This window comes from Chlamydotis macqueenii, chromosome 3, assembly GCF_036417535.1.
Source record: "Chlamydotis macqueenii isolate bChlMac1 chromosome 3, bChlMac1.mat, whole genome shotgun sequence".
Taxonomy (NCBI): Eukaryota; Metazoa; Chordata; class Aves; order Otidiformes; family Otididae; genus Chlamydotis; species Chlamydotis macqueenii.
In genome coordinates, this window is record NC_141558.1 from 104001818 (window position 1) to 104110084 (window position 108267).

Here is a 108267-nt window from a genome sequence, read left to right on the forward strand (position 1 = left end):
GTTACTAAAAAGAGCTTGTTTAATAAAAGAAAAACAAAAAAAAAAAAAAAAAAAAGAGGGGACTACCAGCAATTATGACTGAAAAACTCCCCCATCTTTTCAAATCTAAAGATACTGATGTTGAGCAGTGAGGATTGTAATTGACCCTTTCAGTGATGGTACATTGCATTGCACCTAGGACTCAACCATGATAGTCTAGTTATGAACAGCCTGTGTGCCTCTAAAGAACGTGAGCAGCTCCAGTTCTAGCAGCTGGTATAAAAAAACATTTCTTTTTTCCTACAGTAAAACTGAGGCCAGAACAAACAGGGGGTAATAATAATTCCATGAAATATGCATTTGCTGTTCAGTACACCAGCTCACCTACACCTACAGAGCAGCTAGAGTAGTGCTTTAGTGTGGGGCAGTAAGTAAAGGTTTTGGAGAGTGGAGGCAGTAAAACATACAATGTGAAGGAAGGAATAAGCCTTGGGAGGCTTGTTTCACCCCCCGCCTCTTGTGTACACAATGCATTCCCTGTGCTGTGAAGCTTTCTGGGGTAGGTCGTATGATGTCATGAACATGAACGTGGCCTTTAGTGCGGTTTTTCAACACAAGAAATAATTGAGCTTGAGATCAGAGACCACTGCCATGCTTATGAAGCTATTCTCTTAATAAAGCACAAGCCTTGCACTCTGTTTGCTAAAAACAATAACACCACACCTTGACAGTGGAAAAGTGAGTATTACAACCCATAGTAGGGTCTGAAGGTCCAGGTATCCCATAGTAATGCATCAGGCACGTTCATGAGCCAGGCCTGAAGACAGTACACAAGACTTTTAGAAAATGGCTCTCCAAGCTAGCATTTTACTGTAACCCTTACCCGGCAGACAGAGTGGGCTTTTCTCAGGGTGGCAGAATGAACCCTACATGCAGGGGTCAGTAGTTCTGAGCAGCAAATCCATATTCATGTAGTGACAGAGACTGGCTTTTTTCCCCTTTTTAAAGAGCCACTGATTGATTTAACATGCTGGTAGAGAGACGTTTAACACTCCCTATGAATCTTAGTCCTTTCCTCTCCACCTGCATGCAGTGCCACTTCTCCCAGAGGAAAATACCAAACATGTAAATACTTCTGGAAGAGTATTTAGACGATTCCATACCCATTTCCCTGGGACCAATCCTTAGAATAGGCTGGGGGGGCCAAACATGCCACTCTTGATCCGTCCTCCTAAGTACTTCTAGAAGTCACAGCGCACAAAGACTGCACCACTGGGCCCTTCCAGCGTTCACTGGCAAAGAGGAAGGTTGATGGTATTGCCAAAGTTAAACTAGTCCAGTTCACTGTATAACAAGAATGACATACGTCATTAGAAGCAGTATTTGCCCCTCATCCCCACAAGCAACTGTATATTCTACAACTGCCTTAACAAAAGTAGTCTTAACAGTTGTTTATACAAAAATAAAAGTATAAAAAGCTGACGGCGTGCAGTGAATGAGTTTTCTTTTGGTTGGAAACAATGAACTAGTAACAGTTTACTTTTCACCTTTATTGTGACTCCTAAAAACTGTCCCAGGTTCCTGGTTGTGAACAAGGGCACCAGAAACAAGGCAACTGAGGACACAAACCGCTCAGATACTTGTGGTGTACCGCAAAGTGAAGCACACAGCAGGGACTTTCATAGTCAGTTACTGAGGATGACAATGGAGTTCCCCTCCTTTCATAACTGAAAATAGAGAACTGAAGAGAAGGGGGGGGAAGTCTTTGTTTAAATTCAGCATGGTGTTTTTTGAGAGCCTAGAATACGCTGCACTGGTGACCTGCACAGTGAGGCTTGTGCTTTTCTAGATTTAAATGTTATATTTTGCAGTACCTTCTCAACAGCTCATGCAGCTGCTAAAAGCTACCCCACACCTGTAACAAACCAAGGAGGAGAGACAGGACTTCAGGATTAAGCCAAACATTAAAAGCAAGTTCTCTGCATTAGACCTTAAAATGAGTAACTTAAAAAGCTGTAAGAAGAGGAACATGTAAACTTGCACTAATGCTTACGAGTAACAGTTTTAAGTAATCTATTTGTAACAGCAAGCCAAACAAAATAATCTGAAGAATTCAAGCATTGCAGACTGTTTCTTCTAATTGCTAACCACTTCTAACCTCTCTCCATTTTCTGAGACTGATGAAAATTGAGGAGTAGTGGGGAAATCAAAATCCATGATCAGAAACCAGTTTTAAATAGCTCTTAACAATAAGTTCTTATTTTCTTTTTTGCCCAACAGAACACAACACCACTCTTAACTGATTCTCCTCTTGGCCACAGAAACGCTGTGCAGACCATTCCCTGTTCACAATACTGGCATTCAAAAAAGAAAGTTATTTCAGACCACGGCTCCATCCCTTTTGTAATAGGTACTGTCAGGAATTGCACATCACCTTATTTCCTCAGGAGAGGATGGAGGGGGGGACCTTAATTCTCTTATCATCACTTGCGCAGTGTAAGATGCTTCTTATACATCTTGTTGTATAGACAAAACGTTGACTACTGCAACATAAGATAAGCTAACCTAACTGGCATAAGCTTAGCAGTCTTAAACAAGCATTTAAAAAAAAAAAAAGTTTAAAATGTGACATGACCCCACATAAATTATTTTTAGAAGAAAAACCCTTCACCAATAAACTCCTAAAATAAACCATTTATTGAGAAAAAACTTTTAAAAATTTCATTAATCAGCCTTGTGCATAACAAATCTGAAGCTTGCCAAAAACAAATAAACAAAAAAACCCAGTAAAAGTTCACAGTCAGTGCACTCAACAAACAGATTAAAAAACAAGGTCCATAACGCCTGATAACACTACAGCATTTTTTCTGAACCTAAAGAGTTCAAAAATACTACATATTAACATTACAGTTCTCAATCAAATGAGAAACAGGAGAAAGAACAACAAAAAAGTATGGTCCATATACAGTAGTAATGGCACTTTCACTGAAACATGCAGCTTCTTCCACCTTGCGGACACTGTCACGTGAGCAACATGTGCCAAGTAAAACATACAGGAGCAGCAGAAAAAGTGACGCTCGCCACTTGTGCAGTCTTCGTAAGGTCAACTTTTATACTGTTTCTTAACACAGTCTTTATGTAAATATTACATACAGTAGTGATTAAAAGGTATCTTGCCAGAATAAAAAAGGCCAGAGAGTGAATGACTTCATTCTTCATCTGTGCAAACCTGTGAAGGGACAAAATGCAATTAATTCACTTGTCTCCCTACTGCGGCAAGATGATGACAACAGATCAATTTCTTTAGCACCTACATTGAACAGAAAGATAACAGGGCATCTTTAAAGCATTCTTCTTTCTCCCTTGCTATACAGACAATGAATTACAAGTGTTTTTATGTGAACTCTGATGTTACCACTATCTGTCACCATGCAACTCTTCGTGCCTAAAGCAGCGTTCTGCCTCTGTGACGGATGGGACACTGGCTACAGTTGCACTGAGGAGAGAGATGGGTACCATGATCCCAAGCACTCTGTTACCAACCCAGACTACCAAGTGAGCAGTTTTCTGCTGGAAAATGGGGCAGAATTAAATAATCTGCTGTGCTCCTAGCTCTTCAACAAAGAAGTTATAAAACACCTAAATTTGCAGCTGTGCATGTATGCCTATTCTGAAGCAAAGAATTAAACCAAAGTTCAGGCAAGAACTGCAGATTGTTATGCCAACTGCCAGATAAACATTCAATATGAACTTAAGTATGAACTTAAAAGCAGACCCTTGCACTGCAGGACAGTAGAGTCCTCTCAAGCAAGAGCTTGTTTCACTTTTTATGGAGGGGACGCTTTTCTCTACATTACAGGAATCTGTACATACGTACCCACTGAAGTTTTAGGCACATGGCCCTTCAGATCCAATTCACTACCGCTGAGCCGAAGTTTGACAAGTCTTTTTACTATAAAGATAACGCATCTCAAAACAGCTGTGAAAGTTTATTGCATGATGCACACCAGGTTCCTTCAGTCAAATGCTTGCTAGCAACATGACATGTGCTTCTGAAAAGTTGCCAAATCTTGTTTTCTGGACAGCTGCCCACTGTGATACATGGAGTGTGTTGCAGCATGGCTGCAAGTTACAAAGCCAAATAAAAGCTGTTTCTGATTCCCATCTACAGTCTTTGTAGCCACAGCTATGAGACAAACCTTGACAAAAGGATGATCGAGGAGCTGGCTGGCCGTCCACCTCATCTTTGGGTCACTTTCCAGGCAGTGGCAAAGGAAGTCTTTCCCTTCCGGGCTCACTTTGTCAGGAATCGGAGGTTTATGACCCATCCCCACTTTATACATGATCTGGAAGTTGTGCTCGTATTCGTGCCAAGGCCTCTGCAACAGGTAACAGAATTGCTAAGTGTAAGGTTTACTGAATAACTTGCCATCCAATAAAGTATGTATTTCTGTACCCCAGGAAATTTAAAAACACCCCAGTACTCGCAGACTTACGTAAGCGTGACAAATTGCTGGGAGTGAAACCAGAATTTGCAGAGGAACTGCTAAGAGCAGTTTGCGTTCATTCAGTACATGAAACATCCCTACCTTGCCGGTGACCATCTCTATAACAACACAGCCCAGGCTCCAGATGTCTGCTGCACGTCCATGCCCTTCTCCTTTAGCTCTAGTAATTACTTCTGGAGCCATGTATGCTTTGAAACAACACATACGATGTCATCAGTTCATACAGCAGAAGGAACAAGTGATTAACAGAATTAAGTGATTAATTGTGCAAACCAGAACTTTTTAATACATCTGTAATGAATTATCACTCAGCTTTTCTTGCTAAATTGTCATTTGCTGGGTTCTTTGCTTTGACAGGTTGGCAGCGTAACTGTCTGTCACTTTGAAAAGTGACAGTGAAAATGCTGCTACAGTACATGCTTTCAATTATTTTCATTTTTAAACCACAGATTAGGCAGCTGTTCAGTAAGAACAGTACTGTTTCAGAAAGGCTGCAGAGAAAGATACAACCCCAGAAACACAAGCTCCAGCATCTTTACAGCTACAAGACAAATACAGTTTTATTTTCCAGTTACATCTTTCATTGATTGTTTTGGCTTCTGGATGTAAAGCACATCTAACTAGCTAAAGTAACATCCAGTTTCCCTGAAACGCATCATTTTACCCCAGCCCAGACTTTTGGCAGAGGTATCCTCTTTTACGGCAGTGAGACAAGTATCTGCCTAGCCCATACTTCCTTACCTGCAGTCCCCAAAGTACTGTTCACTTCTCCAGGCATTGTCTGGGTGTTGTTCTTCAGTTTCACTGAGCAGCCAAAGTCTCCCAGTTTAATTAGTCCAGATGAGGTAAGAAAGATGTTGGCTCCTAGGAAACACAACGAAACACAGTAGTGCTGAATTGAGGGATGTGGGCTTCGCGACAGACTCTTGGAAGTTACGCGGTAGGTAATAGCTGAATTCGCACTTGGATCAAGCATGGAATCTAACAGCATTAGAGATGTTCCCCAAAGGGAACATCACCAGTGTACCATTGCCGAAGGGGTTTTTGGTGGGTTTGTGCTAACACTAAGTGTACTGGAAGTTGACAACAAGAAGCGTTCAAAACACAAAGCAGTACGGCAAGCAAACTCATCAGCTTTCCATACGTGCTTGTTATGAGAAAACACTTCTCCAGGAATTGATGAATTTCAGTGCTTATCCTTGTGAGCATCACGCAGTGAAAAAACACCTGTCCTTAAGGACCTTCCTGGCAGAGGCCCTTGCTGCATGCCTCCCACTAGCCATCTTTTCAGTTCTGCTGTGTCAGGACAGACATCATACAGCTGTGTCATCATGGCAGGCTTGCAGAATAGAGCTTATAGCATTTTATTACACGTACGAACAGATGCCCACTCCTATTGTGCTCTACTTCCAGAAGAATTTCTGGAGGAGGGCTACTGTGCAACAGCTGGCGGCACTGCCAGCTTACTCTAGAAAAAGTTTCCCTAGCATAGCTGGAAAATCTCCAAGGAGAATCTGCAGTTGGCTTCAAGTCACTTGCTCTACACAACACTGCAAAATAAGCCAAGTGGTTCCGATAACCAGTGGTTTTCTTTCATTCAGCATCCTGCCAAAAGACACGTTGACAGCCAACAGAAAACAAGCAAAGCAGAAGGAGCTCACTGTATAGGTCAGGCCAAATCCTGCATTCTGCAAGTATCACAATGAAACTACAAGTAGGTGGCAAGAGTCACTCAGTAGAAATACAGCTTGAGCTGTGATCTCTCCTGAGGAAAGACGAGCGATTTGCACAGAACAAAACTATGCCTACTCTAGAAGTAGGCAAACGTTGCGGGGGCTTCGTTACACATAGCCTTTTCTCATGTCACGCAGAAGGTTCTTTCAGAAACGGCTCATCTGAATGCACCCTTCAAAAGTTCCTCACTTTTGTTCCACCTTGAACACAGGTCAGAGCAGGAATTATTGGCTGCTCCTCCTTCGTGTTATGTTCTCTTAGTTAATTACTTTTTCCAGTTAGCTTGGCTGGGCATCCCCAAGATATTCATGGAAAATAAAAAGAATCCTCAAAAAAACCTCAAGTCAAGAAAAGGCAGTGCAGATCAATGATGCCAAAACTCTGCCCATTTCTCAAAGGGCTTCTCCAAGTACTATGCTACTATGAGCATGCTTGATAACTAAAATAAGATTTATTTAGTCCAAGAGGTGTTACACAGAACTGCACTACAAAAGGGGGAGAGAAATCATTAACAGAAATAAATTCCAACCTTTAATTACAGTAAGCCTTTTACAAGTTCTGAAAGAAGAATTAACTTCCAGTGAATACAACTCTTCTGCTCGTTGTGTCCATAAGTTTTTCACTCCTAGCATTCAGGCGCCTGCACACAGTCAAGATCAGAATTCTTTGGCTGGGTTCTGCCATTTGCCAGAGGGACATACATCTCCAGAGTCCTCTTGCAATCACAGGCACACGTAACGGAGCTGGGTAGACCATCCCTCAGCTCCTTCAATGAAAGGGAATCCACACTGAAGCAGTACAAGAAGGTTGCTCCATATGGAGCAACTAAATATGGGCAATGCATTAGAAGAGTGACAGTTACTCTATCAGTAACTTCTTCCTTTGAACTACTGCCCACAACTTTTCTTTTTCTAATGATTTTTAGGCAATTACTTGTCATATAGACAGTAGGTGCACTTAGCCCACTCAAAGAGCTTAGGAAAAATGGCCATGACTAGCAAACACTTTTACAAGGATGTTTTGGAAACCTACATTCCCATTCCTCAAGAAAGCAACATGCAAATTTTATGGAAGGCTACAAAGTGGTTTCTGACTACTGCAGAGGGTGGAAACTGGCAGAGGTGAAGTGCAATGACCTCTCTCCTGACTGAATCTAAAGCTATCATGATAGTTCGGTTTAACCAAGTTCAGAACCTATTCCCAAGCCCTTTCAAACCAACGCTTGTGCCTTTAAAAAAAAATACTGACAATTTAGCATAAATGTTACTGTGAAAGTCTCTGTTTTGGAGAACAAGACCAAGCTCTATAAGGAGTCTTTAAAAAAGGGTCGTCTTGTGAGATGAAACCTGCACAGAATCCAGCAGGACCTGGGTAAGAGAACAGGAGACAAAAGGGCAGTACTTCGAGGATGACTGATCCTTTTTACCTCTGACAGTTAATGTGACTGGGAACATAACAAAATTCCTACCATATCTGCATGGTTAATAAGCAAAATAAAACCGGAGACCATGGCTAAAGCAGCAAAAACGCACAACACACCCATCTGTTTCTTCTCTCCTCCTACACATCCACTGCCAAAAGCATTTTCATTGGATGTCCTTGGCAGAGGCAAGAGGAAGCCCAGTTCTGCACAGCCCTACTGCCATTTATACCACCAGACCTTCTGGGCAGGCTCCAGACGAAAGAGCAAATGTCAGAAGCCACACCCTTGCTAGAGAAAACAATAGCTATGACCCAAAACATTAAAAGTGAAGTTTCGTGCCCTGTATCTTTGTGCCAAGTCAACCCCATGTTAAGGGCAGGGAAAACTGCACTTGCAGGGTATTCCAAAGGTGCTGGTGGAACTGTGAGCCCGAGCAGCAGCACCAAAAGCCCCACTACAGACTGTTGCATAATTCCACAAAGAGGGGCAGCTCATCGACAAGCAGTGCAGCAGCCAAATTCATTCAAGAAACAAGCAGACCAAATGCTACCCTTTGATGAGAAAATCCGCTTTAGCATCCTCTTTTACTCGGTCTCTTAGAAAGTGTGACACATGCCCGCAGCCTCCTGTTGAACAGCCTTCCATCTCCGTTGAATGACCTTCCTTCCCTTTTGTCCATCACACAGACACGAAGGCAGGAATGGCAGGAATGGCAGGAATTTTGAGCTAACAACAAAGTTAACAAGAGGACAATAACACTTCAATGAAGACTTCCAGGCCTGGAGCGTCTCATTCCCAGGTTTCTGATTTACTGAAGTTTCAGATACAATCCCTTCATTTTCTGGATTCATTCTGAAAACACAATCCAAGCACTCTTCAGCAATACACCCTTCTCTCACAGCAAGAAAGCACTAGGCATGACCTCAGTAATTAATTCCTCTCAATTCAACATTTGCAAGACCACACTTTGAAGGCTGTGTCTTGGTTTTGGGTTCCCCAGTACGAGATGGACATTGACATACTGCAGCAAATCCAGCAGAGGGGCATCAAGATGGTCAGATGCTGGTACACGTGATGTACAAGGAGAGACTGAGAGATGGGTTTGTCTAGCTTGAAGAAGGGAAGACTGAGGGATTGTGTGTGAAGGGAATTCATTGCTGTTCTCAGCTGCGCAATGGGAGGGTATAAAGAAGATGGAAATGGACTTTTTTTCCACAAAGGAAAGGATATGGGGCAATGGACACAAACAGCAATCTCTGCAAATTCCAGGGAGGCATCAGGAAAAAGAATTTTACAATGGGGATAGGTCAGTCATTGGGATGAGGCTCAGAGAACAGGGAATCTTCATCCCTGAAGATGCTCAGGACCTTGTTTGTTGAGATTTGAGTAATCTGATTTAATTGACATTGGATGTAATACTGAGGCTGGGCCTGTTTTGAACACAGGACTAAACCAGAGATGTCCCTTCAGCATTAAATATTCCATCATTGAGTAGAACAGCTTCCTTGCAAAAAGTGAAGTAATTATAACTGAGGAATCTGGGCTTAGCCACAGAGCTTAAAATCCAATAGCCAGAATAGAGATTTTAAAAGTATCCCAAAAAACTTAATCACCTGCTCCATACTAGCACCAACTACTTTACACATTGATGCAGACTCATAAAAACCAATGCAGCCAAGTGTAACAACCAGCTGACACTACCCTCAGTTTGCTCTCGCAGCCACCAGTTGAAAAAGGATTCAAGGCAGCTTTGTCTTGCTTCATCTTTCAGACTCACAGAACTGGATGCCATAATAGCATCTGAAAGGCAACAGTGGCACAAGCGGACACTACTAATCAAAAGATTAAGTTTTTGAATACAAAGTACCTCAGATACCAACTGCGGGTATGGAGAACAATTGGTTATTTGCTACCAAAAGAAACAGATGCACAGTGATGTTTAGCAAACTGGCCATGAGAGATCTAGCGTGATCTGACAGCAAGATTTCCACAGGAAAGCAGTTTTAACAGTCTGAATGACATTATCATTCTTCCCTATCAGAAAAATAAGAGTACCTGACTACATAAGAGCTAAAAGTAAAACCAGAATTTCTTTACTGCTGTTAGCCTGAAAACTTGGGGATGCAATGTTACCATAGCAGGAGTCAGAGAGGAAGAGACTTTCAATGTAACATCACACATACTTCATAAAAATGCCCTCTGTGGTCTGTCTTCATATTCTGTCATTAAGTTTGGTGTCTGCAGTGACCCTCTCCTTATAGCTGCTGTTATTCTCAAGGAACACGCCAACATTTTATCTGAGGAACCTGCTGCAACAGAAATGCCCTCAGATAACATTACAGCTCTGTTACAAGAGCTCTTCTCACTTCGCTGCATTTCCCTCATGAGAGGAGTATCTATCTGGAAACATATCCAGAAATCAGCAATGACACAGAGCAGCACAAAAGAAACTCCTGTCAGCCAGCCTTGGATTTTGCTCACAACAAGCTTCCAGGAGAGCGTAATCCAGCTAAGCAGGACCTGGATATGGAATGATCAAGTAAAGGGCAAGGAAGGCACTGTGAAAAGCACAGAGGGAAACCCACAACTGGAGAGAAATCTTTGGTCAGGAAGGAGAACGAGAAAAGGCAAGATTGCTGGGGAATGGGAATGAGGGAAAGTGTTTTCTAGGGAAAAAAAAGCCAAAACTGACTCAAGAGTGGCCTACCTGGGTGGGAGGCCTCTGGATCGTAGATAGTTCTTTTCCCAAATGAGAAGCACGAGGCCAAAGGACCAAGAGCAACTGGGAACCTCCTACACTGCTGCGGTGATTCAAAACCCTGTGAGCAAGAGCGACATAGAAACCCAGCATCGTTGGGTTGCACTGCCTTGTCATAAAACGAGCATTCACAGGGCGCGTTGTGTGCAGTTTCCCCTACCTTCTGTTGAGTTTCTGCCATAGGTGAGCAAAATACGCCAGACTAACAAAAAACAAGGTAACTACACATGGAGGATGTTTTGGAAGGCGCAAGAAAAGAAAAATGAATGTGAAATGCGGACTGACACAGGGTGCTTTAAGCAAATGCCAAAACCAACCCCCCTTCAGTTATTGTAGTTCCAGTCTGCTCATTTTGTTAGCAAATGCTGAGAGCCAGGCATGAGTAGATAAACAGATGGCAAAAAGAACACTAGGTAAGTAATTTTACCATATCCCTTTAGCTTCTTTTAGCAAGGCTTTTATTACTATGTTTAATCAACCATTTGTCTGAAATCCTAAAACTCTTACGGAAAAAGGGTATCACAAGAAAAAATTCTGATGAACAACTGTAGCACTGTACACTGCTTGTCAGCTCCCAGAAAACACCACTCTTTCTTGCATAGATGAAAAGAAAAACAGCATTACCTAACTCAGTGTATTAGTAATACAAATACAATAACCAAAATTTGAGTATGGATGAATCCCCAACAATCTTAGCAACCCCTACAGAAACTATGTAAGTCACGGGCAGAATTTTTAAGTTTGCAAATGTCAACTATGAATATATTTTATGTTCTGCGCTTAAAAAGGAGCATGTAACTAGCCAATAAATTGTAAACAGAAAAATGAGTGGAAGGCTTTATACACTTAATGGCCGTATAGATAACGTGCGCTAAATCTGCAAATACGTCCCACATCCCTCCCCCCGCCCTCATCTACAACACTGAAACAACAACATTACCTTTTTTGGTTAACATTACCTTTAATGTCTCGATGAACAATACCATGTTCATGTAGTACATTGATAGCAACCGTGATTTGCTTTGAGTAGAGTCTAATGACATGCTCCTGAAGGCCCAGTTTTGATACCTCCTCCAGAGTGCCCTCATCACAGTACTCCATGAAGATGTACATTTCTTCCTGTTGTGGGAATCAAATTGGATTTGATTGGTTTTAATTAAAAAAAGAAAATTAAAACACTGAATTAGGATCACGTTTTCCTATTACAGAGCTATGGAAAATCTCTGCTACATGTCTATTTGCATCATTTGTATGTAACTGATACTGTTTTGTGGTATAAAATATGTTGCTTTGGCATCAACTTCGGAAATATTATAGGTATATTACACAGAGATAGAAAAAGATCTTTTGCATATTAAAAAAAAAAAAAAAAAAAGGTAAAATGGTGTTTTCAGCTTCTCCCCCAACCCCTGCCAGTTCCTTGTTTTATTGGGAAGGGCACATTTTTTGTTGCTGTCTGTAGCTTGAACAAGCATGCCAACTTTAACTCACTTTAAGAAAAAGTTAGGTTCTTTTTCCCTTTCCTCTGTCTCCAAGCCCAGCCAGTTTCAGCCAGATTTTATTAATATAAAAACATGGCAAAGACACTGAACTCTTAGAACTAGTCTGAGAAACCAGTGACCCAGACACCCAAAGTTCTGTCCTCAAGTAAAGAAATGCAGACAGAAAGCAGCCCTTGTCCCCTTCTAAACCAGCAGCGGCTCAGCAAATCAACCCATTCATATTGAGCAAATCAGCCAAAACCACACATTGCTTTTCAGTCAGACACCAGGTGTCCTGTTCCCTGCCCACCTCACTGGGCAGAGATACAGGAAGGATCTGAGAGTCACAGGGAGAGGTGGGAAGGGCATGTGGGAAGCAGAGAGTAAGAAAAAGCAGGGTATCTCAACTTGCGACTGTGAAATCCAGCTCTGTTAAGAAAAAGAGTTTTGCTGCTTAAACAAGAAAAGTAATTTTTCCTTCTGAAGAGATATTAACTGCATTCCAAAAGGTCTGCTCCCTTAAGATACTTGTCTGGCATCAAGATTTAAGTGCCAGCACAACAAGATATTGGGACAACCTTTGCTGCTAACAGTGAAGGGTTTTAGGCTGCCTAGTCTTTACACACAAAAGTTACCATACTGCGTATGGTAATACTTGCTTTTAAAGCAGTTAAACAGAGTAGCAGCATAGAATCACTCCAGCATTATTCACTCTATTCACTTATGGCGAACCTTCTCTGTTTATGTACCAGTTAAAAATTTCTCCAAACTATGTTTCAGAGACTGTAACATTCAGAGGAAGACACAGTGCAATTCACAGAAATAGAGACAATGAAGCTGAACTATAATGTTCTCAAGTGAAAACTCAATGATCCAGAGGTTCTTAACATTTTCTCTGCCCTTTAAAGAAGCCCCACTAATTTAGGTTTTCTTACCCTATGGAGTTCCACACCAAAATAACGAACAAGATTAGGGTGTTTGATGCCTTCAAAAATCTTCAGTTCATCGGCTGTTTCTTTGATGGTTTTGTGATCATTAGGTTGAAATCTTATCTGCAAGAAAGATTTTTTATTATTTTGCCACTATTTCAAATTACTAAGGAACAAAAAAAGAACAATGCACTCCCACCCCCCCCAAAACAAATAACCCACCCTAAACCCAAACACACTGGGTTTTTTTAAACATCATCATTGCACAAATAGCCCCAAAATACCACCCCTCCATCCCCAAACTGAAACAAGAAAGAACACCATACTATTTTTGGAAAATTACATACAAATACGATGATTTATAAAACTTTATAAGATCAAAAAGCTGTTACTTAAATGTATAAATACACACATGTGTGCACAAATACATCTCTTCCAAGCTTGCCTTCTAGCTTAAGCATGGTACATAAACACAGTACAAAAGAATCTGAAAGTAACATCAGTGAGAGCTATCATTCAAGAAAGACTAGTTGCCAGGTACTTCATCAACGGAGATTCTAAAGGATTTCTTTGAGGGGTTTCTTCATTGAGAATGAGGCAGCTGCAAGGAAAAGGTGTGGCATGGAGCAAATACAATCATAAAGGTTTCAATGAAAGAAACAGGTTTTCATTAGTTCTCCTAAAATATGCCGTGATGAATTTTTCATGAAGGAAAAAAATTATCAAGTCTTCTGAAAAACTGATTTAAAGCTTCTATTCACACAGACATAAGCAAAATCCATGGTAAGTTATGGAAGATGCTACTTTTACGATACTTAAAGAAAGAAGAAACTTCATTAACTGAGCACAGGATAGCAGTTAGAGAAATAAATGCATATATTTTTACCTTTGGTTGCTAGGATGTTATGATTGTTTTGCTCTGTTTGTATTCAAAACAGAGGTAAAGTTAAATTCATGGAGGTTACAAAAATGGTAACAAATGACATTCAAGTATTTTATGTATTTCCTAACACTTTGAAGTTGCAATACTATGTATTTGTAGTAAAGCTTGTCCACTATAATTTGTAGATATTTTAACGACACTGTTGTTAAGATAGTAAAGTCTGAAGAAATTTCAAGGGGCAAGGGGAATGCAATGTTTTTAATCAGTTTAAAATAAATAAATAAATCTTCTTCCAAGGTAATCTTAAAGAAATCCAGAAAAGCTTTTGATTTGAAAGTTGCAAAACAGTTTGCATTTAAGCCCACAGTGGGGGTGCAAGGAATGTTTCTTGGTGAAATAATTCTGGTAGGTAAAAACACTACAGGAAAAGGCCTCAGAACGTATATTTATCCTACGTTGATATCCTATGGTTGATGTTCCATCCCTGGAAACGTGCAACGCCAGGTTGGACAGGGCTCTGAGCAACCTGATCTGGCTGGAGATGTCCCTGCTCCTTGCAGGGGCCTTGGACTGGATGACCTTTAAAGATCCCTTCCAACCCAAACCATTCTATTATTCTAGTCCATGATTCTACTAGTGAAGTGTCTGTCAAACAACAACCATTTAACTTATTTGAACTTCTGCTAAAGAGCACACACATGCTAATCTGTAAAAAGCACCTGCATCTAGAAAGCAACTTTGAATTCCAGAAACAGTGTGCTACTGAGAGGGAGAAAAAATGTTATTTCATCAGGAGAAAAAAAAAAAAAAAAAAAAAACAAAACCAAAAAAAACCACCAACAAAATTTCAAATGTTGGTATTAGTTAGTCAGTGAACGAGTATGGTACAAGAAGTTAAGCACGAGCCCAGTCTTGCTTTTCCACACCTTAGAGGGATCACATACCTATTGTGTGTATGTGTAAGAACTGGCTCATAAAATGTAACTGCTCCAGCATCAAAAGGCTGGCATGGTAACTGTTGTGAACAGTTTATGCTCACAGTTGTCTGAAGATGCGGAAATGCAATAAAACTAAACAATACAAATATTTTTTTAAAAAAATCTAAGGTGTATAAGGGAAAAGGATCTCTACATCTACACAGATTTACTTACTTCTATCCTGAAAATTTAATTTTCTGTACCCACCAGGTTAGTCAACAGTTCTGACTCAGCCTAGCTCACTTAAACTACAGGAGAAGCTGAAAAACATCTGATGTGACACTTCCTATCTTTTTCTCTAAGGAATGAAGAAAAAAGGAATAAAATGTAAGATGATATAATGCAAAGTAAAATATAAGTTTGTGTACAGTCTTCACTAATTAAAAAACTCTTTCCAAAATAATTTAAGATCCCTTAATGGGAGTTCACGCATATTAACCAAGTCCATGAAGTTCACAACATCCCTATGACATTAGTAAAAAAAAAACATAATCCATTTTATATACATTTAAATTGAAAGCTGTAAACTGAAAAGAAAAAGATTAAGCAAATTAAGAAAGAACAAGTGATGACAGTAGATCTGGCTATGTGAAGAAATACTTTGTCTTCCCATCCTTTCCCAGTTAGCTAACAATAGCGTTCAGAAATTCTTAATGCCTGTTAACTCATGTATGTCTGGTTTGGAAAAAACAAGGGCGGCAGTCGTTCTTGTATACAGAATACTCACTTCCTTCATAGCCATCAACTCTCCAGTGTCAACACTGATACAGGTATAGACCTTCCCATACTGGCCTTCACCTGCACAATTAAAATAAAAATAAGGAAAATTACCTACTCTACATTCAATAAGCAACATGTACATCAACTGCAATAAGAAAACACATCACTGAAAACTGCGCTTCCCAAAGTTGCTCACCTTTATCTTCATTTAAAATTTCAAGTGTCTTTTAACCTGTAATACCAAATACTACATTCATAGTCCTGAATTCAAGCTGATTAAAAGTAAAAACATTACAGTAACAGGCTGACCTGAAAGAAAACTTCTCATGAATACGAGGATTTTCCCCACAAATCCCAAGCCAGAGAAGAAACAATGATCATATGGGGGAAACAACAACAATATTGGTGAATTAAACAAATCAAAGATTGTGCTCATTTCCATTCTTAGTTCTCGTTCTTCCAAAAGTAGAACTCATCACACATTTTCTAGCATTGAAAACACACAGGAATCACAGGATCATACCTAAGTAATTGTCCTAACCAAATCCTTCTCCTCCTTTGTTTCTTGTTACTTGACCATTGAAAACTTCACTGAAGTTCTACATACAAGAAACCCTACCTGCAATAGTATTTTCTATGTTAACATTCTGATTTCAATAAAGCTGATATTTCTTATGTGGAGACCCAGAATTTCAGAGGATAGTCCTAGAGTTCCTTCAGAATTATTAAACTTGGTATTTTAGCCTGACAAATGAAGGTATAATGAACGTACCAATTTTGTTTCCTCTCTGCCACTTGAAAGTCACTTTCCTCAAACCTACATGCATGACATTATCATAAGATTTCGGTGTGTCACAAACTTGGCCAATGATGTTCTTCCTCCTCATCTCTCTGTATCTTCTTTCTTCAAACAACTGAACAGACTTTTGAACAGCTTCAATCGGTGCTTGCTTGGAAGCAGTGTCTAAAAAGAGTGATGAACAGTTTCCTTGATTGAGAAGTATTCACTATGTTTATATTTTGTTACCTTTTGATACCACGTGAAGTGACCTGAGATAGAAGACAACTATTTTGTGAATCTAATTTAAGATGTAGAAAAAGAATGAAACATTTTAGCAGTCGCATATGAAACTATCACTTAGGAATCACATATGAAACTAAAGTAAAATGAGAATACTGGTACTTTTCTAATAATCTCTTACTTGAGTCAAGGAAATTAAATTAAAACAAAATCCTTTCTTCTCCACAGTGGATAGTAAGACCAGTTCTATTTGCAGCAATCTTGTACAAATTTTCCCTCATTCTTCTTTTCTAGAATTAAACAAACTCAATTCCTTCATTGTTTGTGTTCTGAAAAAATAAGCCTTCCAGATTTCAGAAAAAAAAAAAATTGCTGTTCTTCCTTTGTTCTGAGCCACATCAATGAGAGACTGGCTTTTTATGTGACAGAAAACTTTTTTCCTAATATTTCATTAGGTTGTACCATGCCAGAATATATGCAAGCAAGCTATAAGTATGTATCTATACAGTACAGGAGTCTCAGAAGTAATCAAGCTACTTCAAGTTTCATGAAAATAAGCAGCAGGACAGAGAGGAAGGGATCCTGTAAGAGCCTTGAATATGTGAAATAGTCTAGGATCACACACACCGTTGGACACCCAAAATAAGAAAATCTCACTCTGGGGAGAGATCTTAGGAAGTGAGGATGTGCTTCCTGCTGTCAGGCAATTCATAACTGGGTACTGAATAGGGACAGCAAACTTCTTCAATTCCTATAGTAATAAATGTACTCGCTTTGTATGACAGCATTGAGACTCTCTTTCAGAAACTGAAAAGATATAACTTTTATGAAGTTTAATTTCTCCCACCTCAGAGGATACACCTTGTGATTTTCTGAGCAATTGGGATGGTTTTTTTCCCCCCCTTCCTACGTACAAAGTTGTGAAAACCTCTTCACAATCAGTATTAAGATTCAGCATTTCAATGCAGCACTAGTTTAACAGATGTTACATTACAGTGACTCCTAGACACCTACCTTTGGTCTGGTTGATTAAAGTTCTGAGCTCCCAGCTCCGCCGGGACGAGCCACTTGAATCTCCTTTTGGATACGATGGTTCTAGAGAAATAATACTGTGAGTACAAAAGTGGCTTTATCTCATATTAAGGATTAGGCCACTATATATTCAGCGGAAGCTGACATCTTGCGTATCAGGACTAATACACCCGACAAGTATATGAGGCAATCATATAGCGATGTATGCTCTTGAATTAAAAAACTACTTATCTTTAGAAAACAAATTATGAAAACTATTCTGAAAGAGGATTTAATTTATACAGGAACAGAGATCTTTCACAATGGAGGGAAGCACTTCAAGCCAGGGAACTCAGAATCAAATATGTAGGAAATCCATAGGAAAACAAGCTTCTAAGGCACCTTAGAAAAAGACCTGTATTCATTCCAACTTAAGCCAGTTTCCCATTCATACAGATACATAAAAAAAGGGAATAAGCATAAGGCAGACAATATTATCAACATCTGCTTAAAAAAAAAATACCCCCTAGTTCCTTGTATAAATTTTTAATGCATTTCTTTCCTAGAAATCCACTTCATTTTGCAGGATGACCACAGTATCAACTCTACTTTGCTTGGGATTTTGTACTACATTTCAATCTGCACAGAACACACTGTCTCAACAATGTTTCAAGGTATTTGTTGTAATAAGTACCACATATACAGGGGCTGGAGAAACCTGAAGGAGGAGCCCTGATCAGGACATCCAGTCACACACTCTGTCTCTTGTTCCAGGATTCAAACAGCAGCAAGTATTTGTAAGATGAACACTGCAGTCATAGTTAAAGACAGGGATAGAAAACTCCTCACTGTCCTGATGGGTCCAGTTCGTACCTCACTAACAGCATTTAGAAATTTACTATTGAATGGGGTATATAATTCAGCAATCACGTTACTCATTTCATTTTGAACACTGTAACTTAGTAAGACACCAAGAAATTCCTTCAGGTGTAATTCAGAAACAATATGAAAGGCAAGAGAATACTGGATACATCTGAAAACAGAAGAACTTGCTCTGACAATATAAGCCTAAAAGTTAAAAATCTAAGTTTGTTGCATCGGAAAAGGTGAAAAAATATTTTGGAAAGGGTAAAAACTGGGAACAGGCAGAAATATGTTAATGACATAAATCATCTGCACATCCAGGCCACAATCTGTTACTGTGACAATCACCTTCTCGCTCTTCAGTGGGACTGGAGTGACGACTAAGGGATCTGAACTGCAACTCAGCTGCTATTGAAGCCAGTCGATCATTTTCAGGGACACTGGAACCCCTGTTAAAAAAAGACATTGTACTAATTAACTTAGCATCCCACTAGCGACACTTTAGCTGCAGTTTTAAAGAGAAAGAACCTGTGAAGCCTAGGACACGAACCATGAAAGTAACATGAAAGAAAAACTGATGCTGAGAGGTAAACTGAAAACCATTTCTAGGCTATTTTTTCCCCCAAATGAAGACTTTTAATATTATTTTAGTTACGCCACTCCATGAAAAAAAAAAACAACCTTAAGCTTCAAAACCATAAACTGCTTGAACTGTTACTTGCCCATAACAACAGGATCCATTTTAATGGCTTGTAATAGATTACTAAGAAAGCTGCTGCACGACGCAGCTGGTGCCAGGTTTGGATATACAAAAGTGATTCAGCTGAGCGAGTCACGTTATCAGACGAAGGGTCATATGCTCCTAGTGCACTGGAAACACAGTCATAGTCCATAGTCATGAAGTCAGAACTAGTGGGAAGAGCTACAGGCCAGCTCACAGGAAGGAGAGTGTTAAATGACAGCAGCTTGACTGCTTGGAGGTCCTAGCTCCTCCAGACAGCACAGAGTAGAATTAGATACCTCAGAATAAAACCCAGATGAATAAGCATGCTGAACAGAAAGGGAAACAACACTAACAGAAATGAATCTTAAATCCTTAAATCTTCAGATACCTTTCTCCAGCCCAAGACATCAATCAATCCATCCATCCACGTTTTAGAGCCATAAATTCCTCATTAAAGCTTTTCTACAATGACTCCCTTTTGGACAAGGCTTCCCATCAGTCCCAAGGACTGATGCCTTCTTTAACATAATGCTTTAGAGGTATGAGCTAAACATTACTGGAAAGCAGGGAACATTGTTAAATACTTCACTGAAAGTTAACAACTACAAAAAGATGAATGATACCTGGCATCACAAAGTGCACACACCTATGAGAGGGCTTCCCTATAGCCCTAAAGTTGCTTCCTCTGAAAAGAGGCAGTAGCTCAACAGAGGACCTTAAGTACCACAGCTTTGAATGCAGGTGTCTAAAATCCATTTCAAGCCCACTTAGCCACCCAGATATTTTATTGTTTGTGTCTAGAAAGACTGTGTACACATTATTAGGCAAAGAAATAGAGAAAAAGAGAAGACAACTTGCTAAATTTCTGCTGCAGTTCTGGATAAATATAAAATGATGAATGATAATCACAGCTAGCTCAGAAATTAAACATTTATAAAGGTCATTAGTGTGAACATAGTGTAAACATAACTGTCAGAAAGCTCAGTGTAAACAGCCAGGTATTGCTGCTTTGCATTTTACTTTCTAGTTATATTAAAAAGATTCTTTCATTTATTTATTTTTAAAGAAAAACTTCAGTAGAACTATGGTGGCATTTGTGCACTACGCACTGCCTAGTACAACTGATTTATCAAGTTTTTACATTCAACTTGTTCTAGATATTTCATGCTTACACCCATGTTATAAGTGTCTAAAGAGTTTCTGGAAAGTGTACAAAGTTTCTGTTTCTGTGCTATTCCAGCAGCTGGACCCCACACTTCTTGCATACAAAACCAAAAAACGCCTTCATGTAACAGATTCCATTTCTGTTTCGGAGCCCAAATAAATGAAATCAATAATTAAGAGTGCCATGTGTTAAAGTCTGCAACTTTCTTTTAACTATATTAAAAACATAAATTTGCTGTAAATATCTTACATTGTAATATTTTGCCTTCCTCAAGCAAAACTCCTAAAAATCCTCAACAGCATCCAAAACTCTTTCTGCTTTAATAATTCTTTTATTCAGATTCTTCCTAGGTAGTACAGGAGGTTAAACAATGCTATTAAAAATCCAGGCAGTGCATTAACAAAAAAAAAATTAAAAAAAAAAAAAAAAAGGATATATTTTATTAACAACCACCAGAAAAGTAAAAACAGAGCTCTAAGAAAAATACACGTCTTGGAGAAAACAGGCCTGGGCAATTAGACTAAAACGCTGCATTAACATCAATTTTGATGTTACAATCCATGAAAGCATTATTCATTTGATTGCAAGTAAGAAGTGAAATTCTCATTTCTTTTCTTCCTAGTGACGATCTTCTTAAACTAGAAGAAACTGACAAAATGCCAATCTACACACTTTGATCAATATTTGTGGAGGACACACATGCAGAAAACATTAAAAGAATATACCGCTGTATTCAAGTGTGTCAAATCATAAACCTGACAGTTGCACTGAATGGTATAAAATCACAACAAAGCTGACAAGTATTAAAAACTAGCCTCCTATCTCCCTCTTGAAAAATTAACTAACTCCAAAGTGCTGTAGATATTCTAGAAAAAAAAAAACAAAAAAAAAACCAAACAAAAAAAAACCCAACCAAAACTCCTTCATACATTGTGTAAAGACTAATTAACAAATAAACAAGTTCTGCATTTTTAAAACCATAAACACTAATTAACCTTCACCCTGTCAGCTTATAAAGCTGCCAGAACCTCTCAGAGAAAATTCTCTAGAATGTTACTTAGTGCTGCAGACTACTGCCTACTCTGTCTTTTTCAACAGGAAGCTTAAAACAGAAGCATGAAAGATAAACAATAAATACAAGTAGCTGGAATGACAAAAATTCAGGATGTATTTTCAACCAAAAAAAGGGGCCCAGATTCACAAGCTGTACATCTAGCTGCTACTGTAGGGTGCAAGTCACATCTTATCATAAAAATAAACTGAAAAGACTTGTAGGAAAGATTTCACACAAAAAGTGGCAACTTACTTCCCTCTTATAATGCGTGCTTCTGCTGTGCATCTGGTAACAAATCTACAAATCATGATGGTTTGCTGGCTAACAACTGAAAGTTACTTATTAAAAAATAAAAAAAATAATAATTAAGTCATAACTAAGTTCACTTTGGTCACCATCAATCTGTTTTTTCTTCACTACCTGTTCTTTGTTTTCTCTGTGGCTGTGTGATATAATCAGATACTGTCTCCATTTATACAAATCTCCTGTACAAGAGCGTTTTTGGTACTCTGCAGTAGAAAGTTGACTCCAAAAAGCTATTAATAACCCCTAATAATATCATTGTGTGAATAGCAGGATTTTCACAGTCAGGGGTGCAGGGGAAAAAAAGAAAAAAAGAAAAAAAAAAAAAGAGTTAATTTAGAGATCTTGGGAGACATGTCAGTGGTCTGACTGTGGTGTGGGAAGAAGGAACACCAACAGCCTGAAACATAACAGCCAAATTAGAGGCCAAAAAGCAAGAAAGAGACTAACATAGGTCTGCCAAAAAAAAAAAAAAAAAAAAAAAACAACAAAAAAACCCACAAAAAACCATGGGATTATTTGTATGCTACAGTCATCTCAGAGAGATAAGTGTTGGTTATCAATACTACTTATTCAGTAAAGTTATACCAATGAACTGACTCACATATGTTAATTTCATGGACATTTTTACTGAGCAAATTTGTGATCTATGTCAGAACCGCATGCTTTAACTACCAGACTGTTCAGACATTTTAAATTTGAAAGTGGTCTTATAATCTATTTCGAAGACATAAGATTTTGCTCAAGTCAAACACGAATGAAGGAGCCAGTGGAAGACACGATGGGACAGAAAAGCATGATGCAAATGATCTGCTAGGATGCAAGTATGTGGAAACAATTATGTGGGTGATGTAAGCGGAATGAGGCTGCTACGTCATGGAGCAGAGCTACCTGGTATCATTTGCACTGCTGACAGGTTTGGGTTGAGCTGAGTCGCTACCGACGGGAGCGGGGCGACTGACAGCAACGCTGCAATGACTCCGTGCATCACAAGGGACACTCCGCGTGCTGTGGCAAGAAGAAAAACTTCAGGAACAGATTAAAAAAACCTAATTTTAAAATATATGGAGTTGAAAGTTTATTTTTAAAAATAAAATTTTGAAGTGTGCATAACGAGGCCTGATTTTTAAAAGTTCTTCAAGCATATAACTGGGTAATAAAATAAAGAAGCTTCAGGGGCTGTCAATACGTATAATAATAATATTCAAAATAAAAATCTCCAAATCTTTAGAGTAGTGCTAGTTTCTGCCAACAGCCAAACAACTTTTAAAAAAAATGTAAAGTGTAGAGTTTGACACTGCGCTGATCTTCTTGGAAAAACAAGGCCCTCCGTTTGTGCAAAAATATGCATGGCAAAGTTTATTTTGAAATTTTTAAAAACTATTTTTGCATTGATTCTCATGTCAGCTCTTTCAAAGGGAAGCATAACCATCCATTGCTTTGAGCTTCTTCACAGCATCTCAGTAATGACGCAGAAATGCCACCATATTCCAGAATGCTACATTTTTATGTTTATCTATGCTAAACTACAGAAAGCAAAGTCATGTAGGCATTCAAAGTGATGAAGGAAATAAGTCTTATTAAGAAGCAGCTTTCACTGAACTAAAGCTTGTTGCATTGAAACATTGTTTTCAGGAAGGACAAAGGGGATAACAATGACTTCAAAGTGAGAAAGCGTGCACCAATAAAAACTGTACGATAAAGGGGAGGGTGGAGAAAAAGAAACTATTTTGTCCTTAAAAGCACATCAATAAATTCAGATCATTAACATGTTAACTTTTTCTACCTGCTTTGTCCTCAGCAGGAAAGGTGTTCCACTTACTGACAGTCAGCCAGTCAAGAGAAGATAAACCAGCTTTGAACGCTGTATTAATGCTAAATACCTGAAGCCTTCAGGCGTGGGGATGATAAGATGAGGATTTGGTGGGTCACTATGGCACCGAGGTACTTTTACAGGACGGGGACTGTTTCGATGAATAGCTGCAAACATAAAAAAGGTAGCACATTCACCCAGATGTCAGGAAAACTGCCAGGGTCATTTCAAGACACAAAATTAAAACAAATTCCTATTTTACAAAGTTAAGTGTGAACTGGAACGTACTTTCTTATCATTTAAGAAAAATCCAAATTAGTCCAACTTTAAATAAATCAATTGTATGTATTAATATTATTCATATTATTGTATCATGTTAATCATCTATAAAGTAACAAAAATTCTCCAGAAAATTAAAAACTAGTAATTAGAAGATGCGTACTTCACTAAAACTACATCTTTACTATTTCAACTTCATAAATTAAAGATTATTTGTTATCTTATTGCAAAATAATTAAAAAGCAAATAGTGTTATGATGTTCCTTTTGCATCAGAATTAGGTTTTTTTCAGACAATAATAGAAAGCAAAAAGAGCTGGGGAAAAAGCCCACTTATGACAGTTTTACCTGCACTAATACACCCCATGACAATCTGCCCCAAGGTACAAAGGGACAGGGTCAAACCTAAATGAGCTATCGTTGCCTTCATGCCTAGCTCACTCAGTGCCCATAGGAGTAGTGTGCAGCATCTTCCCTTTCCCTCGACCCCTCCTCACAAGATAGCTGATTGCCCATCAAAACATGAGTCAGTACTTCCTACCAGGCTAGGTTAATCAAGAGAGCAGAGTTTCTTCCTTGTTTGCGCTACCAGGACAAGTAAAAGACGCCACAGCCAGGTATTGGTTGTCCTGTTATACTTTGTGAGGACACTAGCAGAAGACCCAGGAGGCAGAACCTAACCCACTTTTGTCGGCATAGGCTGTTTCATAAAGCAAAGAGACAAGATAAAACATCATGACACCCCCAGCTATGTGCCTACAGGCAGCAGCATGAACACAACCAGATCGACAGCTTTGCGAAAAGGGGTAAAGATCAAAGTGGGTTTAAGTCCCTCAACATAGAATCACAGATTCATTTAGGTTGGAAAAGACTTTTAAGATCATTGAGGCCAACCATTAACTTAACACTTCCTAGTCCACCGCTAAACCATGTCCCTAAGCACCACACAGAACCATAGAATGGTTTGGGTTGGAAGGGACCTTTAAAGGTCATCTAGTCCAACCTCCCCTGCAAGGAGTAGGGACATCTCCAACCAGATCAGGTTGCTCAGAGCCTCATCTATTTCGGCCTTGAATGCATCCAGGGATGGGGCATCAACCACCTCTCTGGTAACCTGTGCCAGTGTTCCACTACCCTCATTGTAAAAAACTTTTTCCTGATGTCTAATCTAAATATGCTTCCCTCTATTTTAAAATCATTACCCCTCGTCCTATCACAATAGGGCCTGCTAAAGAGTTTCTCCCCATTTTTCCTATAAGGCCCCTTTAGTCACTGGAAGGCTGCTATAAGGTCACACCAGAGCCTTCAGCTCTCTCAGCCTGTCCTCATAGGAGAGGTGCTCCAGCCCTCTGATCATCTTCATGGCCCTTCTCTGGACTTTCTCCAATTGGTCCACATCCTTCTTATACTGGGGGCTCCAGAGCTGGACATAGCACTCCAGGTGGGGTCTCACAACAGCTGAGTAGAGGGGGAGAGTCAGCTGGCCACGCTTCTTTTGATATAGCACAGGATGCGGTTGGTTTTCAGGGCTGCGGGGGCACATTACCATCTCACATTGAGCTTCTCGTCCACCAGCACATTCAAGTCCTTCTCCTCAGGGCTGCTCTCAATCCATTCTCCATCCAGCCTGTAATTTGTGCTTGGGATTGCCCCAACCCACATGCAGAACCTTGCACTTGGCCTTGTTGAACGTCAGGAGGTTCTAATGGGCCAACTTCTCCAGCCTGTTGAGGTCCCTCTGGATGGCATTCCTTCCCTCCAGCATGTCGACCACACCACACACATCTTTTAAACACCTCTAGAGATGGTGACTCAACTATTCCCTTAGGCAGCCTGTTCCAATGCTTGACAACCCCTTCTATGAAGAAATTTTTTCTAATATCGAATCTAAACCTCCCCTGGCGCAACTAGAGGTCACTTACTCTCATCCTATCACTTGTTAAAATAGAACAGAACAGAATAGAATAGAATCATTAAGGTTGGAAAAAACCTCTAAGATCATCAAGTCCAGCTGCCAACCCAACACCACCATGTCAACTAAACCATGTCCTGAAGTGCCACGTCTACACATTCTTTGAACGCCTTCAGAGATGGTGACTCCACCACTTCCTTGGGCAGCCTGTTCAATTGCTTGACCACTCTTTCAGTAAATAAATTTTTCCTAATATCCAATCTAAAACTCCCCTGACGCAACTTGAGGCCATTTCCTCTCGTCCTATCACTAGTTATTTGGGAGAGGAGACCAACAGTCACCTCACTACAATCTCCTTTCAGGTAGTTGTAGAGAGCAGTAAGGTCTCCCCTCAGCCTGCTCTTCTCAAGACTAAACAATCCCAGTTCCCTCAGACACTCCTCGTAAGACTTGTTCTCCAGACCCTTCAACAGCTTTGTTGCCCTTCTCTGGATGTGCTCCAGCAACTCAATGTCCTTGTACGGAGGGGCCCAAAACTGAACACAGTATTTGAGGTGTGGCCTCACCAGGGCTGAGGACAGGGACACAATCACTTCCTTACTCCTGCTGGCCACACTGTTCCTGATACAAGCCAGGATGCTGTTGGCCTTCTTGGCTACCTGGGTACACTGCTGGCTCATGTTCAGTCAGCTGTCAACCAGCACCCCACGTCCCTTTCTGCCGGGCAGCTTTCCAGCCACTCTTCCCCAAGCCTGTGGCATTGCATGGGGTTGTTGTGACCCAGCACTAGGCCGCGTTGAAACTCATAAAATTCATCTCAGCCCATTGATCCAGCCTGTCCAGCTTCCTCTGCAGAGCCTTCCTACCATCGAGCAGACTGACATCCCTGCCCAACTTGGTGTCACCTGCAAACTTACCGAGGGTGCACTCAATCCCTTCACCCAGATCACTGATAAAGATACAAAACAGGACTGGCCCCAAAACTGAGCCCTTGGGAACACTGCTTGTGACTGGTCACCAACTGGATTTAACTCCATTCACCACAACTCAGCCACTCAGACAGGTTTTTACCCAGCAATGAGTACACCTGTCTAAGCCATAAGCCACCAGCTTCTCTAGGAGAGACAGTGTCAAAAGCTTTGCTGAAGACCACATAAATAAGATCAACAGCCTTTCCCTCACCCACTAGGTGGATCACCTGGTCATAGAAGGAGATCAAGTTGGTCAATCAGGAGCTGCCCTTCATGAACCCATGCTGGTTGGGCCTGATCCCCTGGTTGTCCTGCACATGCCTGGTGAGTGTACTCAAGACGAACCAGTCCATGCTCTTCCCTGGTACCAAGGTCAGGCTGACAGGGCCTGTAGTTCCCCACATCCTCCTTCTGGTCCTTCTTGTAGATGAGCATCACACTGTCAACCCTCCAGTCATCTGGGACCTGTTAACCAGGACCCCTGACAGATGACAGAGTGGCTTGGCAAACTCCTCCGCCAGCTCCCTCAGTACTTTTGGGTGGATCCCAACCAGCCCCATAGACTTGTGAGTGTCCAGGTAGCACAGCAGGTCGATAACTGCTTCCTCCTGGGTTATGGGGGGTTCATCCTGCTCTCCATCCCCATATTCCAGCTCAGGGGGCTGAATACCCTGGGGTAACTGGTCTAACTATTAAAGACTGAGGCAAAGAAGGTATGAAGTACCTCAGCCTTTTCCTCATCCTTGGTGGCAATGTTTCCCTTCTTCACCCAATAAAGGACAGAGATTCTCCCCTGGCTCTCTTTTTGTTGTTAATGTATTTGTAAAAATATTTTTCATTATCTCTTACAACAGTGGCCAGCTTGAGTTCTACATGGGCTTTTGCCTTTCTAATTTTCTCTCTGCATGACCTAATAAGAACCCTGTACTCTTCTTGAGTTGCCTGCCCCTTCTTCTTGAGCATGGTACGCAAACAGAACTAGAAATTCTTATTTTTCTCCTGATTATGAGATAGAAAAGGGTATCTGCAATATCTGCAGCCAGGATATAGTTTATGTTTAGTTATGTTTATTTCATACATATTAAAGTTTCGGCCTGCTGTTCAAGTCTGTGCCATCCATATGTGTCATCCCCTCCCTGTGCACCTGAGCCAAAAGCTGTCAAGTAATTTAGTTGGGGTCATCTGCTGTGTCTGCAACAGCATTTTTAAGAGTTTCAGTGTTTTGGGATCATCATGCTAGTGATTTACCTAAAACAAGCCTTCCTCTGAACAGCAGTATAAAAAGTGAATGTACAGGTTTTACATCACAGTATAGAATCTGGCTAAAATTTATTTCAGACTATGCTTCTTTCCAAAGGATTGGATTGACTTCTATTGTAACAGGTTTCTCAGCTATAAGAGTTTCTCATCAAAATTATATCAAAACAAACTTTCCTGAAATACTGAAAAATCCCCTTGCTTTAGTCAAATTACCTTCCCTTCATGTCTTCTGCCATCAACCCTGTCCAGGAAGTGGACATCAGGAGAAAGAAAACAAGAAGATGTGGTTTTTTGAAAGTTAAACCAGTCAATGGACTTGGGAGGAGGAAGAGAGAAATAGTGCTGAGAGAGAGAGACGTAAAAGGGAAACACAGCTGAGGAAACATCCTTTTCTCAAGATAAACAAAGAAATATGTTGATTTCACACTAATGCCAAAGATATTTTTTACACTATGAGAAATTTTGTGGTATTGGACAACTTTCCCACAGCTCTATCGTCAAGCCCCCAGGTGTAACTCCTCTGTACTTCAATACTTATACAAAGTCCATCAGAAGTGTAAATATCTGAAGTGTCACATCGAAACTTTGGGAAAGGGGGTTGTAACTGCCTCCTTAAAATTACAATCACACTTTGTCAGGCAATAATAGTTTCACATCAACAATCATGAAAGGCTTAAAAATACTTTTATTGGTATTTCTAGCATTTAAAAATTACTTTACAATCAAAATTCTGTAACAATAGCAGCAAAGCTCCAGAACAAATGCCAGTGACTTCTGCCTTACCAAGGTACAAACCTGTAACAGGACTGTGAGGTTTTCCGATAACATGGCCAATGCACTCATTCATCAGAGCTTGTAAACTCTAGAAAAGACAAACAGAAAAAGTTGTGTTGTTTTATCTCACAAGGGAATTGATAGTCATATGGTAAAGCTCACAGTAATAAAATGACAATGCAATCTCTCAACTAAGCATCCCCACATTCTATCAATTATATTAAACTTCTGGATTCACATTAGGGTTTTGACTTCTTTTTTTTTTTTTTTTAAGCTAAAAGTCTTAAGTCTTTTCTATTTGTCAAAATTACATAACCATAAGAACTGAACACTGATATATTGCGAAGAGTATTTCAGAACATAAAGCTAGTGGAACTTAAAAATATCAATTGTTAATAAAATTTAAAATCAAGCTTGCTGGAAAAAGCTGCAACAACTTCCTCTGCCCTTCCTCTCCCCACCTTAAGAAGAAACACTCAAATAAAATGGGTGAGAGTATGACAGCCTGAATCACAAGACTAATACCTGTAAAACAAAAAATACGAAGCACTGCATATTAAAAGAAATCCACTTTCCTCATCTACCCATGGAGACATCAAAAGCTTCCATGAAAAAGTGAATAGTTAAACCACTGAACTGGGGTTCAGTAATCTGAGCTTAATTACTGGGCATACTAATCACCATGTATGTACTCAATCTTCCTCTGGTTCAATTTACTTGTCAGAACACCAGGGATAAAATATGTCATAACAATGAAGAATTAAAATTATGTTCTTAGGTACAGTTGCTACGTCTAGTCATTCAGACTAGTCAAAATTTCTTCCAGAAATTCAGAAACTTAGTGAAGATCAGGAACTTGAAATAAGATTAGCAAAAAAAAAAAAAAAAAAAATTTAAAGAAAATATTTTAAAAATGAAGAAAAAAAAAGCCAAAAAGTGTTTAGTCTGTGACTGGCATATCTTATCAACCCAAACTGAGCTCAAATCTCAGCTTTAGATCTAGACTGTCCTTGTTCTATGACATCAGGTATTACTTAAGTAAGACATTAGGACTGAAATAGGCATTTCTAGGTGAAATGCTGTGACCTGTATTATACAGCAGTCAAATTAATCAAAGGGGCTTCAAGTGATGCTCTCCAAAACTGAAATCCAGTTTAAGAAAGCAAAAGTTCAGAAATGCAGTTAGAATTTTGGTTTCTCCCTTTTCTCTTCCACTTGTTCAAAGTCTCATTTCACTCCATCTTAAACAACACTGCTCTGAATTCTCTTCTCTCTACAAGTGAAACCTCTGTCATAAAAACATTCTATTCGAAGAAGTGCCATGGTATCTTAGATAGCTATCAGGCAACAGAAAAGCTCATGCATGATTGCTTCTTAATTCTCCTTCAAGATCACAACAAGGTTATCAATTCCATTTTTTGGACAAAATTATCATCTTATGTCAAAGGCCACATTAGATTTTCTGAGCTTCTTTCCTGCTTAGAAGCTTCCCTCTGAACACTGAAGGGATCTCTAGCAAGACAGTATCACTAAATCAAACACATATTACCCTTCAAAATACCAGGTGTTTTAGAAACTGTGTCAAAGTAAATAAATAAAGTTGGGAGGCTACTTCCTAAAGCTAAAGTCTTTGTGTATTTCAAATATAAGCTTAACTGTGCATTTAGGTAGACAATCCTTTCCCAACAGCACACACAAAGGACTAAAACATAATTTACTTGAGAGCTCTTAATAAAAATGTATGTGAAAAGACTAAACTATATAGTTTCTGTATTATGAAACTTGAATGCGGCTGGCATTTCAAAACACATCTTGCAATAAATAAAAATCACAGGTGCTGACACTCACATTCTGTTATTTTGTGGCAACTGTGCTTTCACTTCTCTGTAGTAATATACCAAGATCACAGAAATAAATTCTTAGAATTTTATTTCCACAGCAAAACAGGGAAGGCAGAGCACAAAAAAAAAGCTAGTTTTAGTCTACTATTTTTTACACAGCAAAAACAAAAGAAAGATGCTTTAAAGTCTATTTCATGTTGGCACAATTTGAAGAAATACATTTAAAAAACTGTGATGTATTCATACCCATAAATGAACTCTAGGTGCGAACTAAGTCTCAGAAGCTTATATTCAAAAATTTATTATGACAACTATAAGTTCTAACTCTGCAGAGAAGATATTTTCAAATTTCCCAAGAGACAAGGGGAGATCGCCTCCCAGGACAGTACCAACAACTTGCCAGCAATCTGAAAACATTAATGCCAATGGCCACAACTGCACTGTATTCAGAATCTTACAAACTCAAGAGATATCAGTATCATAAAATCACAGAGTAGTTTGGGTTGGAAGTCACCTGTAAAGGTCATCTAGTCCAACCTCCTTGCAAGGAGCAGGGACATCTCCAACCAGACCTCCCCCATCCAACCTGGCTTTGAATGTTTCCAGGCATAGGGCATCTACCACCTCTCTGGGCAACCTGCTCCAGTATTCTACCACCCTCACTGTAAATTTTTTTTTCCATATCATAGACTATATGTAACAGCAATTGTTTCAGAAGAGCACCTGTACTGAGATATAGCTGTATTAAAAATATCCCTGATAAAAGTATATAGCCTTACATGTGTTTAGAAACAAACAAGCAGAATAACTTATTCCATACCAAGAAGTCATCTTCCGGGAGAGCTGAAATAAATGCCGGCTCAATGGCTTGAAGAAAATCAAAACCTTGAGTTGCCCACCTATCTCAAAGAAAAAGAAAAGACAGCAAATGAATTGCTCTTTGACTAAAGCCATTGTAAGAATTTCAACAACATCCAAGAACAGTAAATGGCAGTTACTTATTTTTCCCCTGGAAAATATGACAAAATCTTCCTAAGAAAATGGATTAATATATAAGAGGTAATATATTTAGCTTGCATTAATATTTGCCCAGTTATATTTGGATAAAGTCTGATTTTAGCAAGGACACTGCCAAATAAAGTTAGCAGGCCATACTATGTATCTCAACTCTCATATGTGCTATCTTCAAGAACAGTATCATCAATTCACTCATAATATATTGGCGGCAAGCCAAATCATTATGTCCCCCACCTAAATTCTCCTTTCTGAGACAAGACTGAAAGAGTACTAACGATTTCATGACTATCTGATCAGCAGCAACCGGGTGTCACTGGTTTCAGGGCCTAGATCGGTAAAGTAAAACAAATAAGTAACTCTGCTACAGCGAGTTGTCTCTTCAGCCATGCACTCCCCCCCACTGCCTCCTTTTAGATCTATTAAAATTAGCAGCTGCAACCTACAACGAAAGTAAAATCGTAGGATATCCCAAGTTGGAAGGGACCCACAAGGATCAGAGTCCAACTCCTGACTCCACACAGGGCAACCTGAAAGTTAAACTGTATCTCTAAGAGTACTGTCCAAATGGTTCTTGAATTTCAATAGCCCTGGGGCCACAACCACTTCCCTGGGGAGCTTGTTCCAGTGCCTGACCACCCTCTCAGTGAAGAACTTTTCCTAATATCCAATCTGAACTTCCCTTAACACAGTTTTAAGATGTTCCCTCATGTCCTATAACCAGACAGAGAGATGAGATCAGCACCTCCCTCTGTCCTCTCCCTTATGAGGAAGTTGCAGACAGCAATGAGGTCACCCCTCAGTCTCGTCTTCTCTAAGCTGAGCAAACCTAGTATTCCCAGTCGCTCCTTCTAGTCTTTCCTTCTAGTCCTTTCACCATCTTCATTGTCCTCCTTTAGTCATACTAATATTTTTACATCCTTCTTATGTTGTGGAGCCCAAAAGCGAACACAGTACTCAAGGTGAGGCTGCACCAGTACTAAGTATGGTGGGACAAACACTTCTTCAATCGATTAGCTATACTGTGCTTAATGCGCTCCAGGATATGGTTGGCCCTTTTTGCCACCAAGGCGCATTGCTGATTCCTACAGAGGTTACCAGCAATCAGAATGCTGAGATCCCTTTCTACAAGGCTGCACTCCAACCTCTTGGTCCCTGATCTATACATATATCCAGGATTACACCACCTCAAGTACAAAATCTGTCATTTGCCCTTCTTAAATTTAATAAGGCTGGTGATTGCCCAGCACTCATAACCTATCAATATCTCTCTCTAAGGCCTCTCTACCTTTGAGGTAGTCAATGGCTACTCCTAATTTAGTATCGTTGACAAACTTACTTAGTATGTATTCAACTCCTATGTCCAGATCACTGGACTTCTATGGGAGGCTAAAGCTTCCATACGTACATAATTTCTGCAACTGGCACAAAACAATATTCTCTTCTCTGTAGAACACTCAGAGAATGACTGTTGCATATTCTGCAATCTTTATTGACTCCTGATCACATAGTACTTCTGTTCCAACCTAATGATCCTTATCTGAAGTCTTTTAATTGTCTGATTCAAATCATCTCCAGTTTTTCTTCGCATTTTCTGTCAGCTAACATGAGGCAAAATGTTTCACAGAATCTTCTGCTAAGCAATTGGAGTGTTCATTTGGCTTTATGTATTTAGTATTCAAATTACTTCCAAAATCAAAGAGCTAGAAGTATCAATGATTCAGAAGAACTACTTCTAATCAATAAAGCATTGTTCACAGCATGAAAAGTCCTTCGTGGTATTTAAACACAAACTACTACAGCAGCAACAAGTTGGCTGTTACCTGGGTCGAGTGCCTCGGCCACTCTCACATTTTGTTAGCACATAATTCATCCATTTTCTGGCAAAGCTGATATACTTGTCTCCAATTTTCTGCCTGAATTCTCCAGACATCAGACGAACAACTTCTTTATGGTACTGTAAAAAACTAAAGATTACCTTTTCACGTATTAATAAAGAAAAACAAAAATACCATTTGCAATATCTACTGGAGTATTTGCAGCCTCACAAAACTCTACCGTATTTATAGAAGAAAAACAATGAAAAAGTATATGACACAAAATGCGTTACAGTGAGAGTCAGCACTAGAGCCATATTGCACGGCATGTGCTGATGTTCAAGAGTGTACACATAATTTAAGAAACATCCTACATAAATGCTTAGTTCTGCAATCAGACTGATCCACAAAATAGTGTTTATTTTTCGTTATATTGAAGGCAACATTAGGGGATAAAGCAGTTATATATGTACACTCAAAAACTAAATAGCTGTTTTTTAGAAGACTATCCTTAGAACTATGTAAGGGCAAGATACAAAACTCACAGGAATCAAACAGTGAAACAGTACACGAAAAGCCTCTGGACATAGGATTTCCTCATCAGTGTTGTAAGGAAGGCACACAAAAAGCTATATTCACTCCATCAAAGAACCACCATAAACTTTGAAAGAATGGCTTGTATTACAGTATTATGCTATTTTAGGCTGAAAAATTGTGAGAAGTCAAGTTACACAATGACATTTAATATCAAAGGATATTTCTGATTTCCTCTAAAATGCTGCCAAGTACCAGAGCCTACAAGACTACACCTGAATTCATCAAGTTCTTAAAGCTTTTTAGGATTCCAGGCATTGCTAACTGGAGTCTGAATTTAATAGATCTATCTGTTCCTTGTTACTTTCACATAAGATTTCTGTGGCAACACATATTTTTTACTGTGTTCTGCTAGAATTCTTCATATTTTCACACAGGCACCTTATTTGCACCAATGCAAAACCAGAAATTTCAATTGGTTCTTACCAAAACTACAAAACAAATGTGTAACTAAGTTCTTGTTTCCTTACCTCAAACCCAAAATTGTAACCCTGAATCATGGCTTCCCGGTAGTATTGCTGCAAGGTGGCAGATTCAGATTCATCAACTTCAGCATCAAACTCAGATGTGAACATGTGATCAACTCTATCAATGGCACTGCTTATCTTATTGCATAGCTGTAATGCATCACTCTGAGAAACAACAACAAAAAGGGATGGGGGGCTTAACATTATTATTTGTATTCTACAGTTGACAAAACTAAGGAAAACATTAATCTAACAATTAAATTATTTTAAATGGAAATGTACTTTAAGGTCATCACAAGTCATTCAGTCTTGGAAAAGTAAACACCTTCTAGTAGTTGCACTAAGGAAGTCTTATAATTAACAGAAGTATTATGATGAAGTTTGTTTTTAAAATTCATCTCACTCAGGCAAAGACAGTGAAGAAAAAACTAACCAAACAAAAACATTCAACCAAAATCAGACAGACAAGAATAGGCAAAATGAGTTTTAGTATTTGTAATGCAACCAAGTCTTTGGCTGTATTTTCAGCCTGATACGTGGCATAGCTTCTATTGAATTCAGGGGGACCTGATACTGCAACTTCACCCTAACAGATCTTTGCTTTTCTGGGTCCTCCAAAAAAAAAAAAAAAAAAAAAACAAAAAAAAACAAAACCAAACCCACACACAAAAACAACCAAACCAAAACAAAAAAAAACCTAACCCAAACAAACCAACCACCCACAAACAAGCACAAAATAAACCCCACCAAAGAAAACTCTCATCCAACAAAAAAAATCCACCATCACAAAAAAAACCCCACACCAAAAACAAGAGCAAAAAAAATGGAGACCCACCCACTTTTACATCACAAAAGCAGCCACATTTTCCAAATATAGGAAAAAAAAAAAGTTGTTTCTTGCAGATCATGGATTTTTATGTAATTTATTTTTATGATATCAAACACTTTTGTCCAATTCAATAGCGCTCTCATACAAAGATGTATTTATTCTGTTGCTATTAATATTTCTGTCACATTACGGACTTGTTTCTCACTTACCCAGGTCAAAAATGATTAAACCAATGTTGCTCAAAAATACACTCACAAATCCTTTGCAAAAAAAAGAATTAAAATTGCACTGAAAGTGAAGTCCATAAAGGTTACATAAATTACATTGCAGAGTATATCATTAGCATTGCAATCAAGTCTCCTTACATATCTTTACCTATCAGTGAGCAAAGCACCATCAATTTAGACCAAGATACTATCAAAAACTACTTACCTTCAGCTGTTGTAGAGCTTTGGCGATGACTGGTTGGCTGGATGTCTGTTCCTGGTGCAGAAATACAAGCCCTTCAATAGACTGCTGGAAAGCTTTTCTCTGACTCACAAGGTGGGCAGATTGAATGACTACAAGGAGGAGGTTATCAACCTAGGAATACAAGATACCACTAGTTCTTATAAACAAAATCCTCTCTATAAAAACATATCAGCAAATTCCAACTGGCTATTTTTTTACTTCTAAAATACAGAAGACCTCTTTTGTTGCTATTCATTAAAACCTTTAATTCACACAGAAAAGCTTGATGCTGGCAATTTAACTTGATAAACTCTCATCTTATAATCAGAGCTCTTTTAGGGCAAATGCCACAGCAAGTTTTCAAGGGGAATGTACTCCTATTCACTTCTGGAAGGGTTAGGGAAACACTGTATTAAAATTATCTCTGAAGAGATAATAGTTATATACAGAAGTGCAGCATCTAAGCAGAATAATTATATTTTCTCAAAGAAGAAGGAGGTAACAATCATCACACAAGCAAGCAGGCTTTATCCAAGTAATGTACTACAGTTCAGGACAAAAACCTACTAATGAATAGGGAAAGCCATAGATTTACCACACAGTATTTGCTCAGATTTTGAAAATTATTAAAATGTAGGAATATGTTTTGGAAACCAGAGCTCTGATAATGCAGAAGTCTATAGAAGTAAACAATCACAGATGCTATTGCCTTTGCTGTGGCATTATGAGTCACATAGTAAGCTCTGCTGATTTCAATCTCTACACAATCCATCTAGAACAAGTTACTCACAAAACAAGACCGACTTCATCCAGATTTTCAATACCTCATCCTCAAAGAATATTTTCACGCTCAAAATTACTTAAATGTTGATAGGATTCTTCTATTTTATCAGTATTTTTTAAATAACACCTTATATTTTCTCTAGTTTGGAATCAAAACATGGTTTTTAAAAACACAGGACACAATCTTTCTGAAGGACATTGTACTTCCTAACCTTTTGATACTGAATTTTAAAAAATTAATAAACAGTGTTATACCCATACAAATATAAACATATACAAACCCACGGCGTTTTATGTGCACTTACATATGTCAGTCAGAATACAATTTGCAAACCAAATTCCATCTTTTGCTGTTTTCATTTTCTGAATGAAACGCTAATTTTGATAAGAGTCCAATCAAAGGCTATTTTTTATTTGTTTAGTCTGGACAGCAGACAAAAAAAGAAGTAACAGGCTTACACATTCAAAACAGCAGTATGTACAGGAGAGACGTTTTCAACTGCCTGTAATTGCTAGAGCCCTTTGAATGCTAGAAGACAGGCACAGTGACATGGAAAGTCACTGTTTGTGGACAGTAGAGCCCATTTATGGTAGGGAACCAAGGAACTGCATGACATACCAGAAGGAAAATTCACTTAAGCTAACATAAGGATATGAGAACAGGAGGGGCAGGCAGCTGCAGCTGCTAGAGCATAGCACAACTGCTGGCAGGGAACCCGTTGGCTTGGGATGAAGGAAAGTATGACTGGGAAGATTTCTTCCTGCAGAACTGCTGAACATCCAGTAGCTTCCACAGAAATTTAACTTTAAATGTCACAATTCATCCAGATCAAAAGAAACTGGTTTCATGCCTCACTGCATGGAAAGCACACAACCACCAAATGTTCTTGGGGACTGGTGACTTCTTAACAAAAGGTACAGTTTTCAAGATCTATCCAAACTTCTAATAATGAACACCCAAGCAGATATTGAAAGTATATCTTTAAGAAGTCCAACCCTGAAAAATGCACATTGTAGAGATTAATCCTTCTAAGAAATGCTAAAATGCATTTAATACTTGCGTTAACACAACTAATAATCAATCCTATCCTTGAATTTAAGTTTTTATTAACGACAAAAGGATACATGGCTCACTTAAATTACTGTGATTAATCTGAAAGGGTAAGCATTCATAGAAGTGTGGAGATTACTTAAAAAGGGGGAAAAAGAAAATCCCACCTGCATGGTGCGCAGCGTATCAGCAGTTTCTACTTGTGGCACTACTTTGATCGGCTGACCCTCCCATGCACTCCAGCTGTCATCTAATTCACGGTCTTTATCACTGCATTTGGTCATTAGTAAATAGGCCTCGTATGCAACTTCATCTGAATCTTTTGAGCAATCCTTTCCAGCAGCTGCATTGAGGAGCTGCAGTATCACAGATTTTTCCCCTGCAATACTATTTGGTACAAATACTTGTAAACTCTCGAGTCCAGGGATTTGTACCTGTAGAAAAAAATAAAAGTATACTGAATGAGTGAATCTCAGTGTCTGCTATGATAATACATATATGTAATCTCATTTAAGCAACAGGGAGAGTTTCTATCTTAAACAGAACTAAATGTACTAAACTGAATGTACTAAAACAGTACATTCAGCCATTTTTGCACTAAAAGTCAAAATGCATTGTAAGAAATTATGTGTCTTGAAATCCATGAGGTCACCAACTTTCAGTGGCATCTTTCCTTGCACCTTCAATTGATCCTTCCACATGCTCTTTAAGAAATCTCGTTACAAAAGAGTCCAGTTTCACATATATACTATATAGGTGTGTATACGTATGTATAAAATATATATACACTTTTAAAAAGTGTAACTTTTTTTACTTTTAAAAAGTAAAACTAATTGAAAACTTATGAAGCACACATTTTTAAGACTGGAATATTGAAAGAAGAAAAATTTCTTCAGGATCTCCAAGAATCCGCATAACATTTCTGAATGGCTACAAAAGATAAGAGTAAGCAAAAATATGGCTAAAAAAGTAATAAAGTATCAGTTATTCTTTCACTGTTCATGAAAGAGAGATTAAGTCCAATAAGTGTATATTCAATAAAATATACACTTAATATATTACTTAAAAACTACTTCAGCATTGTATCTGCTACATCGGTAACAACACTTCAATCAAGTCTGGCATCAGAATCAGGCTGTAAGAACAGCAAAACCTCTGTGATCTGACATGACATAACTAACAGTGAAATTTAATTCTCTCTTTTCAGAGTCTGATGTCATCAAGCTAAGGTGAAACACTGGATTCAACATTTTTACTGTTAGGCAGCCATACTTTATAGTTAAAACCATTATAATCAATAGGTCAATGTAAAAACTAGATACTGAAAGCTAAAGCAGTTTCCCAAAACTAATAAGCATCTGACTGAAAAAGCTGTTAAAAACTTTAACTCCCTACATGATGTTAGAGGGCCAGTATATGCAGTGTTAATCAGCAAAATGTGTGTAATTTTGAGTGGTGAAAAAAAGAGGAGAGGTAATATATAGAGATAAATCCTGAGATCCAATTAATATATCTAGATTATTTAACTGATGTGCTTACACAGATTTTTCAAACTGAAGATTGGATTTTTTTCTTCAAAAAATGTGCATAAGAACAAGGATACTACCTTTAACTAAAAGGTCTAACAAATTTCATACTGTGTCCTAAAGCAGCTAAGGGTGGTTACTTGAGGAAAAATATTTTTTAAATCAAACATATACTGATTTCCCTAACTCTTCTCCCCCTCTTAATCAATTCAGGGATCAGGGTCCTTCTGAGTGTTTAAAAACCCTTTATGATCTTCTCTCCTATGGATTTGTCAGTTTCCCCTCAAACCATTTTCTACTTTTAGCAACCACTTATATAAATCTAACAAGACTTTTGTCATGTAAAAGTTAGTGGATTATTTCCAAATTAGGAATTATATATATTAAACATATGGAAGGACAAAAATGAACAGCAGATCCAAATAAATTTGATGTGTTGAAGCAATTGATTTACTTAAATTCAAACTACAAAGAAGAGTTGTTGACCTACGAGTTTTTAAGGAATGAAGTGCAAAAGCATAGATATGGGAATTCACAGTGCAGTAAATATCAGGCGCCAAGAGTTTAACGTACTTTTGCTGTATAGCAGTTAACTATCAACAGTCACTCTGCAACGGAACGCAGTCCCTGCATTTCTCACATCCTTAGTACTCTCAAGAAAGCTCGCTAGAGCAGACCTCCACTCTAACATGGCTGTTTTATAAAAGCACACAAACACAGGTCCATAGTCTGAGATTATCTACTTAAAGATGTCCATTTACTCATGTATCTCTTTACCTCAAACTTTAAAGCACTTACTTTTCATAATACTCCCTACTAAGTGTTATTACTCCTTTCTCACAAATGAGTAAGTACTATTGTAACAAAATGGCTTTTCCCTAAGTCACAAAGAGAATCTTTGGGAAGACAAGGAACTAGACACTGGTTTCCCAAAACACAGACTAGCATCCTCACTCACACAAACACAGGTATAGAAAATAAACTGACTGCCAAAATTCAATACTAAAAACATGACATTTTACATGTTGAAATACAGATGTCATATTTAAAAACTGAGAGTATGCCAATAAATATCCTTTGACATTTTGCTTAGCATCCCCACTCTGCTTTCATGCCTCTAAATTGAATTTACCTTCACATACTCTTTTGTTTTCAGAGCATTCAGAAGATCTCGCACAGGGGCTGACAATGAAAATTCTGCTGCTATTTCAAGGTCCTACAAGTAATGACAAAACAAAATAAAACGATTTCAGAATAAATTTATTTAAAGCATATAAATAAGACAAAACTCTACTGTTAACTTACCTTCCTCAGCATTTTAGCAAAGCCAAGAGCTTTGGAGGCTCTTTCTCTAGCTTCATGAAACAGCTCTTTGAGTGCTCGGCTGGTCTCTATAACAGACCTCCTGAAACATTGGTAAGAACAAAGTGATAATGTTTTAATAATTTATATTGCATTTATATAGCTATTAGAAAATATGCATTATTTACATATACATCAATAGAAAGAGCATAGAAAAGACAAGTATTTACAAGCAGTTGACTGAAATAAATTGAACTTGTGCAAGTACATTTTTTATAAGGATATAAAAATTGAATTTAAAGAACATTACATAAACAATCTCTCGTACCCTGAACTAAAAAGAAGGTTCCTATGGAGTCTTGCATTTACAAAGTTTTCATTCTGAGAAACGAAACGCACTATGCTCCTGTCAGGGGTACAGAAACATGAGTAAGGGTGTTTATTATTATTAAGTCAAAGGGCTTAATACCTGATTTCATCTGATGCAGTACTGTCATCGGCACTGGCCCAAAATTCATCACAACTGTCTTGTAGTCCAGAATCTAAAAATATTCCTGTAGATTTCAGCAGCATTCCTGCAATATCACTGTAGCAACAGAAATGGCGGAACTTCAGAGTCTTATTCAGGTAGCATGGCACCTTAAACTTCTTCCTACTCTCTCCAATGCAAGAGAGCTGCTTTACCAAGCAACAGAAACAAGCCTGCAGAAACAAGCAGCACCTTGGGGGCCCTCAGTTACTCTACGTGCACAGGGCTAGCAGCAACAGCAACACTCCATAAAAGCAGTCATTCTTGGTATAGCTAGAGTAAGAGAAATCTGCATTTACTGGGTCCCTTAGCTATAATCATTGCAATAATCCATAAACTCACAGAGACTAGCAGCTCCTTACGCAGGCCTCAAGAATGTCAAACTGGGAACCCAGAACAAGTGCCGACTTGAATACGTATCTGGTACAAAACAACATCATAATCAGAGTAATTAAACAAAACCTACCAGAATAATTTTCCAGCTTGAGCTTCACCTCTTCTTATATAAGGAGTTATTTCTTTGGTGAAATTCCATTCTTCCTCCAACAGATTTTTTAAACTATGAGATGCTTGAGGTAACTGCTGTAGCATTTGGATCCAGCTTCGCATATAGTCAAAGTAAACCTGTACATGGCAACAGATAATTTAAACAGAAAAACTGTCACACAACGTGTAACTAAGGACTATAACTTCTCAAATTAACCAGCAATCTCAATATTATACAATTCGTAGAAAATATTTCTATATTTTTCTTTTGCTATGACTGAAAACGAGCTACACGTTTGCACACAAAAGGTGCAATTTATGGCTCAGGAAGTAGAAACTGCTACTGAAGTATTAATCACTATGTCTCCATGATACTTTTCTGAAAACATTGACAGTATCACCACCTTGCTTGCTGTGCTGCTATTCACCTTTGTATCAGTGAATATCCACAGCAGACAGTTTTTAAAGCTGAACTACTGAAAAAGAGTTTCTAAATGTTTTATTAACTAGATTATTCCAAAAGGTTTTATCTGAACATATCCTCCTGAATATGGAGAAGTGCAGTGAACAGGCTTCTCAGATTCTACATTATATCTTGTGTTCCTTTACATCAAGTCTTATCTCTCATCTTTATTTAATTATTATTGTTTTAAACCAACATAAAAATCCAGCTAAGTACAATTATTCTTGAAACATCTGCCCTTCAGGATCATACTGAATGGAAAAAAATTATCTGCAATTCGTTTTAGTTCAATAATCCATAACATCAATCAATGCTCCTCCTTAGAAATGGTTAAGACACTTCCTATTGGTTTTAGGTATTTTCTTAACCTTCTGGTTTCGTACAAGTTTCCCCTTCTCTCTTTGCCCAGCTGGCCCAGTCTTCTGACAATCTTGACCATTCATCCAATCTTTCTCCCATGCTGCTGGCACTACAGTAACCTGCAACTCTGAATAGGTACAAACTGTGATTCTTCGAAATCTGATATATTTATTTATATTTACACAGATCTGTTACCATCCCTTTCAAGACCTACAGAAAGTAAAATCCTTATACAATTAAAGCTACTGCCAAAGTTCAAGCTCTTGCCTCAAAGTACAAAAAACATTACAGCTACCTAAAAAAAAAAAAAAACAAAACAAAACAAAAAAAAAAACCACAAACAAAAAAACCACAGCTAAGGAACTTCAAAATGGACAAGATGAACCACTTTCCTTTCATCTAGCCAGGTAACTTCTGCTGGATGTTTCTAGAAATTTCAGATGGAGATGAAGGTAGGCACTCAGCATAAGAAACTTTATGTAAAATCGTACATTTTCACCATTATAGGCAATGAAAAATATGTCATAGGAAAATCCATGCATACTCAACAACAGACAATGCCAACAGTTTTGCTGACGAAACACTACTGATGAGTAATACCTAGGGTTCCCCCCACCTCCCCAGAATAGCGAGGACAAAGCTCAAATAACTCACAAAAGAATAAATCATTCACACCCAACGGAATAGTAATTTAAACTACATTTACTAAAGAATATTTTATTTAATATCTTTCAGTGGTCAGGTATTTGTCTTGAAAATACTTCTTGGTGTTTAACTTATTGCAATAATGAATACACATTAAAAATAAGGTATCATTAATGGATGAATGCAATACCAAGATATTAAGACATTATGTTAGTCAAACAATTGTATTTGGTTTTTCATTAAACACTAAAAGGTTATTAATAGTTTAGTTTAAATGTATGGAAATTATAGTTCTATCTATCAACTTTTTTATTGTAAATACAGGCCATTTATAAGTATACTGTACCACAGTTCACTAAACAAAAATCAGTATTGCTAAAATGGCAGCGTGCTACCTTAACATAATTTTATTGTTTTAAAGGACTTGTAAAAGTAGCACAACAACAAAAAAATTAGCAAGACCTATATCCAACAAGGACAACAGATTTGTATTAGTAGTATTCAGATACTTGTACACTTACTAGAACTCCAAATATCTTCTCCTTTTTGAAGCTTACCATTAACATTTTATGCAGGTCCTCTTCAAAAGAATCAATGTTGTAATCAATCTTTTGTAAGTCATCTAATACCTCCCGTAACATAAACTGGTAATATTGCTTCATTAACAGGCCACCCTTCAGAACCTCTTTACACTCTCTCACTAGCTGCAAGAGAAAAACCCAAAAACTGCCATCAGTCAAGACATTACTCTCAAATTCTCCCTGGGAAGTGAAAGCTCAATTTGTCAGTCCAGTTTCTCTAAATATGTTAGTTTATCACCACATAACTTCTACAATTTTTAGAAACTAATACAGTCACTCTAGACGTCTGCAGGAAAGATGCGCCAAGCTTTCCAGGACTATTTAAGTGCCATCACACCGCTTGCCACATAATTGTAAATAGAGATGGAGGCAGATGTTTCTGACTTCATTCCCTACACAGGGCCACAACAAGCAACTTACTGGACAGTTAAAAGTTTACAGTAGGGAAGACAGCTCACAATCATAAAATCAATAGTTTAAATGGGAGCTAGTTAGGAATAATATGCAGATGCTTAGAGACTTATGAGAAATGTTTTACTACAGGAAATTCATCGTCAATCTATTGGACAGGTGTCCACAACTCTAAAACCCGTAACAGATCTGAAAACTGCTAGCATTTCATTTGTTGCTTCCCTGGGCAAGGCTAACACAAGGAAAGTTATCTTTTCAAATCGCAGAAGTGGTCACTTTTGGCCAAAAAGCTGTCATCCTTTCCTGAAAGCTTACAGCTTTTCTTCATTTGAAGAAATGTGCACAAACCACAGACATCAGAGCACACAAACAGCAAGAGTGGTTTCAAACCTACACTAACAAATGCCTTTCTTTCAGAAGGCCTTCCAGTGCAAAGTGTGCATTCTTCTGAAATCATTATCAGTTTCCAGGTCTGACAACCCGTGACCTTTTCTGAACAACAACTTAAACCAAGAGTTTGAGAGGTGTTCATTTGTAGGGTCAGAGGGAATGGAATTGTTGGTTGGTTAATCTGCATTCTCACATCTTTTATAATGGCTATCCTGACAAAATAATACACCTATGTAGGGGATTCAATGTACAAGAAATTATAATGGCACGAAAGCAAAAAACATGTAATAATGTCATTAATATGACAAGAGTCTTTGGAACCCTTTATACAGCAGAATACGTTACACTGTGCTCCCCCATATACAGAGGGAACACGGGTAATAATATTCTGAACTCTGTAGTTTAAATCTTATAAAAACTTAGGTGAAAAAGGGAAATAAAAAAAAAAACGTATTTTTTTATAAGGTGGAAATCCAACAACTATACATTTATATCCCTAATGTGTCATAGAACCATAGAATGGTTTGGGTTGGAAGGGACCTTTAAAGGTCATCTAGTCCAACCCCCCTGCAAGGAACAGGGGCATCTCCAACCAGATCAGGTTGCTCAGAGCCCCGTCCAACCTGGCCTTGAATGTTTCCAGGGATGGGGCATCCACCACCTCTCTGGGCAACCTGTGCCAGTGTTCCACCACCTTCATTGCAAAAATTTTTTTCCTTTATATCAAGTCTGAATTTGCTTCCTTCTATTTTAAAACCATTATCCCTCATCCAACAGGCCCTGCTAAAGAGTTTCTCCTTATCTTTCTTACAAGCCTCCTTTAGTTACTGGAAGATCGCTATAAGGTCTCTGTGGAGCCTTATCTTCTCCAGACTGAACAGCCCCATATATTGTAAAATGAATGTGCATTCTTCACTCTCCACTCAATCACATCCAGTGTACTCTGTGTTAACTTGTTGGGGTTTTTGCCCTTGGTTCCAGAAAGAAAAACATAACTTGTTCAAAGATTTTTAAAGTGTTACTTAACTAGCCATTATTCACAGAGACAGACGGGACTTGGCAGTATCACTTACCCACAAAACTTTACTATATATAATATGACATATCTTGCAGATATACAACCAAAGTTCACTTCCAAAACTTGCAAAGAGTAACATTTGTCCATTCCAAAATAAAATACTCTCAAAACTTCATTAAAAGTAGAGATTTTTTTTGTTTAAATAATATTGCTATACAGTGATGTGTAGTGCTATTGAAAAACAGAATGCAAAAAACTCTGTAGTGTTAATTTGAAGTGTCAGCTTCTGGAACTGAAACTCACAAGGCAATATGCAAACAAAAAATATGGTCTACAATGAGCACACTGAAGAACATGCAGCTCAAACTGTAAATATTATCCCCGTTACAGGCTTGTTTGATGGGTTGCTTTTTGTTTAGAGAGTTTGTACAAGAAATTATTTTCTGCAAGCAGGTGGGGCAGGTCACACAGCCTCGCAGATACTGCAGTTTAAAGCAAGAAAGTTTATATTAAGTTTTCTGGGGTTTGGTGGTTTGTTTTCTGACACGCTGCGCTCCCCCCCACCCCAGTATTTACTTGACCTATAAAATAACAATCACCAAACATTCACATTTTTCTGTTCCAGTAATTTCCAACATTTACATCACACCTACTCTAAGTGACCTATGACTATATCCTATACACAAAATCTGATTAAGTGCAATGGAGTAACTAGTCAGCAAGTACATTGTGACCCTGCTCCAAGGTCAGTCACTTATCAGAAACCAAGCAAGTGTGACTTTTCACTTTTCAACTAGGTCAAACTACCTTAGAGTTACTGCATGCCACAGACTACAAGAAGTCTGCACAAAACATTGATGGCTGACATGAGGACTGTTAACCCAAAAAGTCCAGGAGGCACCACATGCTGTTAAGATCACCTATACAGAGTGCTGATCGTCAGATATGGTTTCCCCAAATCGAAACACACATCCTTTAGCTGGCTGCTTCTTTAACCACGTGTTCAAATATCACCTGGTTAATGGGTGTGTGGGTAACAGAATTGGTAATTAAGCACCTGCATCAACATAAAATATGCTATTGTGCTTTAGGTTATACACTTAAACGGGTGCTGATGAAGAAGAAATTAGTTATTTGTAAATTGTATTTCTTTACTATAGTATCCTATAATTTGGAACTAAAAATCTTCTACCAGTATTGACTAATTTCTCCACTGATTTTCGTAAGGAAGAAGCTTTTATGAAATGACAGTACCATTTACTACCTTTTTGAAGATACACTGGTATGGAAAGATCCAGAAAGATCTGATAGTTGTTTTGCCAAAGATCATGGTGTTGTAAGACACTCAACACAGGTTACAACAGACAAAGAGTGTCTAATTTAACCACCTAAAAGAAATAATCCATGTCCACATGCACATACACACCCTCCTGCCCTCCTCCACTTGTCAGCACAAATGCAGAACTTGAGAACCATCTTGAACTGTTCAGGAACTACACTGCCACCACAAAATGGCAAATGGCTCTCTCTGATAACACAGGATCATCAGGATCAAAAAAGCTGTTGCTAAAAAGTGAAACATGGATGAGATGGTTCCAAAAGGGGAAGCTGGTGAGAAAGGATGGGAGAAAGTACACTGTAGGAAGCATATAAACTGTGCTGTTTTTCTTTTTCTGTGTACACTTTTTCTTGCAAATTAGATGTAAAAAACAAAAACCAGAATTGTCTTTGTAGTAATCCGAAAATTTAACCTCACCTTTGAAAAGGTGAGTATCAGGATGCATTCAAACAGTGCTGCTACACGTCAGTCAAATGGTACCAAAAAGCAGGAGACACTTAAAAGGTCTCCAGTGCCCCAAATGACACCCACTAGGTCAATCACTATAGAAATGAAACCATGCTGTGCTACATGCACAGGAAGAACAACTCAAGGGATTGGGTTTGTTCAGCCTAGAGAAGAGAACACGCAAGGGGAACCCAATCACAGTTTTCCAATGCCTAGATGGTAGTTACAGAGAAAATGGGGGCACTCCTTTCACAAGGATGCACAGTGACCCAGCAAGACACAACAAGCACAAGTTGCTTCACGGAAATTCTGTCTGGATACAAGAAAAAAAAAAAAAAAAAAAAAAAAAAAAACCTTTACTAGGAGAAAAAAAAATAAACCTTTGGAACAGATTAGCTGGAGAAGCAGTGTACTCACTCACTCACTGACAGTATTCATGATCTGGCCTAACAAAGCCCTGGATAACCTAATGTAGGCCCCAGCTTCCATAACAGAAGATTGGACCAGGATATTTCCAACCCAGACTTCTCTGTAATTCTGTAATATTCTATGAACTTGCAGAACAAAGCAGACCCCTAGACTCTGTTTTGAGCCTGCTCAAGATTTTAGGAATTACAATTTTTCAGGAAACAAATATATCTAGTTGTGAAATATCCTCCACAGCTCCTTTGCCTATTCAGAAGTATTGCGTAGGACAGTAAGCATTTGCTGAGTTGAATTCATTTTTTTTCAATGTAATTAGCAAGACAATATACACCATTAAAACAGTCTGTAACAAACACATTGTTTTCCAGGAAGAAAGTGTCATTTTTTCTTAACTCAAAGTCCACAAGAACATAAAAATCTAAGGGAAAAAAAAAATAGCCCCAGCCTCAGGGAAAAAGGACATCTTGTGCTTTACAGTACAGTATGATATACTCTATTTTACTTTGACTGTGACTCTTAAGATTGAAATTGTAGGTACTGTGCTTTTGGATATATGGGTATCCAAAATCCTAGTATACCAAGGAAGGAAAAAAGGAGGGGAGTAGGGGACAAGGGATGGAGAAAAAAAAAAAAAAAAAAAAAGAGGACTGAAATTTATTTGGGACCATAAAGTAACCTAGCAATTGATTTTGGAGCAGCAGATAACTGGAACGTGAAATTATATTCACCACCTCTCTGGGCAACCTGTTCCAGTGCTTCACTGTCCTCACTGTAAAAAACTTCTTCTGTATGCCTAGTCTAAATCTACCCTCTTTTAGTTTAAAACCATTACCGCTTGTCCTATTGCAACAGGCCCTGCTAAAAAGTTTGACCTTGTGTTTCTTACAGGCCCCCTTGAAGTACTGGAAGGCCACAATAAGGTGTGCTCAGGGCCTCCTCTTCTCCAGGCTGAACAGCACCAACTCTCTCAGCCTGTCCTCACAGGGAAGGTGCTCCAGCCTTCTGATCATCTTCATGGGCCTCCTCTGGACCCTCCCCAACAAGTCCACAACCTTCTTATGTTGAGGGCTCCAGAACTGGACACAGTACTTCAGGTGGGGTCTCATGAGAGCAGAGTAGAGAGGGAGAATCACCTCCCTCGACCTGCTGGCCACACTTCTTTTTATGCAGCCCAACATAGGATTGGCCCCTTCTGGGCTGCAAGCACACATAAACAGCTCATGTCCAGATTTTCAACCACCAGCACCCCCATGTCTTTCTTGGCATGGCTGCACTCAATCCCTTCATCCCTCAGCCTGTATTGATACAGGGAGTTGCTCCAATCCAGATCCAGGACCTTGCACTTGGTCTTAACTGAACCTCATAAGGTTCGCATGGGCCCACTTCTCGAGCTTGTCAAGGTGCTCTGGATGGCATCCTGTCCCTCAGGCCTGTCTACCACACCACTCAGCTTAGTGTCGTCTGCAAAACTGCTAAGCTGTGAAAACATTCAGCTGTTGACCACTACTCTCTGGATGTGACCATCCAACTAATTCCTCATTCACTGAACAGTCCACCCATCGAATCCATCTCTCTTCATTTTAGAGGGGAACGGTGTCAAAGGCCTTATAGAGGTCCAGGTAGATGACATTTGTAGCTCTTCCCTTGCCTACTAATGTAGTCACTCATTCATAGAAGGCCACTAGGTTTGTCAGGCAGGACTTGCCCTTGGTGAAGCCATCCTGGCTATCTCAAACAACCTCCCTGTCCTCCATGTGCCTCAGCAGAGCTTCTAGGAGGATCTGTTCCATGATCTTCCCAGGCACAGAGGTGAGGCTGACAGGCTGGTAGTTCCCAGGATCCTCCTTTCTACCCTTTTTAAAAATGGGTGCAATGTTTCCCTTTTTCCAGTCACCAGGGACTTCACCCGACTGCCATGACTTCTCAAATATCATGGAGAGTGGCTTGGCAACTACATCAGCCAATTCCCTCAGGACTCTGGGATGCATATCATCAGGTCCCATAGACCTATGTATATTCAAGTTCCTCAGGTGGTCATGAACCCAATCTTCTCTTACAGTGGGAGGGACTTTGCTCCCACAGTCTCCACCTTGCAGTCCATCCACTTGAGAGGTGTGGGAACAGGGGTTACCAGTGAAGACTGAGGCAAAAGTGTTGTTGAGTATCTCAGTCTTCTCATCCATTGTTACCAGTTCACCAGTTACGCTGATCAGGAGGGGTATACTTTCTTTGACTTTCCTTTTCTGGCTGACATACTTGTAGAAGTCCTTATTCCTTGCATCCCTTGCCAAATGCAGTTCCAGTCATGCCTTGGCCTTCTTGACCCCATCCCTACACATCCGGGCAGGGCAGCATCCCTATACTCTTTCCAGCCTCCCTATACCTGTACCTGCTTCCACTGCCTGTGTATTTCCTTCTCACCCTTTAGTCTGACCAGCAGGTCTTGACTCAGCCATGCCAGTCCCTTGCTCCCTTGCCTGATCTCTTACACCTGGGGATCAAGAGCTCTTGTGCTCTATGGAAGACATCCTTAAAAATCCACCAGCTCTGCTCTGCTCCCTTGTCCTTGAGGGTAGTTTCCCGGGGGAGGGGGTGGTCCTATTGACTAACTCCTTGAAGAGCTAGAAGTTTGCTTTCCTAAATTTATTCAGGGTCCTGACCCATTTCACTCAGGACTGCAAACCACCAGTGCATGATCACTGCAGCCCAGGCTGCCTCCAATCTTGACATCATCAATTAGCTCACTTGCATTGGTGACCAGCAGGTCTATCACCTGGCTTAAGAAGTTATCCTCAATGCATTCCAGGAGTCTTCTGGACTGCCTACAGCTCACCATGCCACCTTCCCAGCTGATGTCAGAGTGGATGAAGTCCTCCAGCAGGTCAAGAGCCTGTGAGCAAGATGCCTCCTACAGCTGGAGTAAGAAGGCTTCATCAATAGGCTCCCCTTGATTGGGCAGCCTGTTGTAAACACAAACCACAAGGTTCCCTTTGTTGGCTTGTTCTCTAAATCTCACCCATAAGCTTTCAACCTACTCATGGCTATTCTTCAGAGACAGCTCTTCACTCTCATTTCATTCATTCATCTTCACAACATTTCCTGATGTAGATGACAACACTTCCACCCCTCCTTCCTCATCTGTCCCTTCCGAAAAGCCTGTAGCCATCGACAGCCACACTCCAGTCGTGGGATTCATCCCACCAGGTTTCTGTAATGGCAACTATATACGACCAGTTGTTTACTATAGAAAAACCAGATCTCCATATGAAATACAAGACTATTTAGAAAAGTTACTCCATAATTATACATTGTTATTTCTTAAACTAATCCTCTTTAAACCAACAACCTTATCGTAAGGAAATGGCAAAGTAATTTCAAATAGCAAAAAAAAAAAAAAAAAAACCAAAACCAAACCAACAAACAAACAAACAAACAAAAAAAAAAAACAGTTGAAGCAAACCTGTTTAATACTCAAAAGAGATGGTTCCCCAGCAGGTCTTTGTTCCAACCTTAGTTTGAGACATTCATGGATAACATTGAGCAGGACTCGGCAAAGAACTAAGAAGGCAGGTTCAAAAGATGGTAAATCCATGGATTTCAGCTCCTCCCACGATACAGTGCTGCATTTTTGCTCACAAGATGGGGAATTTAATAACTGCACGTAATCTGAACACAACATGGGATCTGGAAATTCTGAAAACTGTAACAAGAAACAGGTATCATGAAAAGGATCCTTAAATTTGTTGGGATAAAGTAGCTGTTTTTTTCAAGTAATATATTTACTTTTCATTTAATGAAAATTACATTTAAATGAAATTACATTTCTAATTAGAGAAAATAGTTGAAACTATCTGAAATACATATCCTATATATCTAAGCTATATACCTTGTGATAACATTCTAAGCAAACCTTAGGAAGAAAATACACTGCAACATGTGTGCAGCTCTTAAGGATAACAACACACTCTATATCATTTAAGGATAATATTTGTTTCAGATTAAGTTTGCTTTATTCCAATCCTCACTTCACAGCTGCTGACTATGACACCTGAATATCCTTCATTCATATATTACACAACCAGCACTTTTTAGTTTTTTATTCAGTGTCAAATTTAAATAACATGACTTCAAAGGAGGGGAAAACATTACCAGATGTTAGATTAAATGATAAAGTGCTGCCTAGAAAGTAAAAAATTTTAAGCCACTTTTAAGCTTATTATCTAGCAGAAAATAATAAAAACAATAAATTGTTTATTTCTTTACACCTACACACACATTTTTTACATTTGTGCCTACAGTGCTGTACAAGCTCTGCTTTCTCAGAGGAGCCACACAAAATCACAGCTACTGACAAAGTCAGTTTTCCTAATGTTTTTATTTTTTAATATTGTGATGTTTCTCAACTGTCATGAGGGATGGAATAGCAAATTAATTACTGTCTAACGTTGGCACAAAACGTATTATGCACTGCAGATTCTTAAGTGGTTTATAAAGCCAGAGCTAAAGGCTTTTCTACAAGAAGTTTTCATTACTGACAGATCATTAAAACACTACACTTCTACAGTACAACAAAATATTTAAGAAATACAATCCCCATCGTGATGCAAGTATAGCGTTGAAAATTTAGTTCTTAAAAGAATATTAAAGAACTAATCTATAAGCAAAAATAACACAATTAATTTGAATATTCTGTAAGATTAAGGATATTTTCTAACACTAAAGATAACAGCAGATGACCTTAGGGCTAAAATTTTGTTTCTTAACTCAACTAATCTTAATCTTCAATGGGCTTAATCCAAAACGTTTCAAGTGCCTACCAAATACCCCACGAAAACAAAGTCCACGTCATTTATTGAGATCATACATAAAATCCATACTAAAGTGCAGCCACTTGAATAAACAACAAACAGGGTACACAGGCTTAAACATTGTTCTACTAAAATAGTATCTCTGATTTTGTAAACTAAAATAAGAAATAGTAGCAATTTTCTTTAAGAATCGAATCATACAACTTTCACACGAAACAGACTCTATAGTGCCTAAAGCCGTGCTAAACTATCAGCACCTATGATGAATGAAACTTTTTTAAAAAAAACACTAAAACCAGCTGTCTGTGTAAACATTTACAGATATTTAAGATGGAATGAGTATTAACATGCATACAGTAGAAGAATCCAGAAAGCACACTTTAGATGAAAGACAGTGTTTAAGTTACAACAGAAACACAAGTACGGCCAGAGATTTTAAAGTGTATGTACGCACATAAACAGTGAGTCAACAAAGAATAACAAAATACTAACAGCTCTGGCTGCATCCAAACATCAAACTGAACTGCATTAAAAGAATCCAAAACACTACATTCAAAGTATTGTCAGATGCAAAGATGAAGCGATTCAAAATAGTCTGTTCTGTTGTAGTCTGACGTCATCTTTTGCGGCAGTACATACCACACTTTCGACAAATGGTATTTTCTTTTTTTGACAGCATTCTTTTAATTTGGGGGTAAGAAAGAAGTTTATAATTTTATAATAGTCACCTTTAGTCATAAAGTCATTTCTTAGAAGAGGTCAATATTCCAAAGAAAATGTAATAATTACTGGAAATGAACATTCAACAAAGTCGCAAGGGTAGAGAAGGAGGGAGAAAAGATTAACCTTACATCTTACACAAGTATCCAACGTCAAATTACCAAGTTGTTTAACTCCATGAAGCTGCACCAAAGACTTTAGCTGCTAGTGTTTCACTAACTTGTTTTTAGAGTCCTTATGAAGTCAAAGCATTTCCGGTATTTAGCAATTTCAAAAAATAAATTCAAAGTAGTTTTCAATATTCCCAAATTATCTTTTATTTCCTTTGCTTTTTAAAAATAATTCTACCTATACATTAAGCTGAACTTTTTATCTGAGTATATACGTGTTTGGAGGTACTTTTGGTTAACACAAGTTGAAACCACTTGGAGAACAAATAAAAAAATCAACTAATAGCTTCATTTTTTACAGTAATATCTACACCAGCAACAGCACAAGTAAAAACTTTTTCAAAATCAAGTAACTTTATAAATTCCTTCATCCTAAAACAATAACCTCCAAGATAAACAATTCTTGTTTCTTTTGTAAATGTGACAGTCAACACGAAAATGAGCAATGTGTCAAAGACCACACACACGGTATCCATATCAGAATAGGTATGCTTGCTAAGAAACTCCTTCGTTCAGCATCCGTGGTTAGGCTCCACAAACAGTGCCACTTTATCGCGGAGGGTAAGTAATCCTTACTACTAGTTCCTCTTAATACAAAAATATCTACAAGCTAGGTAACAGTTTATATTAAGAAACAATATTCTGCCTTTAAAGGATTAGTGACCAAAACTCATCATATGAAATTTCAGCTACTGTCCTTCGTTTACTGCTTATTTCATATTTTTGCTTTTATTAAATCAATTAATTAAATCAATAATGATCCTTAATTAAGAATATAAAATGATTCAAAGGAAAAAAAATAAACTAAGAGGCAACTGAAGAATGCAACATGTCAACATGACTTGCTTTCATAGATTCAAAGATTCAGAGAGTCCATTCATTTACCCAACCTGGCCTCAAGCATAACGTGCCACCACAGTACTTCATTCATTTAAATGAGGAAAAACCAAAACAATAGTGACATTTTCATAAAGGACGTCTTCAGATATATCCAGTCATGAAGACAAGAAAAAGAAAATAGAATCATAGAATGGTTTGGGTAGGAAAGGACTTTAAATACTATCTAGTTCAACCCCCCTGCCATAGGCAGGGGGACACCTTCCACTAGATCAAGTCACTCAAAGCCCCATCCAGCCTGGCCTTGAACACTTCCAGGATCAGGCATCCGTAACTTCCCTGGGCAACCTGTTCCAGTGCCTCACTACCCTCACAGTAAAGAATTTCTTCCTTATGTCTAATCTAAAGCTACCCTCTTACAGTTTTAAAGCCACTACCCCTTGCCCTATCGCTGCATGCCCTTGTCAACAGTCCCTCCCCAGTTTTCTTGTAGGCCGCTTTTAGGTATTGGAAGGCTGCTGTAAGGTCTCCCCGAAGCTGCCTCTTCTCCAGGTAGAGCAACCTCAGCCCTCATCTTGTCTTCAGAGGATAGGTGCTCCAGCCCTCTGATCATCTTCGTGGCCTCTGAAAATGACCACCTCCACAGCTAATTTTTCTCACAATTCAACTTTTGTGCCTAATTTTCCACTGCAATTTTTCTGACTTATGGCTTTATACATTAGAAAATGTAATGAGCAAAGATGTTATCATAAAAAGACATTTTTAATTACAAACAAGAACAGAGAACTAGCTTGTGCTTCACACAACCTCTAAATCAGGTCAAAGGACAGATTCATTTCAGTGGAAGTAAAACTGGGCTCTTAATCATAACATACACTATCTTTCAAAAACCAATAAACCAACCAAAACTTCCTAAGATCTCAATTCCTCCAGTTTCAGTTAGAAAAAAAATACAGCAGAGGAGGTACTCCTGTTATCCATTTGCGCTAGCAGCAACCTACCTCCAGCAGGTGATCACTCCTTACCAACGCCATACGGGCCCTTTGCAATGAACCATGCATTAGCTTGTGCAGTCTTAAAATTAGCTTCCTCAACCCCATTTGCTTCAGTGCTTTATCTACAAACGGCCTGTAAATAGAGGTCAAACAGTGTTGACTGCAGCTGGCCTCAGCACTGCATTCTGGTATAACCCAAGAGGTGGAGTCATCCTCAGATTCAAGCCTATCAAGCCTCCTTAAAAAATTATCCTGAAAGTCAAAATTTGGCTTATTAGCAAAATTGTTCTTGATGGCTTGTCTAAGTTCCTCAACATTCTCCTCAGAAATTTGTTCTTCACCATCACTCTCCTCTGTGCATGTTCCTGAGGATTCCTTTACTTCTGTTTCCCTATCAACTTCTTCATCCTCTGGGTCATTGACCTTAGATGGTCGAGGAGAAGGAATTTCAAACACTGGCCAGCCAATGTCAGAAAGATTTTTGATGCCCAATACAGTTCCCATAATCCTTAGTTTTTGATTTAAGTCTTTTGTAATATTTAACCATAAACAGAGTGCCTGCACTCTGTCTTGGAAGTCCTTTGCAGCATACTTTTCATAGTCCTTTTGAAGAGCCTGCAGAGATGGATAAAGTGCTTCTATATACTCTAGCAGCTCCATTATTCGCTTTACTTGCTCAAATGAGACCCGCTGGCGATGGAGGTGTTCATGGTAACTTGAGTAACCCAAAGCACTAGTTCCATGTGTTGCTTTGCAAACTCCTTCTCCTGAAGTACCATTGAAACTGGCTCCATTTTTTACACAGGAGAAGCTTCCATAGTTCACTTTAAAGGTGAGGATTTCATTGATGATATCAGGGATAGCTTGACGGGCTGCATAGAGATAGAGGTCTTGGTCATTAATGCTCCGGCCAGCATGCCAAGCTTGCAGCTCCAGCCAGATCAGTTCATTGGATCGGTTCAGCCAAACAGAAGAGGTGTTTTCCTGTCCTCTTTGTTCCCTGTCCTTTTTCTTCGAAACTGAGGTAAGTTTTAACAAAAGCCGCAGGGTTTCAAAGAATTTTAGGCGGTCTGCTGGGCAATCAGACCTAGAAGTCTGGCGTGCAGTTCTGGGTATTGGCATGGGCACAGAGACTGGAAGCTTAGCATTGCTACAGCCAAGGCTGAGGTAAGGCTTATTAAGATCAACATCTGGAATTGTTTTTTTTGGCAGAGACCCACCAACTGAGTCTAACATAAATGAGCACTGCACATTCTTCTTGTGATCTCGTTCTGTTGTCCTTAGGGTGTCTCGGATCTTTTTCCCGTGCTTATAGCTGTACTCCTCCACATTCTCAACCATTTTTACATTGTCTTTATGCACAGACTGAGTTGGCACGCTCATCTTTTCTGTAAGAAAAGAAAAAGAAAAAAAAAGAAATAATGTGACTGTATCAACAAGAAAAAGGATCATTCAATCAAGCTCCCAATCATACTTCTTAGGTTGAGCATAAAACATTGTTTAATATCAATAAAACAAAACAGGCACAGGTAGAAGTAAAACGTAGTCTTGGAAATTACCATTAGTATAGCAAAATCAATAGTAGCATCAAAGGATTTTTTTTTTTCTGCTCTTGCTTTACTTCTTTTGTAGAAAGCACCTCAGAAAATTCTCATTATCCTGAGTATGTCATCCACTGAGAACTGAGTATTATCAAAAGAAAAAGAATGGTTTCCAAGTTCATTTCCCATACACTTGTCACATCACCTCTCAAACAAAAACTCAAAATGCAACAGAGTACTATTAAGGTCTCCAAGTCAATCAGAATTAAAGGGACTCCATTGCATGTGCAATTTCACAAAAACTAGAGCATGCACAGATTCTGAAATTTAGCTTGACTGATCGGATCCTGGCTCCTAGCAGGGTTGATCTTAGGTCTGGGAACCCCTCTGTAGTCTTAACACCAGAAGCCTGCTTCCCTACTCTCCCAACACACAAACACTTGCCTTCTCTCTTACCACATAACAGCAGCCCTTTCCTGCCTAACGGTGCAATCTGCTCTTCTCTTCCTGTTCTTTCCTCAGGAGCAGGAGGCTTTATCACTCCTCTACAGCACTAACAAAAATGCTTCAATCTAGGCTTTGCACACCAGGACAGGAGGAACTACTTGGTATTAAAACAGTGCTTCTCTCTCTCTCAAAGAATTAGCAGCAGGATGGAGAGAAGCATCTGTATGTAGAGTAGCTGCAGGCAAGGGATCAGCAACAAGCTACTTGGTCACAGGGCCCCTGCTTATTCAAGAACAGAAAAGCTTTTCAGAACAATAGCTGAATACTTGGTCTTCTTTTCACTGTTCACTGTGACTCTAAGGATTATCTGCTGCACAGAGCTCACTCCTCACTCTAGAAGTAGTAATTTCCTTAGAGACTTTGCTACTGTGCTCCTCACTATAAGATCCATTAACGCCAGAAATACTAATAAGCTTATTTGCAAAACTGGCTGCTCAGGGGAAGATAAATATTATTCTCTTTCTATATAAGGAAAATCAGAGAAAGACTCGTCAAGCCAGTATACTTTCGGGTGCCAAAAACAGAAGAGCTATTGTTCAGCATTTCAGAACACTGAGCACTTCGTGTTCAGCGCTCCCTGACTTCCATTGCACCTTGAATTCTCAACAGTTTGCAAACCACATCCCAGAATCTCTAACTTGCTTCTACGAAAACAAGAAATAGACAGAAGATTTTAATTTGTGCTATTTGCCTAGCAGCATAAAAAAAAAATTGTGACAGAATGCTGTTATCATATGATGCACTTCACTGACAATTATCAGATGGCCCCTCATTCTTGTTTCATTCACTACGTATCTTCCAGCATCTGCAACAAAAGAAGGTACAGTCATACAGAAATCTGTTTCCTTCATCACAAAATTCAAAACAACCTCTACTCATTTAAGATAGCAGATCTCTGGAAAAGAACTACATTTGGCAATGTAGCTCAAAGACTATCAAATGTATGCACACAAAGGCATTCATTGTATTAAGATTTGTTTGAAACAGAAGTGGAGAGGTATGTGGTCAGAGCACTTTCCTTTGCTTGTTTCCATTAAAACTTTGGTTCCAGTTGTTAATGAGCAATAAGAGAGTTAATAAGGCTATGGCCTGCCACATGGTCTCTTTCCAATTCCCATATCTAAAAAATATAATTGAGCCCTTGCTGTAGTTGTGTAGGACACAATGTGTACAATGGCACTTTACTCTGGGGGAAAAAAAGAGAAATTGCATTCTGAAGGATATGAGAAAGAAGAAGAATCACAAAGTCATTGCAGAAACTCTTCCTTGCAAATATGGATTTTATTAATGCCTCTTATACTATTTTTTAGTTCAGACATTCATACATCTTTCTCTGAATAGCTACCAAGTACAATAGTAAATGACATAAAAACCTAACTCAAACACAGTTTTCCACCCAGAAATGGAAACTTACCAGTGATTCCAAGAAACTGGCTATGGAATTCACTATCATTGATTTTACACCTATTTACTCAAACAGTACTGTCAGGCAGCAGCATCTCACCCTCACCAGTTACTAACTCATGAGGTTAACCAGCACCAGACAGAACACAAAACTAAAGGTCCAGCCGAGCATATCGCTTGAATCCTACGCCACAGCTGGCACTGCGACAAGGAGGCACCAGTCCAAAAAGCTAGGACAGGCAAGCAGGGGGAAGATGCGCTCTGCGTTGGCAGGAAAGAAGAATAAAGATGAAAGAGGCTGGCAGAGATGAAACACACACACACACATCCTCCCTCTCCAGACTCTAAGGTAGTTTAGAAATTGATCAAATTTTAACACCATTTTGTTGTTAAAGATGTTGGTGACCTTGCAAAACAAATTAAAACCTTGACACTTTTAAAGATCACTTTCTGAACTTACAGTCTAGCTACTTAGGAGGTCCTCTAAACCCATTCAGTTTGTGTTTTAACACGTTATTCTCCTTCAATATTAATCTTCAGATTCCTCACTCCACCAAAACACATTGAAAGAAAGGTAAGTTAAAAATATGATTCATTATTAGACATTCAAAATGCCCTAATACTTGAATATTGATCATTCTTAAAAAAGCCCAGGCACAATAATCTAAAAATTGTTTCAAAATCCTCTCATTTTATCAAATAAACAGGCTGCAATGATTCAAACATGCCTGACAATTAATTCTGCAATAAATGAGTATCAATGTTACAACTGTATGAGTTCTTACTCATAATTTTATCACTGTTTTGTAATATAGGCTTAAATTAAATTAATTTGTAAAACAAGTTCAGCTGTACTAACAAATTCTGAATTACAAACACCTTTAGTGCTACATGAGGGAGCTAAGTTTCACAACAAAGCCAACAATCAGTTGGTGAGAAAGGTCACATGGCAGAGTCCAAGATCTGGAACAGCTCATTAAAAAACCCAATAATTACAAAATCAACTTGAGGAACTTGATGGCAGTAAGAAAGTGGGAAGGACAGAGGTTCCCCTATAAGTATGAAGTTGCAGAAGTTTCATACTAAAAAGCAGACAGGGCTTGCTTCCCCCCCCACATAGTCCACAAAGCTAACACTTCAATAAGAAAGCAAAGATCGCTGGACTGACACTGCATACTCTCAGAGTCAGAAAAATCAGGCAGGAGACACATGTATGTCTTAAGAGCAACTCTGAAATGTGTTTAGCTTAGAAAACATTAATCTCATGGGTCTTGGGCTACAGCAGAAACAGTTCAGAAACTACTTCAAACGGATTATTGTGTCAGTTTATTTTTTTTATACTAAATGCAAGTTATAAGAAATTTGGTGTGACAGAAACTAAACAAACATTGGAGATGCAAGTAAGCCAGCCCCTAATGCCCCAAATTCTATCAGCTGCTTAAATAAAAGCAAGATACATTAAATCTGTTAAATGTAAACATCTGAAAAGTTATTTCAAATTTAGTTTTCAAACTGATTAGTTACATCAAACTAACCCCTGAAATAATTCTGTAACTGAATTAAAAGCAATTCAATCTTAATAACAGCATATGCATATACATTCAAGGTCAATCAACTAGTTCACTTTGAAGTTAGTTGTTTTGGGGTGGGCTTTTTTGGGGTTGTGGTTTTTTTTCCACAATACAAATAAATTTTCTGAGATTGTACATACAGTTCATGTTGTTTAACTTTGCAGAAAAGATATTTTACACAATACAACACTGTCCAATTCATCAAAAAAAAAAAATCCGAAACATATTTTAAGCTACACTCACAGCAACCAAGAACAGGCTACTACTATTCCAGAAGCAAGAGCCATTCCCTTCAGAAGCAGAAAGAGAGACCTTGCTCCAAAAACTCAAAATCTATTAGCAGGGATAAAACAACAGCTCCCTATTTCTCACAAAGGTATCAATCCTCAATACGTGCACAGCACCAAAGGGTTACTATGGAACATGCATTATAGTTCTTTCGTTTCTCTGGTTTGAGACTAACCTTTTTTTTTAAAGCACAGAAAAGAAACAAGAAAAATCACAGAAAGCAAGGAAAGTTATTACATAACTACCATATACAGAGCTAAATAAGGTTAGTGTTGTGTTAGAAGAGTTTAACTTAGCCAAAAGGTACAACTAAAGGCCAGTAAACACAGCTAATTGGCAAGTATAACGTCATTTTTCTTCAATATAGTTTAAGGAAGAGGTCTTTCGGTGAATGTTCTCTTCACAGTGACATTATTCAGAGGCTGTATAAAATGGAAGGGAACCAAAAGCTTTGGAAGACGTTTGCATGGGCCCTTTTTTTATTACAAACTCGCACTCCACAACTCTATGCAACTGAAGAACACATTTTATTCCCCTACTCGGGCTAAATCATTTAACTTCCTCTGTCCTACACTTTACCTTGAAAATGTAATCCCTGCAAGTAAATGCACTCTGTGAAAACATTTCCTGTTTCATGTCAAGCAATTTAAAAAATTGCTTCCAAAATATTAACTGGCAATAGTCAAGCTGCCATAACAACTCTGACAAATAACCTTGTGTGAGATAGGTTTGGGTTTTTTTTAAAAAAAAAAAAAAAGAACAATAAACAAACCAATAAAAAACCTCATCAACAAATCTAGGTAAATTCTGCATGAAAGTACTGAAAAAAAACAATCTTTAAAAATGGCTTTTTTGCACCTATCACAAGCTCAGCAAAACTACTACAATTGCCCATTTTCTCATTTTTTCTTGGAAGGGCAGCTTGAAAAGATGTAGCTACTGCACGGGTTTTAAAATTATCTTTTCAACAAGCAATTACCATATTCTGTATCTGCTCAAAATTAAAGAAAGAAAAGCTTAAAATTCATACTTTAGCCTAAAAATGTTTTATTTAGTATTAGATATTGTTACTTAGTAACATCAGGAAAAAAACATATATCTAGTATTTTTTGGTTTTTTCACAGTTATGATTCTATGACTGACGCATCAACACAGGTAAAGAGTGGTAACTACAATTTAATTGCTTCAGTGACACTAAAAAATAATGACTGAAACTCTACTTTTCTATAAAAAAGACTGTGAAGTGCCTCAGAACATGAAACTGGGGCAGGGAAACAACTACACCATTACTAGAGACCATAGAATTGCAGAAAAAAACATGGCTGGAAAATACCTCTGAAGGTCATGTTTTCCAACCTCCTGCTCAAAGCAGGGTTTATTTCAAATCTACTTCAGCCTGCTCCTGATCTTATCCAGGTGTGTTTTGGAAATCTCTAAAGATGAAGATTCAACAACCCAACAATCTCTCTGGCAAACTGTTCACTGTTTGACAATTCTCATGGTAAAACTTTTCTTTCAATAACCAAAAGAGTTTTCCACTGTTGCAACTTAAAACAGTTGCCTCCTGTTCTTTCACTGCACATCAGTATCTGGCTCCATCTTCTGTGTATCTCCTCTGCCAGGTAATGAATGGCTACTACAATGACTTTATGCTCATTGTGGAAAAAAAAAAAAAAAAAACCAAAATACCACACCTACCTTTCAAAGTCGAGCGGCTAGCAGGTCTCCCAACGTTATTCTTCTGATGCTTTGTTGACATACGCTTCATCTGGCGGGGTGTACTAGGAGGCGAAGTTCCATAGAAGGTGTCAGCACTTGTTTCATCTGATAATTCCTCAGGGTCAGATTCAGAGATCTTGCAAGTAGCATCTTCGGATTTGCACTCTTTCCTGTAGAGAACAAGTTAAACTATGATGTAAAAGAATTTTTACTTGCAATATCTGTTTAGAAAGCTAATCCATCGATAAATTTCCACCACAGTCAACCTTCTATATTTTCCTGCCACAGCCATGTATATTTAAGTCAAGTTTTTTCACACCCATAAAGGCAACCTTCCAATCAAGCAAAGTATAGGCAATATACAACAAAGAGGATGTATAGCCAAAGTGCCACTAGGAGAACACAGTGTAAACATGCATGTATATGTAATATATTTGTTTCTGAGAAAAACTTGTGGTAAGCCTAAACTATAGGCTTGCACACAAAACAAAGGTTCAAAAATACAAACATAATGCAAGACAGTCAATCTAATCAGCAGCAGAGACAACAGCAGAGGTCTTCCCTTCCATCCTCCACCCCTAAATTTGTGCATACCAATGAAGCTAACTTTTAACTTCACTGAAAAGGCTCTCCACCTTTCACAAAACTTTCATCTGGCATAGGAGACCTGAGTGTATTTTATGTATTTTCCACTGATTTTAATATTAGGTAGGCTTAACCTCAGAACATTTTTTTTTTTTTTGGTAGCAGAAGAATAACATGGTCTCCATAGTAACTTTTAAATTACCCTCGATCACTTTGGTGCTTTGGGAAAAAAAAGTACTGATAATATTTAAAAAGAAGACAGAGCTCATGCAAACACAAAATTTAAGTAATATATGTTCTTCAAACAGCAAACACAGATGGTCAGCTTAACCACTGGCTGCTATACCACTGAATTCAACAGAAAGCATGTATCTTTGCAGGATTAGTACCTGTGTTAGTACAGACTCCAGCAGAATTGCTTTCCACCCCCAAGTAGGACCTTTCATTGCTATTGCATTTTGTAGTATTGGCAAACATTATAGAGTAGCATTACATATAGTATTAGAAAACATGTCATTCTTTTAAAAATGCTGACTTGTCTTTTTAATTTTCCAAAACTCTAAACTATTTGATTTAAATTGCTCTAAGATAAAACTACAGAGGAACTTTTTTTTTTCTTTCAGTGAGGAAAAAAATCTTTAAAAAAAAAAAGAAACCAAAAAACAAACCACCACACAAGAAAGCTCCTTGCAAAAAAAAACAACACAGCAACTGCATGGTATCACACAGTTAACCCTAGCAATGGTACGACTCCTTTGCAGAACAAGACAATCAAAGTCCAGACTGTCACGATTTCGGTCTCCCTTTCTCCCCAGCCAAAAACTCCTACAGCTTTTCCTTTGAGTCAGTTCTGGCACTCATACCAAGCCAACGTCAGGAATCGATCTATTCGTAAACTCACATGGCAAAAAAAAAGGAAAGCCATTTGTTTTCATATGTAAACTCTGGGCAAGCTCAAAGACAATCTCCAGTGCCAGCTTCCTCTCATAACAAGAGATGGGGGCACACATGCACTCTTATATTAGGACTTGTTTTAAAAATAAAATGTGACAAATACAATAAATGACTAATCATGTTAAACACCCATTCCTTCCTCCTGGATGCTTACTCTGTTCCATCAGATTACTTCAGTAGAGTGGCAGCTGGGCACAATGCCACTAATAACTGGATCTCCTCTGCATATCAAGTGACACACAGCAACGAAATTACTCTCAGACTGTGAATAATCGAACTTCTGTACATTTTATCCTGCTCATCGACATATTAGGAAATCTCAAATTCATATATGGGAAAAAAAACCCCTATTTTAAGACAATTTATTAATTGTATCATTGCCCCACCAATAACATATCATTTGAATTCTTCACAACGTTAAAAAGAGTCCTACAAAATAATGACAATCTTCTGGCCAGTTCAGGCTTCAGGGGAAAGTAAATGGCAGCAGGACAGGGTTTTTAATCTCTCATTAACCCTTTATACCCACCTGATGCTTACCTACCCAGAGTAAATACAGAAAAGGGAGAAAAACAGAAGGAGGAGGAGGACAGGACTCCAAGGCAAAAACAAGTCCCTAACTGACTGAATCCCACGAACCGAGAGGAGCTCAAAGTGATACTAAGACCTCTGCCTTCTCCCAGAATATTGACCCATTACCCCAGCACAGCCATCCCATCACCACCACTCCCCACTGGTGCCATACATGGAACTCTCTGGGAGAAGAAGGTGCACCACTAGCTCCAAGAAGGGGAAAAAAACCCACAGTTTGCCTCCATCCCCTCACATATTTTATTTCTGAAACAGGCTTGCAAACAACATCATCTTGACTCTAGTAAAAGACATGGAGGCAAAGAAACATTTGACCTAAATCAGACAGTGCAAGACTAGGATCAGTACCGGATAATGTCAATTTTAACTTCACTGAATCACAAACAACAATATACTTGCTACTGCTTTTGAGGCAGGAAAGGAGTATTACTCATGCTCTGGTGTAGTGAGTCTGAGTGTCTGCAGGAAGAAATATGCCAGAATATTGCCAACCAGCAGAATAGCAGTAAGGCTAACACACACACACAAAAAAAAAATAAAAAAAAAAAATCAGATACTGTACTTTTTCTTTGCCTGAAGCTACAAACAGAAATAAATATCTTCACACACAGAACAGTGACGTTCTCCAAAGCCACAGAAACATTTAGTGTGTGAAATTACTCTTCTCACACTACAGCTCTGAGAAGGTAAGCAAATTCACCAACTACTGTAGCTAAACTTTAGAGGTTACCTAGGAAAAAATCACTCCGGTACTGCAGCACCACCTGTAGTTTAAGGAGGGCCCTACAGTGAATTTGGCCATAATGAGAACCACAGAATCACCAATAGTTTTAGTCCAGTCTCCTTGCCTTGGAAAACCATGCCGTTTGTGTGTCTTTTAGCAGTTCAATTCAATTAACCACTGTTGGCCAAACATAACAAAGAGGTCTTAATTTGTTCCTATAGATCTTGTTCAAATAGGTGGATGAATAACAGAAAGGATCTTGCAAGTGCTCAACTGGGAAAGTGGAATTCAAGTTTATATCTTTTTGGATAGTAGAAATATTTTACTCCTGACAACTCTTGCTAACAGCCCTACTGCAGAAAAAGCTTCAGGCAGAGCACAGCCCTCTGATTTTGCCAAAGACAAATCAACCACAAGAGACTAAACCACATGAAACAAGAAGTCATCCGTTCCAGTGCTTATGGAACTATTTATTTTTTCGGTGATCTCACTAGCCTGGCAAGGCACAGGGTGGGCTGCGGATGCTCTTGCAGGGCCTGGCAGAGAGGATCCTGCAGCACTCATATTAGGTCTCAGTTCCAAGGCAGTTTCAAACTAGGACAAGTTAGCTCATTATAAAAGACCAGTGAAAGCACTGTTTTCCTTCTGTTTTCAAGTGAGTAACCTCTTCTAAAAGTATAACGATCAAACCTCTTCACCAGACTGCATGAACTCATCTTTAAAGACCATAAACTAGTTCTTTCCTCAACAGTTACTACCTTGTTTGCTTCTTGCTATGTCTGATGAGAGGGCATGAAGTCCAAAAGTATTCAAAACATCCTCCAATCTCACACCTAAATTACATACGTACCTATACAGCATGACTCACTTAACATTCAGACTTTTTTTTTTCTGAATAATTTAGTAAGCTGTACTTTAATTTGCTAAAAACCATTGCAGATTTACCGTAAAACATACAGCACTAAAAGTGGCATCACAAAACAGCCATCATGCCCTACAGAACCACTCTTGTTAGCAGCTGACAGGATGATCTAACTGGAGCTGGCTGGTCTGCTTAGAGGGAGGCAGGCACAGGTTGCAACTCAAGTTTAAAACCTCAGCATGCTCAGTTCAGAGTTTGTGTGCAAAGACTGTATCTGAACTCAGAGCTCAAAGCAATACCACTGAACACAAAGATTCAGTTTCCCCAGTGAAAGCCTTATTGTACAAAAATGCGCTAAGGTCTGAACTAAAGCAACTACACCATGGTGTATCATGCTGGTATCAATTTTTTTCATCCAGACAACACTAGACACACACGATCATCAGCAGGAATCCTCTGATATTAAAACCAGTTGTAATTTTAACAGATTACTGACATAGCATTTGTAATTTCATTTACTTTTATGAACTAAATTTTATTTAGCATATATAATGCTATTTACTTTTATGAACTAACCAAAGATAATTAAATCTGCAAACCTATAAAATGCACTGCTGGCAAACCTAAATCAGATTACAGTATTGGTTACTACATGGAATTGTCGGTTCCTAAATACTGTTGCAACCAGAGTTGGGAAACATTAATCAAAGCTAATTTCTTGTTTGCTACTAAGAACTGCAGGTTTTCTCCCCCACAGCCAGTGAATGCCTGTGCCTAATCTTAATTAGGCACACACCCAAAAAGTGAAAGCTAGAAGTATGACAACCAAAGTTACTACTTGCCATAGACAGTTTAAACACAATGCTCATGAGGAAAACTAAGTGCCTAGTTTTCATATCAGTCAATTTACAGGCTGCTCCCAGCCTCAATTTGAATAAGCGAAATGCTTCTCATCAAATTTTACCCTAGGAATATGGAATAGACTGTAGTCAGGAACTATAAACCGGGAATATTGGGAAAGTTGCAAGAGCAACATGCTAAAAACAAAAAACAAACAAAACAAAACAAAAACACACACACACAAAAAAAAAAAAAACAAAAAAAAAATCAAAACAAAAAAAAAACCAAAACCACACACCTCAAACCACAAACAAAACACCTTGACAGCTCTGAAATGCAACAAAAAATAAACAAACACGAATGTTTCCAAGAAGTAACTACTGTATGTAACATGGGGGTACATTTGAACAAGAATCTGAAAAAACAGAACACAGAACAGAATTCATTCTATTTGCATACGTAGGAATTTTATTTTTTTTTTTAACTAAGTCAAGGTATTGTCAACGTATCTACAATTCCATCTCAGTCTTCCAGATTTTCAAATAAAAATAGGGGCGGGGGAAAATTGAGAAATGAAATTTGAAGCACCAGAACAGGAAGCAAAAAGTCTGTTAACCCTTGCTGTGGATAAAGGCCATGAGTCTTTGGAAAAATAGTCATTTATCATTAAAAATATATTAACAAATTAAAAGATCACTGAAGATCACACAGGGACATGTTAAAATTAAGTAGGCTAAAGTCACACTGAAGAGTATGATTTTTAACCAGTACCAACTTTTGCACTATGCTGGAGCATTATTCAAACTTCCAAAGTTTGTAACAACCAATATTAAGAGGTCATGCTAAAAACTGTGACAGTTATATAGGGGAAATATTTTTTTAATCTTCCCTTTATATCAGCTACCCATGATCCTTATAAGCAGGAGTTCAAATGTATTAGGCACTTACACAATTATCTCAAGTTCAGCCACTGCGTATCACCCCACACACTGCTTAAAAGCTTGCTGGAAATCAGAGCAGCAGAGGTCAACAGATTGGACTGCAAGTACATAGCAATTAATCTGAGTTAGGCAACAACGACGCAGTAGCCAGGATAATCACCCACCACAACAGTTACGAAGCTGCGCGTTCCGCAGGCTGCTGCCGTAAACAGCTTCTTGACGTTTCAGAGACATTACACCATTCACACAGCAGTAAGGCTCTTTCTCAACAATTCCTATGGCACCCTGCCATTTTCATACAGAGAACTGCAAGATCTGTACAAGCTCCACCATCTAATCACCAAGTACTACTTCTTGATGCTCAAGGCTTTTGTTTTAAGGGCAGAGTGTCTATTTTTCAAATATATGCTCCTTAACAGGATTCACTTTGATAATTAAAGTACGCAGGAAGACAAAGCTTCGTTAGCCTTTTCTTAGTAATGTACTTTATCAGTTAGCTAAGGTAGCAGAAAACATAGGCACTACACATTGCCAGTCAAACCTTTTTAAAGCTAAGGTAGCTCTCCCTAAATGTAGTTACAACTACTCTGTTTCAAAGAAAAACAATATTCTGCTAAGAACATAATTGCAAATTGTCATCATCCCGCAGCTGCTGGTAATGCAAAGAGCAAACAGGATTTCTAGGTAATCATCTCTGCAACTGTTAAAACTGAAAAACAAAATGGTATCCAGTTAGAGCTGCTAAACACCACACACAACACAACTCTGAAATCAGCAACTCTAACTTCTGTGGGGCAGTACTGCATTTTGTTTTGTCTGCATAGCACAACAGAATGTGACAATACTCCTGGACCAACAACACAAGGAAGGAATTTCATTTCATCAACCTGTAGCACTTTGGGAAAATAAGACTGAGGATTAGACAACCTAATGAATAAAACAAGTTAAGATAAAATGAACTGAAGTTCTGCTGAAGTACAGGACTGCTACCTGGTGAAAACTCCTAGTGTTAAATTCCAACATTCTGAAAGCATCACACGCTCTTATTTTTTAATCATCTTCTAAAAATTCCCTGTTCTGAGAGAAGCTATAAACTTAAATAAATGGACTTGGTTCTGAAAAGTTCCTGAACTGAAAGCAGAAAGGACTAAAAATCCAATTTTGCATAGTCTTCTCTTAAAGATCTGCTACTTTTGTGAATACTAAAAGGAAGTGCCTGTAATAACTGCTTTGAATGCCACAAACGCAAACTGCTCCAAGGGCAGCAAAAGAAACAGCAACAAAAAAAACCTTGAAAGAAGGACTATATGTGCAATTCCGAGGAAGCCTTCGGTAAAAAGTAAGAAAAAAATCTTGCATGTTTTTTATTATCTTATTTTCTCATTACAGAACAGCAGGAATTTGCTCACAGTTTGTACAAATAAAACTGTATTTTTTGCAAAATACATCCTGTGTAAATCTGAGACAGTGCTTACAGGAGAAAAAAAATAGCCTGGTTATGAAAATTCTGTGACTAGCATGGACATTTATTGTGACTATTGTGACATCTATTGTGACTACACCTCCATAGACAGTAAAAAAAAAAAAATTGCTCACATTAAAACCTAATACTGACACACAATAATGAAGACACTTGACCTTGCATTCACATTTGTGTCTTGTATGCCTGAGCATAGTGTTTCTGAGCAGTTAACATTAAATCTTAGCCACCAATAACTTCTGATAGCTGCCACCATATTAATAGGACTTACTGTTACAAATTTGTTAATATAGTTGATACGATTTTCAGCAGTATAATTAAATTCAACCTGAAACTAAAGATACGTCTTGCTTTTTAATTTGTTATCCTTAAGATAATTTGGGTAAGCTATAGGAAAGCACCGAGCTGGAGCAGGACGGGGGAGGGAGTTTGAACAAGAATCACTACCACAAAGATAAATTGCAGATATAGTCCTTCTGAAAGGTCTAGTGTAAAAATTTTATAAGAACAGAAAAGTCTTCCAACTATGAAGGAATTTTACAAGCAATTAGGCTTGTAAAAAGCATCACGTCTTTATTAAGGCCTGGATTTTTCACCCCAAGGAAAAAAAAAAAATAATAACTTTTGGAAAATATCATTGTTTGGCAAATGAATAACCATGTTTTTGGGTAAGAAACTGGAAGGAGTATCCGTCACCTGCTGCCTTCCCAAATTTTAGAGAAAACAAGAGCACACAGACCCATGCTACATCCCACCAGTATAACAGAAAGCACCAAAAGCAACTTTGAGCTAGAGGGGAGAGCAGTAACTAGAGCTTTGATGTTCCAAGTTTCCAGTTCACAAAGATCTTCTAGACATCACTTTACTCCAGAAAATAGGCATCTGGATAACTTGGCAATAAAGCCTGGCAGAAAAACACTTAACAGCAATCTGAGTGCAAAATGGGAACTTCAGAGTATCATCTCTTCTGGCACGAAGGCTGCATTAAAAAAAAAGAAAAAAAAAAAAAAAAAAAAGAGAGAGAGACAGGGAGGAAGCAAAAAATAAAAACATTGTTCTCCAAAGCACTTGCTGCCCTTGTAACTCTTCCTTCAGTTTGTAAGTAAAAAGCAATTTTGCTAACTTCTTTCATTTCTCAGGACCTGTTTTTCAAACACACTTCTCTAACTCAATTCGTGTATCCCTATGATCAGCCTTACATCTGCACTATTCTTCCTTTCTACAGGAGGCTGCTAATCCTTTCTAGTTAAATGCATCCATTTCCCATCTCCCCTGAAAGCTAAGACATAAATATTTATGAGGGTCATATTCAACCTTTCATCAATGTCTCTAACCATAAAAGCAGATATTATGTAAGATACAGCAGTGTCAAGACTAAAATGAATAGGAAAAAACAAATTTGAAAATTATTTTAAAACTAGAAGAAAGTGTGAAGAACACAGAGATGCTAAAGATAATGCCTAGAAATAATCTGAGGAAAGGAAAAAAATATTTTGTCATGTTGTCATCTTAAAACAGACTCCTGAGGTAGATTCTAGGGCTTTTCTGTATTCACTATTAGAAAATAGCATTTTAAAGAAGAAATAATACCAGCATAACAATTTCAGTTTCAAGCAAGATTCTAATTCAAATTCAGCTGCACATAGCTACATTTTTCCTCCCAATAGAATCAGAGGAAAGGCAGGATATGTGATCAGTTGTCTCTACAGTTTAGGAATGAAAAACCAGTATGCTGGGGAAAAAAAAGTGGCACTTGGGCAGAGAGGGAGAATTTACTTATAACAGAAATAGTAATTTTACCATTTACTGCTGACGCTAACTGGAAAAAAGTACTTGTATCTTTTAGCAAGTAAGTCTGCAGATGCAAATGTTACAGAATCTAAGTTTTCATTAGAACAGATTACAGCAGAGAAGCTTGTAAGAGCACAAAAAAAAACATGAAGTAATATTAAGAAAACTTTTAAAAATCAAGTATGAAATGTAATGAAGCTTAGTAACACAAAACTCTACAGGGATGAAGTAAAGAGCCTCAGAAATTACCAAGAATACAGTCACAGTAAGCTGACAGAAAAAGAGGAACCCATTCTAGTGAAGCTTTGACCACCCAGGTTGCACATCCCTGCCCCCTCTGCACAGAAGCCAACAATCACATGAACTCAGTCACCAACTTGATGAGGAAAAAAAATTAATTAATTTTTTGGTGCATCAGTTACCCATCATATCAATAAGCTGAAGTGAAAATTCTACAAACACACGACTGCTAGACCCAGAAAAAAATCCTCCAAGTGGAGGAGCTTGGCTTCCTCTTGGGGAGAGATGGGGGAGAAGAAAGCAACCTGCTGTTCCAACACATTGAGTGTAATGTGAAATCGTGCCCTCAGTCATTTTCTTCAACTGCAGCTGAAGCAATTTATGACTGTCATTGCTGCTTTCCACTGACACTTTGCCAGCAGTCACCAGCCCCCAAGATGCACAGATGTAACTAAGTACCAACCCTCCTTCTTCACTGGTGCTGCTGAAACAATCCAGCTTAGCTGGAATGTCTTTGTTAGCACAGTTTTTCCACCTTCAACCACTTTAATCTTGATTAGGCAACCAAATTTACTCAAGGTTATGCCAGCAAGTTTCATATGGTAGACAGTCCTAGTTGAGGGGAGGAAAGAGGGATGTTAGATATGAATAGTCATTTCTAGCCTGGGCCAGCAGCAAAGCTAATGCAATTTTTCACTTGCAGCCATCATAAAGGCAAAATACTTGGGCAGGAAGATGCTTAAGGCAATACCTGTTATCACTCTAAGAAATGATTGAACTACACAATTCCAGTAGCTTATCTATAAATTAACCTACGAACAAGGGCTCATCAATTACTTCAATATTGCTTCATTAGTAAATAGTCAGAATGTAGCAGTAGCCCTGTAACAGCCATGCTTTGCTCACCACTTACACTTTGCGTATCCTTGAAAACTAACCTGTAGCATGGCTGCACAAATGCAAACACCCAGCGCTGCTACAAAGCCCTGACCTACATCTTGCTGCCTGCTTGCAAACTACGGGTTTATGCCACAACAGCCCCGTTAACAGTTAAGCATCAAGTACAACACGTACTAGGTCAGCTGAGGCCTGAGAGAAGTACAAAGCAAGTGTTTCTGCTGCAAGATCAGCAGTGGTTTGTAGCAAGACTTCACTGTGATAGAACAACTGCTATTTCTGCAGGAATCTACAAGGAAAAATGTCATTACTGGGGAAAAGACTAATGTAAAGCTTAGACCTAAACAGTTAATCTTTAATCGATTCCCAATGACATCTTCTCCCCCTTGGTAACTCTCACTTAAGCTGTTTAATTAGAAGTGTGAAGGCACTTCATTTCTACAGTAGACCTCAAGCACACATCTGACTGTAGCCAGTCCTCCCTTCCTTACAGCACTACTGCACTGACTAGCAACAGTTATTTTAAGAGAGAAATTCAAACAAAATCTTCTGCTTCTCAAGATCTGGAAACCACCACAGTCAGTCTTGTAAATTACTAATACTTTGACACTTTTCCCAAAATTCTCCTATATTCTTGGGCAGAAGCTTTTAAGTGCTCAATTATTACTTTTACCACAGAAAGACACAGAGTCACAGAAAAATGTAACAAAGGCTACTGAAACACCAGAGAGGTGCTGAAGCACCTTTTAACAGACTATAAAAATGTGGTAGAGTTCAAAAAGACAGGAATTGTCAAACAATGAGTTAAAAATAAATTAAGTAAAAGGCAAATTACTATTCATCGTACCATTCTATTGTAAGCAGAGATAAGAGCAATTGAGACCTATTTAAATGCTCTAAGGAAGTAATTTTTCTTCTGAAAGTTACACCAACTAGAAATAAGTATTAAAAAATTTTTTTAAAAATGAGCACTTACAACAGTTCTGGCAGTTCTTCATGTCCCTATCTCAGAAGAAGTAATAATCAGTTTCCTGTTCTTTTCTACTAGTAAATTTGGAAACAGAGGAAGGTTAACTAACTTTTCCATCTTGGATTATTATAGATTTTCATGCAAATTTGGATTACAACATAATAGCATTTACAGACTATGCATGTACATTCAGCTCTGAGCTTTTTTTCCCCATTCACAGATTATTTGATAAAAACTATGCTATATGTTACTTCAGTAAGAAAGAACAACAGACCTGTTTAATTCTGACGTTGCTCTGTAATGTGTAAAGAAGTGTGAAAATGTTGACGGATTTGTCAGGTTTTCATATCCATGTTTATGCGCACCAAGTGAGGCTGCAAATGGATCAAAGGTTAGAACTGTGGAAACAGGAGCTAAGAGACCTTCACCCAGCCCAGTTAGTATTCAGCTGTCTTCTCTTCAATGCCTCAGAACAAATAATGTAAAAATATTAATCGGCTTCAGTCTTTAGTGTAACTTCATACTTCATCCTTAGTGTAACTTTTTCTAACTCAGCTTTGGGAAAAAAAAATAATTTTTTAAACTGAAATTTACAAGAACAGTACTTTTTTTTTTTTTTTTTAAATTAGAAGGTCTGAAATGTTTTCATCACTGAAGTAAAGATGGTTGAGCATTACATAGCACAGTATAAACCCAAAGGATAAGTGCTGTAGTTAAGTTCTTGGCACCGGCACAAATCAGATCCCAAGGTCTCAAACTACTCAAGCTACACACCCAAAAATAAAGTACATTTAATTAAGAACTCATTATGAAAAAAATCTATCCTAACAAATATGGATGGATTTTCAGGAAAGTTTAAGCTACACTAGGAAAAGTTACATACTCCTGGGAAAAAGATAGTATGACAGAAAGCATTACGCTGCTAGGCTCAACTATAAATATATCATATACAACAGTGATACATTGGGAAAGACGCAGACCTAGGATAAAAGATAACATGATCTGTAACCGCCATTCTTCCCCCGCTCTCCTGTGCACAGACTTAACACTTCCGGCAGAAAGTTCTATTCCTAGATAAGAAAAAGCTACCAACTGGTTTTGATCACAAAGTATCAGTTCATCTTTCAGATTAAGTCAAAGTCTACGAAGGTGAAGCATTAAATAAATTCAAATATGTTTTCAGTGGAAGTTGGTGCCTAAGCACTGGATGCTGCACTACCAGTCCGCAATCTTTGTAAAACGCGGGCAATGCAGTGGAGCTGTAGTACTCTATTGCAGCACTATTTGGAGCATCCCAAATGCTTACAGACACGTCCACAGAGCGTTCTACAGTGCAGCTGAGAATTAACAGAGGCATATGTAACTACGGCCTTGTTATCACTTACTGGATGGATGTTTCATAGCTAGAATGGTAAAAACCTTTACAAATACTGCCAAGGGCAGACTAATCATACACAGAACACAGAAGGAACAGAATGAATTTCCTTCTCCTACCCTGTGACAGCAGGAGACATTCATCAGGGTAATAAAGTTATATCTCATCTTGTCTGGATCCAGAATAAACCTGACCAAGGTTCAGGGCAAGCTGACGTGATTTTACTTACAAGGTTCTTGGACTGGACATGAGTGAACATTTGACAACTCAGTAATGCTCAAACTAAGGTGTTAAGAGCAAACATTCCAGTTTGGCTTTATGCTTGTAGTTGGCCAAGGATAAGCATAGGACAATTATCAGCTCTTTAAATGAATAAGCTTCTAAATTACTTTTAAAAATTAAAAAATTATTTAGTTAATAGATTACAGGCTAAACATAGCATGCATGCAGTTAACAGTTGAAAGAAGAAGAAAACTTAAGGAAAGTAATAGCCCTGCAAACATAAATGGCATACATAACAGCAAATCCAACCACACAGCTGAAGAAATATGAGCCGAGATACCCGTATTTTCCTGTGCTGACAGAGATCAACACACTACTTGACTACCAGTGGGCAGTATAAAAAATTTGTCTTCTAAATCTATTTTAGATGCAGTTCAAAAGAATGGTTTGTATATAATTTAAGAAATGTGGTTGTCATGGAAGCAAAATCTTTACAAGCCTCTCAAAAAAAAAAAAATCCCAATTTGTTCCCCAAAATAAAAATTACTGCATATCCCTTATCCTTTCCTTTAAATACAGTAGATCTGTTTTTCATCACAGCATGGTTTGCATTCCACAAGGACCAATATCACTAGCTTACATAATAGTAAAACCAACCTTGACACAGACAGCACTAATTAACAGACGTAAAAACAACTCAGGCAGCCACACAACGCAGACTAATCCTTGCTGCTACAAATGCCAAAGACATCTCAACTAGCACTTTGTGTGTGCTTGCGCGTAGGTGGAGCAATCAGTCATTCATCCTAATCTTGCACATGTAAACAAGAAAGTGCAATACATGAAGAAGCGAGATTACATCTTACCTCATTTAAATGCATGAAAAAATAACAAAAAAAAGATGGTGAAACTATACACTTATATTATTTTTCCCACTGAAGCTATGATCCTAAGTTAATAAAATAATTTTAAAGTCTTTCTCTGCTGATACACTATCAGTCATATAGATAGTTCGGAAAATAGAAAAATGGGTTGAGCACAACTCATGACATGACCTTAGGCTTCCCCCAAACAACAGATGCTGCAGACTGACAGCCCAATTCATTGTCATCATAGAGCCAACTTTGATAGACAGACCACTGAAAAATTCCCCAGCGCAGAGGAAGCCTCCATGTTATTCACAATTCTGTCCTACTTTATTCACAGCCTTGCTCCTTCCTTCACCCCTCACGCTGGCTACATGCCAGCAGCAAAGAGGGTTACAAGCAATCAAGGCACAAGTTAGAGTAGCCCTACGGCTCTTCATGCCTTTGCAGTTCCACCAAAACTGACATTCCAACAAAGGAAACGCTTGAAGCCTCATTTTTCTCCATAGTGGGTTTTGTGCCAGAAAATTCTTGGAAAAGCCTAAAATTGGGCTCTGAGACTTTAAAGCCTATAGGCCATAATCAAGAAACAACAAATGTGTATCCGTTCTAAATTATCTAAGTGGAAACATCTTATCTTGAAAATTTTCTGATTGCTTTGTTACAAGGATTGATACTTAAATGTGAATTCTTCCCAAAATGTTTCAGTAGTATCTTTTCATTTATCCATAACCACTGCAGGCTGTCCAATGTCCAAGTGCAACCCTATCTCAAAATCAACATCTGCTCGCAGGTTCCCTAAGTATTTTTCAGTTTAAAGTTGCCTCCCCTCTTTTCCCATCCCAAAGTTTCAAGAAAGAAAGGAAGACGTGGGAAAAGCAGTTTGCTTTTGAAGCGGGATTCTCAATCAAATGCTTTGGACTAAGGACTGTACAATTCAAAAAAGACACAAATATATTGTATGCTTGCCTTAGATTTACAAAATGTACTGTTGCATTTATATTCTGACAAGACACAGAATCCTTACACAAAACCAAATAGATTTCCAACACATAAGGCAGTCTCACAACAATAAATCAATAAACTTTATTTTTTCAATAGATGCAGGTGTGTTGCAAATGAGAATGACTGAGTACTTCTCCAACAGAATTAAATTTAACTTTAAGAGAATGCATTACACCAGGGCACTTCAGTGCTAGACAGAAGAACTCTTTATCATAGGGACACATTCACACTCTACAAACAGGATTAAAAGCTATCTGCCACCAAACGTATTTCAAACTCTCAAGCCTACACACAGCCTCACTGATTTCAACAAGACACCGACCTCACAGCCGCAAGACTGAACGTCTAATAACTCCAAAATTTAAACTAATTTTAATCAGGTTGAAAAAGCTTCAGATTTTTTTTTTTAAAAAAAAAAAGTAATACAAGAGTGAAATAAGCACTACATAAAGACAGCGAAACAGTTCTGTTCTAAAGTAGATGTGAAGTTGATACACAAAGTACACACAGAAGTGAATCACAGTGGAGTATATGTATTACCCCACACAAATTAAGGCTACCTAATTGCTTTGAGACATCTCCTTCCCACCCACCAGCTCACTCTGAAATAACTAATTCAATTCTCATTTGCTGGGTAAAGTTGCCACCACACTATCCACACCCACATCCGACTCATATAAACTGTCTTTTAATAAGCAGAATTCAGCAGAGGTCAGAAATGGCCCTAGACAGGAAATGCCTGTGTGTTTTCCATTCAGGCACTGCAGATTACTCTTCTACACAAAGACAGCCCAGGTCTAGGGTCATGCTGTTGTACAAACTTAATTTTAAATCACTTTCTGCTTAACCTGCACTATTACTCTTTGAAAATAATGTAAAAAGGAACTTGGAAGCTTAGGAATTCACTTGCTCTACTAGCACTTGTATTTCACAATATTTCTGTTAAATTTAATTAACTGTTACATACCTTCTGGTTTTGACATTCTCAGGACATAAGAAAACCAAATCATTAAAATACATTAATGAAAACTTAAACCAGACATCATTCAACTCCATAGCCTCGATCCAAACTGGGGTGCATCATCACTTCCCTTTTATTAGATCAGTACGAAATAGTGACTTGCAGTACCCAAGAATGATCTCAGGAACATGACAGCATGAAGCTTTTTTTGCACAGCACACCCAGAATACAACATGCCTTACTATTGCCTTACAGTACTAATCGATCACAGAAGCGTTTCAAAAAATGTTTCCTGAATGTCTCCTAGCGAGAAGTGAAGTGCATCAACAGGATGTTATTTTAAAAGGAGAAATAATCGCCAGGGAATTAAAAACTTGGACTTATGCAACACTTATACAGCCAGTTGGAAACACTAAACCATGAAGTAATAATTTGCATCCTCATCTCTCAGCAGGGCACAGATGGAGACTTGCAAAAACCCAATCTGCAGGTCAGCACATTCAGGAGGTAACAGCAGTTGCAAAAAGCTCGAGGCATCATAACACCAGCCCTCTTCGTGGAAGATTTAAAAAAAAAAAAAAAAAAACAACCCTGTGTTTTCTGTCAAATATCGATTGCAACATTGCCAGGAGCGACTCTCCAAGATCCTGCTGTCTTACCAGTGCGCCAGAGAGAACCAAACTACCTGGTTTTTAACCAGGGTTGCTTTAAACGCGAGACCCCCTGCTAGAAGGCGGCGTTTTTAGGGCCGCAGTCCGCGAGTCCCCGCGCACCGGTCACGCTTGGCCAGCGCGGCGGGGGGCTCCAACAGGTCCCCTCCTCTCCGCAGCCTGCTCGGCCACCCCAGCTACCGGCAAAAGCTGTCCCCGGCAGCTGGCCTTGCGAGTGCCCCAGAAACACCCGTTTGCTCCTGCTGCTCAGCTGGGGGGGTGGGGGCGAGGGGGAAGGAAACGATTTGTTTGCAATTGCAAAGCGCCCACAGGACATCGCCTTACCCACCGCAGCCGCTAGAGACTTCTTAGCCAAGCCCTTCCTCACCCGGTGGGCGCTTTGATGAGGCGCTGAGACAGCAGCAGCCGCAGCTTTTGCATCGCGAAGGGGCCCGGGAGGGGGTGGGAAGGTTACAAAGCCCCCCACCCTCCAGCTCCCGACGCCATGCCCGCGCAGTGCAGAAGGGGCGGCCGCACTCACACCACCCCCCGGCTCTGCACCACAATCTGGCAGCAGGCGTCCTGCGCCGCTCTCTGCACGTAGCTCCCTATTTGGCAGCGCTGGGTACTGACCTCCCCGGCGGCGGCGGCGGCTCCTCCATGGCGGCGGGCAGAGACCAGCGCGGCGACCTCTCTCATGCATGCACCGAGGCCGGCATGGCGGCGGATCCCCGTGCACGGCGCGGCTTAACTCGCTGCGGCACCGAGGGTGCAGCGATGAGGAGGAGGGGAGGCGGGGAGGGGGTCTCTCTACCCAGCTGCAGAAACCCGGCCGCGCAGAGCCGCCCGCGCGGCCGCCATCTTGCAAACAGCCTCCCAGGGCAGAGAAGCCGGGAGCATCGCTACGGCGCGCGAGGAGGGACCGGCCGAGCCAGCGGCGCTCGCTCCGCCGCGGCCGGGCGGGGAGCGGCTGGAGGCGTGGGTTCCCCCCGCCCCTCGTGGGGAGGGGGCCCACCGTGGAACTGCGGCCTTTACTTCCCTTTCGGGGGGCGGGGGAAGGGGAGGGATGTCTCCCCGCGGCACCCGGGAGCGGACGGCACCTGGGAGCTCCCCCCCCCCCCGCCTCTAACAGAGCTATGAGCCCTTACCGGGTGCCGTTCCCTAGGGGTGCCGGGGGTCCCGGAAACTGCAAGTTTTTACAACTTCAGCAGCCAGGGCTAGGAAAAAAAAAATCTAATTTCTGAGAGGAAGATGGTTTACCTCAGCAGGTACCAGCCCTCTGCAGCCGGCTTGCGTGATGGCAAGGTTGGGGCTACCGCAGCCTTCTCCGGGGAGTTCAAAGGCGTGAAAGGCTGTCAGGGCCCCCCCTGAGGGGTATTGGAGGAATGAGCCGGGCTCCTCATAGCTTTGCAGGCGAAAATTAAAAATAAAAATAAGCAAGGATCATTCATTCTGCTGCTTACAGATCAGCTTGTTTCGTTTTATAAACCTGGTCGTTCTCAAGCCTCCAGCAGCCGTGGTTATCGGCCTTGAATAGGGAACTGGAGCCACGTTATCCATTTGGAAATAGAGGGAGGAAAAATGTAATTTCCTGAACTATAGCTTGGCTGGAATACCAACGTGAACGCCCTGCAAAGGCAGAAGAGTGCCATGAGTTATTTAATTGTTGCAGTTGGTGGGAGAGAGCCTCTTATTTTGTTTTGTAGGAGTGGAAAGCAGAGCAGCAAACCCTGGCATCAGTAACGTGTGTACAAACATATATGTTATTTCTAAAGAGCGACATTTGAGCTCGGACTGGAATCAATGCTAGATTCTGCTTCATGCGCAGTTCCTTCATGAGATTAACTGTACAAGAAGTTTACACAGATTTCTGGCCTAATACTAAAATTCAGTTATAAAGTCACTGCTCATCATAAAAAGTTGCGTGTGTACCTGTCCAAATTTAAGAAAATAAGCTTCTACAAATTTATTTTAATGGGCCCTTTAAAAAAAAACCCTCTTATTCCAGCTGAAATGCAGAAGATACTTCTACTATACATTTATCTTCTTGATAAACAAATGCATTAAAATGTGGGACCAGATGAATAACATTATGCAGGAAGCCAGTTCCCTAGTTTCTATAGATCACGAAAAATACCTGGATCGTCATAACCCTCATGATCATGACATTTAACTATCAAGACATGCAGCATTTATGTGCAGAATTATTACTTAAGATTACCTCATATAGTGCAAAAAAAAAAAGCAGTATTTAGCATGTTAATGATTTTTGGTCAAATACTTGAGCCAAAAACCAAAAAGCAGTTCTAAAGGCAGATACACACAATACATTCCTGCTGATCTGTCATAGTGAACAAAACCTAGAAACTATAGATGAAGAAAGGCAACATTAGAAATTCCGAAGTGCTAACCTAATAAAGCACTTGTCATCTCCATAAAAACATAAATTCTCTGAATCTAAAACAAAGCTGCTTATTTCATAATATGCACTTTTTTAGTATGATTGCAAATAACAAAGGCTTAATGTCACTGGTGAAATAATTGCATAGCAATGGCTTTTGGCATTCTTTTCAGCTATGTTATGGATCGTCATCTGACACCATCTCTTCAGCTATTTGCAGGGCAGAGGAGTCTTTATGGTTAGCAATCACAGTAAATTTTTTTCAGCTTCTTTCCTTCTTTTAGAAGCACAGAGTTTTCATTAACTAGGAAAAAAAAAAATCTGATATTGCCTTTTGCAAGGTGATGCATGTGATGGCATGATGGTGCGGATGCGCAGACATCCCAGGGACCCTTGGCAAAGGTGGAAATGGGGACTGCCCACTGCCATTACTTTCTGTAAATATTATTTACTGAAGCAAATTCAGGTTCATTGCAGCCTCTCAAACACCGAGGTCCAGAATAAACTTCCCTGCATGCCTCTTCCCCTTTCCCTTAAGGGCAAGCCAGCATATTGGGTTGCATCACATTCTTGTGGTATACCATAGAGAACATGCTAAAACTACAGATAACTGGCCAAGCAAAGCAAGGGTGTACGTTGGATACAATGGCACTTCTTTGTCTGCAGTGGGTCATAGCAAGCAACATCGCTCCTGGCATCAGGGAGAAAACTGGGAGAGGAGAGGTTTGTGAATGGCCTACAGAGAGCTTGGAAGGAAAGGAAAAGAGATGCAGGAATATATGGAGCTGATGGTACAGGAAACAGCAGATTACATAAGACTGTCAGAGCCTATATAGAGACAATATTTAGCAAAGACAAAATTTAAAGAAGTTACAGAGGTCTTACAAAAATTGATATGCACAAAAGACTTGTAATTCTTTTTGTCTTCTTTTAAGGAACATCTTTTTATTTCAAAGACTCCCTGACTGACAGTTTATGAGTCTAAATATATCAACAGTCCACAGGTGCATGGAAATTGATAAATGAAATTGTTCACTCTGGTTCCACTACTGGAACAGAAGAAGGCGCAAAATTAAAACAGTCATCACAATAAATGATATTAAGTTAAAGTACTAGTAATATTAATAGATTTTTATTGCTGGATGTGGCAAAATCATGACCCCAGAATTCTAGGTTTTAAAAAAAAACAGGCAACTGTCAAAATAGACAAACTTTCTCCAGTTTAACTTCTGCTTTCTGAAGTTTTAGGATTAACTTTCTTCTTTTTCTCAGCAACTATGTGGCTTTATATTTTTAGCAGATACTGCAATTGCTTAGGAATTACTTTTTATTTTAGCAGCATGCCTTTTATCACACCAGCAGTCCTAGAACTTGCAATAAAAATTTAAGAGATGGCAATAGCACCCCAGTAACAAAAATAGGTCTTTCAAATAGCTTTTTAAAAAATTTCTACTGCAACTACCCTTTAAATTTCTATCTGTTCCCAGGACATAGATTCTGTTATTCCTGTCCCCTCATTTCATCACAAGTATCAGACAGAATTGTACATGCAGCTGCACTTTTGTTGTTTGTGAGTTCTACAGCTCTTTTCTATATACAAAAAATAGTAATGAAGAAAAATGAAGATTGGGTCCGTATAGATAATTAAATATCTTATAATAATATCTTTCAAAATTTTTCTCCCAGTACCTGTGACAAGACCAAACTTTTATTTCACTTTATGAATGTTATGCTGAACAAGGAACAACTTGTGCTTTTTTTAACCAGTTAATGAAATCTGGTTAAAATTTCACAAGTAATCAGATGGTTCTTCACTGTGAACTACATGCAAAAGTGAAGTTCTAAAAAAAAAAACCAGCTTTGTAGATTTCATTTTTCCTTCTAATAAATGATTTATTTTAATTCCACTAAAAGCTGTTTAAAAGTAAAAGCAAAGTTAATTGATATAGTCCCACTTTCAGCAGTGAACACTGGAAACCAGCCTGTTAGGTATAGTTAGTATAGATCTAGTTAAAAGTGCTGAAGATAGAATTTTCATTTTTTCTTGGTTACAGATTAGAAATGCTCTTCTGCAATGCGATGAATTGTAAAATGTGAACAATACCTGCATTTAATATCCAGAAAACAATCTGACACCATTTCTTTCTTATGCAGCTATTGCAGCTAGCTGCTCCACAGTCAAAATAAAATACCAAGACATTTTTCTACCTGGAAATATGCAGATTCTTCCATCTACAGTTTTGTTGCTTTCACAGAAGATCAAGTTGGGTTTTTTTTTATATAAAAAAAATGAGCTCAGTTTTCAGTGTCATATAACTTGAGCTTTGCTGCCATTGATTTGAAGTGTGAACCTCTGAAAGAAATTAAGGAGTCACACTGTATATACCCCTGTTCAATCATCCATTACCACTGTGATTCATTCACCTCAGAAGCTCACATGATAGCTGCCAAGGCTTGTTCAGCAGCATGGTTTAACACCCATGCTATAATAGGAGCCAGCTAACTTGACGGAGGTAGAGTATTTCTGTCTAAACACTGTCATCTCACATGCTGCATGTCAGATCACACAGGGCTTGATATAATTAACTCATCACTATTAAAGGAGTATTTGTTAGCAAAAGTAGCATGAGGTCAGAAACATTCATGGGATTATTGCCTTATCACTTCAGCTGGGTAGTACTTATTTTTTGGGTACTTCCTGTCCTAAAAAGCAACTATATGTAACACTGCCTCTGCCATTATTAAAATGGCATGACCCACACAAGAGAAGTGTAAACCTCAGTTGTGCTTGCAGCAGTCTGCTTTTACTGTGCAGAGCTGGTCTTTGGGCTTGGTGTCTGTAAAGCTAGGCGTAGCTAAAACCACTGGCTGGTATTCAAAGGTACCTAGACACTGGATATAAAAATGATTGTCCTTTGATATAAAGAGACTGAAAAAATTTCTGAGCCAACACATGTATTGTAACAGTTTAGCTACGGTAGCTTATGCCTCCCCAAGAACCGACTTTGGAGCTGTGAAAATAAGCTGCACTAAATTTAGTGCTACTTGAACTTGATTATCAACAACAGAGTAAGCTTGCTTAAAGCTAGCTTGGCTGCTGCCAAATCACATTATCATTCTTTCCCCAACTATAATATAGACATACTCAGTGACCAGCTGCGGGACATTTACAACCAAGAGCAAGATCATTGCAGTGCTTGTTTGCATTTGTGTTCAATATAGTCATTTCATGTTCAAAGGACCTCCATTGAAGAATTGGGACCCATCCTGTGAACCATGTTTGTAGACGCAGAGCTTATCCGTCTCTTTTCTGTGTGTGCCTCACAGTGTAATTTAGTGCATCATTGCATGCCAATCTCCATTCTTTCAAGCATTTTGCAAGTTTGAACACTTGCTTATATTAAAAGTTTTAAAGTGATGCTATTTATTTTCATCAGCCCAGAAAGCAAAAAAGAAAAAAAAAAAAGTTCCAGACTGTATGTTTTAAAATATCTGGCTTAGATCTTAGATTCTTTCTATATCTGCCTTACAGCAGCTGTGTTATCCCAGCAGAAAACAGCTGTGAGATCTATATCAAACTTCCCTGCCTAGGGATATCTTCTACAGCTCCTGTCCATCTCTCCTCCTTCCAACACCTCATTGTATAAAGTCACAGAAAAGCAGAGTAGCTGGCATATTCCTTTAGCAGTTTCTGTCTGTTGCATCAGCTGTATGGAGTTATAAGCAGCCATGAGAAAATTTTAATCTTCATTAATGTTAATCCCTGCAAACTTTTATATACACATCAGTTTGCTTATATAATATGGATGCTGAAATCAATGGGACAACTGCAGGAGAACAGTTACTCATCTATATAAATGTTTATAGGATCCATTTCCTCCTTCTACTCTGAATCATCTGGAATAATTTAGCACCCACAGCTTCAGGAGGTGAGCTTCATGATGTAATTCTGTTGATGGCTTGGTTCTGGTGAAGAGCAATGGGAATTAAGATATTCTCCACTTGCCACAACGCACCCCTAACTGGAGATAGCAGGATAGTAGCTCATTCTATGATTCCCAGTTGTCTCAAATTCTGCATTGTTTCAGGCTTTATCTTACACTTTCATTTCCATCCATTTCATAAGGTAAAAAAAAAAAAGCTGTTACTTCATTGTGAACGTAACTATTTTAATCCTTCTAAATACCTGCACAGTTCCTACAGTATAAAACATTCTACAGAGATAATCGCCTGCCACTTGACATTATTTCAATGCATTCAGAGTTTTTCGTTCTCATTTGGGTCTTATTGGTCTCTGTCATTATAATTGTTTTGCATTTCCTCTTGTTCACAGGTACTGATGCTTATTTTAAGACACATCCATGCTAGGAAACATAGCACACAGTACTTGAAATAACTGTTGAGTGAGGTGAGCTAATCTGCTTTCCTGGCAGCAGCAGCCTCTGCAGCTACAGCCAGCTGAGGAATCCAGTTTATGACCCTTGTATTAGGCAGCTGAGATCTGTGTGACATTCTCTGCTGAGCAGCTACAGGAGAGGTAGCCTGCATGCATTTAGCATCTCTATGAGGTAATTCAGAAGGAGTCATGGATGTTAGTTATGAATGACACTACTTCTGAAACCTTCCTAGACAAAATTAATGGAGAACCATAAGGAATCTCAGGAAGAGCTATGAAAACCTGGACAGCAAAACTTAAGATCTCCTTCCCCCATTTTTCCTTCTTTTCTTTCCCCTTCCCAGACACCTTCAACCAAGCAGAACTTGTATGTTCTATAGGATTTTAAAAAGTCTTTTTTCCCTATCCATTTTGTGTATTGTAGTTCGCACATTCTTCTGCAAAGAATCAGAGCGGCACAGATCTGCAGGTATCACACAGGATTTGATCGCCCTACTTAGTACCTTCCTCTGAGGTGAGAGATCCCCAGGATCTCCATGTGCATTATAAATATATATTGGTTGTTGCGCAGGAGATAAATTGTAAGGCAAGGTATTATGCCTCTTGGTTTGCTTGACTGAAACAGGTTTCTGAGCTCTTTTCCTCTGACTTTTTCTCTTGCCAGCTTAAGCAGCTCTCTGCTCATCTCATTAGCCGGGAAATTCTAAAGTTGTTTAGGGACGCCTCTGTCTGGGACTGAGGAGAACAAGTAGCATGTAAAGTGGATGATCTAAGCATCCTTATTATCCCAGAAGCATAGGAGATGGATTAAATAAAAGAAAATTAATAATCCCAGTGATCTCAACTGTCATTTGTAAGATCCATAACATACTAACATACGCAGGCTCTCTGTAAGAGTTTCAGAATATATTCAGATGGCCTTTATGCATTTCTGAGTAAAACATGATGCTGTATCAAACATATTTATGGTCATCGCCTTTCTGAAACCTGCCTTCAAATACTCTACATTTTGTCCTCTCCTAAGGATGGATATAGGTTCAAATAACATGAGTCAGAATTGAAAGCAACACCAAGCTGTCTGAACCATGACCAAAGTTACTGAAGCAACTTCTGACTTCAGATTTCACATATTTTCATCTTTAAATTCACAACTGTAATAGTTCAGGAGTGGCATGTATGTGTTTCATCTTTTGAATTAGACTACATATTAGCCAAAACAAAAAACTAAATTATTTAACCAGCTCCCCTATAGAGATGAAGTATTAACATTTACCATGGAATTTGAGGGATAAAATTATTTCAGAAGAAATGTTTCAGGTACAAAGACAAGAAATCAGATAGTTTTGGGAGGTTTTTTTTATGTGGCTGCAGAATCTTCTTAGGGAGCTTTACAGAAGTTTATAGTTGCAGTGAGCACAAATCTTACCCCTGTTACACCTTTCTCTCCCCCATTTGCCTGAATAATGCTCCATGCATCCATCACAGTTGCAGAAGCTACACAGAACCAGCAGAACTACCTCTGTGGGTGATTTGAAAAAGTTTTGCCTTTGCCGTTGGATGCCCTATGGAGTTTTCTATACCCCTGGTAATCCTATTATGCCACACATGGCATAACAGTTCCTTCTTTTTCAGTTGTTGAGGGGAAAATATGCTACAGATAAATGAAATACAATCTACTTTTACTATGTTGGCTAATGTGATTTAGATTTACCCATGTAACCATGACGTTTTTGAAAAAGGAAAATAAATTTTGGGAAAATTTGAAAAATATTGTCAGATGTTATTGTAATGTAAGTATTTTTTATTACCATAGCAACGGCCTTAGTGAAAGTCTGAGAGGGTGCATCATTTTGCTTTTTTTCCTAGGCTCATAATTTTCCAAAAATCTTCACAATGAACCAATACTTTCCAGATTCAGACTCCATCCAAGAAAGGATTTTGTCAAAATTTGGACAAAATACATTTAACAATTTGGAATCCCATTCATGTTCTTTCATTCCTAAGGAAAAAAAAATATGGATTGTTTTCCTTCTTTTTTTTTCCTACAAATCAAAATTAGAAAAACACCAGTGAAATGGCATCAAAATAGGTCAAGTAAAGAGCATCTGAAAAGAATTGTTTGCTGATATAACCATGCACACATAGGTAATCCATGTGAAAATTCATCTCAGCCTAAGGCAAGATGACATTAGGTGTTTATATTGTTTTGGTTTAAAAGATGAAGATAAAAGTTCCTATCATCTTTATGAGACAGTTAGTCTCATCAGTGTATGGCAATGATATCACTGATACCATGACTGTGTTTTGCCTGAGATGAAAAACAGAGTGACGTCACTGATTTTTAACCAATTAAGATATTAAAAGATTATGTAACCCAAACATAACCTGTAACATTATTCTGCTTTTCTTATCACTGTGAATGCTTTTCAAAATGCTCCTTTTTTAAAAGATGGTTGCTATCGGCATCTTTGGGAGGATACAACAGGTTTGTTTTTTAAGAGTAGCTATTTTAACTCTAAATTGCACTCTGAAGCCATTCAGTTCCTCAGCAGTTGCTCTCAGCTGTGGTGATAATTAGAAATACAAATAAAAGTGTCAAAATCTTGTTAGTTCTTGTTTTTATCCAGGGAAAATAGAATGAGATAGTGTGTTGGTGGAGAACAGGATGACCTTGTTGAAGCTGAGAATCTGTCATTGCCCCGTTCCTCCCCTCTTACAGGCTTAATGCTATGGCATGTTTGAGCCCTCTTTCTGCTGTTTACCTATAGATAGTCTGAAGTCTAGGAGATAAATTTTCTTTGGCCTTAATTTCAGCAGATACACCAGTCAATTAGCCCTGCTACTTAGTCTAGATGTTAAGGCACTAACATAAAATGTACTGAACTCTGTTAAAAGGCCAACTTTCTAACAGTGCAGGGATGTTGCAACATACAGAGGTAGGGAAAAAAAAATGCTTATCTGCAGATTCAGCACCCAGTTTTCAACAGGATGAGCACACATTATTCTCTCAGTAGTACTGGAGAAGGACTGCTGACTAGAGCTTGGCTGTTCACCTGTTGGAAGCATTTGGTATGGGTCAATTACAAAACTTTATCCCATGTTGCATAACTGTAACCTGCCTGAGATGAGATCACAGAATTATTTATCTTCTAACTAACTCTTTAGATGGACACTAACTTTTTAGATGGACATTTGAGCTATAGCCCATCTGTCTGAGGTGGTCTTTCATGGTCTCCATAAGGCATAGATGACTACTCAGAGAATGAGAAGATATGTATTCTATAAGTCATCTCTAAGATGACTCTAATGTATACTATATGTCTAAAGGGAGAGTTAAGGACAGTATAAGAATAGGATGGCTATTCTTATCAGGATTTAAAATTTCAAGAATAATACTTAAGTTTAAATTCTTGCATTAAAATGTAGTATTTACACTTTTATAGAACACCTCCAAATGACAGCTGAGTTCTGGGCTCCTCACTACAAGAGAGTCATGGACATGCTGGAGTGAGTTCAGTGAAGGACCACAAAGATAATGAAGTGTATGGAGCATCTGAGGTCTGAGGAGAGACTGAGAGAGCTGGGACTGCAGAAGAGAAGGCTCAGGAAGGATCTTACCAATGTGTGTAAATACTTGATGGTCACGAGGAAAGAAGATGGAGCCAGGCTCTTCCCAGTGGTGTCCAGTGAAAGGACAAGAGGCTATGGGAACAATCTAAACCACAGGAAATTCTGTTTAAACATGAGAAAAACTTTCCTTACCATGAGGGTGGTCAAACAATGGCCTAGGTTGCTCAGAGAGGTTGTGGAGTGTCCATCCTTGGAGATATTAAAAACTCAACTGGTTGTGGCCCTGAGCAACCTGCTCCTGCTTACCCTACTTTAAGCAGAGGGTTGGGATGAGGTGATCTCCAGAGAAACCTTTCCACCTCAACCATTCTGTGATTAATCTCATCAACACTTTTGAATTACAACCAATCTCTAACACAGAAAGTTCATTAGGAAATATAACTGTTTAAAAGCACACAGCACCACAAACTTTTGGTATATTTTTTTTTGTAAGAAATTGCAGTTTCTTAAATTATTGAATTTGAATAAAGAACAATTGCAGGTCCTTTTTCTCCTCCTTTTCAAAGTTGTGTCATTCCTTACTAATGAACTTTTACAACTAGGCTGACCATATTGCCTTTTTTGTAAATTTTGTATTCGGACTGTAGGTTAATTGTTTTAAGAAACTTCTAAAGAACAATTGCATTAACAATGCCTTTTGCTTTTGTACTTCAAGTGATGCAAAATCCTGATACAGAAAGTGTATAAATTATAAACCATTGCATTTTACATGTCAAATAAACCAAGCTTGTCATTATTTGGATGTGGTCAGCTTTACTGCTCCACAAAAAGTGAATGTGACACTCTTACTCATTTGTACAAAGTCAGATTCTGAAAGTCTTAGACTCCTCTGATTTCAGTAGTTGTTTTCGCTGTGTGAGGTTTGCCCAACCAAGACATGAATTGGCTATGTGCGGTTCCCCATTCATGGCACTGCACCTTGGCTGAGCTTTCTGATATATTTTAATTAGCGCACTGCCTGTATTTGAAAATAGCCTGTAAGCATGTTTGATGTGGCAAGTACCTAAAATCAATTTCTATTACCAATATTTTTCAGAATTACATGTCATGCTATGTTTATTACAGCTATTCTAAATCTTCTTCTTGTATCCACAACATCCTGCCAACCAGAGCGTGGCATTTAACGGTGAGTAGATGTCTCTCTCTCTGAAGTAACTAGCTCACAGAGACTTCAGAAAGGAATGTTTGCCTGCCTCATCATTTGTCTAAAGAGGGTAAAGGCAGAGCTGTCAAAATTACTCTCTGATGTAGTGCAGTAAGTATGAGTCTCCTAGAAAGCCACAAGATGTAGGTGTCACAGTCACAGCTTGTGGGGCTATCATCAGAGTCTAGTTTCCTGTGAACTGTAAGGTCAAATGATCCTTATATGAATTTAAAAGATTTCTGCTCGGGAAAGCAACCAGCCTTTTAAATATGCCATTGAATGCCTTTCCTATTTGGTCATCAGCATTTTGGTCTAAAGTACACTGACAAGTTTTCTCCATATGATATTATTTTCAAATTTTAGTGCAAACCAGAAGTGAATCTGATTACTAGCTTGACATCCAGAGAGCCTTATGTTCATGTATAAACATGAAGATTCAGCATAAAACAAATGTGCTCATATTGGTCGCCAGAGTCCTAGAAGCTGATTAGGAAAATGTGGCTATTCGCGTATAAAAATAATCAGAAAGATACTGTTTAAATGTACAGTGTCCATATTCAGATCTACATAAAGAATCATCCAGCTTACTTACATGATGTTACAAAGCAAGTCTGTTAGGTTTTCTAACTGCCTTTTTTAAACATTTTAATTTAGAAATATAACATTGCTGTTGTATAATATGAGTGGGGAGAACTAAGAAATATCCTTAGATGAATACAATTACAGCCATGACAGGATACATCCAGATGTGATATTTAACGGTAGGTTTTGTTAGTAACCATAGTTATATACAGCAGATATAGAAAGGATGGCAGAGCAAAACCAAGAGGATGTTGTAGGTACTGCCTTTCTAGTGGAACTTGAGCCTTATACTAACGTGGTTTAAGTATTCATTTAGCAATGGTTTTCTGCACTGAATTTAGCTGATTTTTTTTAAAATAAGAAGTCCGTCTTAAAAAATAACTAATCGAAGTTTAATTTATGTCTATTATTACGATGCATTTATGAACCGTGCTTCTCATCTCTGTATATTGCTTGATTTTTCTGCTTCCATGTGCTTGGATTACATGGCGCTTTGTTCCAAAGCATTCTCACTCAGCGTGATTTTAATTTCTGTATGATCTGCCCAGCTGAAAAAAGGTTTTCTTAGTGTATTTATCTTAGGAAAAACTGTCAGAACTATAAATACAGCTTCAGCAGTGCTTATGAGCATAATTGAATCTCTTCCCATTGCAGCATAAAACTATAATAAAGCCTGCATTTTTTACCAGTATAATAATAGACTTGCTGCTGGCTTACCTCATGGACACCCATCATTAGCTTACTCTGAAAATCTCATTTATTGTGCATACCAGTAGGAAAAATAAGTGTATTCTGATCAATAAAATAAACCCAGTTTCAGTGCCAGAAAGATGCAGTTGTTTTTTTGGTTTTTTTTTTGTTTTTTTTTTTCCCAAGTGCAAGGAACTGTCTAAGGAAAAGGCTGCACAGTTTAGCTGTTGAATGCTCATCCAGCTGGTGCTCCCAATCTGCCAAATACACTGCCAGAGCAGTACCCAGACTCCTTGTCTGTAAACAAAAGCCTGGATTTCTCCTTAGCGCCAACAGCAAGCCTTGATATTCAAGGTTTATATTTCCTTAAAGCACTAGATAAGGGAAGAAATTTTTCCAAACCTCTAACCCTCATCCATGTAAGAAAGATAATGAATATTAACATTTTTCAGTCTAGTTCAAGGTCTTTAAACCAAGCTGGCTTGTTTTGCATTTTCTGCATTAAATGCAAAAGCACAGAGGGAATTGCAATGTTCAGTGTCTCTGAACGTCTTTGCAAGGGTATGTAGCTATGCATTTAATCTGCGTTTACAAGGGCTTATCCTTAAAGAAAATATTTGCAAAATCAAAGACTTGCAAATTCAGCTCAGTGACCTGGTAAGAAATCCCTGTGGCTTCGCAGGAGGATGAGGTCATAGCAGAAGGCTGGACATATCCTAGGCCACCTCATTTTTGCTGCAGGTCTCCTTGCTCCTGCTCTGCCGAGTCCTGACCTGCCGTGAGCCCGAAGGGGAGTTGCACTGCAGAGCTTCTGCTTGTCTCTCCCTTGCCCGAGCGCTCCATCCGCTCACCTCCATAGGCAGTAGCAGAGTGCATGGCCCATACTGACTTGACTTTCAGGTTATTGCGGTGTGAGTCAACCCTGCTGCATGCTGCATGCTATCTGCAAGGGTAAAGGTACAAACAATGTGACCGGGGAGGTGCTTTGCCTCTTGGTTGGAGATCAACACTCAGCCGCAGGAAGAAAACCAAGAAGAAATTTTTCAGGGACTCTGGTTCTTCTCCCCGAGCTGTGTAATACAGCTGGAGAAGTATTCCAGTTGCACTTGTTTAGGGAAGGTGTAACCTCTGACTTGGGCTGCCTAGCTCGCTCAACAAGCAGGAACGGGTCAGGGTGGTGCAAGCCCTGCCCATGCCCTTCCCTGTCGGACTATTTGTTCCCTCATAAGTGGTATCAAGCAGGCTCTAAAGCTTTTAAGCAGGAAGGAGGGTAAAACAGACATAAAACCATCTTTGAGAGCTACAAACAAAAATAACTTGGCATTATTACAGTATTTTTACAGAAATACAGTTAGTTAATTTATTTAGGCAAAAGGATGCTCCTGTAAGGCAAAAGATGGAATTCACAACAGCAAGCAGAAGATAGAACGGGTATTCCGTGGATGCCTACTGAATCAATAATCAGATATGGTGATGCTAGGAGAAGTTTGTTAATTTTCATCAAAGACTAGTTGAAAGTCTTGAAACAGGAAAGGATACTAAAAATACTTTATAGAAAGGAAGCTTGCTCATCTGTACTACTGAAAAGGCCAATATATTCACTGTGTATGAATTTGGTTTTGAGGTGTTTCCAGGAAAAATACAATAGTGAATAAAGGATGCTTCACCCACAAAAATATATTTTCAAGTGCTCTTAGAAATGAAACAGTCACCAGCTCTTATGACACTGATTGCTTAAAAATGGATCTTTTCAAGGGAAGGAGGACAATAAACGATTCTTGCAGGAAGTCTCAGCCACTAACAACATTGGCCAAGTTTAAAATTTGCTGAAGAATAGGAGCTGAGGATGTACTAAATCATATTGGGCTTAAGGTTACAACTAGACAAGCAATATATTATTTTCATTTCACTGGACAAAGTTAGATCCTCGTTCTGTTTGTGAGCAGCCTATTAATAGCTTTTAAAATTGCAAAACAAAAAAAAATACCCTCCCAAATGTGTCACAAATTGGAATTACTTCTACAAAACATTCATCAAACAAGTTTAAGCTAATGCCTATTGCAATTATTCCTCAGAGTATTTGACATTTGTGCCATGATATTTGTGTGCTGTGTGACACTGATGATGTATTTATGCTGCGTGAGCAAGTGCCTCACTCAAAAGGTTGCTGCTGTTCTGCCATGGGTTGACTAACGTCACCCCTCTACAGTGAGGCACTGTGCTCCCCTTGTATCAAAGCTCTGAAAACAAGCGAAGGTGGGAGGTGAATGGTGCTTCAGTTCTCTGCTGGTCTGTCCATGCACTGGTGACATTCCTGGTTTTGATTAAAGAAATTTCATCTACTAGTATGACATACATTTTGGCAGATAAGCAAAGAAAGTCTCTTGACTGTTTTCAAAGAGCTAACACAAAAAATGATACAAAAAAAAAAGAAAAAAAAAAAGAAAAAAATTATTATGTTTCCCAAGATTCCCACTTGTTTCAGAGCACTAAGAAGAATTTTTAAGCCCCAGATCCAGGAGCCATGTGAATTAGAGGCAAATACAAACTCAGATTAAATTTCTATATTCAGTTTTGAAGGGAAGTGCTTGAAGACATGATCCAGAAATATTCTAAAGTTTCACTAAGCGAAACAAACACACAGCAAATAAAAAAGGATCCACATACTTAGGCCAGCCGCCTTATTCTGGGGACCTGAATCATGACTTCTGAATGCTTGGGTTAGCAATTCTGTATTTAGCAGTGACCGAAATGTTCAAAAATAGCTTCTCACTATTTGTGCAGCTATATTTATGCTTGGTAAAAGCCATGGTAATCTGCTAAAAAAAGAAACCCAGACCTTACCAGTTAGCAGAGCATGTCCACAAAGATCAATATGCAACATTGCCTCTTGAACCTGAAGTTCTCTACTCTTGCCTCTCCTCAGTGACAGAGACTGACAGGAGGTGTTCTGAGGCACTCCTCTCCTCCTCCTTTTCTACCACTCTTCCTTTAAGTGTGATGCATAAAGCAACGGTATTCAAATTGACTGAACTTCCGAAAGGGCAAGTTCACCAGGCACAAATTGTATTTCCTTTTAAAGTGAAAAAAAATCTGTGATCTCATAAGCTATGTAATTGGAAAACTGTGGAAAGTGTTCCTGATTGAACACAGACAAGCCTTAACCAAGTACCTGCATTTCCTACTCTTGTCTGCCCCAGTCTGATTTATTTGTTGATCTTATCTGCTCACGTAGGTCTTATCTTTTAGACAGTTGATTCTTCGGGACAGAAACCATCACTTTCTTTTTTTTTTTTTTTTTAAACAACGGTGTATAATCTGGCTGGACTTTTTCATTTGCTATATTATGTGTTAAATAAATAACAAATTTTGTCAATTCCTAGTCTCAGTGTTATGCCCAAAGGTATACTAGGAAGCAAAGGAAGTACTGGAAATCAGTTTGCTCAAGCCTCTATCTGGGAGGCTTCCTTATTCCAGAAGACAGGGTTGAAAGCTGAAATATGGAGTGGTACAGATAAATTTTCTTCTCTATTGTATGTGCCTTCTGACATATATGTGTACTGTAGATACAAATTAAAACTATTATGTTAAAAATTTCTCCCTCCTCTTCTGTATTGGCAGTGTCAACACTAGAGAAACTCCTTAAAACTCCTCCAGTCCAAATACCAAATATGGGTCCTTTAATGTCCAGAACCAGAACCTGTCCAACCCTCACTCAGAGAAGCAACCAGCCTCTTCTCTAATCCCTAACGTGGTTTGTGCAAGTGCCAGTCCATCCCAGCTGCAGCTCCTCAGGGCACCAGCTACTCCCTGTGTGCTCGCCTGGGAGAGCAGAACAGACCACTGGTGGGTCTGTCCTTGTACTGATCAGCACAAAACCACCCTCGAACCCAAAACCAAGGAACTGTAAAAAGAGAACGTAGACTGCTCTAATAAGAATGGGGATCTCTTGTGGCAGAATCTTTTTCTCTAAAATAAACCAGAGCAATATTGCAAGAGACTGGCCTGTATGCAAGCCTTTGCCTGCACTATTGCCTTGAAGATACTATGATGGAAAGTTCTCCATGTCTCATTTTGATTTTCAAGTGAGTTATTCTGCCTAGAATGTCCTTCCTTTCTAAAACTTGTATTGTCCTGTCTGTGTGCAAAATCATATGTTGTGTTATTTGAGCTACTTATTGCGATCTGTACATACCTATATAAATGTGTTACATATACTGTAATGGGATATGTTTGTAAAATGTACTGGCATATGCAACTCTGGTAATGGATCTAAAGATTAACAGGTTTGAAACTCTGCCAAAGTTGTTTTGGATGACTGTATTTGCCAAATGTAGCTAGCTGTGTAATGATGTCTTGATAGCTCCTGCATGGCAGATTCTTGCATGGCACATTATTCAGTAGAGCTTAACAACTTTTAATTAAATATGTATGAGAAGAACATGGAAGCATCCCTCATTTTTATCTCTTTAGTGTCCTTCAGGAATCAGCTGCCATCGTTCTGGATTATATAGGAGATGGGATCTTAGAATCACTCAATTTTACACTATTAGCATATCAATGAGAGGTTAGGACACATTGCCAAGTAATGTATCCAATTAGTGTTAGAAATTATGATCATGTGCAAGATAAAAAAAAATCCAGAGCGAACTAAGCAAATAACTGTGCAACGTGACCTGCCACAGCAGTCTTTCTGCATCAGTTCCTCTGAAGATCTTCTGTCACTTGAGAAGTTGCACTTCCTCCCCACCTTCCACCTTCCCTCAGAGCCAGCAAGCTGTCTCAGCAGCAAGACTATGAAAAGCAAACAGGCCTGAGCCCTGCAAGAAATAAAAGAAGTTTTCTGTTCCTCTATGGGTTCTGGCTCTGTAGAAGTGAAATCCTGCTACCCCATACCTGGGGAACCACCACACTTTCAAGACTACCTACAAAAATGATAGTAAGAATATCTTCAGTTGAGTTCTTTCAGCCTGTTGCTGAGATATATATATATCTTTTTATAGATATAAATATTGCAAAGTAGATGTAAAAATTGCAAAACAGTTGGCTGTACTTTTTTGATATTTGCATATTGTGTAGCTCTGTCTTTTTACAAAAAAAAAGACAAAACCATTTTATTGATGGGAACTGCTATTATGCTACTCGGTTGCTTAATGAAAGGCTTTAGAGTGAAATGCAAAACCCACATGCTCTTCCAGAGGATTTAAGAAATGTGATTATAATAACACACAATCTGTTTGCCAGTCCAACTTCCAACCATGTACTCAGCAGGAAAAGTCACAGTGAACGTAAGCATGGAAAAAAATATGTAAAAGGCCCTTGCTAGTATTACATTTGTGCATCTGTAGGGACAAGGATGACAGTTAGCCAAGTGCCCTGAACACTCAATTTCTCCTTTGAGAGAAACTGCGTTCACGGGTTTTTTTTCTCTACAAGGACGCCTCTGAGCTTGGATTCTTTCCTATGGTGCTGAATGCCAGCTTGTTCTGCAAAGAAAAGGAAGGGATAAAGGGACATGAAGCTAAAAGGACTTCTTCTGGATAGATGGGCAATTATAATAAGAGAAAGTTTGCATTATACAGAGAGGCAGAACTTCTTACTTCATTGCAGTATGTGCACAAGATCATTTTATTTCTGTTAAATAACTTCCTTTTCTTGTAATGCCTTTCATGTGTCCTAAGGGACTCCTCTACCTGTGAAACTAAAGAGCTACCAGAACGGTAGGAGGAGGCCCTCATAAAAATTGTATGACCTGGGTTTTTTTTTATTTCCCCACCACGCCCCCCCTGCGCACTAAGACTGTATGGCCTGGAGAGACTGGCTGAAAGCATGGAAGCCTTCTCTGCAGTTCTTGATATTCATGAAGTGTTTGCACTATTTATTTTTGTTGTCCGTGTTAGACCTCTTGGTTCCCTGCCACTTTGTTCTTCGCTGCTTAGCCCTGGGGAGGAATGTCCTGAGGCAGAACCAGAACCAGCAGCACAGGCCGAATGAAAGGCTTTTCTTACCCATCAGTGAAACAGATGGGTTTATCCATTCAGCTCGTCCACCAGACTTCCCCTGTGCTGGATGGTCAGGGCGGTCTGGCAGGCTCCAAGAGCTGCTGCTCTGCACTCAAGCCAGGAGAAGTTGCACCTTTTTCCTTTCCATCTAAACACATCGCATGGCAAGGCCAAGTCATTTTCCTGAGACTCTATCGCAAGCCAAATAAAAGCCAGGCTTGTGGTATGTTTCCTTGTCGCTCTCCAGGGGATGATTTACTGACTGACTCGTTGATGGGCAGCAGCCCTCCTGGGCGGAGGGAGCCAGCTGCGGCACCCCAGCCAGACAGACACCCCTGGGTGGTTGGGCCTGGCCTTCACAGGACATGCTGGGGCAGAATCTGAGGGACCAGTGGCAGCTGGCCAGTGGAGTAAAGATGACTTAGAGAAAGGAGACTCCTCCTTCCCACGCTGGTCTGTAGCCGGGGGCAAGGCCAGGCAGAGGTGACTCACTGAGGTGACTCAGAGGTGACCCGTGACGGAGCTTGCCTCTGACGATATCTGCTGTTCCGACCAGAGTTGTTATGGATGACCAGCTGAGAAGAACAGCCACTGTGGGATGTTTCTCAGTACTGATGAGGAGCTTTGGGGTTGGGGAGACTTCACCTCCCTTGCCCTTTGGCACACACCACCTTGCTATTTGCTGGAGAGCACCTCTGGCAGCAGGCCTCCCCAGTTAAACCCTGGCCTGAGCCAAGCCCTCAGGTTTTGTCTGTGCAGAGCACTCCCAGATCCGCTGCTGATGTGCAGCGAGAGGCGTGGGAGCTCACACGAGCTCTGGCCATCAGAGGAAGGCCTCAGTTTCCTCTGCTGCCTCAGTCATTTCCATCTGCTCTGTAAAGAGAAGTCAGGTGAGCACTGATGGTGAGCTGGATTAAATGATTATCGTCCCAGCTGTTCGCTGCTGCTTCACCACTCCAGTGCTTTGACTGCATAGCTCTTCTGTTCTGTGATATTGTATGAAGGACAAAATGAACCCATCTGTTAATGGCAGAATATGGAGGGATGGGTTAGTGGTGCGAGTAGTCTGGAGGAGAATCTGGCCAGGGGAACAGCTGAAACGTTTTATCTGGCTGCGCTCTAAGTCAGGTTTTATTTGGAAACAGCTGTAACAGCTTAAAATATTACCATTTCCTAGCTGTCCCTTGCAGTGTTTTTCTGCTGGTGACTAGTGACTGTCTAACTGAGCTTCACTCACAGGTTGCTTGCCTGAAGGCAAGGCCGTCAGCTTAGACCAAGCCACAGCAGATGTGGGCCTTTAAGCTCAGCAACTTTGCCCACAGGCTGATGAGTAGGGCTCAGAGGATGAGGATGATCCTTCAGAGCTGAAAACAAATGGCTCAGTGTAGGCAATAGTACCTTAAAGCACCAAAGCTGTTCGTATTGTGAGGGTTAAGCGATCCTGTTTGTCACTTTAAATTACAGATTATCTGAAATTTCTGTGTACTTGCTAAAGGAGTATTTTAATAATTAATCAAAGTAGTTGTACAAAAGCAAAATATATTTTGAGTATTTTGTGGATATAGAATGGGTTTTTTATGTTTTCCCTCATATGTCTCTGAAAATTTCAAATGTGCGGGTATTGGATGTATAACTTGGAAAAGCTGCAGCAGACCATCACATTGGATTTATTTGCCAGCAAAATCACCTCAAAATACTCAAATTATTTAAGTTCTAACTACACTGAGATAAACTCGATAGTTTTCTAGCTTTATATAAGTAACTGTCATATCGTACAATAACAATATGTAGGCACTTCAGTCAATCTTTCTAGGATGCAGGGGCCACTCTGAAATTTTCAGATGACCCAGTCTGATTGCTTGTTCTCATCCATAGGATAACAAATACACTTCTCAAACACCAGGGAAAGAAAAGAAGAGAGAAATGAAATAATTTTCTGACTTCCCCTAAGAAACAGCTCTATACCTAGCCTAAAGCACCTCAGAACCTTTGGGACTTCACAGATCAGGAAAGCATGAACAACTAGAAAATCATATTTCTTGATCAGAAAAGGAGAGCTTGCTTTCTACTGAAAGTACAGAGATTCTTTTATTTTTAAGTTAAACTCAGTCCTAGAGTGATCTGGAGGAAATCATAGAGGCTAGGTATTTAAAATACCAGCTCCCCTGCATGTTCAGTAGGAACACACCTGGAGACTCTCAGTTACACATGTCACCGTAACTCTGAGCAGATAGGCAATGCTTTTCATTTTTGAAACTGTCAACAAGCACAAACTCACTACCCAGAAATCGAGGAAACAGACAAGCATGTGTTGTCACCCTCACTTTACTCACAAGGAGTGCAAACACTGCTTTACTCAAAGTGGGTCATCAGGTGCTGGGGTGAAGCGTGAAGGACTCGAGGTGCCACCTCAAGCCGGCGGTGGCCACCCCACAGGGGCTCCCGTGCCAGGGGTACCTGCAGAGTGTGTCAGCTCCCCTCTGCCTCCACCACGCTCTCCCACTGGAGGTGGCAAGGATGTTGTAGAGAGATGTGCGAGACAACTGGACAGAGCAATGAGCTCTGCAATGAGCATTAGTGACCAAGGGTTTTGGCCTTGCCACTCTCTTGTTCCCTAACCTTGGTCAAGGTGTTTTTTTTATTCTTCACACCTCCATTTCACTGCCAAGGCCCTTTCTCCTGGACTGCTCGGCTGTATGGTACCAAGCCCTGGGTCCCAGACTGCCAGGAGAACTCATAGCAATGCTAATCAGGATGATAGTCATAATTAATAAGAAAGAATTCTTTCAAATGTGGCATCTTGTATAACAAAACAAAAAAAAAAGAGCTACCAAAGCAATCAAAAAACTTAGGCAAGACTGGAATTGAAAGAAAGCAAAACACAAAAGTTTAAAGAAATCTTTTCTACTTACTGCATATATAATGGCCTCTTCCAGAATTGTGCTGTGCTGGACATATACTGGGGTCCAGTAGCTTGGGTGGAGTGACAGAGGGAGAGAAACAAACTGCAGAAGCAGCAGGAACAGATTTAAAGGTCACCGAGCTCATTCACTTTGGAAAACAAGTGAACACTGCAATGCTGTGAACAACACTGTGCCTACTGTCTGTTACACCACTCCCCGTGACTGTTATCCTTCTCCTTTTTCGCTGTCAGTACAGTCAATATATTTCTCAGTGGAGTACTGTGAAACATCAGATATCAGAGGAAAAAATGCAGAGTAGCAAAGGAAATAGCTTGCATACATGTGCGTGGTGGAAGGGTGATGTGCAGGTACTCACACTTCATGGAGACCATGACTTGCTGCTGGCTCCATATAAGAGCCCGAGAATGTATGAAGTGCTGGGTATTGAAATGATTTTTCCTGCCCTAATAAAATACATTTAAAATGGATGCTGTGTGTCTAATTTTCCATTTACTTGTCTGAAAAATACTATTGTTTCCTTTTATGTTCCCTACACTTGTTTTCCTCTAAGGTCCTGTAACTCAGTTCTAAGGCATACACACCAGATAACAAAAGACTTGACAGAAAGAGCCTGGAGCCTGTTGGAAGTAGTTCCTTGCCACTGTCTCCAGGTGTTTGGCCAAAAAGCTCAGTAAGAGAAAGGCAGCCGCTACCCCAGCCCCTCCCGGGGCTGTTACCAAGCATCTATGGCCATCATGGGCCAGGTGGCGAAACTGTCAGGATGAAGCAAGGTGTGGGTGGCTCTCCCCAGAGCCCTTTCAGATTGAGGTAAGGTTACTGCCTAGAGGGTATGGGAGTCATGATGGGATGCAGGTAAGAACTTCAGATTAGACTTTAGGAAAAATTTTTTACAATGAAGGTGGTAGAACACTGGCACAGGTTGCCCAGAGAGGTGGTGGATGCCCCATCCCTGGAAACATTCAAGGCCAGGTTGGACGGGGCTCTGAGAAACCTGATCTGGTTGGAGATGTCCCTGCTCCTTGCAGGGGGGTTGGACTGGATGACCTTTAAAGTTCCCTTCCAGCCCAAATAATTCTATGATTCTATGATTCTATCTTAGGATTGTTCAAGACTTACTTTGGGATGTCTAGGGGAGGAAACAAGGGCAGGGAATGGGAGGTTTTAACATCATTTAGGGAGGAACAAGTGTGGGAAAACAGAGGGAAAAGGGGATAAAAGGGGCTGATGGCATGTAAATGGATGGGTGGTCAGTACGTTTGTCTAGCCACGCTCTGTATCTGATCAGTCCTGTCTTCCCATTAAATTCCATTGCTATTTTTCTGGGTGAGGGAGTCTCCAGCAACTGGAGTGAGACCATGGATCATAGTGGCAAATAGAGAAAGCAGTGTGTTTATGTTGTGTGTGAGTGTGTATGTCAGTGTGCGGTCACCAGCGAATATCAAGCCTGACTAGCCAGAGAGCAGAGTAAGGGGCTTGGGAGCTAGTTATCAAGGCAGCTATAAACCCAGCCCAGTTACTGGAGAGATCAAGGGGGCTGAGAGCTGGTTACTGGGAGGACAGGCAGGTCCCACAGCCATGTGGCTGGCCATGTATATGTGTAAATGTGTATGTGGTTGTGTGCATGTTGGGAACATGTGCTCAGCCCCGCTATGGGCTGGACATGCAGCAGCTCTGTCAGGATAATGGATTTGACAAGCCCTAACAAAAAGTATATCTATATGTGTTCAAAGTCAGTAAGACAAAGCTGAACAATATTTCCTATTGACAAAGTGTTTTGAGTCTTCATCTTTCCCTATTATATGCCTCATCATATGCTTCACATTTTTATATGCTTTCCTAATTTCTTAGTCTTCTTCCACTTTTTATTTCATGGCTGCTTCTCTTTTCTTACCTGTGTTAATGAAGCAGGAATCTAGCAATACACTTACTAGGATCAAAATTTTGCACCCTCAAGTGTAGGATCAATTCAGGGCAAAGCTATTCTGAGCATTTCTTGTTTCAACAATAAATTATTTTCCTAGGGAGAAAAAAAAAAAGTGCCAGTGGTTTAGTTATATGGCTCCCAAGCTGCAAGATATGAGGAAGGCCTTGAATTTTCTTACCTTTGCTTGGACTTTCCTTGTTATTGTTACTTGGTTTATTGTTGCAGCCTGGTTCAAATTAGCAAAATGCCATTGATGTTATGGGTGCAATCCAGCTCTGGAAATAATGGCTACGATTCTCTGCAACATTTCTGTAACTTTGCAGAAGAAAACAGGTGAAAATCTGTTTCTGGGTATCATGTTTAAATTCTCCATTGCACAGCTTTCCTCTCTTTCCATCAGCACTGACATTTCAGTCTTGAATCACTTTCCCTTTTCCTTTCTGGTCCTTTTAATCATTTCAACAAGGAAGAAAGAAGCAGAGGGAAAAGAGCAGAGACTGGAATAAAGTTTCCACATAAGTTTAGCTCAGTGGAACGGGCAAGGAAATAGCAAAGGAGTTGTGAATTAGCTCAGTTAATAACCCAATAATTCCTACCTACGTGTGACAATGTGGTTACTAGGATCTCTATCATTTTGGATCTTGTGCTGTTATACCTTTTTTGTTTTACCTTTTTTGTTATACCAAACAAAATGTGATAAGCAGCACACTCCCAGGCATCCACAGAACAGCACTTTTTTTTAAAGAAAATTTGTACAGATATGTACAAATCATAGGATGTACAGATCAAAGGATGGATTGGATCATATACATTGTAAAGTCTGCTCAGCTGCCTGTGCCATGTTGCTGAGGATAATATTTTGACTCTGGTGAAGTCTGTGACAACACCCCTTGATTACAGTGGCACTTTGATGATCTCATTTTCATGTACATATTGAATGAAATATGGTAGTCATTCATTTATTTGTCTGGTTAGCAATTATTATCTTGGTTTGTGCAGAGGAAAGAAATTCTTACCAGTTAATGGTACGAGAATAAAAACTAAATAATAAGAATAATAAAGTGATTAGTGATAAACTTAACAGATGGAAAGGTAAAAAAACCCCTATTTTGATGGTATGAACATATCAGTAATTTGGAAAATGAGGAAACTTTGTCAAAGTGTGTATGAGTGCCACTAGCATGGAAGATTGCATAAATGTATACTATACCAATTGCACATCCTGACTAAAGACTTTGAGTGACAAAGTTCCTTAGATATTGCAATCATTGTAAGTCATAGTCTGCACCACGGTACCTCAAAGATGATCACAAAAAAAAACATCACAGGCATGCACTGTCCTTTTTCAAGAAAATGACAAAATGCTGAAGCTGTAGCAGTTTCTTGGACTCTTCATAGCCAGTTGAGTGACTCCTGCTTAGAATGTAAAATCTCTATATGCTTCTGTAAAGTTCTCTTCAAGTATCTCCTCCTTTTCAAGGCAAGGGAATGTACTTCACTTTTTTGTTCTCTCAGTTAAATTCTGCCACCTGGTTGTTAGTATTTGTCCCTTCATAACTTAATGAAATGGCTGAAGCATTAGGCTACCTAGGTATGAGAAAGAAGAAATGTCAACAACAATAGAAAGGTAGCATACAGAAGAGTCTGTGGTCATATATAAAAGCTGGTGTATATATATATATAAAAGCTTCTGCATTATGGCAGAAGAGACTGCTGACTACCTTGTCCAAAGAGAGGATGTGTAGTCACAGCCCCCTGACCGCAAGGAACTTGCTAACAACTCAGTTATCTCTTGTAGTCTCTTAGCAGGAAAAAAAAAAAAAAAGTAAATAAAAAGGCCCAAAGGGTCTCTGTTTTTTCCGTCCCATTAATGGTAAGCATACTGAAGTGGAAGGAGAACTTGCTCAGCATGTTCTTGAGAACAGATTGAAGTGAAGCAAGCTCTCTCTCAATTTCAGCTCTCTCTCAATTGGGACTATTTGCACTGTAGGTGGATTGATCTGATCAAATGCAGAGATCTACAGTGTAGATGTCTCCTGCCAAGTTCATCACACTAAATCCCTTTTGTAGTCAAGGAAAGAAATGAGATTTCCCAGGATGTGGCTCATCATGAAGTAGACATATGTATTTAGTCAGACAAACTGTTTCCAAATATCTATCCCTCAATCAATTGGAAAGGGAATCTGAGGGCTGACTAATTAATCACAGACTAGTTAGAAAACAGTATTTACCTAACATCTTAACTTTATCTTAAGTTAGGTAAGTTGAATTCCACTCTGTGTTTGTTTTCTAGCAGGAGCAGGACACCAAAAGATTTTCCTGTATATTCCCCAAAAATGGGTGCTACCATTTCATCTGACTGTATGCTGGGGCTCTGGGGGAGAGGTACTGAGTTTCAAAAAATCCCTGTATTAATCTGCCTTTTGAAAAGTTCCTCCATCCTCCTCTTCCTTTCACATTGTTTATCTCCTGTGGTAATCCCAGGCTTCACTATTTTAATGTGGTGACTACAGTAAAAAAATAAATCTCGTTTTGGTTGTCCTTTCCAAAGCTCAAGTTAGAGGGCATATCTTATTTTTCCACTCATTTAATCTCCCTCATATCCAATAACTCCATAAATGCTTGAATATCTAAAATACTTGAGAACATTTGGTATAGTGTCAGTGCAGAAGAGGTAAAACATTAAAATGGCAAAATTAGCTTTTAGGATAAGATACTTGCATTATCAGACAGTTTGAAAACATAAAACTGGACTTCTGCAAACCTGTTCAACAAGATTTGAACCTTCTTCAAAGGTTCAAATGTTGAAGTTTGAACTTCAGTCTGGAACAGAAAAATGAGACATGAAGAAGGGGCACAAGACACAGTGATATCTATTTTGGAGCTTGTTCCAGGTGCCAGATGTTACAACTTCCTAGACTACTGGAATTACAAAATGCTGAGGTCTGAAATACTAGAAACTTTCAGAGAAAAATAAGTTATCTGTTCTAACTCTCTCTTCTACAACAGTGCACTTTTTGTACATCAGTCCTATGAAACGTTTGTCTAACCTGTCCTTAAGACATCTTTTCAGATGTTCTGTTGTAGGGCTTGCTTGTTACATACCATGGCAGGTTCTTCATGTCTGTCCTGAGTCTTTCAAACTTAAATTTAAGCTGATCCATAATGAGAACAGAGCCTCTTACACATCTGAAGGTTTCTGTTGTCCCTATCCACTGCCACAGAACTGCACATTTTCTCTTGTCTACAAGAAATCTGTATCTTGCTGACTTTCCTCACGCATATTATTTCAAGATAACTGAGCATTCCTGGTGGCCTCTCTCAAACTGTCTTTGGAAGTCCTGTTCCAAAACTGGACAGTTTTGATACTAAGCCCTCTTCAGCTTGTGAACAAGCGGAATGCTCAGTCTCTTTTTTGCAGACTTGCTATACATCTAGCTGTTTTCCACTCCATATTTACATTCCTATTTTGCGTGGATAAAATAAGATCTTGTACTTCCCTTTTTTCCTGACTGCTCCTCCAGTTTGTCAAGATAATTTGGAATGGTATTCCTGTCCTTGACTTTACCTGAACACAGTCAAGCTTTGGGTCAATGTTAGTTATTCTGTCATACAGCTGAGCCATGGAAACTCTAAGTGCTAGAGAATAAAGAAATTTGACCTCTGAGGTCAAATGCCATGACTATTGTGCATTTTGCAGTGTTTTCAGTCCTTTTTTCTTGAAAATGGCGGTGCACAAAGCAGAGTTGCACAACTGTACATTGTCAAGCCAAAGAACAATGCAACTTTACGTACTGCTTTTTCTCCCTCTGCTCAGCTGTTTTTCCCCGTCTGTGATGAGTTTGTGTTTCAGATGGCAGCTACCTCCCTAGACTGAAGCACCTCTTTTCTGCCTGTGGGGCTACGAACTTGCACAAGTGAAAGTCAGTTTTGATAAGCCGCCGGGACTCCAGACAGTCTGCCCTTAGGGAGACTGTGCACTTCTAGGCTTTTCCAGGTGATTTTAAATAGTTTTCAGTGCAAAAAAACTTCTGTTAGGAGATGCTACAAGAGAAATTTAAGGTAGAGAGAATTCAGTCTAAATTCTATGAAATTTTGTAGCCTTGCAAATGATAGCTCATCCAACTCCTTCCCAGTTTACATCAGTCCTTGCTTTCATGCGTTTGCCAGAGCTGTAAGAGTTAACAACAGCCTTCCTGGTTGGAGGGTGTAGGAGATAAGCTTTCAACATACGCAATTTTACAATGGACTTCGATAATTTTTTATGTGTGATGGCATGGTACAACTCTCCAATTGCAGGGAACTAGATTGAAGGTCCTTTTCAGTCCTGTATTCCTTATCTTGTATGTAACTCTTTTATAGCATAGACAATTGGAGTTGAACACGCAGAGTCCAGGACTCTACTCAGAGACATTGTTCATGATTTTCAGCGATATTATCTACATATTTAGTTAGACAAAATGAGGCATAGCAATTTCAGAATAACAGCCTGTTTAGTAAGATGAGAGCGCCTTCACCTTTCCCAGCACCTAGTACAAACATTTAAATATTATTTTGTAACACCTTACATTCCAGATCGTGCTTGGACATTAAAAAAATGAGATTGGAACTGAGGAAATTATTAACTTCATTTACCACATTTGTTTGTCGATGCGTAACTCCAGTGGGAGTCAATAAAACTTTATGTGCTCACACATAGCTTCTAGCCCCAGCCATCTGGGCCAAAATGGAGATTAGCAAAGTTGTTTTTCTTTCTCTCAGATTTCTATGCTCTGGTAAGATTTCTTTGCCTTACATTTTAATTAGTAAAGTTAAACCCAAATAGTTTCAAAATCAAGTTTGTGAAATCAGGTTGCGATTTGCAGATTTGCTGACCAACTGCCACAGTCACTGCAAGAACACCAGACCCATGGTAGCCCAGGATTGCAAATGATGAAAGACCTTTATTAAGGTGTCTGACTATTGTCTGAAAATGGTGGCATGTATAGTCAAAGCACAAATGTTAGTAACTTTGTTCCACGTTAAAGACCTGTATCATATCCACAGAATCTGTAGCTCCCTTGTTATCTTGGAGAAGTATCTTTTGTAGGGGCCGGCAAAGGTGAGAATGGGTGCCACACTCCTAACAAGCTGCTGCAAGATTCTGTATGAATTAGGGATGGGCTTACGATACAGAACTCAAGTACCACATAGTATCAGACTTGAGAAATTAAGCTGCGATCAAGCTGATGTGAAAATGCATGGCTGGGACAGTGCTAAAGAAACTGCTATATTTGGATACCCTGTTATCCAGGGTCACTTCCCTGGTTATCCCTTTATAATTACTTTTGGGGAAAGGATACACTCTAGACAAGGGCATCTTTCTGATGTTCTTAGAATTAGACTTTAAAAAATATATTTTAAGAGTCTTATTTAATTTTAGCTAAAACATCTATTAAATTCCATTGAAATGTTGATCAGGTCCTGTATCTGCTTATTGCCTCTGCTACTACGAAATATTTCACAATTTAGCAACACTAATTTTTGTCCTCCTTTTCTGAAATCCAAACTTTCAAAAAGCAGCATGAATGAAGGCACAGAACTTTCACTCTTTTCTATGACTACATATTCATAAGGCTTTCTTATTGCACATAAAAATAGGAGTAAAATAGGATTTTAAGAGATTAAAATATAATTTCCAATTGCCTAGATGTTGCGGGATTTGTTTTTCAAGGAAATATAAGTGGATTCACAAAATGATAAGCAATATGGCAAACTTTAAAAAATATTTATGTTGCTTTTTAGCCTGTCTGTAAAAGCTTTGAACATTTGGGTAAACATTTCAGTGAACACGGTACGCAATCAGCTTTCATGTAACAACAAAAAATGGTAGTGTGTTTTCATTTAGACATTAGACAGGCCTGTTTTATTGTTGTAGCTGCATTTTTAAGATACAGTAACAAGCATGTTGATACATTTTGTACAATTATGTAGTAATTCAGAAATACCACATGGCAAATATATAGAAAAATTATAAAATATAGCAGGAATGTGTTGTGTGTGCACTGGGTTGTTAAGAAAGAGTTATTTTATCTGATCATCCTTATTACTTCCGGGTAATATGGTATTGTGCCTCAGTGAAGATGCCTCTTAAATATTTTGTATTAATCTAAGTTCACTTCTAAGAGAAGTGTCTGCAAAGCAAGTCGATCAATTTATTTTTATGGTTGTCCTCATAAATTTTCCTGTACTATTCCTGTGCTTATAATAGAATGGACTTCAAACCCTGATGGTGGATTTTGCTTATGTTTTGAAATCAGTTTTAACATTTTTATTTTGAAGTCCTTGTCAGGCAGTTTAAGCCACATTTTCCTTTTCTTGCTGCAGCTTAGAGATTCAGTTAAGTCTCAATCCCACTTGAGTATGCATCTCACCCAAATTCTCCTCTGTTCAGCTTGAACCAGCTGGAACGCACCTTTCTTTACAAGCGAAAATGAATGAGTAGCTGAACTGGAACTATTTTGAAGACTATGAGGAATTTGAGATTAGAGATGGAGAAAGTCGCAGATGGCTCACAAATTCATTGCATCCTGTCAGGGGATGTTAGAGAAGTGAAGTATTCTGTCTCACTGTCCTCATACTTCCGAGGTCCTCCTTGCTATCACCTTTTATTAATTCATAACTTTGCATACATTTATCCTCATGACTCCTCTGTGAACAAGGCATTTACAAGATAAGGAGCTAACATGCATGGCAACTACAAGTGACAT

At 39.0% G+C, this 108267-nt stretch overlaps 1 protein-coding gene across 1 annotated transcript; it reads right to left on the reverse strand.

The window, feature by feature from the left end:
- Nucleotides 1–2658: 2658 nt before the first annotated feature.
- MAP3K4 (mitogen-activated protein kinase kinase kinase 4) lies at nucleotides 2659–78467 on the reverse strand. Its single transcript, XM_086745076.1, has 27 exons — nucleotides 78459–78467; nucleotides 61851–62041; nucleotides 54848–56229; nucleotides 50772–51011; nucleotides 43257–43403; nucleotides 41212–41369; nucleotides 40686–40802; nucleotides 40220–40319; nucleotides 40047–40130; nucleotides 37556–37822; nucleotides 35537–35686; nucleotides 34279–34440; nucleotides 33221–33354; nucleotides 31204–31282; nucleotides 28552–28630; nucleotides 23418–23514; nucleotides 22426–22542; nucleotides 18637–18737; nucleotides 17428–17508; nucleotides 16165–16356; nucleotides 15400–15470; nucleotides 12819–12935; nucleotides 11362–11521; nucleotides 5229–5351; nucleotides 4569–4675; nucleotides 4179–4358; nucleotides 2659–3208 (listed from the first exon to the last, which is right to left on the reverse strand). Exons 2-27 carry the CDS (start codon nucleotides 61918–61920, stop codon nucleotides 3188–3190), a joined length of 4536 nt encoding a protein of 1511 aa, XP_086601202.1. The 5' UTR covers nucleotides 61921–62041; nucleotides 78459–78467; the 3' UTR covers nucleotides 2659–3187.
- Nucleotides 78468–108267: the final 29800 nt, after the last annotated feature.

Bases quoted from the DNA above. Each gene is read 5' to 3' on its own strand.
- MAP3K4 (XM_086745076.1), bottom strand. From the start codon at position 61,920: ATGAAGCGTATGTCAACAAAGCATCAGAAGAATAACGTTGGGAGACCT. The intron at 40,320-40,685 runs GTATTAAGCCCT...CCAATGTTTCAG, and splicing joins ACTGCATCAGATGAAATCAG to GAGGTCTGTTATAGAGACCA. The intron at 16,357-17,427 runs GTAGGTGTCTAG...CACTCTTTTTAG, and splicing joins TTTAATCAACCAGACCAAAG to ACACTGCTTCCAAGCAAGCA.